Below are 144,179 nucleotides of genomic sequence, written 5' to 3'. Positions count from 1 at the left end.
CCAAGGTTTGCCACGTTGCAGTTAGGCCACCTCAGACATTAATGTAGGTGAGTCTCTGTTTAATTACCTGCAAACGAGTGATAATAACGATGTCTATTTCTTAAAGATGCAAGGAGGTGACACATGCAAAACATTTAGATCAGAAGCTGACACTAGGAGAGAGCAATTAAGTTCTGCTGTCGCCTTCATCATCATCATCATCATAATCTCACAGACATAGTGTAGCACTCTGTATTAAAGAACTTAGGGGAAGCTTCCTTTATTGCTTACTATTTCTTTTGATAATATAATATTTAAAATGCCATTTTATTTACTTTCATGTTTTTTTGGAATTTTATTTTGGTTTTGGTTGATTGTTTCATTTTCCAAAGACATAAAATCTTTACAGCTATTTTACTAAAGCAATTTGCATTTTTGTAAATGTTTTTTACAATTTTTTTTTCCAAAAATAAAATTGCTAAGCCATTTTAGGTGGACAAAAAATAAAATATCAAATTATACTTAGCTGGAAAAATCCAAATAATGTCTAGAAAGAGTGAGTAATTTGTTAATTTTCAAGAGTGAATTTATATTTCCTTTCTTATGATAAAAGCAAACATTCCAAGACTATGCTAAGTGAGGTAAGTCAGACAAGAAAAAGACAAATACTATATGATCTCACTTTATATGTGGAATCTAAGAAAACAAACTCATAGAAACAGAGAGTAGAATGGTGGTTGGGGATGGGGAAAATGGGGAGATGTTGGTCAAAAGCTACAAACTTCTGGTTCTAAAATGAATAAATTACAGGGATTTAAGGTACAGTGTGGCAACTATAGTTAACAATACTGTATTATATACTTAAAAGTTGCTAAGAATATAGATCTTAACTGTTCTCACCATACATATACAAAAATGATAATTATGTGAGATGACGGAATGTGTTAACTAATTTTGTGGTAATCATTTCACAATATATACTTGTATCAAATCACAGTGTACAGCTTAAACTTAATGTTGTATGTCAATTATATCTCACTAAAGCTGGGGGAAAAAAAGCAAACATCCCAAGTGTTCTGAGAGTGGTGGAGGCTCTTCTACAGTGAGGACTCACATAGATAGCTCTTTACTCACTCATGATGCCACACATGAAAGGCAACTGATAATATGGAGAAATGCCCCGATCACTTGGCAAAACTGCATCTGTCCAGCAGTTTGGTCTACCAATAAGATTAAAGGTCCCGGGGAAGATTTCTGCCTTCAAGTCAGCAAATGGATGAAGCTGTGTTTAAGATTAATGCTTCAACAAGGGGATATTGATTGAGAAACACTGAAGTAAGTGCTATATTGTTTTGGGGGGCTTATTGCATTAAATGTTCTAGTCTTTTTATCCATATTTTCCACTCTGAGAACATTCACTTGCACAACGTGCTCTCATAAGTAACACTCTAAAGGCAGAGGTAGGACACAGACTAACACCCCCTCCCCCGCCATGTGATTTGTGAGAAAGGATGCTTTTTGAACCATGTTTAACCTTGGATATTCTGATATTTTCTAAATTGGGTCTTTCCCCACTTCTGTCCCTCCCCCATTCTCTCAAGAATTCTATTCTGTGAAAGTGATCTGAAACTTCCTAAGGTGATGAAAGTGTTCCCTATTTCAATTGAGGCATTTCCTTATGTGGGTGTATGCATTGGACAAAATTTACTTAATTATAGACTTAAAATCTATGCATAAGTTAACACAGAAACGTAAATTATATGCCTACTTCTAGCTCAATCAAAAGGAACTAAGCCTTAAAGTCTAGAATGTGTGGCAACATTGTCACCTAGTAGCAGCATATTACCATTGCAAGAATGAGATTTACAAGGAAAACTGTAACACATGGTTGAAAACAGTGGAAAATCATGGCTTCTCAATGATAGCCCTCTTTTTAGTTACAATAGCTCCAAATTTGTTGAGTCTTGAGACAAATGTAGTATTTTAATCTATGAAGAGTATCTAGGATTTGAAGTATCTCTCACCACTCTCAAGATCCCTAAAAAATTGAGAAAAAGACAAGAAAGGCCAAAATGTCAGCCTTCCAAGACTACCTTGGTGGATAGAGCTTAAATAATAGTCAAATGGACTGACCCCCAATCTGAGCCTGGGAAAGTCCAACCAGCAAACATCCATTTCTTCTCAGTCTTAACACTGGTTTGAAATGGAGATGAAAGAAGAAACAATATATCCATTGTTGTTTATATCTTTTGGTAGATTACCTAAGTCAAACAGAAAAATGCATAACAATGGCTTTTACCCAGCAACCAGGTAACTGGCTACACCTGTGAGAGTAAAAGTAAAGGGTGAAGGAAGAGGAAAGGATTGTTTAGGGAATATTAAAATCAGAAGTGTGAAGGAGGGTCATTCCCTGTTTAACAGAGTCTAAAGACATACGGAAAATATGAGAAATCAGAATATGAATTGTAGGCATTACTGGCCTCAGTCCTGGAACCTGATGTAATGCAGATCACTCTCATTAGATTGTGGTGATTCACAAATTTGTCAAAAGAATTCTTTGTAGACGTAGACAGATTTTTTAATGTTATTACAATACCAAAGCATCAACATGAAAAATAAATAAAATTATAAAGCACATCCATCAGGTAGTGCTTGGTTAAAAGGGTATTTGTCAATCCCTGTATATTATTTCCCAAACCATGTTAAAAGAATACAAGTGACTACCTACTGCTGGAATTAGGGGCAAATGCAAGGTCAGGAGACTTCTATAAGTCCGATAGGATTGTTATTACTTGGAAGTAGAAGAGTAGAGATAAACATCAGCCACAGGGGAGGACACAGAAGCCTGCTTGTAGGTGCAATATCAAACTAATGAAACCCCTGGGCTTCCTGGTGCCTGTCTAAACTCGCCAATGGCTTCCCTATTCACTCAGGGTAAAACCCAGACCCTGTTAAAGGCTTACAAGGTTCTATGTGATAAGAACTCCCATAACCTTTCTATCCTCATCTACAACTACTTACTCCTTTGTTCAGTCCACTCCAGATGCACTTTCCTCTTTGCTATTCCTCAGGCACAACACACAGGACCCTATTTCAGACTCTATCTGTTTATACCTTTACTTCCTTCAAGAGTTTTTAAAATGTCACCTTGTCTCAGTAAAGACTATCCAATAATTAACTCTTCTGGACCCCTTGCCCTGTTTCTTGTTTTCCATGGGGCTTATCACCTATCACTGTATAATATGCATGTTTATTATGTTAGAGTTTGATTCCCCTGACTGGAATATAAAGTCTATGAGAGAGTATATTTTTGTCTGTTTTATTCCCCGCTGTACCTGATGAATGAATGAGTAGCCTCACAGAGGATGACTAAAGCAAAGGGTGTTCAGGATTTCCTGATGCTGCAAGATACACACCTTCTGTCTGCCACAGTCTGATATCCTCCTGACAAAGGCATCCAACTAATTGAGTAGCAAGGAATCATCCTCAAGTACAGCCTAGTTGTTAGGTGTTTTCCCAGGACAACACTCTGAAGGCCTTCCTGTTTAGCTGTCTCTCTGATCCTGTCTCTACGGTCCCTGGCTTTATACCTCAAGCCTATACCTCAGTTTCTGGTCCCTTCATGTTGATGAGAGCTTTGGGCTTCGGCTGGACTTCTTACCCTTCCCTCCAAGTCTCTATATTACATCCTTGCTCACCATCCATCTAGGATCACCCCCGTCAACCTGCCCAAAGGAGAGGAAATAGCTGCCTGCTTCACTTTTACATTATTAAAATATGCAGCCTTCAGGGTAGTCATTTGCCACCTACAATTTGTACATATAGCTATGCCTGCAATTTAAAGTATTCCAGATATAACATGCACAATATAAGGGGGAGAGTATTTTTTTTTTCATTTTTCCTCATTTTAATCACATTATTTTCTCTGTTCTTCAGTTAATTTTCCTCTAGTCTCTATTGAGTTATTTTATTTTCTGCTTGCTTTGGGGTGTCTCTTTCTAGACTGCATCCTAGGGACCTATTTCTCATGCCTGGCCTCTTTGCATGTTAAATTTCAGAAGTGAGTGTGGGGTGCAGGCATCTGAAACACATCATCTGCCAACAAGGTACCATGGTGAATACTGAGTGGAGGCTAGGGATAAAGCTGGTATGGGGACAGGAGCCAGGGTTGAAGTGGCTGGTAATGCCGAGAAGTGGAATAAAAGTCACAGAGCCAAAAAAAAAAAAAAACCGCCAGATATAAACATTTCATAATATTGAGGTTTTAATTCTGGGAAAAAGAAAGATTTATTTTTAAGTCTTAGTGTCATAATTTGCTAGTGGTGACTTGAGAGAAAGTTTTACTTCTGCTGTTTTCATCTGTGGCTGATAAAACCTGTCTATATTGAATAGAGCTGACAGACTCTAAGGTCCCTCTGCTCTTGTGTCATGATCCCAGCAAATTGAGGTTCATGTTTTTGCGTAGGACTTTCCTGAGTGTGTGGACGGGACCTGTGACTTGCTTCTAATCAATAGAATTTGGCAAAAGTAGGTGATGGATGTCACTCCTGTGGTTATGCTACATTAAATAAATCTCCATCTTGCTGGAAGACTTGCTCTAGAGACCCTTTGCAGGCTTTGTCACTATGAAGTACAGTGACATGTTGGGAAAGCTAACACGACTAGGAACTTTAACAGTCTCTAGGAACAGCGGCAGCCTCTAGCAGCTGAGAATGACCCCCACCTTCCAGCCAGAATCTGGGGCACTCAATCTTCCAGCTGCAAAGAAATGAATTCTGCCAAAAGCCTGAGTGAACTTGAAAACAGATTATTTCCCAGTCAAGCCTCCAGATAAGAACACAGCCCCAGGTGATCTTTACTGTAGCTTTGTGGGACTGCTATATATATAAATATATTATATATATATATATAATTTTTTAATTTCTATTGGAGTGTAGTTGATTTCCAATGTTGTGTTACTTTCTGCTGTACAGCAAAGTGGATCAGTTATACATATACATATATCCACTATTTTTTAGATTCTTTTCCCATACAGGTCATTACAGAGTATTGAGTAGAGTTCCCTGTGCTATACAGTAGGTCCTTAATTGTCACCTACTTTATATATAGTAGTGTGTATATGTCAATCTCTATCTCCCAGTTTATCCCTCCCCCGCTTTCCCCACTGGTAACCATAAGATTGTTTTCTACATCTGTAACTCTATTTCTGTTTTGTAGATAAGTTCATTTGTACCATGTTTTTAGACTCCACATATAAGCGATATCATACAATATTTGTCCTTCTCTGTGTGACTTATTTCACTCAGTATGACAATCTCTAGATCCATCCAAGTTGCTACAAATGGCATTATTTTGTTCTTTTTTAATATTCCATTGTATATATGTACCACATCTTCTTTATCCAATCCTCTGTCAATGGACATTTAGGTTGCTTCCATGTCCTGGCTATTTAAATAGTGCTGTAGGGCTTCTCTGGTGGCGCAGTGGTTGAGAGTCCATCTGCCTATGCAGGGGACACGGGTTCGTGCCCCAGTCTGGGAAGATCCCACATGCCGTGGGGCAGCTGGGCCCGTGAGCCATGGTCGCTGAGCCTGCGCGTCCGGAGCCTGTGCTCTGCAATGGGAGAGGCCACAACAGTGAGAGGTCCGCGTACCGCCAAAAAAATAAAAAATAAAAAAATAGTGCTGCAGTGAACCTTGGGGTGCATGTATCTTTTCAAATTATGGTTTTCTCCAGATATATGCCCAGGAGTGGGATTGTTGGATCATATGGTAGCTTTATTTTTAGAGTCTGCAATATTTAATTATTATACTATTATAAGCAAATATGGCAGCTAAACTGGGTCCAGACTCCTGACCTACAGAAACTTTGAGATAACTTTGTGTTATTTTAAGCCTCTAAGTTTGTGGTATTTTCCTATACAACAATAGATAACTAATAAATACACCGAATTTGCAACCCTTGGTAGTTTCCCCATGCAGAAACACAAAGGATGCTGTCATGCCTACAGCCCCACCCATGATTTTTATCAAATGGAGGTATTTCCCCTACTTTCCCAGCCACATTTTCCTATGCCAGGATTGGGCAACTGCCAATTCCTAAACTAAGAGATGTTGTGACCTTGGTGATCCTGCTTGAAAATTGAATTGAGCCAATTAGATTTTGTTCATACAGTTAACACTAAGTAGTGCCCTAAATGCCTCACAAATTTGGGGAAAAGGATCAAGTTCGAGAGCATAAATGGATGTGTTTACTATAATATTCAACTCTATCAACATATACAGTATTAATATTTTATTAACATTATAATTTCAAAATAAATGGTACCTAAATGTCAAATGTAGCAGTTTACAATCAATATGAACTTACTACATTTACTCCTACCAAGTTGTGTTGATATTTCTATTTTACGTATATTTTTTTAAAAAATCTTTGGTGATGTATCCATTTATGTTATATAACACTCTCTAATGAAAGATATTTAAATCAGAACTCTTTCTAATGGGAAGAAATAAAGACAGCATAAAGTCTCTGAATTTGGTGGAATATAAAAATGTGTTAGTAACAAATGGGTGTTTAAAAATGGTGTTAAGGGCATAGAAAAATAAATTTGCAATTTTATTATAATTATCCTTGGTAGAAATCCAAAATCAAGTTTCCTTAATACAAGTCACATAGTGTATATGATTTATTTAGTGTTTTTAAAATAACAAGTATTGGGTAATACGTGTGATAAGATATGACATGTACCCCTGATAAAGAGGTGAATAAGACACATTACCTTTCATCAAATATTTCATAACTAGAGGAATAAATATTATGTAGCCCAAATAAATTTTATTCATTCCTGATAAAAATTAACGTTGAAATCAGTAGCCACATGCTTCAACTATTAGTTAATGAGAAAACCTTAAAAGAAATTTTTATATTAAATTTTAAAATGTAACATTGGGTAGACATTACTTTTTTATTGAAGAAAGAAAAGAAACATTAACAAATATAATTGTCATAGTGAAATCTATACTTATTCTTATCAGAAAATTGAATTATATCTACTTCAGTTAATAAAATTTTCAAGGATCATCCTAAAATGTTGAAAGGTTTTCTTTCATATTTCCAGTTAGAATTCCACTTAGAATATTTGTTGTAGAAAATAAATACTGATTCACTTAAACTTGCAAACTATGTCACAGGAGATTGGCAAGATTGAAATACAAGTTGCTCTGGGAATGGGGGAAGGAGCCACCAGAAAATAAGAAGAGCAGGAGATGGTTAATTTTGTTTTAGAGAATAAGCATTAGTTGAAAAGCAGAAAAGAGATGGCAGAAATAAAGACTCCTGAATACAAAAGAATAGCATATTAAGGGCTGACATGTACCTTTAATTAAAATATTTTATTGTCAAGTCTATTCAAGAAGTGTCCTTTCAACCCTTGTGATTTGTTGTGCAAATGTTTTAGTAATACTCTTACTCTAATAAGCTAAGTTTTTTTCTTTCAAAATAGATCTAGAGTTAAGATCACATATAAGTTTTATAAGCAGTGTAAAATTTCTAGACAAATGTATTATTTAGTATTTACATAACATTTTTTAACTGGCTGTTTAGCTTAAATAGGCATCTTAGTTCAGTTGATAGTGACATCATATACTTATTATATATTTTAGAAACATACTTTGTAATGCAATTTCATACCAAATCCCTTAAAGAGAGGGTGATGTGTAATGAATACTTGTGAGAGGAAATACGTAAAAACCCAAACAGTTCTCCAAACATTGTTAATAGAACACTGAAGGTGCAGCATCTACAATAGTGTGATGGTTAGTTGTTATGTGTCAACTTGGTTTGGCCATGGTGCCCAGATATTTGGCCAAATATTATTCTAGAGGTTTCTGTGAAAACATTTTTTGGATTAGATTAACATATAAATCATTGGAATTGAGAAAAGCAGATTATCCTTATAATGTGAGTAAGCCTCATTCAATCAGCCGAAGACCTTAGAGGAACAAAGACTGACCTCTAAGCAAGAAGGAATTCTGTCAGCAGACAGCTTTTGAAGTCCGGTTTCAATTCTTCCCTGGGTCTCCAGCTTGCCCGCCTCTCCTGTGGATTTTAGATTTGCATTTCCACAATCATACGAACCCAGACTTTAAAATAAATTCTCTCTCTCTCTCTCTCCATATATGTGTATATCTCCTAATGGTTCTGCTTCTCTGGAAAACCTTGATAATAACAACACTCTGTCACAACGAATACTTAAACCACGCTGAATAGCAACTTTCCCAACCACAAAATGAAGGAACTGGATCACATGACTTCAAAATCCTTTGTAGCCAGGATTTCTATGAGCTACAATTTAAGGTCATTTTCTCAGAGGTATAAGAGCTTGAATGAGCTGCATTCTACTTCCATTGCTGATCACTTACAATATAATCTTTAGTAAGAGGAAATAGTTGTAATTATATACAAATTAATAACCATATATACACACTCTAAAGAAATAAGTTTTAAGTCCATATGATACCAGCACAAATGGTGGAGAGAAAAAAAATCTAAAAACACAGATTTTTTTCCCCCCAAATTACCACTTTGTCATTTTTTTCATGAACTGACCAGAACAACTAATACTTTATTATTATAGCTAAGAGGTATTGTTTGATTGAAATTATATTTATTTTCAATGGTTAGTCCATCTTTGCAATGTTATTTTGCCTTTAAAAGCTAATGATCTATGTAGAATTCACATGAATATATCATCAAAAGCATTTACATGAAGACACAAAATAATTTATTTTCTTGATCATCCATCCACATTGGCAACTATGTTTTTTAAACAGATGGCACTATGATAAATTATCTAATATGTAGGAATCATGGCATGAATCTGGAAACTTTGCACAGATGCTTATTATAAGATGTTCATGATCACATATTACTCGCACATTCAGAGAATGAGAGAGCCTTCTGTTGTAAAGACGTTTTCATGGTGAGGTTGCTTGTAGTAAAATTTAGTGATGCTGCTTTGCTTTAAGGGTGATGTATTTCCTATGAAATCAATTTATTTATTTATATTTACTAAAGGTAAAATATTTCTAAGAAAACTTTGGATGGGAAAGATTGATTTAGAGTTTATTCATTTTAATAAAAGGAGTTGAAAATACTCTGGGCTTAAATGTATTTACAGAACTAGATTTCCAGATCTAAATATCATTTTAATTTTCAACCACAGAGCTCTCCAGGCTGTCAGTAGAAAAACTTCATTTTGTTATACAGAGAAAATATTGTTTCAAGTGAAAAATTAAATGCTGATATAAAGATATATGAATTATGATGCTATATCAATTCTCCCTGAAATGCAGGTTACAGAATAGCAGGTAAAATGGACCATTCAGGAAAAAATCTTTTATTCCAAAGGCACAAAGCTAATTAACTTGAGTTGTAAAGGACTTTAAGATGATATTAATAGGGAGCGAGTGACTTGAAATGTTGAGCGATGATTCCCAAGGAAGGTAGGTAAATCACTTGACATAATATTAATACAAATAACTGGCAGAAACATGGGTCATAACAATCTCTTTCTTGGTTCTTTAATACTGAAATATGTAAGTCTCTAAGAGTCGGATGTCTGAGTCTCAGCTCCAAACACAAATTCTGAGTTTCACTGATTTATACATGGAGAAAAACACAAGGTCCTAGCATATTCGAGGCCCTAATTCATCTATTTTTACTTTCTGTCCCATGTCTTTCTGGTTTTGTGTGTGCCTCTCTTACACACACCACCATGAACATATAAACACACTTTCTAAAAATTCAAGGAATATGCACATATAGTGCTAATTATTTTAACTTCATTTTGGATTGCTTTTTCTAAATTATCCAAAAGAAATTCTCATCTATCCACATATTTATTAGATTGGCAGTCATTATTGAACTTTAAATCTATAAACCAATGATGACAAGTTACAAGCCCGATTATGTGACACTTGTCTTTCACTTTTTGCCTAGGCACATTTGAGAGTTGCTTAAACAAGGTCTAAATTTGGTTGATGTACAATAAATTTTATGTTTCTATGATAAAAAATTTAAATATCATCAGGGACTTTCATTGAAACAAACTGATAGTATTAAAACTGGAACTTAGAAATTCCACAATATTTTGATTTTTCTTATGTGAACTATAGAAATTGTTATTTTCTGATTAAGAGCAATATAATAATCCCTTACTGAGTCAATAGAAAATGTGGAAGCTATTTTATTTTCTTCCTTGAGTTTATACATCAAGTTAAATACACTTTGGTTAAGAAATAAATTTTAAATATAAATAAAAATTTATGAGGGGATGAATTAAGTAGACATAAAGAGACAGATCAGTTTTTCCCTGTATTTTAAAACATTTTTCTCTCTTTACTCTTTAATTTTCTTATTTTTCTTATGTTGAGGTGTTGTGTTTAATGGCTACAACGAAACAAGGAAACTATCAAGAAATACTCAAGCCAACAGTTTTCAAACTATGGATTAGGGATCCCTTCATTTCTATGAGTCCCTTTAGGGAGATCTGTAAAGTTAAAACTATTTTCATAACACTGAGACCTCATTTGTATTTTTCACACTCGTTATTTCACAAGCGTACAGTGGAGTTTTCCAGAGCCTACATGATATATGATATCACAACAGATTGAATGTGGAAGCAGATATGAGAATCCAATTGTCTGCTATTAAGAGAGACATTTAAAAGTTTTTTTGTTGTTGTTAATGCTACTCTTCTGACTAAATTGTTTTGTGATTTCAAAAATCAAGTTATTTTGCTTAAAAATATATTTAAGTTAACATGTAGTGGGTTTATTACTATTTAAAATAAATAAATAAATATTTTTAAAATTCTCTGTTTTAACTTCTAACACTGTAAATACTAATACATATAACTCATTAAAAAGCTATTTGGGGGGCTTCCCAGGTGGCGCAGTAGTTAAGAATCTGCCTGCCAATGCAGGAGACATGGGTTTGAGCCCTGGTCCAGGAAGAGCCCACAGGCCGTGGAGCAACTAAGCCTGTGTGCCACAACTACTGAGCCTGCACTCTAGAGCCCGGGAGCCACAACCACTGAAGACTGCATGCCTAGAGCCTGTGCTCTGCAACAAGAGAAGCCACCGCAATGAGAAGCCCTCGTGCCACAACGAAGAGTAGCCTGCACTCGCCACAAACTGAGAAAGCCTGCGCACAGCAACGAGGATCCAACACAGCCAATAAATAAATAAATACAATCTATTTAAAAGAAAGCTGTTTGGAATCTTCAGCAATTTTTAAGTGTGTAAAGAAACCAAAGTTTCAAAACTTTAAGATGATCTGACATAAATTAACCCACAACACCTGAGATTATGGCCAGTTTCCATATAAATGTAAAAACCTAAAGTGACCAGAATGCCCTAGTATATACATCTCCCTCTTCTGTTAACCTATTCAGCTAAAATAAACTAAGATATTTCATTTTCAAATCACTGTGCTAAGCATTGTGACTAGAATGATCAATGAGCCCCTGCATCTATCACAGAAGGAGGCAGTGTCCTGGACTATCAAGTTCTTACAACTGTGAGGGTGGTATCTGCTTGGGAGATTGTACCCTGTATCTGATATGGAGCACTGTTTACCAAATACTGCTTTTTGCATTTTTATACTAATTATTATGCCTTAGCTATTCTTTATCTGCAATTATAGCAATGAATCAAGCTGCCTGTATCCTATGCCTAAGGTCATGGTGCCTTTCTTACACAAGGTCCAAAGTACACCTGGGTTATGCACACTGCCACAAAACTTTTTAAGTTTATATGATGGGAAGATAAAAAGAAAAAAAGAAAAATATCCTTACAATATAGGTTTTGAGAGTCTATTTTAAAGTCAAGTTTTTTGTTTTATTAAAGTTGAGCTTTGTTAAGAGAATAAAATATCCTTGAAGAGCAAAAGCTGAAGGCTCTTATAGCAGAATATAAGCTTATGTCACAACAAGAATTAGATAAATGATAGAGGAAAACATATGACTTGGCCCAAGGAAGATGCAGTTCATCTGGCATGGAATGAGGTTTAGAAGAAGATACTGAAAACTATAATCAGAGGTGAAATTTATGGAGGTGGTATATGGAGAAGCAAACACAGCATCACAAGCCTGGCTAGCATAGGTCATATCATCACAGAGCTAAGTGGGATCCAGGCCAATGTTTGAGTCACATCAGTCCCCACATGAGCATGTGCCTCACATTGCTGGTCTGAGTAGTCATGTAGGTTATGCTTCTCATCATTTCTGGTAAAGGCCTTCCTCAACAATTTCCTATGGGTTGCTCATGAATCATCATAAAGAATGGATTCTCACCAATGTTGCAAGATTTTGCAGAGCTCCAGTCAAAATGACTAATGTGGGTGTTCCACATTGTAAGCCTTTTGAATAACACCAGAGAATTTACAAAATTAGAATGATACATAAGACATAGACCTTAGCTACTAGACTATAAAGGTATAAACCAGACCTGTTACTCATGGGGATTTATATCCATACCACAGAGTCATTACTAATCTTTAGAAAAATAAAATAAAATAAAATAAAGAGAAGTCTAGTCATTTGAACCAAAGGTCATGACCAAAACTTTAGGGAAAAAATATCATACCAAGGAAGAAATACGTTTTTCAAAAAAAATAAAGAAATAAAGAAAGAAGGAAGGACATAGAAAATAACCTTTAAACTTCTTTATTGGGTTTTAAACTTTCAAAATATGGAATCTATTTTCAGGTACAGAATACAAATTTCCATAACAAAATCCCTAAATGTTGTGGCTGAGAGAATATTTGAAGAGTTTGGACTTTGTAGAAAAAGACTGGTATCTATATCCAGGCCAGAAGAAAAATGTGCAGCTGGTAATGTGAACACTAAATCACTTAGGAGATGTCTTGAGCAGCCAGAAAAGGGGCTTACCATTATTGAGGGGGTGAGGACACCTGCATCTCTTTTGAATTAGATGCAATTGTGACTTAGCTGGAGAGTGGTGCATGACTGCTCAAAGAATGATTTGCCCATGCTGGTGGCAAAGCTATTAGTGGAGGACATGAACATTCTTGGAACCACCACAGACCTTCTGAAATGAAAACTCTGGGTGTAGTTCTTCAGCAAGTCCTTGTGGTGATTCTGATGCACAGTTATTTTGAGAACCACTGTTCTAGGGTAAGACATAGTGTCCTCTAGTACTCAGATGTTGGAGAGGTGGCAAGTGACAGAAAAATCAAGTTTGAGACTATTTGGCTTTCAAATTCTAGGAAGAAATTGCATCCTTGCCTAAGAATAAGTGTCTTTTTCAGGAATCAATGTTTTACTTAAGTAGGATGAAATTGAGATAATATTTTTGCAGATGAAAACAATGGACTTCTAGTTCTGATAATCTCGGCTATATGCTGGCTTCCATACCCATTGAAATAATGGTATACATTGTAACAGAGGAAGTCAAATACAGCTTAAATAAAGTATTTATTGATAATTGTGGGTTTCAGATCAGACAATCTTTTAGTCTAATGGAAGGTAATAGACTTTTTAACATTTTTTTCTACATTTTAGAATTTTTTTTTTAAATATCAAGAAAAAATTTAGCAGTCTGAGCAGTTTTTTGCCAAAGCCAAGTCTAGACCAGGCATAGTATATAAATGATATGAGGACAGTTTATTGTGACTCAGAAAGGAAACAAACGTGTGAGCAGTGACATGAACATAAATATAGAGAATAAAAGACTTGTTAAGATATTGAGAGAGGGCAGACAACAGAAGCAAGAAGAACTAAAATCTTGCAGCCTGTGGAACGAAAACTGCATTCACAGAAAGATAGACAAAACGAAAAGGCAGAGGACTTTGTACCAGATGAAGGAACAAGATAACTCCCCAGAAAAATGGTTAAATGAAGCAGAGATAAGCAAACTGTCAGAAAAAGAATTCAGAATAATGATAGTGAAGATGATACAGGACCACGGAAAAAGAACGGAGGCAAAGCTTGAGAAGATGCAAGAAATGTTTAACAAAGACCTGAAAACTCAAAGAACAAACACCTAGAAGAATTAAAGAACACATAAAAAGAGATGAACAATAAAATAACTGGAATGAAAAATACACTAGAAGGAAGCAATAGCAGAATAACTGAGGCAGAGAACGGATAAGTGCCCTGGACACAGAATGGTGGAATTCACTGCTGTAGAACAGAATAAAGAAAAATGAATGAAAAGAAATGAAGACAGCCTAAGAGACCTCTAGGACACTAAACACAACAACATTCACAATATATGGGTCCCGGAAGGAGAAGAGAGAGGGAAAGGACCTGAAAAAATATTTGAAGAGATTATAGTCGAAAACTTCCCTAACGTGGGTAAGGAAATAGCCATCCAAGTCCAGGAAGCACAGAGAGTCTCAGGGAGGATAAACCCAAGGGGAAACAGGCCGAGACACAGAGTAATCAAACTGACAAAAATTAAAGACAAAGAAAAATTATTAAAAGCAACAAAGGAAAAATTACAAAGAACATACAAAGGAACTCCCATAAGGTTAACAGCTGATTGCTCAGCAGAAATTTTACAAGCCAGAAGGGAGTGGTAGGATATATTTAAAGTGATGAAAGGGAAGAACCTACAACCAAGATGACTCTACCCAGCAAGGATCTCATGCAGATTCGACAGAGAAAGCAAAAGCTTTACAGACAAGCAAAAGCTAAGAGAATTCAGCACCACCAAACCAGCTCTACAGTAAATGCTAAAGGAACTTATCTAGGTGGGAAACACAGGAGAAGAAAAGGACTTACAAAACAAACCCAAAACAATTAAGAAAATGATAATAGGAACATATATATTGAAAATTACCTTAAACGTGAATGGAATAAATGCTCCAACCAAAAGATACAGGCTCACAGAATTGATACAAAAACAAGACATATATATATATGCTGTCTACAAGATACCCACTTCAGACCTAAGGACACATACAAACTGAAAGTGAGAGGATGGAAAAAGATATTCCATGCAAATAGAAATCAAAAGAAAGCTGGAGTGGCAATACTCATATCAGATAAAATGGACTTTAAAATAAAAAAATGTTACGAGAGACAAGGAAGGACACTACATAATGATCAAGGGATCAATCCAAGAAGAAGATATAACAATTATAAATATATACGCATCCAACATAGGAGCACCTCAATACATAAGGCAACTGCTAACAGCTCTAAAAGAGGAAATTGACAGTAGCACAATAACAGTGGGGGACTTTAACACCTCACTTACACCAATGGACAGATCATCCAAACAGAAAATTAATAAGGAAACACAAGCTTTAAATGACACAATAGACCATATAGATTTAATTGATATTTATATCAAATTCCATCCAAAAACAGCAGATTACACTTTCTTCTCAAATGCACATGGAACATTCTCCAGGATAGATCACATCTTGGATCACAGATCAAGCGTTAGTAAATTTAAGAAAACTGAAATCATATCAATCATCTTTTCTGACCACAAAGCTATGAGATTAGAAATAAATTACATGGAAAGAAATGTAAAAAACACAAATGCATGGAGGCCAAACAATACATACTAAATAACCAAGAGATCACTGAAGAAATCAAAGAGGAAATAAAAAAATACCTAGAGGCAAATGACAATGAAAACACAACCATCCAAAACTTATGGGATGCAGCAAAAGCAGTTCTAAGAGGGAAGTTTATAGCAATACAATCCTACCTCAAGAAACAAGAAAAATGTCAAAGAAACAATCTAACCCTATACCTAAAGGAACTAGAGAAAGAAGAACAAACAAAACCCAAAGTTAGTAGAAGGAAAGAAATCATAAAGATCAGAGCAGAAATAAATGAAATAGAAACAAAGAAAACAATAGCAAAGATTAATAAAACTAAAAGCTGGTTCTGTGAGATGATAAACAAAATTGATAAACCTTTAGCCAGACTCATCAAGAAAAAGTGGGAGAGGACTCAAATCAATAAAATTAGAAATGAAACAGGAGACGTTACAATGGACATCGCAGAAATACAAAGCATCATAAGAGACTACTACAAGCAGATCTATGCCAATAAAATGGACAACCTGGAAGAAATGGACAAATTCTTAGAAAGGTATAACCTTCCAAGACTGAACCAGGAAGAAAAATAAAATATGAACAGACCAATCACAAGTACTGAAATTGAAACTGTGATTAAAAATGTTCCAACAAACAAAAGCCCAGGACCAGATGGCTTCACAGGTGAATTCTATCAAACATTTAGAGAAGAGCTAACATCCATCCTTCTCAAACTCTTCCAAAAAATTGCAGAGGAAGGAACACTCCCAAGCTCATTCTATGAGGCCACCATCACCCTGATAGCAAAAACAGACACAGATACTACAAAAAAAGAAAACTAAAGATATTGAGTAGCGATCTGATAAGGGACACCTTGGGGTGGGGAAAAATAAAATAATTGCAAGACAGGGGACAGAGCAAATTGAAAGAAAAGACCTGGTCTCTGAGGCACTTTATAACTACAGAAGAAGAGAAGTAGCAACTGGACATTCACAGGCAGAAGGAGAGCTGAAGATGGTGCACACGGTCCTACCTGAGAGCTTGCCTGAAGCAGACATGAGCTACAGAAGCTCTTCATCACTCTTAGAGCATGTGGCCATGCTGAGGACCTGTGACCTGCAAAGGACCGAAAGTTAGAATAAGGGAGCAACAGAATCTGGGAACCTGAGGCAGTGGGAGCAGCCAGTCATCATGAGTGAGTACCATCCTGATGGTCTAAAACCAGGTCGAACCAGGTGCTCCTGAGCCTACAACAGTTCAGGAATGACTGTCAGGGAAAAGTTCACTGAGGACAATGAACAGTGAGACGTCTATGGACAATGGCTTCCACTGAGATTAGAAAACTTCACTTTGAACCAAGGCATCAAACTGGAAAGTTATGGTAAGAACTTTTGAAGCAGATGTAGCCCTGATAATATGCTCAAACTTTATACTGACAGAGTAATTAAGTGAAAGGAGCTATTTTCAACCAGAAGATATCAAATTTAATAAACAAATGTAGAGTCCACTGCCATGTTACTACCATCAGCAGGAATATATGCTCCAAGAGACAATGAGATCAGCTATAGATAATCAAGTTATATTGTCAGAGTCAAAATATGAAACTAAACACAGAAGGAGTCAGAATCCATGGGATTCTCTTTTCCAAAATTCTTAGATCATCCAAGTAAAGCCCTCACTACAGCAAGTGAGGCACTTTGGTAACATCTTAAATAAGTAGATCAATTTTGTGTCCAAAGAAATATTATATTGGCACTTAAGTAAATGCAAACTTTATCTGAAACAACAGTTACAGGCAATCCATGCATGTATAAAAGCAGCAATAAACTGCATTTGTTGAAGTACGATTTTCACTATCATACAAGTATCACTTCAGATAAATTTGAGAGGAAGCTACTGCAGTCAAGAAATTTCCAGGAATATTTTTGAAAAATCAGTATGGCTTATTTACCAAAAATAAGCTGAGTAAACTGGCATGTGTGTGTTTCAAATATTGGCATCCACTTCTAAGGCCAAAACAGCTTGTAGCCAAGGACTGAGTGCAAACAGTTCAAGATATGCTACATAAAATGATGCCAAATTAGATAATAAATGCCTTCTATAAAAACAAAATTACTAGGCATGAGTGGCAGCAGGTGTGAGGGCTGTACCGCTGAGATGCTGGAGCTCCTGGAAGAACCCCCGTCCTGAGGAAATGGAAGTTGGAGGCTGAGTTAGTCCCCACATTGTGACACTACTTGTGGGGGAGCAGGGCAGAGACGAGTGGCTGACAGGGTATTGGTGCTCCACCCAGGTGTTGAACCTGAGCCTCTGAGGTGGGAGAGCTGAGTCCAGGACATTGGACTGCCAGAGACCTCCCAACGCCATGTAATATCAAACAGTGAGAGCTCTCCCAGAGATCTCCACCTCAACCAAAAGGCCCACCTCCACTCAATGGCCAGCAAGCTCCAGTGCTGGATGGCCATGGCAAACAGCTAGCAAGACAGGAACACAAACCAGCTCATTAGCAGAGAGGCTGCCTAAAGTCATACCAAGTTCACAGACACTCCAAAATTCACCACCGGATGTGGCCCTGCCCACCAGAAAGACAAGATTCAGCCTCATCCACCAGAAAACAGGCACCAGTCCCCTCCACCAGGAAGCCTACACAAGCCACTGACCCAACCTCACCCACTGGGGGCAGACACCAAAAACAATGGAAACTATGAACCTGCAGCCTTCAAAAAGAAGACCCCAAACACAATAACTTAAACAAAATGAGAAGATAGAGAAAAATGCATCAGATGAAGGAGCAATGTAAAAACCCACCAGACCAAACAAATGAAGAGGAAATAGGCAGTCTAAGTGAAAACGAATTCAGGGTAATGATAATAAAGATGATCCAAAATCTGGGAAATAGAATGGAGAAAATAGAAGAAAGGTTTAACAAGGACCTAAAAGAACTAAAGAGCAAAAAACAATGATGAACAACACAATAAATGAAATTAAAAATTCTTTTAAAGGAATCAATAGCAGAATAACTGAGGCAGAAGAATGGATAAGTGACCTGAAAGATAAAATAGTGGAAATAACTGCCGCAGAGCAGAATAAAGATAAAAGAATGAAAAGAATTGAGGACAGTCTCAGAGACCTCTGGGACAACATTAGAAACACCAACATTTGAATTATAGGGGTCCCAGAATAAAAAGAGAAAAAGAAAGGGTCTGAGAAAATATTTGCAGACATTGTAATTGAAAACTTCCTTAACATGGGAAAAGATATACTCAGTCAAGCCCAGGAAATGCAGAGAATCCCATACAGGATAAATCCAAGGAGAAACACACAAAGACACATATTAATCAAATTATCAAAAATTAAATACAAAGAAAAATATTAAAAGCAGCAAGGGAAAAACAACAAATTATATACAAGGGAATCCCCATAAGGTTAACAGCTCATCTTTCCGCAGATGATCTGCAAGCCAGAAGGGAGTGGTAGGACATATTTAAAGTGATGAAAGGGAGAAATCTACAACCAAGATTATTCTACCCAGCAAGTATGTCATTCAGATTACATGGAGAAATTAAAACCTTTACAGAAAAGCAAAAGTTAAGAGAATTCAGCACCACCAAACTACCTCTCTAACAAATGCTAAAGGAACTTCTCTAGGCAAGAAACACAAGAGAAGGAAAAAACCTACAAAAACAAGCCCAGAACTATTAAGAAAATGGTAATAAAAACATACATAATGATAATTACCTTAAATGTAAATGGATTAAATGCTTCAGCCAAAAGACATAGACTGGCTGAATGGATACAAAAACAAGACCCATATATCTGCTGTCTACAAGAGACACACTTCAGACCTAGGGACACATACAGTCTAATAGTGATGGGATGGAAAAAGATATTCCATGCAAACGGAAATCAAAAGATCTGGAGTAGCAATTCTCATATCAGACAAAATAGACGTTAAAATAAAGACTGGTAAAGAGACAAAGAAGGACACTACATAATGATCAAGGGGTCAATCCAAGAAGATGTAACATTGTAAATATTTATGCACACAACATAGGAGCACCTCAATACAAAAGCAAATGCCAGTAGCCATACAAGGGGAAATCAACCATAACACAATAATAGTAGGGGACTTTTAACACCCCACTTTCACCAATAGACACATCATCCAAAATGAAAATAAATAAGGAAACACAAGCTTTAAATGACACATTAGACAAGACGGACATAATTGATATTTATACGACATTCCATCCAAAAACAACACAATACACATTCTTCTCAAGTTCTCATGGAACATTCTCCAGGATAGATCATATCTTGAGTCACAAATCAAGCCTTGTAAATTTGAGAAAATTGAAATTACATCAAGTATTTTTTCTGACCACCACGCTATGAGACTAATCATCAGTTACATGAAAAGAATGTAAAAATACAATGTAAAAATACATGGAGGCTAAGCAATACACTACTAAATAACTAAGAGATCACTGAAGAAATCAAAGAGGAAATCAAAAAATACCTAGAAACAAATGACAATGAAAACATGATGACCCAAAACCTATGAAATGCAGCAAAAGCAGTCTAAACAGGGACGCCTATAGCAATACAATCTTACCTCAAGAAACAAGAAAAGTCTCAAATAACAACCTAACCTTACACTTAAAGCAATTAGAGAAAGAACAACAACAACAAAAAAAAAAACCCAATGTTAGCAGAAGGAAAGAAATCATAAAGAACAGATCAGGAATAAATGAAAAAGAAATGAAGGAAATGATAGCAATGATCAATAAAACTAAAAGCTGGTTCTTTGAGAAAAAAAACAAAATTGATAAACCATTAGCCAGACTCATCAAGAAAATACTGAGAAGACTCAGATCAATAGAATTAGAAATGAAAAAGGAGAAGTAACAACTGACACTGCAGAAATACAAAGGATCATGAGAGATTACTACAAGCAGCTCTATGCCAATAAAATGGACAACTGGGAGAAATGGACAAATTCTTAGAAAAGCACAACCTTCCAAGACTGAACCAGGAAGAAAAATAAAATATGAACAGACAAATCACAAGCACTGGAATTGAAACTGTGATTAAAAATCTTCCAAAAAACAAAAGCCCAGGACCAGATGGCTTCATAGGTGAATTCTGTGAAACAGTTAGAGAAGAGCTAACACCTGTCCTTCTCAAACTTTTCCAAAATATAGCAGAGGGAGGAACACCCTTAAACTCATTCTACGAGGTCACCATCACTCTGATACTAAAACCAAACAAAGATGTCACAAAAAAGGAAAACTACAGACCAATATCACTGATGAACATAGATGCAAAAATCCTCAACAAAATAATAGCACACAGAACCAAAGAGCACATTAAAAGGATCATACACCATGATCAAGTAGGGTTTATCCCAGGAATGCAAGGATTCTTCAATATATGAAAATCAATCAATGTGATAGACCATATTGACAAACTGAAGGATGAAACCCATATGATAATCTCAATAGATGCAGAAAAATCTTTTGACAAAATTCAACTCCCATTTATGAAAAAAACTCTCCAGAAAGTAGGCACAGAGGGAAACTACCTCAACATAATAAAGGCCATATATGACAAACCCACAGCCAACATCATTCTCAATGGTGAAAAACTGAAACCATTTCCTCTAAGATCAGGAATAAGACAAGGTTGCCCACCCTCACCACTATTATTCAGCATAATTTTGGAAGTTTTAGCCATGGCAATCAGAGAAGAAAAAGAAATAAAAGGAATCCAAATTGGAAAAGAAGTAAAACTGTCACTGTTTGCCAATGACGTGATACAATACATAGAGAATCCTAAAGATGCTACGAGAAAACTACTAGAGCTAATCAATGAATTTGGTAAAGTAGCAGGATACAAAATTAATGCACAGAAATCTCTTGCATTTCTATACACTAATGACAAAAATTATTAAAGAGAAATTAAGGAAACACTCTCACTTACCATTGCAGCAAGAAGAATAAAATACTTAGGAATAAATCTGCCTAAGGAGACAAAAGACCTGTATGCAGAAAACTATAAGACACTGATGAAGAAATTAAAGATGATACAAACAGATGGAGAGATTTACCATGTTCTGGACTGGAAGAATACACATTATGAAAATGATTATACTACCCAAAGCAATCTACAGATTCAATACAATCCCTATCAAACTACCATTGACATTTTTCACAGAGCTAGAACAAAAATTTCACAATTTGTATGGAAACACAAAAGACCCCGAATAGTCAAATCAATCTTGAGAAAGAAAAACAGAGCTGGAGGAATGAGGCTCCCTGACCTCAGACTATACTACAAAGCTATAGTAATCAAGACACAATGGTACTGGCACAAAAACAGAAATATAGATCAATGGAACAGGATAGAAAGCCCAAGGATAAACCCACACACATATGGTAACACCTTAACTTTGATAAAGGAAGCAAGAATATACAATGGAGAAAAGACAGCCTCTTCATTAAGTGATGCTGGGAGAACTGGACAGCTACATGTAAACAAATGAAATTAGAACAATTCCTAACACCATACACAAAAATCAACTCCAAATTGATTGAAGACCTAAATGTAAGGCCAGACACTTTAAAACTCTTAGAGGAAAATATAGGCAGAACACTCTATGACATAAATCACAGCAAGATCCTTTTTCGACCCACCTCCTAGAGAAATGGAAATAAAAACAAAAATTAACATGTGGGACCTAACGAAACTTAAAAGCTTTTGCACAGCAAAGGAAACCATAAACAAGTAGAAAAGACAATCCTCAGAATGGGAGAAAATATTTGCAAACAAAGCAGCTGACAACGGATTAATCTCGAAAATATACAAGCAGCTCATGCAGCTCAATATCAAATAAACAAACAACCTAATCCAAAAATGGGCAGAAGACCTAAATAGACATTTCTCCAAAGATTTACAGATTGTCAACAAACACATGAAAGGATGCTCAACATCACTAATCATTAGAGAAATGCAACTCAAAACCACAATGATGTATCACTTCCCACCAGTCAGAATGGCCATCATCAAAAAATCTACAAACAATAAATGCTGGAGAGGGTTTGGAGAAAAGGGAATCCTCTTGCACTGTTGGTAGGAATGTAAATTAATACAGCCACTATAGAGAACAGTATGGACGTTCCTTAAAAAATTAAAAATAGAAATATCATATTACCCAGCAATCCCACTACTGGGCATATACCCTGAGAAAACCATAATTCAAAAAGAGTCATGTACCACAATGTTTATTGCAGCACTATTTCAATAGCCAGGACATGGAAGCAACCTAGATGTCCATCGACAGGTGAATGGGTAAAGAAGATGTGGCACATATGTACAATGGAATATTACTCAGCCATAAAGTGAAACGAAATTGAGTTATTTGTAGTGAGGTGGATGTACCTAGAGTCTCATACAAAGTGAAGCAAGTCAGAAAGAGAAAAATAAATACCATATGCTAACAAATATATGTGGAATCTAAAAATAAAAATTGTTCTGATGAACCTAGGGCAGGACACAAATAAAGACGCAGACGTAGAGAATGGACTTGAGAACATGGGGAGGGGGAAGGGTAAGCTGGGACGAAGTGAGAGAGTGGCATGGACTTATATACACTACCAAATGTAAAATAGATAGTTAGTGGGAAGCAGTTGCATAGCACAGAGAGATCAGCTTGGTGCTCTGTGACCACCTAGAGGGGTGGGATAGGGATGGTGCAAAGGAGGCACAAGAGGGAGGGGATATGTGGTTATATGTATACATATAGCTGATTCACTTTGTTATACAGCAGAAACTAACATTGTAAAGCAATTATATTCCAATAAAGATGTTAAAAAATAAAATTAAAAAAATAAAAATAATTTATTTAAAAAAACAAACAAAAAAAGTGCTCATAAAAGACATTCTTTGTGGCCAGAGAACTCATGGTGACAGATTGTGAATTCCAGAATTCCTCAGGCAATTCTTCTTTGGCCATTCTCTCTGGCCTGAGTTTAAAATGTTAACTGATTATCACAAAAAGGGGACTAAGGATGCATTAAAAAAAGAGAGTTTGGTTTATTTGGATTTTCAATGGCAGACAACAAAGAGCTTTTATATGTTATATTATCTTTCTAGACAAGTTAAAAGGATGAAGAACTAAAGAACAGACTCCAGCAAAACGTGCATAATTATATAATTAAGATTGTAGCCTTATCCTACAAACAAAAGCTTCCAAACAGCACACATTTTTAAAATGCAGCCATAAATCTATTCAAAGGGCTTCTTCATTTAGGCCTGCAAACACAGCATTGTCTTTGTCAATTTGTCTGTAGTCTGTTCTGGTAGGTGACATTGTTCTTGAGCACTAATCAATTGAAGTCTGTGTGCCATCTGGCATTCTGTTGCTAAGCACAGCAGCAACACCGTAAGGTAAAGTGTGAGTGGCAAGAAGCAGGGTTTGTGTTCATCAAGATGTCACAGTCTAGACTATACAGTCAATAAATCCTACGTATGCCAGGCTTATCCTAATGGTGAAGAAATGCCTTGGCAATGCATCGAAGGAAACAAGATGAATAGTAATTATTCCAATAAAACTTCGAAGATCTTGCTTTGTTTATAGAGGGACCTCATAAGAAAGGATACCATTCTTTAGTTGGATGGAATATATATATCATTACCAGCTATGCCATTACATAAAACTATGTACCGAAAACTCTGAATTAATATTTGTCCTTTATTACTTAGGTATATGTACAACGTTTCTCATGGACCCATTTTCGTCTGTCAGTAGGGGCCTCTATAATTTGCCTTTAAATTTCTGAGCATAATGGCAGCACTATTAATAATCATGCAGAGAAAACAAGCATATGCCAGGAGTGTCCCAGACAAAGGAATTACAGGTCTGCAATTTGAGAAAGCTGAGTCCCATTAAATATTGTAAAATTCAAGTAAAAACTTAAGTTCCTATCAAAATGTTCTCAAAATACTGCTAATGGTTTGCTTTCAAAATATCCTAAATAATTGGCTGTTGTTAACCATGGGTGTGGTGAAATTTTACACAAATCTTCCTTGATGCAAGAAGAGTAAGGTGTTAATTTCAATTATAATCACTAATGCATATGAACTATAACCATGATGTACCTATACATCCCAGGAAGTGTCTTTGTCACTGTATTTCATGACTACCACTAACAGCATAACCCACCTTAGGAATGTATGTGACTAGTTCAAGAACATCTTCCTGAATTTGATATTTCAGACCTTCTATTGTATTCCTTAGACAAAAGAGACATATCTAACTTTCATATAAATTGCTTCATTGGGTGTATTCAGCTGGAATAGAACTGGTTCAGAAAATACCATGGGGAAAGATACTGGCAAATCCCTGTAGTAGGTAACCATAGATGAATGGCTTCAAAAAATATCCCCAATGATAAGAAACATTTTTTCTTTTTTTAAAAAAAGTGTAGGGACTTCCCTGGTGATGCAGTGGTTAAGAATCTGCCTACCAGTGCAGGGGGCACAGGTTCGATCCCTGGTCCGGGAAGATCCCACATGCTGCGGAGCAACTAAGCCCATGCGCCGCAGCTACTGAGCCTGCGCTCTAGAGCCCGCGAACCACAACTACTGAGCCCATGTGCCGCAACTACTGAAGTCTGCACGCCTAGAGCCTGTGCTCCGCAAGGAGAGAAGCCACTGAAATGAGAAGCCCATGCACCACAATGAAGAGTAGCCCCCGCTCGCCGCAACTAGAGAAAGCCCGCACGCAGCAACAAAGACCCAACGCAGCCAAATATAAATACATTAAAAAAAAAGTGTACTTCCTGTGTCTAACAATGAAACTCTTAGAGGAATAGGCACACTGTATTAATAAAATAGTACTTGAGAAAAACAATCTACATGTTTTATACATTTATTTATATATTCAAACAACTACTAAACTTTTATAATCTACTATGTGCCAGGCAATTTGCAAGGTGCTGTCAACACAAAGATATACAAATGATTGTCCATGTTATAAACAAATATAGGAGGGTGACACGAGAAAATTAGCACTTAAAGAACTACAGTAAGGTATTTACTTGAAAAACACCCCCTCTCTTTTTTCTCGGTCCATTTACCCTGGCCTATTCAGTTGAATTTAACTGAAGTAATCAGAGTATAACATTCACTTAAAAATGACTATTTACTTGAGTGATGAGATCAAAAGTAGGAGAAATAGAAATAGGACTAAACATCCATCCTTTTATTTTCACATTTTTGCTTCAAAAGTAATGTATTCTTGGGATATGGCCATCCTTCTTTAAGATTGTTGTGACTGCCCTTAAATGTACTTATGTTTCCTTTTATACTTTGACGTTGATGCTTTTGAAAATCCTCCACTGATAGGCTATGATAACAGACCTAGGGGCATTTCTCACTTCTCTAAGACCAAGTAAGAAAAGCTGGAGCCTGATCACTGTTGGTGATACAATTTTATTGTGCTTTGGGAAACAGAGAATGATTAGCAATAGAAATCAAAATATTTTCTGCTTATTTATATTTATAAACTATACAATAGAGCTATACAATAATATTATAATTTATTACATGCTTTTCCAGACATTATTTCATGTGATTTTTCCCCCAAATTTAATGAAATATGCAAGACAAAAATACATATTCTCTCTTGAAGGCTCCTAATGTCTTTTCTGTGTCCACCTATATGGCTTACATAAGCTTATGTATCCATAATTTTAAGAATTACTGGATAAAAATAATTTAGTTATGTATATCTATTTGTAGAAGAATACTTTGCAAGGTCTACAAATAGGTTGTGCTCTCAAGTCATGTTTCTTGGGATTTGTAGCACTTATCTACTTATGTCATGTTGATCTTTTAAACAGAGCCAGAAATCTGACATCAGAATGATTATACAGAGAACTAAAGTGCCATCGGATGGGTTTAAGGAGGAAATCAAAGGTAGACTCATTACTTGGAGGCAGTAAATTATTTTGATATAAGTTTTCTCCTGGCCAGCAAAACAAACCTCTCCATACTTAGGAATATACTCCGAATAAAATTCCTTTGTATGATAAAATCATTCTGTGAATATGATCACCAAATATGAACAGACTCAAAAACAATATTAAGATACAGATTATACTGACATAGCAAGATTAATTATTAGTTGCCTGATTATATTTAGTAACTGCAGTAATGCACTGGCAATCCAGTGCTTAACTAATTAGTCAGAATATTTGGCATTACATTCGTAATCCAGTTGCAAAACAGAGGTGAATGTCAGCAGTTCAGAGTTTCTGCCTTGTGGCTTTTGACAATATTTCTCCCTACTCTCCCTAAAAACAAGATTTGAATTTTGTCATTTGCAACATCATCCTAGAGAAATAAAGTTTCAAAGGAAAGCAGAAAGAGAGGTATCTGGAAATATTGCAAAGGGGATAAAGGAAAAGAAGACATAGAACAGAAGAATGTCAGGAAAAAAAAACTGAGATGAGATTACCTTGGGAATGAAGGCAAGACCACTCTGGGGAAGGTGCCACCTGTTGCTCTTTTTCAACTCTTGTCTCAGAGGTCGTGGATGACTCCAAAATGTGCTCTTAGAATGATCAAAATTGTTTAATAAAAAGCTTATTTTTTAACTTAAATATGTTACATGCAAATTAGGAAGGTTTTCAAATTATAGAAATAGAGGAAGAAAGCAAAATGTTACAATTTCCCACCTAACAAATATCGTAGCATAACTATTTTTTTCATATTCTGTATATATCTGTCTTCCTACTAAGTCCCAGCTAGCAAAATCTCTAGTTCTACACACACACACACACACACACACACACACACACACACGCACACACACACACATTTGCTCCAGAATCATTAAAAAACAATGTTAGTCTCTACTAACAAATTTGAGGATTCTCAGGAGGGATTTACACCTCACCACAAATATCTACCTCCCTAAAATTCTTTCCTATGCATGTAACTCCTCCACATTTCTACTCTTTAGGGTGGCTCCCCAACTCACTCCCTTTCCTTTATCTTGTGTCTGCCTCTCATCTTATTTACCTCATCTCAACCTAAAATCTCTTTGCTCCAGCTTCTTCAAACTGCAACTTGTCTTTTTTAATTGTCCTTAAGTTGTTTTGCCATGAAGTGTATATCATTTCAATATTATCAAATGGAGGGCTTTGACACTTCCCAATACTCTGAAACAATTAACAAAAGATAAAAATCTCATTAGATCACCTGGAAATGAAGTGCAGAGTGAAAATTTTGACTGTTATTTATATAAATTTGACTTTCTATTTTGATATGTATAAATTACGATGATAGGAACAGTACATTTGCATTACAGAAAATTGGAAAATAGAGATGAAACATTTAGAAATATTCTATACACTCACTATGCAGTAATAACCACCATTAATATTCTAATGCATACCCTTCCAAATCTTTCTCTGTGTGTGCGTGCACACACACACCACAATGGAATCGCGTTTTTCATAGTGTCCTGCTACGTACTTCTTTTAATCATGAGTTTTCACCACAGTTATTCTCATCTAATCTAATAGCCAGAAATTATTCAGATTTCCAAACTGACCCCCCAAATATCCTTTCTGATATACAAACCCATTCCTAATCTGCACCATGCACTGAATCTGATAATGTCCCTTACCTCTTGTCCAGTCTTGTATAGAAAATTTCTTCACTGTTTTGTTGAAATGACCAGGCCAGAATGTCCCACTTTCAGGAGTTGTCTGATTACTTTTTTGTGATACAATTTATTTTGTTCATTTATTTTCTCTAGTTCACATAAAGTGTAAGTCAAATCTTAAAATTTGCTGATAAAAAATGTAATTCAATTTTAAAAATTTCAGATGGTATAGGTCTTGTTGTATGCCTAATATTCCATAGACCCCACCATACATGATACAAATTTGACCCTCCGCTTAAGTTATGAAGTTCTGAATGTAATATGTGTGATTTCTGAGGAATATCAAATATCTAGTTCTCCATCGATCATACACTTAATGATTTTAATACCAGTTGTTCATTCTTGCCCAACCCAATTTTCATCACGGTTTGTTAAATTTTCATTTCTAACATATTATTCCTTCTACATATATTTGTTGTCCTTCTTCTCTAAATTAGACTTATCCCTCAGTAGCAGGGCTGTTAAGTTTTGTAGTCTATTTATCAGACTGCTGATTAAATTCACTTATATCTACAGCAGGTGGATTTCCATAGATCTTAAAGGAGTGGTTAGGGATACAGGAGCATGATGCCTGCAAATAACAGTGAAATAACTCAGAAAAAATAATGGTCACATATATGTACATACATATATTATCATACACATTTTCATGAAGAAAGAGAACATGATATTAAAAACGGCTCAAAATATTAACATGTGGTGAATCTGGGTAAATGAGAGTTCTTTACAGTGTTTTGAAAGTTTTCCATAATTTGAAATTATATCTCAATTAAAATGTTATATTTCAGGAAAATAAACACATGAAACACATTGATCACAATAATAGCAAATGAATGAAACATAAAGTCATATTTTATCAAGCAAAATGGAAAAATAGGAAAATATATGATAGTCAACTCTTTTTTGAGCATAAAGGAGACACATTAGTCAGTGAGAATACAAATTGATAATATTTTGTGGAAGTAGTTGGTGGTATGTGTCTTAGCTATAAAAGTGTACATAACTTTTGAACAATTCTGATTTAATTATTCCATAAAAAAATCAGAAATGTGTAAAAATATCTACAATTGTTACACCCATTTTTGTATTACTATTTCCATGATCAGTTTAAAGCAATCTACCTTTACAACAAAAAGAGTTAGATAAATTATAGTACATCCATAAAAACGATTAATACACAGGCAATGAAATTAAGTTGAAGAAAAGTATTTGATAGCATTAGTTATATGAAAGTAGACTACAAAATATTATATTTGATGCATTTCCAAATTAGCTAAAGTAGAGGGCATAATTGCACATGAGTAAATAGGAGAAAAAAGATAAACCATAAACATGATACGATAACAGTTTACTGATGAGCCAGTCCCCTGGACTCTGCCTTTCAGTGTGGCCTGTTATCTTCCCAAATCAGTCTCACATAGGAGGCTAGTTTAAATATCCCACTCCAGGATTTTCTAAGAGCACCAAGATTGATTTGGTGGCATGCTAATGTAGAATTTTTTTCTGAGAGTAGAACTCCAAGATTAATCAAGTGCTTAAGAGTAAATTTAAGCTTATTCAATAAATTAGATTTTAAACAAAGAAGGGCTCTTCTTCTCTGTCTCTTTTTTCATGTTTAAAAAATGAGTTTCTCCTTCTTTCTTTTCTCAAGCCCTGAGTAATTTAGTTTCAGAGTTTATTTCCTTACTTTGATTCTTTTGTCTTTGAAAATTGGGCTTGGTACCATATTTCCTCAGAAGCTGTAGCTTGTTATTGATTTTAATTATCTTCTTAGAGTCTAGTGATCTAGACTGTAACCAAATTGTTTGGGCTTATAAACCTCTTTCTAGAACTTTTTACACAAAATACCTATATCCTGGTCTAAATTACACAGGGCTACTTCAGTCTCCCTGTCATTCACTCTCCCCTAACTCCAAGAGATCTTTGTTTTATCATTTACTGATGCTACTGCCTGCAGGCACCTCCAATATTAGGTGTTGCCATACTCTTAAAGAATTCTTTTTGTTAGCAGGGCTGGGCACTTTTAAAATTTGTCAAGAAATCTACCTTTAAATACCTCACCTGCCACATCCAGGTATGAATGTCTAGTCTCTTGGCTCCAGAGACTTGTTCAGATTTATTGCTATTAAGAACATTTTCCCTTTTGCCAGAACTGTTGGAAAGCTCTTCTTATTCCACAGTCTATTGAGAACCTCATAAAATTGCAAAAACAAACAAACAAACAAATCCACATTCTACTAGTTAAGTTCAGTTATTCCACTTCTGGGAAAATAAATTAAGAAAACAAGCAAAAGTTGCAAAAATGCCAATTGCAAGTGTTTACATTTAAAAAAATAGAAAATACTTTTATTACCTGTATGATTTTTGGTAAGTTACTAAAACACTTTGTGGATACATTTCCTCAACCATAAAATAGGGATAATAATAGTACTTACTTATAAGATGGGTTTTGAGTTTTAAAAGAGCTAATGTATTCAAAGGCTTAGAACAATGTTTACAAATAGTAGTGTATGCAAATTATTATTATCATCATATAAGTAACAAACAATGCAACAAATTATTGTATAATTGCAGGATTTGAGAATAAGACCAACCATATGCTAGCACAGAGAACAGTGCAGTGGAGCTGTGTTGGAGAGAAGAATTTTGACATTTGGATTAAAAAAAATCACATATTAAACCAATGAACTCTCTTCCACATGGGCCACCAGAATGACTACATTTCAAACAGAAACACCATCACGTTACTATCCATTGCATGATTGTCAGTGTACCACCTTCAAAAAATCTTTTTCTCCTTTGAGATAGACCATATACTCTGTAACTTTTGTGTTGCTAGGTTGTCATTACATAAACAATATTCTAAATACAATATAAATCATTGTGATTGTGAAATTCATTGTCTAATAAATACCTCCTAAGCAGAAATTTTCCCAGAAAAGATAATTTTAAAAGACCAAAGTGGTTATTATCTTGGAAACAGTTGACATGGAACTACATCAGATAAATCTAGGTTAAAATTCTGATTCCAACCCTACTAGTGGTAGGATATATATAGCTAAGTTTCTGATCTTCAAAAGCCTTAGTGTCCTCATCTGAAAATGTGATTAATAATATTTATTCATACACTGGAATTCATATTAATTCATATATTTTGTTGGAATAAAATAAAATAATTTATGTAAACTGTCAATTATAATGACTGGCACAGAGTAGTGTTAATAACAAATGACAGTTCTTACATTTGCATGTTTGAAATTTTAAACACCATGTTTTAAAAATAAAAATTGGGCTTATCAACAATTACATGCCCACTGGTTAGTCCATAGTAAGCCCCAAAATGAGAGATTTAAAAGTGAAAATGATCATTTGAGGGAGATAAAGAATATAACTGCATTAAGAAGTCAGGCATTAAGCAGTTTATAAGTTTTTTTTGTATTTTGTCTTTTCATTTTCCCAAATATCTAAGTCAAAGAAGATAAGGTTGAAAGACATAAGTACATCCTTTCCACTGACAAATGTGTTTTTCTATAAAGTTTAGTGCTGATTGTTTATTGCATTTTATTTTCCTTGTCTCAACCAGAAAATCTGGGGCTTCTCGTTACACTTGACTGCTTGCAGGGTCCCCGATTAGGAAATTACGAACGCTGAGATCTGCATGACTTAAATGAGTGTTGGGGTGTGGGAGCTGGAAGGATGTACATATCAGAGACATTAATTCATTTATATAACTAGTCTTTTGATTTTCATAGCTTTATCTACAGAGTAATTAGTTTCCTATTTAATCTTTTACAGTCCTTTATAGCTTCATGATTGCCACGGATTGAAGGTACAAAGATTTCAATAACAGCATTTCTTTAAAGCAACATGTATATCTTTAAATCAAAACAAGCATAAGAAAAATGTATATTCCTTAAAGGAGAAAAAAAATCTTAAAAGTTCTGGTAGTGTTTAAGAAAACAAACAAAAATAACCTGTGTAGTTGCTGTTCAATTTCAGCGTCTGTTAATGAAGCTCTGTGTCTTTTTTTTCTTCACTGTTAGATGAGTGCCTGCAATCGTAAAGCATGACTCCGGTAATACCTCTGTAAATGAATCACTATTGCATTCATACAATTAGCCTCTGAACAGATGTCAGAAAGTAAAGATTGGCTGCCTCTAGATCAAGTTGCCGCTGCCAACTCTCGCGAGCTTTGTCAGTAACAGTTGATTGTAATGTCAGTGCAGTCCAATTTACAGGCTGGAGCAGAAGCTGCTTACTGCATTTCCCTGAAGTATTATATGATTTCCAATTCCTTGCAAACTTTATCATCTTCGTTGCAGTGAGTCGGGTAAGTTGCTCTGAATTTACATCTTCCTGTTAGAGATGCAAGTTACTGTGAAGCTTGTTCTGTGGGAGGAACGTGATCCCTTCACGTGTTTGCTGTGCCCCTTTGGTGCTCTGTGGGAGACAGTCATTGCAAATGGGACAGATAAAGTAAGGGAGCAGCCACATGCATCAAATCTTCCGATTGATTATTCAGGGAACGCAGACTGTGGCCATTTAACTGCTAAGGAAATAATGAATTTATTCAACTTTGTATAAAGGACCGTAGCACTTGTGGAATCACTGTAATATATGTTCCTAATGCACCCTCAAAGGGAAAACACTTTATGCTGTGTTTTACCCTTAAATGCACTGTTTAGTGAATTTTTCCTTAAAAGAGTAACAGAAGTGTTTTTTGACCAGTATTACTCTCTAGTTTTTTCTTTTTCTAAAGTGGTTTGAATTGTCTGGCTCTACAGGGTACTTAACATTTTGCCATCTGAAACTTTAACAATATCAATTGGCAAAGGAAAAGTCTAAGTTTCTTTTCTCTAAAAGGAAAAAGCTATTTCCCAGTTTGATTTACAAACTTTTGTCCCATTTGCCCTGTTTGTTCTCTTTCTTTTAATATGTGTGTTTATAGCAAAATATTTTACAATTGCTATTATTTTATTATTATGGAAATAATAAGCAAATATAGACTTTCTGCTCATCCTGTGATTTTGTAACTCTACCTTTATTTTGATATCAGTTCTTGTTTAACCAGAGGATTAAGCATTGAGTATAAAATATATGAATGATTAAAAGTAAACTGAAATGTGAGCAAAATTATTTCATTATTTATGATTTCTATTTGTAATTAAAAAAATTAAAGTTATCTCTTCCAAATTTTTATGAAGATATTGCATGATAATAAACTCAATTAAGAGTTACTGTCACTAGGCTGTGTAATGCTTCCATAATATAAGCTATCTCATATCTATGATAAATATTACATTTCACTTATATAAATAGTTACTTTGTTTAAGGATAAGCATGAGCTTTTAAAGAGTGACTTTTACTTTAAATGACATGTTTAGAATTCTCTGTGTATTTGAAATAACGTGACCTTTTGGAAGCAAATTAAATTTCTAATTGGATTTGCAAAGTTCTGTTTTATTCTCCTAGACCTGTTGTTGTTGTTCGTTTTTAATGTCCTGCTTCTTTAATTGTAAGAAAATATTTGGGATCTACTCCACATTTCAGTTTTTAGAATATAAGCTAATAATATAATATAATAATAATATATAAGCTAATAATAATAAGCTAATAATGTCTCAGCAAATGATATCTTAGTTACAAATTTAGTTTGTGCTTTGATTTATTTCTTGGTAACAATTAATAATATATACTTAAATTGTATGCTGTCTTCATTTTAATGCTTTCATGCCAAAATCTGCTCATTCTTATCAAAACTAAACTGTTTCAAACATTGGAAAATTATAATTGGATAGATGTTAACCTAAGAACAGATTGAACTTTCAAAGAAGACCCAAGATATCTCTCTAATTTTAAATGTTCAAATTGTTCACACAATGAAAAGTTTGTGGATGTTCTTCCTGATTGAGGACAGTTACAGATCTGTTTCTCATACCTAATATAGTGTCTTCTATGTATACACATCCTTTTAGTGCCTACTGGGTATCTGAAGGATCCCTGAAAGACAGTGGTATAGTCTATTTATAAACAGACTTCCTCAGTTCCCCACTTCACTTAGCCTACAACAAAACAAGCTCTTTAGGTTTGGTATAAAGGCTCAGTTGTTTTAATTGAACTAAATACATTTTAGTGGCACTTGTTCTAGATCATATTTTCTAGATGGCTCTTTCCACACCATTTTAACAGTCTATTTTTATATAGAAATATATATTCTAATGAAACTTTTTAAAAGACAGGAAAATTACATTCAATGAAACTATTATCAATTTTTGCATGACCATCATTTAAGAAGTCCTTGACTGGCCAATTATTTTGAAAATTTGGTTGACATCCAATTATGGCAAATATATGGCAAATAAATAGCTCTTTATATCAATAATTTGATTGCACCCATATTATATAGCATAACCTTACATATTTTAGAAATCAGTCAAGGAATTTTGATACTTTCAAAATTGAATTAAGAATGCAAAAAGAAGGAAATTATTTTTTACCTTTTTTTAATTAAAAATTTTTTTTTTAAGTTTAGAATATTTTCCCAAAATTGCAGTTGATTTTGATATCCTGGAGCATTTGATAAACTTGGAACACTATAGTATCAATTGTCTTTCAGGTTTTTCTCTCTTCCCACTCCCATCCATTCTCTTTTGCAATTCCAAACAAAACCTCCTTCCTTTAATCAAATATTAAAGATTATTACAATAAGTTAATTGATCTAAATTCAGATATTTAGTTGTCCTTGGTATAAAACTTTACCCCGTTCTTTATGATAAACATGTTATGTGTTCTCAGAGTTTAAATTATTTAATGTGCCAGTAGTCAATTTGCACCAGAAAGTATAGGAGGAAATAAATGAAATTTTATTGAATATTTTAATTATTAGTAAAGACTTAGAGATATAGAGTAATAACATTTCTTAGTCTCCTTTATTTGTCTCTCTTTTGATTGTTTAATCATGTGATAGCATATATTAAAAACATAAACATCTCTTAATGGTAAAACCACAGTGCAACATGTGAGACTAGAGAATAACAGGTTATGAAAAGAACAAAATAATGCTTACTTAAATAAAGTACTGCAGCTAAATATAAAAAAAAAAACTAGCCTATGCTAACAATGAGTATGTGAACATAAGCATATTTTCCTATTAAAACCTATATTTAATAATATGGTGTATAATACACTACAACAGGTACCATGAAAGTGAATTGGAATTATATTGCCATTCTTGCAATAAACAAAGGCTTACAATGATTTTGTGAATGTTACTAATTACATGATTTACAATTACAAGGTGTAAGTACTTGTATTACTAATATCAAGATGATGACTCACAGATATCATTGTTGAAAAAGCAAGATTATTATTCATATAAATCATATTATATAACATTAAGTTCTACTCAGCACAAAATATAAATAAAAACATACAAGAAGTAGTAGTATAGGGCTTCCCTGGTGGCGCAGTGGTTGAGAGTCCGCCTGCCGATGCAGGGGACACAGGTTCGTGTCCCGGTCCGGGAGGATCACACATGCCAAGGAGCGGCTGGGCCTGTGAGCCATGGCTGCTGAGCCTGCGCATCTGGAGCCTGTTGCTCCGCAACGGGAGAGACCACAACAGTGAGAGGCCCGTGTACCGCACACACACACACACACAAAAGTAGTAGTATAAATCAAACTAAATGACATGGGGATGATAGTACAACCTTTTAGATGTTATAGCAGCCTTTCATAACACATGCAATGAAAATTATTATATTTATTAATTACATACAAAACCAAAATTTTGGTAGTAATTTTATATTTGCTATGCAATAAAATTAATAAACAATAGAATGAAAGTTTGAAAATTGTCAGAAAGCAAAAATTATTAGGATTTGTTTTATGGTTTAAAAGACAAAAAAAGATTTATATAAAACCAAAAAAAAAAATGATTGTCTTTATTAGACTCAGAAGACATTGACTGAGCTAGGCCAAAGGCAGGAATGAGTCCAACCAAAGATGCTGCAATTTATCTGTTGAAATGCAGCTTAGAATAAACCAGCTTTGTATCTTAATTCCTTTTCCTTTCTAAAGCAAGATTTTAAAAATGAAAAAAAAAAAATCTATCACAGCACTTTGCTTTCTTCCAAATGCTCTCCTCCATTTATTTAAAAGAAATGTCTTAGGAATTATCAGAAGGAAGAAAAAAAAACACACAACTGTGGTATGTGGTAGCAGTGTCTCTAAAACTCCTAACTCTCAGAAATATAAAATTTTATTAGTAAGTGTCAACTTTACATTATTATGACATTTTATTTACTTATTATTTTTAGAAGATAAATTGCATTTTGTTATGATTATAGTAAAGCTAAATTTTATAATAGTATATACATAGTGTTAAAATATTGTATACTTCAATAATATATATTTATTGGTATTAGCACAAATTCAGTTGTATCAACATTGAGAGCATAAAAATTGATCTCATGGCTTGATTTTTTTAAACCTTATAACAATCATTATGTATAAATATATATGTATATATGCATAAACATATGGACATCAGTAGAATTAGATATAAATATATAGATATAGACACAGCCATAAACAGAAAAAGATAGAGGCAGAAATAGAGGCAGAGATAGAGGTATAGATGGAGATATATCTATAAATACTAGACACTGAACAAAATAGTATACACAATGGACTACTTTATTCAGATATTTTGGGGGAATCAAAAAATACTTGTTGATCACTAGCTGTCCTATGAGCAGTGGTGAATGAGGCTGATTACAGTGAGGATCGTAGATCTGAGACACTTATTACCATAGATAGTGCCTTAATCTCTGCCTTCCAAGACAATGTAATTTAAAAAGTAGAATAAAAAGACTATTACAAATTCTCAGTGCTCACAGGATTAGCTTCTTGGACATATAGGTTGGACTTATTATTACACTATCAAAACATAATAAAAATATTTTGTACATGTATGGACCTTTGCTATTGTTATGTGGATGAGAATCAGTGTTTGTATTTGACAGTTTTAATCAGATTTTCTTTTTTCTTTCAGTTATATAAAGATGTTAGTTCTTTCAAATGATATCTGCATTACATTTTTATGTCCCTCTTTGCCACTTGGAGTTTCAGAATCTGATTTAAATTTTTTTTTTATTTAAAAGAAACTCAAGTATGCATTATGAATTTTTAATGAAAATTTGATTTCCCCAAATGTTCTCTTCATATCATTAATAAGTATTATTTAATAAAATGCCAAATAGTTATGATTTTATAGGTCTCAAAGATTACTTTTGCTTCTCCCACTTTTCCCAGTAATTTCTCAGTTTAATCCTCTTATTTCACTCATCGTGTCCACTATCAAAATACAAGTAAATCTGACCGTGCTAACACATTTAACCTCCCTAGTTGCACATGCTTTAATCAATTAACAAATTAACAGGCATGTGTTGAGTAATCCCTGAGTGTAAAATTTCTTCTAAGTCAGTTTCTTCTCCCACATCTAATGTTATCTCCATTGACAATATAATTCAGATAGAAAAGCCCTTCGTGGTTATTCAGTTTCAGAGGAATTGGTATATATCCAGTCTTTCCTTTCCAGTTTTTCCCGTAGGCCTTTATAGTGGTAGCAGATTTGTTAGTTTTCACAATTTGTAGGAAAAATGGCAACTACTGTATTTTTTTGTTACTTCACATTCTGTGAATTGCTTGTCCAAGTTCTCTTCTGACCACAGGGTACAATTATATAGAGGAAGAAAACACTAGGCAGAAAGGACCACAGACGGGACCATGCAAACAGAAAAAGGCAGTAATAGAAGTCTGAGGATCCTTAAAGTTTCTTAACCTACTGTCAAGAGCCAGCCAGCCATGATTAGAACTATATATATTTCAGAGAATATATAAGCTTGTATTTCCTCTTCTAACTATGGTAGAAATTTAATCTATTATATCTATCATTAAGTAGACTACCATTTAATGCCACCTTTGGTGGTGCTGTGTATGGTAAAGAAGTATATATATATATATATATATATATATATACACTAATGCGTTGGACAAATTTCCTCCTTAAAAAAAGACATCTTTCTTACAGAGGTTTGAAAATGAATCTTTCCAAATTGAACTAATTTCTCCTTTACCATTTCACTCATTTATTTCTAAATTGAAAACTGAAATATCGCCAACCATTTTCTATGTTTTTTTATGTGTCTTTATAGCAATAGATTTATTAGTTTTCATAATTTATAGGATTGATAAGAACTACTAAATTTTAGTTAATTATCGTCAATAAAATATAATACTAGATGCATGAGGCTGTTAAAACTTCCCACTTATCTCTCTTGCAGAAACCAATATGCAGAGCAAGGGTACAATCATATACATCAGGTTTCTCTTGCGGTTTCTTCTGCTCTGGGTGCTCTTTGGGAAGTCACACACTGAAGAAGACGTCATAATTACCACCAAGAATGGAAAAGTCAGAGGAATGAACTTGCCAGTTCTTGGTGGCACAGTAACAGCCTTTCTTGGAATCCCCTATGCACAGCCACCTCTTGGTAGACTTCGATTCAAAAAGCCACAGTCCTTGACCAAGTGGCCCAATATTTGGAATGCCACAAAATATGCAAATTCTTGCTATCAGAACACAGATCAAAGTTTCCCAGGCTTCCTTGGATCAGAGATGTGGAACCCAAACACTGACCTCAGTGAAGACTGTTTATATCTGAATGTGTGGATTCCAGCACCTAAACCAAAAAATGCTACTGTAATGATATGGATCTATGGTGGTGGTTTTCAGACTGGGACATCATCTTTGCATGTTTATGATGGCAAGTTTCTGGCACGGGCTGAAAGAGTTATTGTGGTTTCAATGAACTATAGGGTGGGTGCCCTAGGATTCTTAGCTTTACCGGGAAATCCTGAGGCGCCAGGAAACACGGGCTTATTTGATCAACAGATGGCCCTTCAGTGGGTCCAAAAAAATATAGCAGCCTTTGGTGGAAATCCTAAGAGTGTAACTCTCTTTGGAGAAAGTGCAGGAGCAGCTTCAGTTAGCCTTCATTTACTTTCTCCTAGAAGCCACCCATTGTTTACCAGAGCCATTCTGCAAAGTGGATCCTCTAATTCCCCTTGGGTAGTGACATCTCTTTATGAAGCTAGGAACAGAACATTAACTTTAGCTAAATTTATTGGTTGCTCTAGAGAAAATGAGACTGAGATAATCAAATGTCTTCGAAATAAAGATCCCCAGGAAATTCTTCTGAATGAAGTATTTGTTGTCCCTTATGGTACGCTCTTGTCAGTAAACTTTGGTCCAACTGTGGATGGTGATTTTCTCACTGACATGCCAGACACACTACTCCAACTTGGACAGTTCAAAAAAACCCAGATCTTGGTGGGTGTTAACAAAGATGAAGGGACAGCATTTTTAGTATACGGTGCTCCTGGTTTCAGCAAAGATAACAATAGTATTATAACTAGAAAAGAATTTCAAGAAGGTTTAAAAATATTTTTTCCGGGATTGAGTGAATTTGGAAAGGAATCGATCCTTTTCCACTACATGGACTGGTTAGATGATCAGAGAGCTGAAAACTACCGTGAGGCCTTGGATGATGTTGTTGGGGATTATAATATCATATGCCCTGCCTTGGAGTTCACCAAAAAGTTCTCAGATATGGGAAACAATGCCTTTTTCTACTATTTTGAACACCGATCCTCCAAACTCCCTTGGCCAGAATGGATGGGAGTGATGCATGGTTATGAGATTGAATTTGTCTTCGGTTTACCTCTGGAAAGAAGAGTTAATTACACAAAAGCTGAGGAAATTTTGAGTAGATCCATTATGAAACGCTGGGCAAATTTTGCAAAATATGGGTAAGTGCCAATTTTTGTAGTTGTTCTTGTTTGGTTTTGTTTTCTTGGTCTCCAGTGTAAACTTCATTAAAGGTACAGAAACATTTTGATTATTTATTCTCTTCATGCCTTAAGCTGGTTTTGTTTTTTATTATGTACTGCATTTCAGTTCCTTGCATCAGAGTGCTTAAGAGAAATAATCAAAGAACTTTTATGAAAAATATTTTCTGATTTCATTTCCAAAGTACTTCAAAGTACTTTAACAATGTTCACCAAAGTTTGTATGGAAATAGATGTTTACCTTGAGAACTAAAATTACTGTGACATGTTATTAAGCCTGAAAGTTTATAGTGTTCACAGGTTTAAGAAAGATTAGGAATATCTCTCTTTTTCTCATGCTCTTAAGCACTAGTACATTGTTACCTGATACACAAAGAAATACATCCCTGCTCAGGAAAATCAAAGGGCAAGCTGGTGATAGGGTTGGCCCTCAGATTATTCAAAATACAGAATTTGCCATTTTATCAACGTTTTTTATTCCCTAATATGTTTGTTCAGAGCTTTTAGGTAACCTGTGTTGAGCGAGAGCTACAACAAGCTACATCTTGTTCAGCTAAGCTGTTTTACACTTGAGTAGTCATATGGATGACATTACATAATCAGAGATGTTACAAAAGAACATATTTTCCCTCATATTTTATAAATATTGTGATAGTATGTCTTCAATAATCAGAGGAAAATAATCTCTTTTAATATATATTCTATTTTTTTAATATTTTGTGCGTGTAAAAAGTAAGTTTTTTTTTTTTTTACTGTTTGTAACCCCAAATTGAATTTTATACATTGGAATAATTTGTATCAATGAGAATAGTAAAAGAATAGAAATTTGGGCATCTCTTTTTTTGAAAAGTGCTTACAGAAACTCATAATCTGATTGATGCATTAATCCAATTTGTCATCCTGTGTTTTACAATTGAAAAGAATGTTGAGAATGATTTTGCTTTCTGGTTTTCTTCTCCATCCTCCATTTGGAATTCATTGTACTCCATGTTACTGTATGTATCTCTCTACAAAGTACTTGTATGATATAATTCATCTCAAAATTTTTGATACTTATTTACTGTGTATAAAACTAAAACTCTTCCATGTGGCATTAAGAGGCTTCTATAATCTTGTTGCAACCTGTACTCCCCAACACCTTGTTGCTTGGTAGATGAGTTATCTCATGAATACCAAAAATTTCAAGCTTAACTACACCTTAGAGCCTTGTTCTTGCTATGTGCCCTGCTTAGAACATTTACCTCTCTCCTTTTTAATGACACAAGTCCTACTATTTTGTTAAAGTTTTGACTGACTACATGTTTCATACAATGTATATTTAATTCCTAGAGTTGTAGTTCCTTCAGACTTCTTTTTCACTCTTACAGAAGCCACTGACTGTCACGTGTCTAAATCCTATCTTTCATTGTATTCTGAACCTCCTAAACTAGACTAAGAACTAACTTCTTGAAAGAGAACCTGTGGTTTTATTGGATACTCATTAAAGTACTGACATTAGTATATGTCACACTTTACAAATATTTGGTTAATGATTCAATGAAAGCAGGTAAAAGCTAGTATGGGTAAAAAATTTCTTTTTCAAGGTATGTAGGCTATTATATTATCTGTTATTATATTATCTGTAGCTGTGCAATATCTTACACCTTCTCAACATCAGTCTAAATTTCTGCTTAAGAAGGATCATCTTATTTCTAGAGCTGCATTAAAATTATGTATATTTCATTCTGTTCTCTCCCTCAAGATTCTATCCATATTAAATCATCTGAATATACTTTTAATTCTTTCTGGCAATTCTAGAGATTATAAATAACTTAAGGGGAATATTAAGGGAATTTAAGGGAAATATCAATATTTCTTCAAATTATTGATGCCTGTAAATTTTTAAAGGACTTCATACTTTGCATGTTTAAATCATCAAGAAATTTATATTTTCTTATTTCACAATTGGGAACACTGAGAACCAGATGTGGTAAAGGTCATATTTATGGTACACAGATAGCAACAGGTCAAAGAAGAGAATATTTGACAATTAATAGAATAATAGATTGTTTAATCCTAATCTCCTTCTATGATTAGCATATTTTAATGGGAAATAAATAAAGGTTGACACATTTTAATTATAATGATAAATTCATATAAACAAGATTATAAACCATAAAAATTAAACTTTTTTAAGGAGTTCAGCCATAACAAGATGTCATTTCAGTCGGTGAGTTTCTTTAGAGCCCATGTTTGCACAGTTGAACAGATAATAGCATGTCATTTGTGTTGAGATTTGACTTGATGGCAAACATAATTTTAATCTCCTGCTGTGCACTATCTGTTTTCAAAGTATACCTATGAATAAATACAGAAATTTAGAATGATTAAATAAACTCCATGGAAACAAAGTTGGTTTAAGCGTTAGGTTTGGAAATCCACCCATATTTATTTGACCACAAACATGATGTTTGATGTTCTCTTCCCAGAGAGATTCTCCCCCTTGGTTCCCCTCTACTCCCCATACCGGGGACATTTAACAATGTCTGGAGTTGGGATGCTACTAGCAAGGTAGAGGCCAGGGGTGCTGCTAAACATCTTAAAATGCACACGACAGCCCCCCACAACAGCGAATTATTCATTCCAAAGGTCAGTAATGCCAAGACTGGGAAACTGCAGGATTTTACTTCCATATAACCCCAAAATGACACATCAAGAAAGTACAAAAGTAGAACTGAACATTGTAATAATCATCCAGGAAAATGAGTTTTCCAGTTCGTGGTTCATAAAATGTTTTAATGAATTTTTCTCCTTAAATAGTAAGTTTAGTATATATTGTGTTTCTCATTAGGATTAAGTTCAAAATAATTTTGAATTTTTCTTTGTGATATTTTATTTTGCCAATGGGTTGTTTAGTAGTCTATTGTTTAACTTCCAGCTATTTGGGTAATTTCTAGATATCTTGTTGTGGATTTTTAATTGAATTCAGTTCTAGTAAGAGACTATACTCTGTAAGATTTTTCCCTTTGAAATATATTGAGAATTATTTTATGACCCAGCATATGATCCTTATGGGTGATTATTTTATGTGCTTTTGAAAAGAATGTGTGTTCTTCAATTATTTGGTATGGTGTGTTCTGTAAATTAATTAGTTCATGGTTGCTCAGGTCTTCTAATAGTCTTACTAATATTTTTTGCCTAGTTATTTTAAATACTGAGAGAAGGGTATTAACATCTTGGACTATAACTATGGTATTATTTATTTCTCCATTTAGTTCTGCTAATTTTCCTTATAATATTTTAAATCTATACTATTAATTCCATGTACTTTTAGGATTATGTAGTCCTGATTAATTGGCTGTTTTATCATTATGAAATGTCTGTCCTGAAGTTGACTTTGCCTAATATTAAGATAGATACATCAAGTTTCCCATGCTTACATTTGCATAATATATTTTGTTCCATCCTTTTACTCGAACCCACCTATTTAAAAACAAAAAACAAAAAAAAACCCTTTCTTACAGTTGGTGTGATTAACCTATTTGATATTTAATGTAATTGTCAGTATGTTTTTGTTTAAATCTACCACCTTGCTATTATTTTTTTCTCTTTTTTTTTGAATTTTATTTTATTTTTTTTTTATACAGCAGGTTCTTATTAGTCATCAATTTTATACTCATCAGTCTATACATGTCAATCCCAATCGCCTAATTCATCACACCACCATTCCAAACCCCCTTCCACTTTCCCCCCTTGGTGTCCATACATTTGTTCTCAACATCTGTGTCTCAATTTCTGCCCTGCAAACTGGTTCATCTGTACCATTTTTCTAGGTTCCACATATATGCGTTAACATATGATATTGGTTTTTCTCTTTCTGACTTACTTCACTCTATATGACAGTCTCTAGATCCATCCACATCTCAACAAATGACCCAATTTTGTTCCTTTTTATGGCCAAGTAATATTCCATTGTATATATGCACCACATCTTCTTTATCCATTCATCTGTGGATGGGCATTTAGGTTGCTTCCATGACCTGGCTATTGTAAATAGTGCTGCAATGAACATTGGCATGCATGTGTCTTTTTGAATTATGGTTTTCTCTGGGTATATGCCCAGTAGTGGGATTGCTGGATCATATGGTAATTCTATTAGATTTTTAAGGAACCTTCATACTGTTCTTCATAATGGCCGTATCAATTTACATTCCCACCAGCAGTGCAAGAGTGTTCCCTTTTCTCCACACCCTCTCCAGCATCTGTTGTTTGTAGATTTTCTGTTGATGCCCATTCTATCTGGTGTGAGGTGATACCTCATTGTAGTTTTGATTTGCATTTCTCTAATAATTAGTGATGCTGAGAAGCTTTTCATGTGCTTCTTGGCAATCTGTATGTCTTCTTTGGAGAAATGTCTGTTTAGGTCTTCTGCCCATTTTTGGATTAGGTTGTTTGTTTTTTTTAAATATTGAGCTGCATGAGCTGTTTCTGTATTTTGGAGATTAATCCTTTGTCCATTGCTTCATTTGCAAATATTTTCTCCCATTCGGAGGGTTGTCTTTTCATCTTGTTTATGGTTTCCTTTGCTGTGCAGAAGCTTTGAAGTTTCATTAGGTCCCATTTGTTTATTTTGGTTTTTATTTCCATTATACTAGGAGGTGGATCAAAAAAGACCTTGCTGTGATTTATGTCAAAGAGCGTTCTTCCTATGTTTTCCTCTAAGAGTTTGATAATGTCTGGCCTTACATTTAGGTCTCGAATCCATTTTGAGTTTATTTTTGAGTATGGTGTTAGGGAGTGTTCTAATTTCATTCTTTTATATGTAGCTGTCCAGTTTTCCCAGCACCACTTATTGAAGAGACTGTCTTTTTTCCATTGTATATCCTTGCCTCCTTTGTCATAGATTAGTTGACCATAGGTGCGTGGGTTTATCTCTGTGTTTTCTATCTTGTTGTATTGATCTATGTTTCTGTTTTTGTGCCAGTACCATATTGTCTTGATTACTATAACTTCGTAGTATAGTCTGAAGTCAGGGAGTCTGATTCCTCCAGCTCCATTTTTCTTTCTCAAAACCGCTTTGGCTATTCCAGGTCTTTTGTGTCTCCATACAAATTTTAAGATATTTTGTTCTAGTTCCATAAAAATTGCCATTGGTAATTTGATAGGGATTGCATTGAATCTGTAGATTGCTTTGGGTAGTATAGTCATTTTCACAATATTGATTCTTCCAATCCAAGAACATGGTGTATCTCTCCATCTGTTGGTATCATCTTTAATTTCTTTCATCAGTGTCTTATAATTTTCTGCATACAGGTCTTTTATCTCCCTAGGTAAGCTTATTCCTAGCTATTTTATTCTTTTTGTTGCAATGGTAAATGGGAATGTTTCCTTAATTTCTCTTTCAGTTTCTTCATCATTAGTGTATAGGAATGCAAGAGATTTCTCTGCCTTAATTTTGTATCCTGCAACTTTACCAAATTCATTGATTAGCTCTAGTAGTTTTCTGGTACCACCTTACTATTTTTAATCCATCCTTCTTATTGCTCCTTTTCAGTTTTTTTCTGCATTATTTTAATGTTTTATTTGATTTTATTTTTAAACAGATGTTTTAGTTTGCCTTTAATTTTTTCCCCAGTATTTGTCTTAATGCTAACAATTGTTTCTGTAACTTATAACTATCTACTTAGAGTTAATACTGAACCACTTAACACTTTGCCATCAACATTTCCCACTTTCTAAACAATTCATGCTTCCTATTTTCCTTTTCACTCTTACTACTTCACAAATGTAAGAAACTAACAGTATAGTTTCATTTATTGTCCTCCATGTTTTTTTATATTGTTGTCATATGTTTATACAATGTATAATATAAAATCCCTCATAAAATTTTATTTGCCTTAAATGATCAGTTATATTAATATAAATTCATAAAAGAAAAGAAAAAAATATTCTTTTATGTTTACTCATGTATATACCTTTCCAGTGTTCTTTACTCTTTCTTGTGGATTCTAGCTCTCATCTGACATCATTTCCCTTTGTGCTGAAGAACATCCTTTAGGATTTCTCATTGGCAGGTTGGCTACTTACAAATTTCCTCAGCTTTTTTTAATCTGAAAATACCTTTATTTTGCTTCAATTGAATGATATATTTTTTAAGAAGATAGAATTCTGATTTGATCATTTATTCTTTTATCAGTTTAAAGCTGTGTTTCATTTTCTTCTTATCTCTTCAGTTCTGATGTAAAGTGAGCCTTTATTCATATGATTGTCCCCTGTATACAATTAAAAAAAATGTTTCCTTTGGTTGATTTCAAAATTTTCTTTTTATCTTTGGTTTCAATAGTTTGTTCGTGATGTTTCCAAGTGTGATTTCTTTGGTTAGGAGTTTTGTTTTGTTTTGGCCTGGTGTTTACTAAGATTCTTCCTAGTGATTTTCAATGTCACATTTGAGAAATTTTGTGTCAGTATTCCATCAAATATTCTTTCTGCCCCATTCTCACTCTTATCTCCTTCAAGAACTCCAAATATACATGCACTAGACTATTGAATTTTGTTCCACAGGTCTCTAAGGTTCTGTTCCCTTTTCTTCAGTTTTGCTTCTGTTTTTCAAATTAGATACATTTTTTTTCTATTTTATTTATTTATTTTTAATATATTTTTATTGGAGTATAATTGTTTCACAATACTGTGTTAGTTTCTGTTGTACAACAAAGTGAATCAGCCATATACATACATATATCCCCATATCCCCTCCCTCTTGAGCCTTCCTCCCATCCTCCCTATCCCATCTCTTTAGGTCATCACAAAACAGCCAGCTGATCTCCCTGTGCTATGCAGTAGCTTCCCACTAGCCATCCATTTTGCATTTGGTAGTGTATATATGTCAATGCTACTCTCTCACTTCGTCCCAGCTTCCCCTTCCCCCTACATGTCCTCAAGTCCATTCTCTATGTCTGTGTCTTTATTCCCGCGCTGCCACTAGGTTCATCAGTACCGTCTTTTTATATTCTGTATATATGCGTTAGCATACGGTATTTGCTTTTCTCTTTCTGACTTACTTCATTCTGCATGACAGACTCTAGGTCCATCCACCTCACTACAGATAACTCAGTTTCATTTCTTTTCTTGCCTTTTCTTCAGTTTTGCTTCTGTTTTTCAATTAGGTACATTTTTAAGTTGGTTTCTCTGCAAGCTCAATGACTCTTCTATCTTCAATCTGTGGTTGAACTTACCCAATGATTTTTTTATTTCACTCATTAGTTTTCAGATCTATTTTTTCCCAGTAGTTTCATTATTTTTCTGAGTTCCTCCCTGTTTTCTATTTAAAGATATTATCCTTTAAGTTCTTGAACATACTTACAATAGCTGCCTTAAGGTTTTGTTTGCTCATCCAATATCTGTTTCATGGGTTCATTTTCTGTTTTCCTATTTCTTTGCATGTCTAGAAATTTTCAAATTTGTACTAGACTTTGTGGATGATATGAGTAGAAATTCTATATTATTTTAGCCTCCTCTGAAGAATGTATGCTTCCATGGAATAATGTTTGTTTGTTTTTAATTTTACTAGTTCAATTAAGGGATGTGTATAGACATGAATTTTTCTCAAATGTATATAGGCTTGGTTTTATATTTTGTTAGAGTGAATTCATGAAAGGCCCAAGATATTTTATAGACCCTCTCACTTGGCAGGACTTAAACTCCAATGTCTGTTGTCACTGAGGGTATTACAGTTACTTGGTTTAAGTGTCTATTAGGATGGGGATAGACTGAGTCTCTTTACTCCCAAGTTATAACTTTCCACTCAGCTAGACTGAGTATTAATGAGGTATTAGTGAGATGAAAACAAAAGTGTTGACAACATTATAATAGTTATTCACTCTCCAGTTTTCCCATCTCTTTTCTGCTCTCAGCCCTGCAGCATCTTCTCTCTGTTTAGCCTCTCATACTCTCATCTTGTACATATTTAGCCCAAGACTCAGCCACAGATCTGCAGGGAGACCAGTCCCACAGATTCTAGTTTCTTCTGTATCCTAGAACTCTTATTTCTGTCTTTTAACCTCAGTGAACCTACTGTACTCTGCTTAGTCTCAAGCTCCCTGCATCTTGGACAATAATTTATCCTTATGTGAGTAACCACAGTAAATGTGGACTTACCTTGAACTTCCCCTTCTCTCAAACATCATAGACTTATGCTGCCTGTTATCCAGTTCCTGAAACTCATTGTCTTTTTGTTTTGGTTTGTTTGTTTTTGGTCTAGTATATAATTGTTTTTGGTAGCAGAGTTAATCCAGTTTCAATCACTCCATCATGGATGAAGATGAAAGCCCAACCTCTCTCCCATTTGTATTTTAAAAGAATCTTAACCTTACATTTCTCATTCAGTTCCATGAAATTCATTTTTTTCAGTAAATTTAAAAGATCTTGTCAATTTCCAAAATATATTAGAAAAAAAACTTTTTAATTTGACTTCTTGCAAAAATAAAGAAAGCATTATTCTGTGAAAGCACTAAATGGTATTCAAATTTAGTGTCTTTAGTTGCAGTCTTTGAGAGTCCTCATAAAGTAGAAGCCACAATGCATTTATGCCTTTGCTAGTTGGAATTTCCACCCATACGTACTTTGCTTGTTTCTGCTTTTCCCTCAATCCCATCTCTAAAAATGAATGAAACCCATATCCAAATAGCAGACAGGTCCATATGTGCATTATATCCAATATCCTATAATAAAAGTTGTTGAAATATCAATATAACATATATATCCATCAATTATTCATCCAGTCAATAGCTTGATGACAAATAGATTAAATTAACCAGCACTTAATGACGTATATTCAGCACTACCTCAGTGATACAGGAAATTGGTGAAATCAAACTTGATTTGTCAGATAGACAGAACAGCTAAAGAAGGAAAATAAGCCAAAATACAATTAGTAGCATAACGACAGATAGAGGATCATTATTCCAGGACAACTCCAGTTGCCTCCTGCTGTTGCAGAGCATCTTTTGTTTGCTATGTCCTCTCTGGGTGCTATTTTCAGAGCTCTTCCAGGGCACAACCTCAAGGAGAGCTATTCACAGTGCAGTTACACAGTCTTCCTGATCATAAGTGATAGCCCTAATGTGTCCAGTGTTAATCTTTCTACAGATCCTTTGTATATAATATAACCTTAGACAAGTTACTTAAAATTCCTTACTGTTTTTCCTTATCTGAAAAATGGTACTATAAATATACAACCCTATTGACATGTTGAAATAAACCTTATCATTGACAGGAAACTGCATTCCTCCTTTCCATTAAACAAATTCAGTTTTGCCCCTACCAGGCATAAACTACTTCAATTTATTCTCATCTAAGATTAAACTTGGCTTCCTCCCAAGAATGTACAATTGTGTAACTTCCTGACTCAACATTAATCAAGTTTTCAAACAAATAAAGGTAAACTGCAAAATTGAGGCAATTAACATGCTTCTGTCTTTTTGGTGAGAATTCATTTATTCAGAACCGCTCTGAATTTGTTACTGTTTCCTAATACTTTTTTGCCAGAAATAAATGATATATCACAAGGCACTTTTATTTTGTCCTATTTTGATGTCATGAAACCAAAAAGTTACTTAACAAAGTATTTTTAGTAACTTCACATCAGTATACCTGCTGCTATCCTTGTGTGTTTTATTTATTTATTATTTATTCCCTTACAGTGTGAGGAACAACTTATTAAATAGGAACAAAAATGTATTACTAAACTTTCAGTCCCCTTGTTCACTGATCTTTAAAAAATAAATATGAACATTTCTTGACATTTGTACTGGAAAGTAAGTGACATTAAATGAAATGCTAAGTCATTATTCCTTAGTGCACAAGATTACTTTGAATAATTGGGAGAATTTAAAATAGGCCTGCTTCTGTGTAATTAATTATAATTGCAATAATTAGAAATTACAGATTTGCCAGATTTCTAAAATAATGAACTTTATTGCTATATTCCAGATATATATAGGATGGGTGTTTCATATGTATTGCTATAACTTCATTTTACTAGTAGGAGTGAACTTAATAATAATGTATTTTCTAATATTTATAATGTGAAGTTTATTTAATATTTAGTGTTTAATAGCTATATTTCTATTGTGTTTACTTATATATGACAGAAGAAATAAAGTGATTGAAATAACATTTCAACCCCACTTAATTTTCAAACAAGTATATTTTCTTTGTGTGTTCTTTTCTTTTCATCTCCTGGAATCATTTTATGTTTTTAAAAGGTAATAGAAAAATGGAAGAAAAGTTAAAGAAAATATTAGTGGAGAACAGGTACCCCTTTATTCTAAATCTCTGTATAGGAGCTTAGCATGTGTCTGTTCTCTTTTTATAGAGTTTGTATCCCTTCACCAACAAATTAGTTTTCAAATTACACTTGAATTTATTTTTATTATATTTTTCAACTGAAAATAAATATTCTAGGACTTAATTACAACACACCTTTTAATAAGAGATGTCTCAAATATACCAAAAGGGTAGCAGTTAAAGATAGTTTTCAAGTGAACGGTACCATTATACTGACAAGGTATGAAGTATATGGATGCTATTATTAGAATGAAAATTTGCTGAAATGATGACACTATTTAACGTTTTCTGATGAGAAGAGTGTGGTCCATAGAAGAAAAGTGAATTGGAGCTAATAGGAGAAGAACAAAGATTAGCTATTACTCAAGGCGATTAACTTTCATTTCCTTCTATTATCCATTCTCCAGGCTGTCTTCACCATGAATTATTATGAAAGCAGTCATTAAATATGCTTAGGAAATGCATTTGGTTACAAACTTATAATTTTAACATGTTAGCATGCTGATACCTGCCTGGTTAATGTTATAGAGGTAAGGGCAGAGCATAGACTAAAATTAGACATCGTGACATACAGAGACAAATTTAAGTTTGTGAAAGACTGTCATCTGGCCATCTAGTCCAATTATTAGCAGGCTTATAATTAGATTTTTTGACAGATAATAGTTCAAGTGGTTTCCAGAGAGAGGGAAAAAGTCCTTACTCTCTGATTCTATAATTATTTGTGGTACATTATCATAATTAACCTAACTGGAACATTTTGATGACTTCACAAAAGGGTTAAGGTTCAAATCCCCTGGGATTTATTTTATTGTTATCATGACCGCACCAATGCATCAATGTTCTATCACTTCAAATTCTTTTTTCCCCCTTAGGAATTAGGTGAGGATTTAGTAAGGAATAAAATAAAAGTTGGCTGCAGTGTTCCTGTAAAATACCTTAGTTTAACAAATAGAATATAAATGTAAGTGAAAAACTATACATATGCATTAGTGTAACTTATATGAAAAAAAAGAATTATGTTACAGGACAATTTAAAATTTGCAAAACCATATTAGAGTGCAGCAATATTTTACCATCAGTGACAGTGGAATGAGGAGAAACCAGATTCCCCAAAAGGCTACTACCTCTATAAAGATAGCTATACTAAAATATATTTGACTAAGTGTTTTGAAATACTCTTCACAGTGAAGTAGGGGAAAACTAATGTTTTGGGGATATAAGAGAGCTCATTCAAACATAGAAAATCATATTTATAGGATCAGTTTACTTGGAAATAGCTTAATGTGATTTGTTCTCTATGTTTGCCCAAAGTTTTTTCTGTATTTGGAAAAATTATAACATCCAGTCTACCTGTAAATCTTAAGTTCAATCTGAAATTAGAATTAATTATCAATTATATTTTAAAAGTCAGCATCAAATTTTCAGGAATGTACACATAAATGCAATACTTCAAAAGACTTGTCAGATACAAAATAATAACCTCAAAATAACAAAATGCAGTAACCAAAATGTGACCTTAAATATTTTTCTGTTTAAAATACTATATTTTTCTGACTGTTCCATAATCAGATATGATTAAAATGTGGTTGGTTATATTAAGTTCCAAGAAATTGTTTTTGCCCCAATTTTCCTTCCCAGTCAATAACACTCAAGATCAGAGCTAAAAAGCATAATTCCACTCTTTTAACTTTTCTGTATGTTACTATCTCTCCTGGACATCTTCATATTAACATGATAGGTACTATTAACCTGATGGGATAATCTATTGATTTATTATACATGAAATGTTAATATTCACTTGTCCACAGACCTCTGTTATGTAAAAGCAAGTGAATCTTTATCTTACAAATTAAATTGAATTACTTTTGGTGTATCATTCTCTAAGGATTGATATATAAATAATATTTTTATGACTAGAATTATTAATTACAAAATATATTTTATCTGATAAACCATTATAAACCAAATAATAACTCAATGATATCCCAAGTGTTAGAATTTATGTTTTTCTTAAAAGTCACAATGCCAATCAGGCTCATGCTGGTTTGATAATGTTTCTGGAAATAGGAAAAATTACACATTTTATGAAGCTCATTGTAATTAAAATTCACATCTTTTATAAAGCACTTGCTAATCACAAATTAATAATGTTTCTTTAGATGGGTCATGGAATATGATGATTTGTTTATTCATTCTTCCATTTAGTCACTCAACAAATATATTTGAAAGCCTGTATGCACCAAGTATTACTTAGGTGATGTGAATACAGTAGTAATCAAAATATACCAAGGGAAAGAGAGAAAAAAAAATGAAAAGGAAAATGTTGGAGGGGAAAAAAAAAATCCCGGAGAAAATTTCTACCTTCAGGGGCCTTACAATTTATAGATGGAAAAAGACAATAAACAAATGTATAATATGTCTTATAGTGATCAGAGCTCTGAAAAAATATTAAGCATATTTAGGGACATAGAGCCTGAAATGAGTGGAATGTGACACTATTTGTAGGGTTGCCATGAAAAGCCTCTCACAGAGTTATATTAGAGCAAAATGACAGAGTTAATTATGTGGATATTCAGAGAAAAATGTGTCGATATCTTGGGAAAAAGTTTTCTCAGGAGAGAAAGCAGCAAGGACGTGCCCTAAGACTGAAATATTTAGGATTTTGCAGGAACAGCAAGACAGCGAGTGTATGTGAGGGGTAAGTGGTAAAAGGCAAAGTCAGAGAAGCACAGAGGGTCAAGCTATGTAAGATTTGGAGCTTAGATACGTTTTCTGGAATCTACTCTGAGTGAAACAGTAAGCCGTGGAACATTTGGGACAATTGAGTGGCATAATTTGACTCAAACTTTATAAGCATCTCATCTCTCTGACTGGTAGGTAAATAAGAGTGAATCTGAGAAAGGAGCTAGGAGGCTACTGTAGCAATCCAGGTGGTGTCTTGAATTAGGTATAACTGGAAAGCCATGGTCAGGATATACTTTGAAAGAAGATCTGACAGGATTTGCTGATAGATTGGATGTGGGATATGAGAGAGCAAGTGGAGAAGAGGATGCACCAAGCTTTTAGACCTGAGCCACCAGAAGAACAGAGGTGCCAATTTCTGAGATAGGGATGACTATGGTAGGATAATGGTTGAGACCGTGTAATCAAAAGTGCTGATTTAAACATTTTAAATTTAAACTGCCTATTCTGTCGACACTTGGAGCAATAAAATAGCTATCCTAATACTGAAGTTTGAAATTCAAGGGAGAGGTAGAAGCTGGAGATATAAATTTGGTATCTAACAACATGAAAATGGTATTTAAAGTCATGAGAAAGGACTATATCATTTACGGAGGCAGATGTCTGAGTTCTTCAAGGCTAGAGATTTGGAGAAGGAAGAGTAACCAGCAGAGAGAATAGAATGTTTAGCCAACGAGTTAGAAGGCCAACTAGGAGAACAAAATATCTCCCAAGACCAAATGAAGAAAGCATTTCAAGGAGGGAGTGAATATCTGTATCAAATATAGGATAAGTATAAGGAAAACTATATGAAACTGTATATAAAGTTTCGTGGGTTTGGAACTGTGCAGATTATTGGTGGCAAAGATACCTGATATTTTGATGGAGTGATAGGGACTAAAACCTTAATGGCAATTCAAAGGAGAATGAGAGGAAAATAATTAGAAATTGCAATTTGAATCGTCTTTTTCAAAGAGCTTTACTTTTAAGTGGAACAAGGGAATTGAAACAGGGGATATGGGAACAAGAGAGCAGGAGGTTTTTTGATTGTTTTTGCTTTTTCATGGGAGATGTTGCAACAGGTTTGTGTGCTGATGGGAATGGTATAGTGATTAATGTGACTAATAATGGTTTTGTGTCAGCATCATAATCATCTACCTAACTTTATTCATTTATTTATTTTCTTTTTAGAAAACAATGAATCTAAATACAATGCAAACCCTTTGGTTAGAAATCAGGCTGTCAGTAACTTGGATTTTGAAGAGCACAAACTAAGGGAATCAAGAGATGGGAAGCAAAGGGAAAATAAAACCACCACCCAAATATTCTGAACATCAAAAAAAGGCTGTCATGAAATATTTCTTTGATATTCATTCCACAGAAAAGGTTGTATTTCATCCTTTGGAACCTATGGACTTATAATGTGCCCTAAATTCTGAAAGAATTATTTCTCTATTTTTTAAAATGAGACACAATCAGAAGCAGCAGATTTCTGAGAGCTAGGGCAGGAAGCAAGCAACTTTACAACAAAACTGAGAGGTCACAAACTAACAGCCAGACAAGCAGCTGTGGGTGGGGGAGGGACAGTAACCTCTGATGCACAACCTCCCGTTAAGTAGTGACAAAATATTGACCCTGAGTCCACAAAACATGTTATGTAGAGCCTTCCATGTATCCTTTAAGATTCAAGGAAGTATTATGTAATATCTGTTAGGAAAATTAATTTGTTATAATAAAATAAATGTGGTTACAATAAAAATAACTGAGCCCTTAAGGAATATGCCTCACACATGACCTATATATAATAATTTAGGCTTTTGTTGTGGTCTGAATATTCTTAAGAAAGTACTGACCAAGTAGCATTCGGATTAACAATTTTAAGCCTATAGTATTGTTCATATTAATAATAACATCAGTTAGAATGTATTAACTGCTAACATGTGCTCGTTCTCTGCTCAGGACTTCACTTTCATTAGGACAGACAACTTTCTAAGGAAGTATAATCATCATCAACATGTGGTGACAAGGTTACTGAGGGTATTTAAAGAACTTAAGCTGCTCAAAATTCCACATGTATTAGTAAAAACCAGAGCTCCAGCTTGAGCCCTGTGTTCTGATGGAAGAACCCAGGTACTTCTTTTCCGTACTTTGTCCCCTCTATATTAGAATTTTTGTATACCAATTGGAAAGGGAAAGAGCAAATAATTGAATCTTTTCTGCCCTTAGTTTCCTTATCTTTAATATGGGAATGCTAATACCTATTTCCTGGCTGTCATGAAAATTTGAGAAACCACATGTAAAATATCTGACATATTTCCAGACACATACTGCAAGTAGAGTTGATGGATAAAGAACAGGATACCTAGTTGATTAGTTACATATTGTTTAGGTCAGCTAAACAGATTTATTTTAGTGTAAGTATGTCTCATAAGTCTGCATGGGGCATGCTTAAACAAATAAATCGATAAATTACTTGTTTAGCTAAAATTCACTATTAACGTGGGGTTCTGTTTTGTTTTGTTTTGTTTGTGCTAAATCTGGTAACCCTAACTGGAAGTCAGACGGCCTACAGCAAATGTGAAGTAGCCTCAAGAAACAAAGTTTGGCAAAAGCTGAAAAAGTGTCGGAGGGAAGTTCAGTGAAGGGCCTGAAGCCGAATCCAGCCTCTGTACCCCGACAACAAATTAAATCTTGGAGACAGAGTTTTGGATGAAGTAGAAAAGAATAGCTTTATTGCTTTGCCAGGGAAAGGGGGCCACAGTGGGCTAATGCCCTCAAAACCGTGTGTCCCAACTTGGAGAGGCAGTAAGAAGTTTTATAGCAATGGTTCAAAAAGGGCGTGATCAGCTCGTGGACATTCTTCTGAATGGTTGGTGGTAAAGTGGGAGTACGCATCATCAACCTCTTGGTTCCAACTGGTCTGGGGTCTACGTGCTTGTGGGCAACATACCGTTATCTTTTCCCACCTGGTGGGAGTTTCAGTATCTGCAAAACAGCTCGAAGTATATATATGTTATGTATATCCCTTGAAGGAGAACCAGGACTTTGCCCCAAGGCTGCACCATTGTTTCTTTTGACTGTTCCTCCATTGTCTCCACATCCCCTCCCTTCCTTAATTAGCAACTGTTTGAATCTGCTCATTGGAACTCAGGGAAGGTCATAGAGTCTGAATGAAGCCTATTTCCTGTAACCAAGAAATGGGGGACACAGAAAGGCTTTTGTGCCCAAGAGCCCCACAGGGTCCTGCTCGGTATCAGGCCCACAGGTTGGTAGGAAGAAGAACAGAATAAAACAATGGACACTGAAGTGAGAACTCATTCTCACAACTGGATCAGGCCAGCAGGGATTGGAGAATGAAGCTATCAAGGTGAAACCATGCAACTGAGATTAGGACTTGAATCCACGTGCCAGGACTCGAACCCAGCCAAAACCCAGACTGGGACTTGAACCCACAGTCTTTTAATTACATTCACTCACCCGGTGTCTGGACTTACTGAGGCTCAGGTTCTTTGTGTCTCAGCACAGAAGGTATTCAATGAGAGGCAAAGTGATAGGCAAGAAGTGGATTATATAGAGAGAAACACACTCCACAGATGGAGTATGGAACATCTCAAAAGGCAAGAGAGAACATCTCAAAAGGCAAGAGAGGAACCAGGGTATGGGTGTTGTCAGTTTTTATAGGGGTGGTTAATTTCATAGGCTAATGAGTAGGAGGAGTATTCCAGCTATTTTGGGGAAGGGGTGGGGATTTCCAGGAGTTAGGCCACTGCCCACTTTTTGACCTTTTGTGGTCAGCCTTGGAGCTGTCATGGTGCCTGTGGGTGTGTCATTTAGCATGCTCAAGGTCTAGTGGAAGTCAGTTGTCTGTCATCTTGGACCTAGCTGGTTCTAACCAGTTTATTCGTGCCCCTGGGGCTATGTCATTCTTTTAAATGTTGTGCCCTGCCCCATTCCCTCCAGTTTCAAAGGGACTCACTGCATTTCTACTGTCCTGGCTGCATTTCTCAAGGTTGGCTCTGGGTTTAGGCAGGACTCAGTCTGCATATTTAGGGTTTCCATTAAGTGTTAAATGAGCTGAGGAATGTAAAGTTCAACATCATAAGGGCAAAACTTGGTCTAAATATTAGCATTATAATAGAAATAAGGTTTCTTTCTCCCTCAGCCTAAATCTCTGAATATGCATTTGAGTTTATTTTATTGTTTATTTTTAGATTTTTGTTTTGTTTTCTTTTCTGCTTAAGAAAAGATAATCTCTGGGAAATGAATGTTTCATAAAATGTGTTCATAAAGACTTTTGAATCATATTAGTGAACACTAAAATAAAGAATGAGGGAAAAATAACATAAACCAGAAAATATGTTATTTGTAGATTCTTCAAACTAATTCTATTTATAACACTAGACTGCAATCTCAGATTTCATTTTCAAGTTATTACCCCCCCAAATTATTTATAATGTTCTATCTACTTATCAATTTGAGTTATTAGAAAATAAATTACTCAGACCTTGTAATATAAGGGGGTTTATTACAAAGTAACCATTGTGGAAATTAAAGAAACATAACAACTATAAAAATAATTAAAATTCAAGGATGTACAAGTCCTAATCTTGTCTCCTCCATCAACTTGGGATTCAGATATTCTATTAGTTACTCGGACTTCTAATGAACTAAGTGTAAATTAAGATAGGTTTTTTGATCTCTACCTAAATTATAATATAGAGCCACATTGGATGGTTTATATCTTTAATTAATTACATTCTTTTTCTACCATGAGTACAATGGAGATCATTTATATGTAATGAATAAGTAATTTTCAAAGTGAGAAAAATTATTAACTTCTAAATATGAAATTGAACCTCATCTTTACAATTGCCCTTTCTTATGTGGAAACTTTTACAGAAAATTTGCTTAAAACATAAATTTATATTCATTGCTGTCAAACGACAAAAATGAAACAACTTAGTATCGGGTTTGGTGTTCTATTCAAGGGAAAACAGTCTATGGACTGGGGGAATACAGTGTTTCACAAGTAGTGTAGTGCTCTTCCTGAGGGATGTTTGGACAGGAGCGAGTTTTATAGACTTTAGAAACAGTGAGAAGGAGACAGGACAGGACTGGCTGGTGTTGCATTTGTGACCTTATTAAAGATCAAGGATAAGGAAATAAGTATAGAGCCCAGAGTTGACTTGATGTTTGGGGGTTGGCTGACTGGATGTACAGTTGACCCTTGAACAATGCTGGGATTAGGGGCACCCACCCTCCTGTGAAGTTGAAAATCCAGTATTATTTATAGCTGGCCTCCGTATACATATTTCACAGCCTCAGATTCAAACAACGGAGGATCGCATAGTACTGTAGTATTTATTATTGAGAAAAATATGCATATAAGTGGACCTGAGCTGTTCAAACCCATGTTGTTCAAGGGTTAACTGTACTACTTTTCTGGTAAAACAGATCATTTACAGGAGTACAAATGTTTTCAAAGTTTGGGTTTGCTGATATAGCACCTCAGGCAGGAGCAGTTCCATCGTAGGCCTAGAAATTATTTCAACATTGTCTTTTAACATTTTTGTCTCCAGTTTTTGGACTAGGGAAAGATTTTGGTGTCAATAAGTGAATCTAAATGGTGGATCAATTAAGGTTTTAACAGAATATGCTCAACCAACTTTTCAACGTAGTTAAGGATCAATAACCTTTATCTTGTAAAGTAGTTTTGACTTTATAAAATATTGGTGCATCATATGTAAATTCTCCCATTGTAAACCTGCTCTAGATATAAACATAATCAGATATCCACAAGTGGAAGGTAATAAGGTGATGAAAAATCAAAATTGATCTTCAATCTTTAGTGATTTAAGAACTGAAAATTATTCAGTAAAGAAGAAAAACAAGAGAATAAAAGATGATTGTAAGAATATGAACAAAAATATTTGATAATTTAATATTGAAAATAATATAAAAATTAGTTCAACATCAAAAAGTTTCCAGCTACATATTGAAGTATTTTTATTTAATTTTTTGAAGTATTTAAAAAAATTATTGGTAAATAGTCAAAGTGAACTTATTTCTTGTTTAACAACATGACACAGAACATTGATTTATTATAATTCTGCAGTTTGTGTGGTTTAATCCACGGTAGCTTCTCTTTATACCATTTTTTCCCTGGTTAAAAAGTTTGGAACCATAATCCTGAACAACAACAACAAAAAATGTATGCAGAAGACCGTCATGGAACGAAGGTAAAGACGGTTGAGCAATTAGAGAATTGTGGAAACCCTATGACATTATGAAGGGCATACTAAACATTTTTACTAGCTTGAAATGATAAACAACAGAGAAAGGGGTTAGAAAAAAATCAGGAAGAACTAATGCCAATGTACAATGCTTTGGAGCATATCCCTTAATAACTAGAATATACATACTTCCATATTAAAGAAGGTATATTTAGTAAGTTTCCCCCTTCACACCCATACACTATCAGGGTGTATGCCTAGCCACAGTATTACATCTCTTTCTATAGAATATTATTTGAACATTTTTCACCATGGGAAGATACCACATTAAAGATGGCTCAAATAAATATTAATGACATCATTAGTAACTAGCAAAAAATATGAAAAATGTATGTAAAATATTTCATTTTCATTTAACTTCCCTGGCACTCTACAACAGTTAAGTTATAACTAGAATGCAAGAATTGAATTTAAAAATTCACAAAATTAGAAATGCCAATTTTAAGCACAGTTTAAAAATTGAACTTTCCATTTATTTGAAACCATAATACTGTAGTTTTATAGTTTTCTTATGTCTAGCATGTGAAACAAATGGTTAGGTTATCATGCCACCAAGAGCATATTTAATGCCTTAAACCTAAACATAGAGTATAAACAGTGATAAATATAATACTTTTGTCTTTTAAGTCTTGTGGTAGATCCACAAAAATATAAAAGACTTATGAGGTACAATTTTTATCCAGTTATGGATTTATATCTAAGAAAACTTTGGGATACTACAGTATATTTTTATCTCATCAAACTGTTTAACTATTGATAAAATTATGTATTTCAGAGTTAGTACCAAAGTGTTAAGAATGGATAAAGACTAAAAATATTTACTTATATAATTTTCTGTTTGTTCCTGATAGAATGAGGTGGTCCCTTATCTGTTCTTGAAAGTCTGTACTCACAGAATCTTCAGGATCCAGCCTGCAGATATTTTGAACTCTTGAACTGATCTACAGTAAAAAGAATCTCTAGAGAATGATGGATGAGAAGGAAAGAAAAGAAAGGAAAAAAATAGAAAAGAAATTTATCAAGTTTCTAGCTTTGGACTAAGTGTGTTTACATATATTAATGCATTTAATTTAATTTTGACAACAAATTTGCTTAGAAGGTATTATCTCTCCTAGTTAGATGAAGAGATAGGGTGAATAAAATTGGGGAAAATCAAAGGTTAGACATGGTTTGTAATGGGCTTCTGACCCAAGTCTTTCTGATGCCAAAGCCCATTTTTTTTCCACTAGATCACGTAGCCACCTTGCCACTCTAGATTTTACTGTTTTCTATTATTTTTTAATCCCTACTATATCCAATACTTATTCACAGAAAATTCTCTGCTTAAGCTGAAACTCTATGCACTAGGAAGGTAACAATGGTTATCCACATGCCCTACTGTCTTGTTGAGGAAACAAGAGGTCTAAATTATCAGATTAAATTGTCTTTATTTCAAATTTAGAAATTAAAATTTTAATGCTGAAAATAGAAATCCAAAAATAGAATTTTTGAAGAGCAAATTAAATTAATTTCTACTGTCAGTTGAGTTTTGTGTTTTTTGGTAGATGCAGATAATTCATTTATTCCCAGAACATTACCATTGTCTATTCATACAAAACTCCTCTCATGTTTAAAATAATTTTATTACTTTTCAATTTATCCTTCATTCTTGAATTTCTCTCCACATTTACATCCCTCTGTCAAGCACATTTGCACATAGGTGGGGCTCCTCTTCATGAATATATAGGTAGGTGTGTCTTCACTTTTATTTGACTCTTGTCCTTTAGCATTAAATGGAAATTTAGTTAGAAGAAGAACTAGACCTCCACCTGCATGTGCAGAATCATTCCTAATTTCACCTATTCTGTGAGGTTTGTAACTGCCTCTTAAATGGAGATCTAAATCCCTCCACTTTAGATTCTTTTGCAGTTTGAGGCTTCCACTTTTGAGCCAGGTTGTTTCATTTCTCAGGTTGTCATATTCTACTGGTTAAAATTTAGCATTGCTGCTGTTTTCATGGCTGATTTAAAAAATTAAAGATTTATTGTGTCTACTTCAGCTATCTATTGTGTACTGCAGCTTCATTTTTATCATCACTGTGAAATAAACTTGGGTCAATTTAATTTATAGCTCAAGTAAAATGTAAAAAAAAAAAAGGATAATTCATTCAACTGCATGTTTTAATTGGAGTTTTAATGTATTAATCCTGAATCAGATGTTTCTGTTTGTGCAGAAGTTTCCCCTCAGTCTTATGTTCTGATCTTGCTACAGTTTGTTCTTTGAGTTGAAAGCACCACACCAATTCTTCATTTAATGTTATACTGAAGAACAAAAATATTTAAAAGAGATAACAGCTTACCTCAAGGACTACTAAGGAAACCAATGTCAAATAACTTGCTATTAATTTCAAATGGAGGAACTTGATTCTCCAGATGGTCATCAAAGCAGAGCTGATGCACATCCTTATTCCTTAATAAGCATCCTTATTCCCAGTGGCATTGTGACTAGTGGTGTTTGTCCCAATATCACAGCCTAGCCTCTGAGTGGAAAGCTGGTAACAAAATAATACACCCAAGGACAAAATAAGAACAAATGTTATAAAGTGATAAAGCTATGTAAAGTATTCAGTGAATCCCTTAAAATACATTAGTACACAAATGAAGGGAGTGTATGTCCCGGAATCTGCACTCTTCCAGGACACTATGTATAGTGTATATCAAGATATTTTGTGTGGACATAATCTTCCTAGTAGAGACAATATGGAAAACTGTCATAAACATCTTGCCTATGAATTTTAACCTGCTGCTAGAAAATCACAAATTAAACAGAAAAATATTATCCCTAGCTCATACTGAGTATAACTATAGATAACAAACCTAATTACTTTTCCCAGTTTTATTGAGAAATAATTGACATACATCACTGTGTAAGTTTAAGGTATACAGCATTATGGTTTGATTTATATATATTGTGAAATTATTACCACAATAGGTTTAGTTAACATCCATTATCTCATATAGATATAATAAAAAGAAAAGGAAAATTTCTCCTTGTAATGAGAACTCTTAGTACCTATTCTCTTAACAACTTTCCTACATATCATACAGCAGCCATCATGTTGTACATTACATCCCTTGTACTAATCTAGTTTGCTCCTTTTGACCACCTTCCTCCAATTCCCCCTCCCCACCCTCCACCTCTGGTAACCACAAATCTGTTCTCTTTTTCTATGAGTTTGGTATGTTTTTGTTTTTGGATTCCATGTATAAGTGAGATTATATACAGTATTTTTCTTTCTCTAACTTATTTCACTGAGCATAATGCCTTAAGGGTCTGTCCATATTATTGCAAATGGTAGTATTTTCTCTTATTTTATGGTTGAATAATATCCCATTGTATATATATACCACAACTTCTTTATCCATCCATCCATTAATGAATATATATTTTTAAAAATTCAGTTAGTGGGCTTCCCTGGTGGCGCAGTGGTTGAGATTCCGCCTGCCAATGCAGGGGACACGGGTTCGTGCCCCGGTCCGGGAAGATTCCACATGCCGTGGAGCGGCTGGGCCCGTGAGCCATGGCCGCTGCACCTGCGTGTCCGGAGCCTGTGCTCCACAGTGGGAGAGGCCACAACAGTGAGAGGCCCACGTACCAAAAAAAAAAAAAAAATTCAGTTAGCAAGAATATAGCCTACCTAAAACTTGTTACTTTTGTCGCCAAAATAAATCTCAAATTCTGTAATTAGTGTGAAAATAGAGAATGAATTTAAATTACCTAATACAATGTTTATCACATAGTAGGCATGATTAAGAATGGCAATTTTTAATATTACTACTAATAATAAACATTAAAAATCCTCCTAAGAATGAGTAAAACTCTACTGACCTCTATAAAATACTGAAGAAATAGGGGCATTTTCCAATAAATTATGATAATAACATAATTCTTATCCAGACAACACCGTGTTTTTGAAATTTTAGCAGTGAAGGAAATTTAATTAAGGGCCATGCTTTACTAAACATGCTAAAGTCAACTTTTACTAAATATTACAAGTTAATCATAAAAACCATGTCACTTCTCTTAGGTAACTTGTGTACATTATTATATTATGTACTCTACTTTGGAAGGTACTGTAAATATGAAAATATGCTATCCTCAGATTATAAAAATGCATAGCAATATGAGTGAGATTAGTTAGAGGGGAATATACCCAACGCAAACTTGTTTTAAGGTATCACTAATAAACTTATGCTAAATATGAGCAATGGATCTAAACAGTTACGCATGTACAATTATATAGACACATATATAACAGCAAGTAACATATTTTAATGCATCTTGAATGTCAAAAATTCTTTAAATCTACTCATTCATTCTAAATTGTTATTATATAACAATAAAATAAAAGTATCCTGTATTTAAGCTGTTATGTCACACAGGAGACCTACAAACATTCAAATCTGGCAAAAGTTTGATGTCTTATCATAAAAGTTGAAAAACTCTCATAAAATTTTTAAATAGAAACCACATGGAAATTGGGTTTAGCTTTTTTTTGTACCTGAACTTCAATATTTTAATTTATATTCGCTTAACGTTATCCATCCAACCTTCAAAATAGTCCACAGAAAATAAAGGATAAATATTTTTACTGAAAATATAGAAAAATGAAAGTTCATAACAGTTTTGTCTTCCATAAGCTAAGTACTATGTAATATTATGGACACCCATTTATCATAAAAGGAAATAATTTCACAATATCTTGAGAAATACTTATGGATTGTCTATTCTTTAAATATAAAAGGTAAAAATAGTCTTTGACTTTCTTAGTGATGAAATAATATATATAAAGTCAAAAGGAATAAATAACTGTAATATACCACTCCTTAATTGATGATTTTTTTTCCCTACATTTCACTTTCTTAACTTACCCACAGATAAGAATATATTCAGCATTTTTCTGTAGTATATACCTCTGTTTTGTAGATATAAATAGCATTTTGGGAGAATATTCATAACAGGCTAAATGCTTTCAAAATCGGCCTTCTTAAGTTGTAGCAGAAATAAAGTAACCACAATATAGTCATAGCCTTTAAAATTAAATATTTATTTATTATGTTTATAGAAGACAAAATTGGTATTTAATTCAAAGATATTTCCTAAAGACAATCTTATCACAGTGGATTGATTATGCAGCATTTTTTCATAAGGTATCACTGGAGTATTAGAAATTAAACATACCAAAAATTACTTTAAAAAATAGCAAACTTTTTTCATTGTTTCCTTATAATGTATGTAACTAGTATATACAAAGATTAGATATACATTTGACAAGTTCAAAAAAATTCCTAAAAATCTATTTTTCCTCAGTGTTTATGAATTCATAAATGGTATCTGACATATCTATCATTCCTTTCCCAATAGCTGGTGTCAGAATACTTAATATTTAAAATAAGCAAGACTATACTACTCGGTGGTCAGTTTTTCTTAAAGAAATCCAACTCAACAAAACCTTAATCATAAAAATTTCAATGTGAGGAAAACACTTTTTATTTTTAAGATTCTAATCAAATTTCTCTATTTTGATCTCAATCATTTTTAAAATGAATATCTCAGTGTCCACTACAGTGTTAACTGGTTATTAAAAACAACTGTAACTATTTTAAGTGTATTAAAATAATATTGTGCTCCATGTAGGGAGAATTTCAACTCTATTTGCTTTCCAATAAAGAAAGTTATTGGACAAATAAGCTTCTAAAAAATGTTACTTTACTTTGGGGCTTCCCTGGTGGCGCAGTGGTTGAGAGTCCGCCTGCCTATACAGGGGAAACGGGTTCGTGCCCCGGTCCGGGAAGATCCCACATGCCGCGGAGCGGCTAGGCCTGTGAGCCATGGCTGCTGAGCCTGCGTGTCTGGAGCCTGTGCTCCGCAGTGGGAGAGGCCACAACAGTGAGAGGCCCGCGTTCCACAAAAAAAAAAAAAAAAAAGAAAAAGAAAAAAAAAATGTTACTTTACTTTAAAAATGGCTTTTATCATGAGAAATTGGAACAAAATTCTTTAAAAAAAAGAGTCTTGTATGATGTCAGAAAGGTAGACAAACATTGTAATTCAACTATAATTTACCTTAATCTGCAGGATTTTTGTTCTAAACTTATTTTTTCAAAGAAACAGACGCTGGAAAATTTTAATTAATGTGAGGAACCTAATATAACTTTTTTTGTTTTTCAGTAATATTTACCTCAAAAAAATATGAAGAAATGAAAATTATGTACTAGTTCACTTACTATCTCCACTCCACCAACCAAAAAAAAAAAAAGTAATAACTTCTTTAGAAAAATATGATAGATCATAGTTTGTCTAAAGTTTTGATAATATCTATACTGAAAAAAGATACTAATCACATTACTACCTTTTTCAAACCTCCAAACCCCATCAACTGTTCCTTCTGAGATTCAAATCTGACCACAACAGTTTCAACTTCTGAATATTTCCTTAACTCTGACTTTAAGTGATGTATGGCTGATCCTAAAGATTCTATTTCACCTTCAGTCCATTAAACTGATGGCTGTTTTTATTTCACTATTCTTGTACCATAGATTTATGTGTGTATATATATATATATATATAAATATATAATTTATTTATTTGAGTGGTGGTTATCATTTTGAAAACATTGTTCCTCCCTTCTCCCTCAGAATATTTCAGTTCACGTGAAGCAGATTGTGTCAGACTACATCAGACTATGCTATCCACTCTCCATTTTTGCTATAGTCATCTGCTTAAATCCTGGTGAATCCTATTCACTCAATGAAATGAATTTTATTGAAATTTTATAGAAATTTTTAGCATCTAGCTTACTTTTCTTCTCTCTACCATAAATCATATAAGCATTTTTAATTATTTTAGTGTTCATACTAATAATCTATCCAACGTTTTGACTTCTTTCTCTCAATCTTTCTCTCTCTCTCTCTCTCTCTCTCTCTCACACACACACACACACACACACACACACACACCCCTTACTAATGAATTCAAGACCTTATCCTCAAGGTCTTTAATGTTGCCCAGTGTTGTGTCCCTCACCAATTCATTTCCCCAACTTTTCTAAATAACATTTATATCTTCTCTCTCTTAAAAGCTTAAAAATTCCTCCTCCAGACACACTTTCTGTTATAAACTTTCATTTTACATTGAAAAAAAAAATCCCAGACTCAATCAGCTCACCAATCAACCTATCAAAATCCACACCTAACTACTTTACCTCCCTCCTTCTACAGTGCATATTTTGTCTCTCATCTCTAACCATGGGCGGGATTATGCAGAGCCCATGCATGACTATGCAGGAACTCAGCTTTTAAATTTTTTTTCTCTTTCATCATCATTTTTTCCTCTCTACTGAATCATTCCCATTAGTTTACTAATATATAGTAGTACCTCTAATCTTTAAAAAAGACCATGCATTGTTCAATAGCTACTTCCTCGCGTTCCTATTCTCTTGACAACAAAACCGTCTAAATGAGTTATGCTACCAATTATTTACTTCTATCCTCTCATTCTATATTTACACTATTTCACTATCCCAGTCACCTCATGCTGATCACTCTCATAACGGTTGGCAGTTACTTCCACATTGCTAAGTCATATAATCATTTCTCAATCTTCTTATTTAACCTGTCATCAATGTTCAACATATTTTGCATCCTCTCTTCCTTGAAACATCTTCAGTTAGGTCTTGGGAACCCAGAAATCACCAGGTTTTGTCTAACTTTTCCAAAACTGCTATTTTAGCCTCCTTTGGTATTTCCTCTTCTCATCTCTAAATGATTCAGTGTTCCAAAACTTAGTTCTTGGACATGTTCTATTTTCTCTACATATTTATTCCATAGGGGATCCAACCTAGTTTCACAATTTTAACTACCATCAACATGCTGATGACTTCCAAAGTTATATCTGCAGCCCAGATCTCTCCCTGAAACCCTGGACTTAATGTACACATCCACTTAGATATCTACTATCACAAACATTTATAGCCATAATTGGTTTTTAATAATTTCCTCACAGGCTTTCGTTCCCATTTCAGTTAAAAACAACTCCATTCTTCCACTTGCTTATGCTCCAAACTTCAACATCAGTGTTGCTGTCTCCCTTTTTATCATTCCTAACATCCAGTTCATCAGTAAATTCTGTCAACTTGACCTTCAAAAAAGTAACAAATCAGAATTCTCTTCAAGGAGTTTGGTTCAAGATGGCAGAGTAGAAGGACATGCTCTCACTCCCTTTTGCAAGAACACCAGAATCAAAACTAACTGCTGAAAAATCATTGACAGGGAGACACTGGAACACACCAAAAAAGATACCCCACATCCAAAGACAAAGGACAAGCCATAATGAGATGGTAGGAGGGGTGCAATCACAATACAATCAAATCACATAACTGCTGGGTGGGTGACTCACAACTGGAGAACACTTATACCACAGAAGTCCACCCACTGGGGTGAAGGTTCTGAGCACCATGTCAGGCTTCCCAACCTGGGGTTCTGGCAACAGGAGGAGGAATTCCTAGAGAATCAGACTTTGAAGGCTAGTGGGATGTGATTGCAGGACTTCGACAGGACTGAGGGAAACAAAGACTCCACTCTTGGAGGGCACACACAAAGTAGTGTGCACATCAGGACCCAGGGGAAGGAGCAGTGACCCCATAGGAGACTGAACCAGACCTACCTGCTAGTGTTGGAGGGTCTCCTGCAGAGATGGGAGGTGGCTGCATCTCACCGTGAGGACAAGGACACTGGCAGCAGAAACTTTGGGAAGTACTCTCTGGCATGAGCCCTCCCAGAGTCTGATATTAGCCCCACTAAAGAACCTGGGTAGGCTCCAGTGTTGGGTCACCTCAGGCCAAAAAACTAACAGGGAGGGAAACCAGCCGCACCCATCAGCAGACAAGTGCAAAAAAGTTTTACTGAGCTCTGCCCACCAGAGCAACAGCTGGCTCTACCCACCACCACTCCCTCCCATCAGGAAACTTGCTCAAGCCTCTTAGATAGCCTCATCCACCAGAGACCAGAGGACGGACAGCAAAAGCAAGAATAACTACAATCCTGCAGCCTACGAAATGAAAACCACATTCACAGAAAGACAGACAAGACGAAAAGGCAGAAGGCTATATACAAGATGAAGGAACAAGATAAAACCCCAGAAAAACAACCAGAAAAAGTGGAGATAGGCAAAGAATTCAGAATAATGATAGTGAAGATGATCCAGGACCTTGGAAAAAGAATGGAGGCATGATCGAGAAGAGGCAAGAAATGTTCAACAAAGACCAAGAAGAATTAAAGAAGAAATAAACAAAGATGAACAGTACAATAACAGAAATGAAAAATACATTAGAAGGAATCAATAGCAGAATAACTGAGGCAGAAGAATGGATAGGTGACCTGGAAGACAGAATGGTGGAATTCACTGCTGTGGAACAAAATAAAGAAAAAATAATGAAAAGAAATGAAGACAGCCTAAGAGACCTCTGGGACAACATTAAACGTAACAATATTCGCATTTTAGGGGTCTCAGAAGGAGAAGAGAGAGAGAAAGGACCCGAGAAAATATTTGAAGAGATTATAGTCGAAAACTTCCTTAACATGGGAAAGGAATAGCCACCCAAGTCCAGAAAGTGCAGAGAGTCCCAGGGAGGATAAACCCAAGGAGAAACACACTGAGACACATAGTAATCAGATTGGCAAAAATTAAAGACAAAGAAAAATTACTGAAAGCAGCCAGGGAAAAATGACAAATGACATACAAGGGAACTCCCATAAGGTTAACAGATGATTTCTCAGCAGAAACTCTACAAGCCAGAAGGGAGTGGCATGGCATATTTAAAGTGATGAAAGGGAAGAACCTACAACCAACATTACTCTACCCAGCAAGAATCTCATTCAGATTTGATGGAGAAATCAAAAGCTTTACAGACAAGCAAAAGCTAAGAGAATTCAGCACGGCCAAACCAGCTCTACAACAAATGCTAAAGGAACTTCTCTAAGTGGTAAACAAAAGAGAAGAAAAATACCTACAAAAACAAACCCAAAACAATTAAGAAAATGGTAATAGGAACATACATGGCGATAAGTACCTTAAACGTGAATGCATTAAATGCTCCAACCAAAAGAAACAGGCTCGTTGAATGGATGCAAAAACAAGACCCATATATATGCTGTCTACAAGAGACCCACTTCAGACCTAGGGACACATCTATACTGAAAGGGAGGGGATGGAAAAAGATATTCCAGGCAAATGGAAATCAAAAGAAAGCTGGAGTAGCAATACTCATGTCAGATTAAATAGACTTTAAGATGAAGGATGTTACAAGAGACAAGGAAGGACACTACATAATGATCAAGGGATCAATCCAAGAAGAAGATATAACAATTATAAATATATATGCTCCGAACATAAGGCAACTGCTAACAGCTATAAAAGAGGAAATCAACAGTAACACAATACTAGTGAGGGACTTTAACACCTCACTTACACGAATGGACAGATCATCCAAACAAAATTATTAAGGAAACACAAGCTTTAAATGACACAACAGACCAGTAGATTTAATTGATATTTATAGGACATTCCATCCAAAACCAGCAGATTAAACTTCTCAAGTGCACTCAGAACATTCTCCAGGATAGATCACATCTTGGGTCACAAATCAAGCCTCAGTAAATTTAAGAAAATTGAAATCATATCAAGCATCTTTTCTAACCACAATGCTATGAGATTAGAAATAAAGGGAAAAAATGTAAAAAACACAAACACATGGAGGCTAACCAATACATTACTAAATAACCAAGATATCACTGAAGAAATCAAAGAGGAAATCAAAAAATATCTAGAGAAAAATGACAATGAAAACACAATGATCCAAAACCTATGTGATGCAGCAAAAGCAGTTCTAAGAGGGAAGTTTATAATAATACAAGCCTACCTTAAGAAACATGAAAACCCTCAAATGAACAATTTAACCTTACACCTAAAGGAACCAGAGAAAGAAGAACAAACAAAACCCAAAGTTAGTAGAAGGAAAGAAATCATAAAGATCAGAGCAGAAATAAATGAAATAGAAACCAAGAAAACAATAGCAAAGATCAGTAAATCTAAAAGCTGGTTCTTTGAGATGATAAAATTGATAAACCATTAGCCAGACTCATCAAGAAAAAGAGGGAGAGGACTCAAATCAATAAAACTACAAATGAAAAAGGGGAAGTTACAACAGACACTGCAGAAATACCAAGCATCCTAAGAGACTACTACAAGCAACTCTATACCTATAAAATGGACAACCTGGAAGAAATGGACAAATTCTTAGAAAGGTATAAACTTCCAAGACTGAACCAGGAAGAAATAGAAAATATGAACAGACCAATCACAAGTAATGAAATTGAAACTGTGATTAACAATCTTCCAACAAATAAAAGTCCAGGACCAGATGGCTTCACATCTGGTGATTTCTATCAAACATTTAGAAAAGAGCTAGCACCCATCCTGCTCAAACTCTTCCAATAAATTGCAGAGGAAGGAACACTCCCCAACTCATTCTATGAGGCCACCAGCACCCTGATACCAAATCCAGACAAAGATACTACAAAAAAAGAAAATTACAGACCAATATCACTGATGAATATAGATGCAAAAGTCCTCAACCAAATACTAGCAAACCGAATCCAACAACATATTAAAAGGATCATACACCATGATCAAGTGGGATTTATCACAGGGATGCAAGGATTCTTCAATATATGCAGATCAATCAATGTGATAGAGCATATTAACAAATTGAAGGCTTAAAACCATATGATCATCTCAATAGATGTAGAAAAATCTTTCGAAAAAATCCAACACCCTTTTATGATAAAAACTCTCCAGAAAGTGAGCATAGAGGGAACCTACCTCAACATAATAAAGGCCATATATGACAAACCCACAGCAAAAATCATTCTTAATTGTTGAAAAACTGAAAGCATTTCCTCTAAGATCAGGAATAAGACAAGGTTGCCCACTCTCACCACTATTATGCAACATAGTTTTGGAAGTCCTAGACATGGCAATCAGAGAAGTAAAAGTGATAAAAGGAATACAAATTGGAAAACAATAAACCAAACTGTCACTGTTTGCAGATGACATGATGCCTATACATAGAGAATCCTAAAGATGTCACCAGAAAACTACTAGAGCTGATCAATGAATTTGGTAAAGTTGCAGGATACAAAATTAATGCACAGAAATCTCTTGCATTTCTATACACTAATGATGAAAAATCTGAAAGAGAAATTAAGGAAACACTCCCATTTATCACTGCAACAAAAAGAATAAAATACTTAAGAATAAATCTACCTAGGGAGACAAAAGACCTGTATGCAAAAACTATAAGACACTGACAAAAGAAATTAAAGATGATACAAACCGATGGAGAGATATGCCATGTTCTTTGATTGGAAGAATCAATATTGTGAAAATGACTATACTACCCAAAGCAATCTACATATTCAATGCAATCCCTCTGAAATTACCAATGGCACTTTTTACAGAACTACAACAAAAAAATCTTAAAATTTGTATGGAGACACAAAAGACCCCGAATAGCAAAAGCAGTCTTGAGGGAAAAAAACGGAGTTGGAGGAATCAGACTCCCTGACTTCATACTATATTACAAAGCTACAGTAATCAAGGCAATATGGTACTGGCACAAAAACAGAGATATAGATCAATAGAACAGCATAGAAAGCCCAGAGGTAAACCCACGCACCTTTGGTCAACGAATCTATGACAAAGAAAGCAAGGATATACAATGGAGAAAAGACAGCCTCTTCAATAAGTTGTGCTGAGAAAACTGGACAGCTACATGTAAAAGAATGAAATTAGAACACTCCCTAGCACCATACACAAAAATAAGCTCAAAATGAATTAGAGATCTAAATGTAAGACCGGACACCATAAAACTCTTAGAGGAAAACATAGGAAGAATACTCTTTGACATAAATCACAGCAAGATCTTTTTTGATCCACCTCCTAGAGTAATGGAAATAAAAACTAAAATAAACAAATGGGACCTAATGAAACTTAAAAGCTTTTGCAAAGGAAAGGAATCTACAAACAAGACCAAAAGACAACCCTCAGAATGGGAGAAAATATTTGCAAATGAATCAATGGACAAAGGATTAATCTCTAAAATATACAAGCAGCTCATGCAGCTCAATATCAAAAAACAAACAACCCAATCTAAAATGGGTAGAAGACCTGAATAACCATTTCTCCAAAGACATACAAATGACCAAAAAGCACATGCAAAGCTGCTCAACATCACTAATTATTAGAGAAATGCAAATCAAAACTACCATGAGGTATCACCTCACACCAGTTAGAATGGGCATCATAAGAAAATCTACAAACAATAAATGCTGGAGAGGGTGTGGAGAAAATGGAACCCTCTTGCACTGTTCATGGGAATGTAAATTGATATAGCCACTATGGAGAACAATATGGAGGTTCCTTAAAAAACTAAAAATAGAATTGCCATATGACCCAGCAGTGCCACTACTTGGCATATACCCAGAGAAAACCATAATTCAAAAAGACATATGCACCCCAATGTTCATTGCGGCACTATTTACAATATCCAGGTCATGGAAGCAACCTAAATGCCCATCGACTGATGAATAGATAAAGAAGATATGGTACATATATACAAGAGAATATTACTCAGTCATAAGAAGGAAGGAAATTGGGTTATTTGCAGAGACGTGGATGGATCTAGAGACTGTCATACAGAGTGAAGTAAGTCAGAAAGAGAAAAACCAATATCATATATTAACGCATATATGTGGAACCTAGAAAAATGGTACAGATGAACTGGTTTGTAGGAGAGAAATTGAGACACAGATGTAGAGAACAAATGTATGGACACTGAGGAAGAAAACGGCATGGGGGGTGGTGGTGTGATGAATTGGGAGATTGGGATTGACATGTATACACTGATATGTATAAAATGGATAACTAATAAGAACCTGCTGTATAAAAAAATTAAATTAAAAAGAAAGAAATCTCTTCAAGAGTACACTTTGCTTACAATTGTTAATATTCATTATGTATCTTTTAATCTAAAATAATCATAAATATAGTCTGAGCATTAGGTGATATTAAGAAATCATTGTTTAATTTGTTAAGGATGATGTTATTTTGGATAATTAGGAATATGACTTATTTGAGGGGAGGAAGATGCATACTGAATTCCTTAGGTGAAGAATGTGATGCCTACACTATAGCATAAAACAAACAAATAAATAGAATAAGTTGGAAAATACCCAGAATTTAACCAGTTTTGGCCACTTCCACTGCGACTTCTTAGGTTCCAACCAACATCATCTCCCACATGTATTTTTGCACTAGCCTCCTGTCTGGTGTCTATTTTCTGTGTTTGCTCAACTTCTATCTGTTTTCAACACAGCAGCCAAAAGGAGCTGTTAAGTTTGTCAGGTCATGTCATTTCTTTGTTAAGAAGCCTTCATTTGCTTTCATCTCACTCGGAGTAAAATGAAATCTTTTACAATGATTTATAGGCCCCTTAAACAATCTCTTCTCTGACTTCATCTCCTCTGCCTTAACCGCCTCCATTCCACACCAGCCACACTGGTTTCCCTGCTGTTTCTTGAACTTACTGGCACACTCCTATACTAAGTATAGTCAGAACTTTTGCACTGAGTCTCTTTCACTGGTTTCTTTGCCTCCTTCTCTAGATTAGTACATGAATATATCTTTCATTTTCTTCAGGTCGATCCAAAATCACCTTCTTGGTAAAGACTTTCCTGGTCACCTTATTACATTTTCAGCTTTCTACATGCTAAACATTTTCCTTCTCTGCTTCTTTTGTCCCTTAAGCATGTAGTATTTAACTGGTTGATATTATACATCGTCTCTCTCTCTCTCTCACCAAAATATAAGCTCCAGAAGAAAAAGGGGTTTTGTTTATTTTGTTCAGAGCTTTATTATCCAGTACCTACAACATTGTTAGGCACATAATAGATAGTCAATGAATAATTACTCAGTAAAGTGAATAGATAAATAATTAAGTGAATTATTCTTATCTTCCCTACATCTAAAGCTTTCCAGAGCTTAGGGTTTAGATCTCTTCCCTTCTGTTTTCCTATATGCTTCCCTAAGTAATCTCAACTTATTTCTATAATGCTAAACACCATATATATACTCATGAATTTTTTTATATCTCTGTAAATGTTCCCTATATGTACAAGCTTCTCAAAACCCAAATCTTTGCTATCTTTGAATCCTTACTCCCTCCATATCATATCAGCAAATTCTAGTAGCTCAAACTTCAAAATATTTCAAAAAATAACAGATCTTACTATCCTCAGTTACAAACCTAATCTATGCCAGGAAGGTATCTTCTAGTTTACTACAATAGCCAGTCTCCCTGGTTCCACGATTGTCTCTCTGTAGTTTATTCTCCGCACTATGGTTGCAATTAATTTTTCAAGATGTAAGCCAGATCTTATCACTGCCGAGATAATAACTCTCCAGTGATTTCTTAGTTTATCTAGAATAAAATCCAAATTTTATCATTATCTAAAAGAACTTATATGGCATGTTCTTTGCCTACTTCTGTTAAAATTATCTCCCTGCTCACTATACTCCAGTCACCTTGGTCTCCTTGATACAATCGAGTAAAAATGTATGGATAAATAGTCCCTGAGAAGTTGAATAACTTCATGCAAGTTTACCCTATTTTTAGTATTAGAGTCTGAGCACAAGCCCTGTGATTATAAATCAAATATCATGCATCCCTTCAGGATGTAATGTGATACTGGGAGCAGGTTGAGGGTATCCATTGAATGGGAGAACACAGAAGTGTGCACTTTTGTGGAGGTTAAATATAGTGTGGTCTCACTGAGTTGAACAGGGAAGCAGAATGCTAAACATAGGTATATATACAAGTGACTGGGTTTTTATCTCTAGGGTCCAGCAAGGTGCTGTGGATAAGAATGTGGAGAGAGGCAGGCAAGTTCACCATAGACAAGAATAATTAAAACGAGAGTGGATAAGTTCATTAAAGGAGTGGAGAGAGTCAGAAAGAAAATTTGAGCCTGGGGAATGAACCTTACAAAAAGTTACACCCGGGGAACCCAGAATCTGAATGGCAATTTGTTTTCTGTTTTTACTAATTACAAACCTTTGAATAACAAGGTCTTACTTGCCTTTGGAATATTGAGTCACAATGACAGTGATTTTAAAGGTAGAGAATAAGACATACATCTTCATCAAAATTTCCAGGTAGGTATGTGCAATTTTAAAAAGTCCTGCAAATAAGTCTGGTAGACCCCTAAATGGATGTGTCTCCTAATCATCACCATTTTCTTTTACTCTTATTTCCCTTCCTATTGAGAATCACTGATTTACAGCATAGGAAGCAGAAACACCTAAAATACTTCTTTTCAAACTATACCAACAAAAAACGTTAAAAATGTAAGAGGAAATGATGGTAGTAGCAAAAGAGACACAGCATAAAATAAATATACATTTAAATTAAAAGCTATCTCATGGGCTTCCCTGGTGGCTCAGTGGTTGAGAGTCCGCCTGCCGATGCAGGGGACACGGGTTCGTGCCCCGGTCCGGGAGGATCCCACATGCCGCGGAGCGGCTAGGCCCGTGAGCCATGGCCGCTGAGCCTGCAGGTCCAGAGCCTGTGCTCCGCAACGGGAGAGGCCACAACAGTGAGAGCCCTGCGTACCGCAAAAAAAGAAAGAAAAGCTATCTCATGTATAACACTGTCACCATTGTATGGATAATATAAATTACTGGTACATGAATGTCCAAAAGAATGTACTTTCCAAAAAAGAGTTGGGATGATAATGTTTAGAAGTATGAACACATTTAAAAGACGCAATACTTCTATTTTAATTACTTTTTAATCCTGAAAATATTGAAATAAATGATGTTAAAAATCTAAACACACACTTTAGTATGGATTTCTTGGTTTTTCTTTCACCTCCACACATAGACACACAAAGCCTTGCTTTTTTATTAAACTTCTAACAAACAATGATGCATCAGAAATAGCATGGCCTTTAGACAAACACATACTTGATTTTTGAAGCCCATGTTTACCACAGAGTTACCAAGATAATTAATTCTTCTGTGTCTCTATTTCCCAAATAAAATCTATCTCACATCTTTATTGGCAAACTTTGTCCAGTGAGTAATGTGGATCCTACTGTGGGAAGTCAGCAAACAGCTGCTAGAATAGCTCCAGTGATTACAGGACAGTGTTGTCACCACTATCGCTATCCTCCTCTTCATCATCATAGCTTCCATTTGTTAAATATTTTATTCATATCCAGGTATGGCTCTAAATATTCTGTATAGATATTTCATATTTAGTTTACAACCACTCTATGTAAAATGCATTACTATCCCTATGTTACAAATCAACTAATGATTGGAGAATTTAGGCACATTGCCCAAGATCACACAACCAATAACATTTATAACAAACTTCTTCTGCTTCATTTTATGAAATTAAAACTATTTTTAAATTATGACACCTGCAATAACACTTTAGAACCCCTCGTATCAAAAAAAACAAAAATAAAACACACCTTGAAACATAAGAGGAATATGTTGTTGGCAGAAATACTCCTTATCTTCTTTAAAAATCTACCATTCTCTATGTAGAAAATAAACGTTTATCCTACCTCTCAGATTAAGGACATTTTAATATTTCTAATTCCAAAAATCATATTTATATTATATTTCATAATTTATATTTCATTTCATAATTCTATAGTCATAAAATGTTGAAAATGTATCTGATCATAACAAGATAAATATATCTATAGCCCTAATCATAAGACAGAATACAATTTAATAGAAAAGATATTAATTTTTCATTACCTCAATATTTTTGCATAAAATTCAATAGTGTCCAAGGAACACTTCTTTTAAATTCACAAGTTATTAAATCACACTTCTCAGTGTAAAATAACTATCTTTTTAGTTTTTATTATGGTTCATCTGTCTTGGACATAAGAAGTAGAGTCCTGTGACTGACTTAGCTGCAATTCGCAAGTCATTTAGAAGCCACATTCATCTTTGTCACTAAAGAAGAGCCCAGAAGAAATTGTCTGGGCTGTATTTAGCATCTATGAGAACTGCAAAGTCCACTCCTTCTCGCATTTCTCTTTCTAGATAAAAGCCAGAAGGCTGTAACCAAGAACCAGTGCAGGAAGTAAGGTTCACTTTCATTATCCTTCCTTAGTTCCTCTCACAATTCCTTTCTATGACTCAATAGCCAGCTCTGAATTATCACATGTTCTTGAAAGATATTTGGTTATACTGCTTGTCTTGTCTTCATAGATAAAATAACTACCTGAATTTTTAACGATATTACTTTATTTGTTGTGTATCTCCACTCATTAAATTGATGGAAATCTGTGATCAGGGCCCTTATCAGCTCTGTCACTGCTATGTCCATTGCCCATGGAGTTCCTGGCACACACTAGGCAATAGAATTCAATAAGTGAGTAACAAACAACTTCCTGAAAAAAAACATAAGTTTGATATTTTATTGTGGATTAAAAAAAATTCAACAGAATCCTGGCTATCATATGATACATCTCCAAATAAAAATAACCTCATTTTCTCATGAACCAAGAGGTTATCTTTAGTCTGGTAAACAAAAAGAGGTGTTTGAGTGAGGGGGTGAGGTATTTGGCTTCAAGTAGAACAAAAATTTTGTCATAAAGAGAGTTTTAATATATTTTATGTGGGCACAAAGCAGAGAACATTTAGGTAAAATTCATAGATCATTTTAGCTTAGTATAAAAAAACTTCAAAACTATTTCTCTTTGAGAAAAAATAAACAATAACTCTAGTGCCTGGAATTCTAGAAGAGTCTTAATACAGATCTGTTTGATCAACTAGAGTGAATGATGAATAAGGTTGTCAGGAATTAGAATGACTTTGTCCAGAATGTGGCACACATCCCATTATAGAAAGTGAACAAACAAGCTAGAAGAGCTTGAAGCAGATATTCTAGAGACAATGAGAGACTGAATAGGACATTAAGCAACATTATCTCAACTTCAACTTTATTTAAAGGTCATAATATTTATCTCTGAATAAAAAAAACAAAAATTATTTAATAGAAAATCTAGGAAAAGTATCCAGAAAAAAGTTAACTGAAACAATTTAAGAATAGAAAATCTTTGACTATAAAATATATCCAACTACCTATTAATAAAATACAATGTTTTCATGAGAAATAATTGAAGGCTTATATGGCACATCATAAAAGTTTTAAATAATGTAAAATATTATTTTTAATTTACTAGGTTTTGGTCAAATAATTAATATGATAGAAGAATTATTGAAAAAGGCATGGTATCTTATATGGCAGATAAAAAACACGTATTTGTTGTTATCTCTCCAATGTTAATATAGATTTAATATCACTGGGGCCAAAGAATTTCACTGATTAGTTAAATTACACAAAATTTATCTTAAATGAAATAAGATTATTTTATGTGTATAACTATTTTCATGATAGAAATTCAATATGCTTGGGTGTTCACTTTGGAAAATTCATTAAGCATGATTTGGTGCTCTATTCTGTACATATGTGTATTGCAATAAAATTTACTTAAAATATTTGTTTCTCCAAAAATAATGTCACTGCTGTCTCTGCACCTTAATATGATGTATTTGTTTCCTTCACCTTACTTTCCCTAGAATCAGTGTCCTGTAAAATAAAATCAAATATACGTGAATATTTTTATAATTTTAGTTTGCAATATATTCATCATATTACCTAAATCTTTTCTTTGCACATTGGAGATATATATATACTTTCTTCATAAAATTACAATCAGTTTCAGTACAATCAGTCTAATCATTTACTTACTTAAGCAAGCCCTCTGACAAGAAAAACCTTTAGCAAGCAGATTTTATTGAGCATGGACTGTGCTAGGCTACAGGAATGAACCAAACAGGCATGTTATCTACTCTCATGGAGCTTTCCAGCCTAATGGAGTTGATTATTCAAATAAAGCAACCCCCAGTGAACAGTGATACAAAGAACAATAAGTTTGAATTCAGGAAGAAATATTTGATATACTCAAACTCTCCAGTAAAGAAAAAAACTGCAACAATTAAGGTTTTTTGTAATTTTCTCACAGCATTTGCTGTCCCAGGTCCCTTCTAATGTTCAAGTGTTCTCTTAAAATCAAGCTATTTTAAGACTTGCATATGCTACTACAAAACTAAGTTTCCAGGACTTTTTCTTGGCATTTCCTAGGCTTATTCTTGAAACTGTGGGCTTGCCATCATCAACTTTATGGCACAGACTAGAGCAAACCAACATGAAGAAGAAAAAACTGGTAGAATTTGGAAGACTCAAAAGACGAGCCAATTTGTTTCAAGTTTGGGATTATTTTCTTATCCGTAATTAATACTAAGTCTGCACCCTTATTAAAATAAGTGCTCTGGTGTCATTATGTAAAAGTGCATTTGAACTTTCTACAGACTGTTGGGCTGTAGCCCCTCTGGGATTGTTATGTTTGCATCCAAATGATAGCAACTGCTCTAGTGTCACTAGAAGACAGAAACAGGTACAAATATAATGCATTTTCACATTTAGAAATTAGGCAGGATATCTGGATGCACTTTCCAAGCTAATAAGGTAAAGTAAGAAGGAGGAAGGAAGGAAGGAAGAAAGGAAACATTTCTGCTTCTCTTTAAATCAATCAAGTATTCAGCCCAGTTCATTTTTCTAGAGAGCTGGAGGAGGCTAAACATTGCCTGGTATTCCTCTTGAATGCTCCAGCTAATTAAGTCAAACCTTCTGTCCAAACAATGCACAGGAAAGAAGAAAGAATAATCTTCCAAACTATGAAAGCTTTGTTCATCCATCATACCAACCACCTAGTGCAGATCTTAGAGATCTTTTGTCTGGCAACCTCTTGCCCTTTCAGCTGATGAACAACTGAAGATGTGCAGTGCAACCTAATTGCTAAATGCAAACTGTGCCCTGGGAATCAATTTATTTGCATGATTCTATCCAACCACTTTAGTGAAGTATTTAGGAGACTGGGTTAAGTACAAAATCCTCTTTTAAATACTAATTACAATTTAAATGTTCCTACAAAATAATAGAAAATGTGCTTTAAAGTGGGTACCTGATTTTTAGTTATATATTTAGAGAAAAAAAGAAAGTACATCTCAGCAAAGGTGGTAATGTGTTGGAACATTTAGATTTTGATTAAAAGGAGAAGCATCTTTGTGTGTGTTTAAGACATTTTTAACTCCTTTTTCTTTTCCCTTAAATATTATCAAGTTCAACAACACTGAAAATCTGTGCCACTTTCTTCGCTAAGTGTTAGTAAAAAATAAAAAAGATTAGATAAGGTACTGACACCAGGGAACAGTCAGGAAGTCTCACCTTATATGAAATGTTCAGCTTTACTTTTATTAATCATCCTTTAGGCCGGATGTTTTTTTCTTATTTCCCAGGCATCCATTTTCACAGCACATATCTATCTGTACTATATCATAATTGGCCTTTGCTTATTGCTAGCACTGAAACCTCATCCCATATTCTGCATGCCTCCAGTTACTACAGTTGCTAATTATTTTTAAAGTTAGAGGATGATGTGCAGCTAAATATATCTCATCTTTCTAATGGTATTTATATAACCGAAATGTAGTTTGTTCCTTTTTATTTGTGCTGAGTGAAAATAAATCTTCCTCCCTTTTTTTCCTTCCCCCCAGAAAGTTTGATCCTTGATGTGTTTTGCCTTTTGATCAAATTTGGTAACAGGATTATACAATTTGTGTATTTCTTTGGGAGTCTTTAATTCTCTTCCTTCCCTTGCCTTCTCTTTTCTCTTCTTTCTCTCATAAAAGTCTGTATTCCTATTTCTCTGTGAAGTTGAGAATGTATCCCAGTCCACTAGTTAGGAATGATGAGATAATAAAAATTTAATAAACAACTTGACCATGGATCCTACTTATACAGTATATTTAGATGGAAGAAATCATTGCTAGAGAATTTCTGAATTATTGCAAACTTCTACAGTGTACTAGTACAATCCTGCCCCCCTGGGAACCTAGATTCCTGCCTAGAAAACCAAACCTGTTCCACATTTTCTTTATCCATTCATCCGATGATGGAGACTTAGGTTGTTTCCATCTCTGGGCTATTGGGGCACATATATACAATGGAATATTACTCAGCCATAAAAAGAAACGAAATTGAGCTATTTGTAATGAGGTGGATACACCTAGAGTCTGTCATACAGAGTGAAGTAAGTCAGAAAGAGAAAGACAAATACCGTATGCTAACACATATATATGGAATTTAAGAGAAAAAAAAAAACATGTCATGAAGAACCTAGGGGTAAGACAGGAATAAAGACACAGACCTACTAGAGAATGGACTTGAGGATATGGGCAGGGGGAAGGGTAGGCTGTGACAAAGCAAGAGAGAGGCATGGACATATATACACTACCAAACCTAAGGTAGATAGCTAGTGGGAAGCAGCCGCATGGCACAGGGATATCGTCTCGGTGCTTTGTGACCGCCTGGAGGGGTGGTATTGGGAGGGTGGGAGGGAGGGAGAGGCAAGAGGGAAGAGGTATGGGAACATATGTATATGTATAACTGATTCACTTTGTTATAAAGCAGAAACTAACACACCATTGTAAAGCAATTATACTCCAATAAAGATGTAAAAAAACCAAAACAAAACCTGTTGAAGTAAGGAGGAAACTTAAGCTCACGAAGCTAGGGAATTGTTCTTCAATAATTACTTCTCTCATTTCCACAGTTTGCAATGGAAATGTCAGGAGATGGGAGGAAACAAATAACAAAAGTGACCTAGGGCTTCCCTAGTGGCGCAGTGGTTTAGAGTCCGCCTGCCAATGCAGGGGACACGGGTTCGTGCCCCGGTCTGGGAAGATCCCACATGCTGCGGAGCGGCTGGGCCCGTGAGCCATGGCCGCTGAGCCTGCGCGTCCGGAGCCTGTGCTCTGCAATGGGAGAGGCCACAATGGTGAGAGGCCCGCGTACCGCAAAAAAAAAAAAGTGACCTAGATTTAGACATTTGCATTACATATAAGCTAAATTGCAAATAATCCACCTATAAAAATTTTTCTATGCACAACTACATTATTATTGCTTTAGTAACTGATTTTTTTGCCCTTATTACATCCAGGGGGAAAATAGTACAGTCATAAAAAACTTCCTAAAGATATACAGTGCATCTAGATGGAGGACACAAGCCTTGGAAAAGAGTTGAGATTCAATCTGTGAACACGTTTAAGAGAAACTAATGCACATTGTGACCGTCCATCAGCTCATGTAGGACTTTGAAGTCAAATATATTATTGCTTTAGGCACTTTAAGAATCAATGTGCGTTTTCAAGATTTTAATCTTAGAAGAGTAATATTTACCAGACTTTTTTTTTTTAACATCTTTATTGGGGTATAATTGCTTTACAATGGTGTGTTAGTTTCTGCTTTATAACAAAGTGAATCAGTTATACATATACATATGTTCCCATATCTCTTCCCTCTTGCCTCTCCCTCCTTCCCACCCTCCCTATCCCACCCCTCCAGGCGGTCACAAAGCACCGAGACGATATCCCTGTGCCATGCGTCTGCTTCCCACTAGCTATCTACCTTACGTTTGGTAGTGTGTATATGTCCATGACTCTCTCTCGCCCAGTCACAGCTCACCCCTCCCCCTCCCCATAACCTCAAGTCCGTTCTCCAGTAGGTCTGTGTCTTTATTCCTGTCTTACCCCTAAGTTCTTCATGACATTTTTTTCCCTTAAATTCCATATATATGTGTTAGCATACGGTATTTGTCTTTTTCTTTCTGACTTACTTCACTCTGTATGACAGACTCTAGGTGTATCCACCTCATTACAAATAGCTCAATTTCGTTTCTTTTTATGGCTGAGTAATATTCCATTGTATATATGTGCCACATCTTCTTTAGACATTCATCCGATGATGGGCACTTAGGTTGTTTCCATCTCTGGGCTATTGTAAATAGAGCTTCAATGAACATTTTGGTACATGACTCTTTTTGAATTTTGGTTTTCTCAGGGTATATGCCCAGTAGTGGGATTGCTGGGTCATATGGTAGTTCTATTTGTAGTTTTTAAAGGAAGCTCCATACTGTTCTCCATAGTGGCTGAACCAATTCACACCAGCAGTGCAAGAGTGTTCCCTTTTCTCCACACCCTCTCCAGCATTTATTGTTTCTAGATTTTTCGATGATGACCATTCTGACTGGTGTGAGATGATATCTCATTGTAGTTTTGATTTGCATTTCTCTAATTATTAATTATGTTGAGCATTCTTTCATGTGTTTGTTGGCACTCTGTATATCTTCTTTGGAGAAATGTCTCTTTAGGTCTTCTGCCCATTTTTGGATTGGGTTGTTTGTTTTTTTCTTATTGAGCTGCATGAGCTGCTTGTAAATTTTGGAGATTAATCCTTTGTCAGTTGCTTCATTTGCAAATATTTTCTCCCATTCTGAGGGTTGTCTTTTGGTCTTGTTTATGGTTTCCTTTGCTGTGCAAAAGCTTTGAAGTTTCATTAGGTCCCATTTGTTTATTTTTGTTTGATTTCCATTACTCTAGGAGGTGGGTCAGAAAGGATCTTGCTGTGATTTATGTCATAGAGTGTTCTGACTATGTTTTCCTCTAAGAGTTTGATAGTTTCTGGCCTTACATTTAGGTCTTTAATCCATTTTCAGCTTATTTTTGTGTATGGTGTTAGGGAGTGAACTAATCTCATACTTTTACAAGTATCTGTCCAGTTTTCCCAGCACCACTTATTGAAGAGGCTGTCCTTTCTCCACTGTACATTCCTGCCACCTTTATCAAAGATAAGGTGTCCATATGTGCGTGGGTTTATCTCTGGGCTTTCTATCCTGTTCCATTGATCTATCTTTCTGTTTTTGTGCCAGTACCATACTGTCTTGATTACTGTAGCTTTGTAGTATAGTCTGAAGTCAGGGAACCTGATTCCTCCAGCTCCTTTCTTTGTTCTCAAGATTGCTTTGGCTATTCGGGGTCTTTTGTGTTTCCATACAAATTGCGAAATTTTTTGTTCTAGTTCTGTGAAAAATGCCAGTGGTAGTTTGATAGGGATTGCATTGAATCTATAGATTGCTTTGGGTAGTAGAGTCATTTTCACAATGTTGATTCTTCCAATCCAAGAACATGGTATATCTCTCCATCTATTTGTATCATCTTTAATTTCTTTCATCAGTGTCTTATAATTTTCTGCATACAGGTCTTTTGTCTCCTTAGGTAGGTTTATTCCTAGATATTTTATTCTTTTTGTTGCAATGGTAAATGGGAGTGTTTCCTTCATTTCTCTTTCAGATTTTTCATCATTAGTATATAGGAATGCCAGAGATTTCTGTGCATTAATTTTGTATCCTGCTACTTTACCTAATTCATTGATTAGCTCGAGTAGTTTTCTGGTAGCATATTTAGGATTCTCTATGTATAGTATCATGTCATCTGCAAACAGTGACAGCTTTACTTCTTCTTTTCCGATTTGTATTCCTTTTATTTCCTTTTCTTCTCTGATTGCTGTGGCTAAAACTTCCAAAACTATGTTGAATAAGAGTGGTGAGAGTGGGCAACCTTGTCTTGTTCCTGATCTTAGTGGAAATGCTTTCAGTTTTTCACCATTGAGGATGATGTTGGCTGTGGGCTTGTCATATATGGCCTTTATTATGTTGAGGGAAGTTCCCTCTATGCCTACTTTCTGCAGGGTTTTTATCATAAATCGGTGTTGAATTTTGTCAAAAGCTTTCTCTGCATCTATTGAGATGATTATATGGTTTTTCTCCTTCAATTTGTTAATATGGTTTATCACATTATAGATTTGTGTATATTGAAGAATCCTTGCATTCCTGGAATAAACCCCACTTGATCATGGTGTGTGATCCTTTTAATGTGCTGTTGGATTCTGTTTGCTAGTATTTTGTTGAGGATTTTTGCATCTATGTTAATCGGTGATATTGGCCTGTAGTTTTCTTTCTTTGTGATATCCTTTTCTGGTTTTGGTATCAAGGTGATGGTGGCCTCGTAGAAGGAATTTGGGAGTGTTCCTCCCTCTGCTATATTTTGGAAGCGTTTGAGAAGGATAGGTGTTAGCTCTTCTCTAAATGTTTTATAGAATTCACCTGTGAAGCCATATGGTCTTGGGCTTTTTTTTGTTGGAAGATTTTTAATCACAGTTTCAATTTCAGTGCTTGTGATTGGTCTGTTCATATTTTCTATTTCTTCCTGATTCAGTCTTGGCAGGTTGTACATTTCTAAGAATTTGTCCATTTCTTCCAGATTGTCCATTTTATTGGCATAGAGTTGCTTGTAGTAATCTCTCATGATCTTTTTTATTTCTGCAGTGTCAGTTGTTACTTCTCCTTTTTCATTTCTAATTCTATTGATTTGAGTCTTCTCCCTTTTTTGCTTGATGAGTCTGGCTAATGGTTTATTTTGTTTATCTTCTCAAAGAATCAGCTTTTAGTTTTATTGATCTTTGCTATCATTTCCTTCATTTCTTTTTTATTTATTTCTGATCTGATTTTTATGATTTCTCTCCTTTTGCTAGCTTTGGGGAATTTTTGTTCTTCTTTCTCTAATTGCTTGAGGTGCAAGGTTAGGTTGTTTATTCGAAATGTTTCCTGCTTCTTAAGGTGGGCTTGTATTGCTATAAACTTCCCCCTTAGAACTGCTTTTGCTGCATCCCATAGGTTTTGGGTCGTTGTGTCTCCATTGTCATTTGTTTTTAGGTATTTTTTTATTTCCTCTTTGATTTCTTCAGTGATCACTTCATTATTAAGTAGTGTATTGTTTAGCCTCCATGTGTTTGTATTTTTTACAGATCTTTTCCTGTAATTGATATCTAGTCTCATAGCGTTGTGGTCGGAAAAGATACTTGACACAATTTCAATTTTCTTAAATTTACCAAGGCTTGATTTGTGACCCAAGACATGATCTATCCTGGAGAATGTTCCATGGGCACTTGAGAAAAATGTGTATTCTGTTGTTTTTGGATGGAATGTCCTATAAATATCAATTAAGTCCATCTTGTTTAATGTATCATTTAAAGCTTGTGTTTCCTTATTTACTTTCATTTTGGGTGATCTGTCCATGGGTGAAAGTGGGGTGTTAAAGTCCCCTAATATGAATGTGTTACTGTCGATTTCCCCTTTTATGGCTGTTAGTATTTGCCTTATGTGTTGAGGTGCTCCTATGTTGGGTGCATAAACATTTACAATTGTTATATCTTCTTCTTGGATCGATCCCTTGATCATTATGTAGTGTCCTTCTTTGTCTCTTCTAATAGTCCTTATTTTAAAGTCTATTTTGTCTGATATGAGAATTGCTACTCCAGATTTCTGTTGGTTTCCATTTGCATGGAATATCTTTTTCCACCCCCTTACTTTCAGTCTGTATGTGTTTCTAGGTCTGAAGTGGGTCTCTTGTAGACAGCATATATAAGGGTCTTGTTTTTGTATCCATTCAGCCAATCTGTGTCTTTTGGTGGGAGCATTTAGTCCATTTACATTTAAGGTAATTATCGATATGTATGTTCCTATTCCCATTTTCTAAATTGTTTTGGGTTCATTATTATAGGTCTTTTCCTTCTCTTGTGTTTCTTGTCTAGAGAAGTTCCTTTAGAAGTTGTTGTAGAGATGGTTTGGTGGTGCTGAACTCTCTCAGCTTTTGCTTGTCTGTAAAGGTTTTAATTTCTCCATCAAATCTGAATGAGATCCTTGCTGGGTAGAGTAGTCTTGGTTGCAGGTTTTTCTCCTTCATCACTTTAAATATGTCCTGCCACTCCCTTCTGGCTTGTAGGGTTTCTGCTGAGAGATCAGCTGTTAACCTTATGGGGATTCCCTTGTGTGTTATTTGTTGTTTTTCCCTTGCTGCTTTTAATATGCTTTCTTTGTATATAATTTTGACAGTTTGATTAATATGTGTCTTGGCGTATTTCTCCTTGGATTTATCCTGTATGGGACTCTCTGTGCTTCCTGGACTTGATTAGCTATTTCCTTTCCCATATTAGGGAAGTTTTCAACTCTAATCTCTTCAAGTATTTTCTCAGTCCCTTTCTTTTTCTCTTCTTCTTCTGGAGCCCCTATAATTCGAATGTTGGTGGTTTAATGTTGTCCCAGAGGTCTCTAAGAGTGTCCTCAGTTCTTTTCATTCTTTTTTGTTTATTCTGCTCTGCAGTAGTTATTTCCACTATTTTATCTTCCAGGTCACTTATCCGTTCTTCTGCCTCAGTTATTCTGCTATTGATCCCATCTAGAGTACTTTTAATTTCATTTATTGTGTTGTTCATCATTGCTTTTTTCATCTTTATTTCTTCTAGGTCCTTGTTAACTGTTTCTTGCATTTTGTCCATTCTATTTCCAAGATATTGGATCATCCTTACTATCATTATTCTGAATTCTTTTTCAGGTAGACTGCCTATTTCCTCTTCATTTGTTAGGTCTGGTGCATTTTTATCTTGCTCCTTTATCTGCTGTTTGTTTTTCTGTCTTCTCATTTTGCTTATCTTACTGTGTTTGGGGTCTCCTTTTTGCAGGCTGCAGGTTCGTAGTTCCTGCTGTTTTTGATGTCTGTCTCCAGTGGCTAAGGTTGGTTCAGTGGGTTGTGTAGGCTTCCTGGTGGAGGGGACTAGTGCCTGTGTTGTGGTAGATGAGGCTGGATCTTGGCTCTCTAGCGGGCAGGTTCACGTCTGGTGGTGTGTTTTGTGGTGTCTGTGGCCTTATTATGATTTTCGGCAGCCTCTCTGTTAATGGGTGGGGTTGTGTTCCTGTCTTGCTAGTTGTTTGGCATAGGTTGTCCAGCACTGTAGGTTGCTGGTCGTTGAGTGAAGCTGGGTGCTGGTGTTAAGATGGAGGTCTCTGGGAGATTTTCATCGTTTGATATTAAGTGGAGCTGGGAGGTCTCTTGTTGACCAGTGTCCTGAAGTTGGCTCTCCCACCTCAGAGGCAGAGCCCTGACTCCTGGCTGGCCACCAAGAGCCTTTCATCCACACGGCTCAGTATAAAAGGGAGAAAAAGTAGAGAGAATTAGTAGAAGTATGAAGAAAGAAAGAAAGAAAGAAAGGAGGGAAGGAAGGAAGGAAGGAAGGAAGGAAGAAAGAAGCAAAGAAGGCAAGAAGGCAAGAAGGAAAGAAAGGAGGGAGGGAGGGAGGGAGGGAGGGAGGAAGGAAGGAAGGAGGGAAGGAAGGAAAAAAGACAGAAAGAAAGAAGATACAGTAAAATAAAATAAAGTATAATAAAGTTATTGAATTAAAAAATAATTATTTAGAAGAAAAAAAAAGAGACGGATATAACCTTAGGACAAGTGTTGGAAGCAAAGCTATACAGACAAAATCTTACACAGAAGCATACACATACAGTCACAAAAACAGGTAAAGGGGAAAAAATCATAAATCTTGCTCTCAGAGACCACCTCCTCAATTTGGGATGATTCGTTGTCTAAAGGAGGGAAGGAAGGAAGGAAGGAAGGAAAGAAAGAAAGAAAGAAAGAAAAGAAAGAAAGAAAGAAAAGTATAATAAAGTTATTAAAATTAATTATTAAGAAAAAAAATTTTAAAAAAAGCCATGGACGGATAGAACCCTAGGACAAATGGTGGAAGCAAAACTATACAGACAAGATCTCACACAGAAGCATACACATACACATTCACAAAAAGAGGAAAAGGGGAAAAAATCATAGATCTTGCTCTCGAAGCCCACCTCCTCAATTTGGGATGAATCGTTGTCTATTCATGTATTCCACAGATGCAGGGTACATCAAGTTGATTGTGGAGCTTTAATCCGCTGTTTCTGAGGCTGCTGGGAGAGATTTCCCTTTCTCTTCTTTGTTCTCACAGCTCACAGGGGCTCAGCTTTGGATTTGGCCCTGCCTCTGCATGTAGGTCGCTGGAGGGCGTCTGTTTTATGCTCAGACAGGACGGGGTTAAAGGAGCCGCTGATTCGGGGGCTCTGGCGCACTCAGGCCGGGGGGGAGGGAAGGGCATTGCGTGCGGGGCGGGCCTGCGGTGGCAGAGGCCGGCGTGACGTTGCACCAGCCTGAGGCCCGCCGTGCGTTCTCCCGGGGGAGTTGTCCTTGGATCCTGGGAACCTGGCGGTGGCGGGCTGCACAGGCTCCGCGGAAGAGGGTTGTGGATAGTGACCTGTGCTCGCACACAGGTCCCTTGGTGGCGGCAGCAGCAGCCTTAGCGTCTCCCGCCCGTCCCTGGGGTCAGTGCTTGGCTCGCGCCCGTCTCTGGGGTCCGCGCTTTTAGCCACGGCTCGCGCCCGTCTCTGGGGTCCACGCTTTTAGTCGCGGCTCGCGCCCGTCTCTGGAGTTCCTTTAAGCAGCGCTCTTAAACCCCTCTCCTCGCGCACCAGGAAATAAAGAGGGAAGAAAAAGTCTCTTGCCTCTTCGGCAGGTGCAGACTTTTCCCCGGACTCCCTCCCGGCTAGCCGTGGTGCACTAACCCCTTCAGGCTATGTTCAAGCCGCCCCAGTCCTCTCCCTGCGCTCCGACCGAAACCCGAGCCTCAGCTCCCAGCCCCCTTCCGCCCCGGCGGGTGAGCAGTCAGGCCTCTCGGGCTGGTGAGTGCCGGTCAGCACCGATCCTCTATGCGGGAATCTCCCCGCTTTGCCCTCCGCACCCCTGTTGCTATGCACTCCTCCGCGGCTTCGAAGCTCCCCCCTCCTACCAGACATTTTAATTCACCTTAACACATGAGAATAAAGGGAATTACTCTTTTCTTATACTACTGTGAAAAATATTTTATAACTGATACTGAATTAATTCATAATATATCCAAAGTTCTGAAGGCTATTCACTTAGTTCTCATTTCAACAAGCATTTACTGAGCATATACTTTCTGCTCAGGCTTATGACAGGTACTGAACATGCAAAAATAAATAAGGTGATGTGTTCCAACTCTCAAAACATCATTGTTATTTATATAATTTGGCACTGTTACAGTGTATTGCAATAGTATGATGTTATGATATAGATTAAATTTTTATGTAAATGATATTTGCTTAATTGTTTTTGGTATCCCTAATATTTAAGTTGTGTAATACACACACACACACACACACACACACACATATGTATATAGATAATATACAGGAGTCAGGAGCCAGATAAACAGGAATGTATGCATTTGTGTGTATATATTTGTGAAGAAAAATTATTTAATCATTCCATTCATTGTTGAAGATTCATCTTGGAAGCTTGTAGAAAACCATGAGATTCAGTATAAGAAGTTTTATAAAACTAATCAGCCTAGGATATAGCCTTATAGATGAAAATGGAACCAGTATCATTGAATTACTGGTATGAATTTATGAATTAATACTCAGTTATTTTAATAGAGTTCAGTGGGTATTAAACTCATTTTATTTTGGTATATAATTAAGAATAAATTTTATAATTTACTTATTTAATTTAAAAAAGCTATCTTTGAGTTGGTTTCAAAGACTGTTCAGATTTTAGAACACAAACATAATTAGTAATGGAACTTGATCAATTTTATAAATATATTAACTAACACAACATTGTAAATCAACTATACTCCAATAAATTTTTTTAATTAAAAAATATACAAATATGATACAGTCTTCTAGAAGGAATCCAAAACTACTTCAAAATATATTTAATGCCCATATTTATCCTAAGAAGTTTCCTGTATGCAAGACAAAGCAGAGAGTATGATCTTGGGAGAAACAAGATTGTATTTATCCTTTGCTGTTTATTGTCCTTTGCTGTTTCACCTGTGTCTCCATATTTTTCTAAAACAGATTCTGCTAGGAATTCATGTTCATCTTTATATGCTTAAATGTGAAGAGTAAATTTGTTCACTCTATGAAAATTGCTTTGTCTGTTCTTCATGTAAATATGTCAAAGTAATAGAAGCAACGTGTGAAATGTTTCATTTGATGCTCCCACTAGTAATTGTGATATTAACTAAATGTCTCCTTTGTGTTTTCTTTTTCTCAATTTTGCTCAGTTGGTTTCTGACTTTTTCTAAGGGTACTAAACCTGCACATCTCATTTCTAAAATGTGGATGCTTTAGGAACAGGCTATATGCTATGTTATCAATTATTTTTATTTAAATGTTGAACTATCATGGTAAAAAATAGTTTACATGTAAGGCACATATTAAAACTGCCCCATGGTGTCTTATAGTCATAGTAAAAATTTATTTGATGCAGAGTTTCACATTATTTAGCTCAGAGCATTAATTTTTCTGAAATTAGAGTAATTACCATCTGTGAAATATAATTTTCTATGTAGGGGTAATTTTTAAATGTGAAAATTTTCTATAGTTGAAGGAAGGCCTATCTGAGGAAATGGTAGAACAAACATGGGACAAGGATCTGGGAGAGGGCAGGTGCTGTATCTCCTATGAATTAATTTATTGTAATATATATACTTTAAAATATCATTTATGTATTGAAATTTGTAAATTTAGTCACATTTTTAGTGCTCCTGGGGGAACACTACATTAAAGAGTTTGTGAATCCATTTGAAATGCAGAGTTACCCTCAGTAAAATAAAGACTAACCACTAAATTGCAACTGCTTACTTACCATTTCCCTTTGGATCTCAAATTTAACTTGTGAAATGATAAGAAATATATATATATATGTTGGTCGCTGTGCCTGTTTCCTGGCACAGACATCCTAACACCTTATAAATTCCTAGGTGGTAAGAACATTAGGAGAATCTCTGGTTCTATTATTTTGTCTTTAGCCCTGCCCCTAACACAAGGCTCCTAAAACCCTTGTAAATTCTTAAGTGGTAAGAGCACCAGGAGCATCTTTTTTTCTGATGAGGTGACTCTGGATGGGCTTCTGGATGCGGACTGGTCACCAGAAAGAACAAGCCATGAGTAGAAGTTTAGAATTTTCAGCTCTACCCCTCATCCTCCAGAGAGGGGAGAGGGGCTAGAAAGAAAGTTAATAATTGATCATGAATACCTGAGGAAGCCTTCATAAAATCCCAGAAGTGTGGGGTTGGAGAGCTTCTCAGCTGGAGAACACATCCACACTGGAAGGGTGACACACCCCAACTCCATGCGGACAGAAGCTCCTGTGTTCTGGACCCTCCCAGAGCTCACTCCATGTATGTCTTCATCAGGCTGTTCATCTGTATCCTTTATCATATCCTTTAATAAACTGGTAATTATAAATAAGTGTTTCTCTGAGTTCTGTGAACTGTTCTTGCAAATTAATCAAACCTGAGAAAGGGGTCCTTGGAACCTCCAGTCTATAGTTGGTTGGTCAGAAGCACAGGTGATAACCTGAACTTTCTACTGGCATCTAAAGTGTGTCAAAAGGGTGGGGCAGTCTTGTGGGACTGAGTCCTTTCCTGTGAGATCTGATGCTTTGTCGAGGTAGATAGTGTCAGAATTTAGTTAAATTGTAGGACACCAAGCTGATGTCAAAGACTTGCTTATTGTTGTGAGAAAAGCCTTCACCAGAAGTGTCAGAAGTGAAGTGTTCTATGTGATAGGAAAGGAGACACACAGGGAAGAAATACATAGTAGGGAAGAAATGAGGATTTCCCTGAATAGGAAGAAAAAAGCTGATGTTTTTCCTAAAGACATTGGAAGAGCTGACTCGTGATATTTTCCTCCAAATATGCTCTTCTTGCAGCCTTTCATATCTGAATAATAGCAACTCCGTTAATCCTCCCAATTCCTCAGGCCAGAATCCTTGGAGTCATCTTTGACTGCTCTCCTTCTCTCCACATCTAATCCATTGGCCAATTGCAAGAGCTCTACCTTCTAAATATTGCAAGCTCTGAGCACTTCTCTCATTTTCTGCTACTACTTCCCTGGATCAAGCAATCATCATCTCTCACCTAAATTATTCCTGTGGTCTCCTTACTAATCGCCCTGCTTCTGCTCTTGGATTCTCTGCAGTCAATTCTCAGAGATAATATTTTTAAAAATACAATTGAGATCATATCCTTTCTTTGTGCAAACCCTCCAATTGCTTATTTTCTCAATCAGAGTAGATGTAAAAAATCATAAAGGACACAGGTCACTAAATAATGTCAACTCTCAATCCTCCCTCCCTGGCTGGTTTCACCCGAGCCACACTCTCCTACTTGTTATTCTTGGAAAACTCCAGGCACACACCTGTCTCACCAGCCTTTGTTTCCTCCTTTTTCTTTTTGTTCTTTTAACATCTTTATTGGAGTATAATTGCTTTACAATGTTGTGTTAGTTTCTGCTGTATAATAAAGTGAACAAGCTATATGTATACATATACCCCATATCCCCTCCTTCTTGCATATCCTCCCACCCTCCCTATCCCACACCTCTAGGTGGTTACAAAGCAAAGAGCTGATTTCCCTGTGCTATGTAGCTGCTTCCAACTATCTATTTTACATTTGATAGTGCATATATGTCAATGTTACTGTCTCATTTCATCTCATCTTATCCTTCCCCATCCATGTGTCCTCAAGTCCATTCTCCATGTCTGTGTCTTTATTTCTGTCCTGACCCTAGATTCAACAGAATCACTTTTTTTAGATTCCATATATATGTATTAGCATACAGTATTTGTTTTTGTCTTTCTGACTTACCTCACTCTGTATGACAGACTCAAGGTCCAGCCACCTGCCTACAAATAACTCAGTTTCATTTCTTTTTATGGCCAAATAATATTCCATTGTATATATGTGCCACATCTTCTTTATCCATTCATCTGTTGATGGACACTTAGGTTGCTTCCATGTCGTGGATATTGTAAATAGTGATGCAATGAATATTGTGGTACATGTCTCTCTCTCTTTTTTTAAATAAATTTATTTATTTATTTTGGCTGTGTTAGTTTTTCATTGCTGTGCTCATGCTTTTTCTAGTTGCGGCGAGCAGGGCTACTATTTGTTGTGGTATGTGGGCTTCTCATTGTGGTGGCTTCTCTTTGTTGCAGAGCACAGGCTCTAGGCATGCAGGCTGCAGCAGTTGTGGCATGCGGGTTCAGTAGTTGTGGTATGCGGTCTCAGTAGTTGTGGCACACGGGCTTAGTTGCTCCATGGCATGTGGGATCTTCCTGGACCAGGGCTGGAACCTGTGTGCCCTGCATTGGCTGGCGGATTCTTAACCACTGGCCACCAGGGAAGTCCCACATATCTATTTTTGAATTATGGTTTTCTCAGGGTATATGCCCATTAGTGAGATTGCTGGGTCATATGGTAGTTTTATTTTTAGTATTATAAGGAACCTCCATACTGTTCTCCATAGTGGCTGTATCAATTTACATTCCCACCAATAGTGTAAAAGGGTTCCCTTTTCTCCACACCCTCTCCAGCATTTATTGTTTCTAGAGTTTTTGATGATGGTCATTCTAACCAGTGTGATGTGATAGCTCATTGTCGTTTTGATTTGCATTTCTCTAATGATTAGTGATGTTGAGCATCCTTTCATGTGTTTTTTGGCAATCTGTATATCTTCTTTGGAGAAGTGTCTATTTAGGTCTTCTGTGCATTTATGGATTGGGTTGTTTGTTTTCTTTATATTGAGCTGCATGAGCTGCTTGTATATTTTGGATATTAATCCTTTGTCTGTTGCTTCATTTGCAAATATTTTCTCCCATTCTGAGGATTGTCTTTTCATCTTGTTTATGGTTTCCTTTACTGTACAGTAGCTTTTAAAAAGCTTTTAAGATTCATTAGGTCTCATTTATGTTTATTTTTATTAACATTACTCTAGGAGGTGGGTCAAAAATGATCTTGCTGTGATTTATGGCAAAGAGTGTTCTGGCTAATATTTCCTCTAAGAGTCTTCTAGTATCTAGTCTTACATTTAGGTCTTTAATCCATTTTGAGTTTATTTTTGTGAATGGTGTTAGGAAGTGTTCTAATTTCAAAGATAAGGTGACCAGAGGTGAGTGGGCTTATCTCTGGGCTTTCTATCCTGTTCCATTGATATATAGTTCTGTTTTTGTGCCAGTACCATAGTGTCTTGATTACTGTATCTTTGCAGTATAGACTGAAGTCAGGGAGCCTAATTCCTCCAGCTCCATTTTTCTTCCTCAAGACTGCTTTGGCTATACAGGGTGTTTTGTGTTTCCATACAAATTGTGAAATTTTTTGTTCTAGTTCTGTGAAAAATGCCATTGGTAGCTTGATAGGCATTGCACTGAATCTTTAGATTGCTTTGGATAGTATATTCATTTTCACAATGTTCATTCTTCCAATTAAAGAAAATAGTATATCTCTCCATCTGTTTGTATCTTCTTTAATTTCTTTCATCAGTGTCTTATAGTTTTCTGAATACAGGACTTTTGTCTCCTTAAGAAGGTTGATTCCTAGGTAATTTATTCTTTTTGTTGCAGTGGTAAGTGGGAGTGTTTCCTTAATTTCTCTTTCAGATTTTTTGTTGTTAGTGTATAGGAATGCAAAAGATTTTTGTGCATTAATTTTGTATCCTACTACTTTACCAAATTCAATGATTAGCTCTAGTATTTTTCTGGTGTCATCTTTAGGATTCTCTATGTATAATATCATGTCATCTGCAAACAGTGACAGTTTTACTTCTTTTCCAATGTGGATTCCTTTTATATCTTTTTCTTCTCTGATTGCCTTGGCTAAAACTTCCAAAACTATGTTGAATAATAGTGGTTGGTAAGAGTGGGCAACCTTGTCTTGTTCCTGATCTTAGTGGAAATGCTTTCAGTCTTTCACCATTGAGAATGATGTTGACTGTGGGTTTGTCATATACAGCTTTTATTATGTTGAGGTAGGTTCCCTCTGTGCCCACTTTCTGGAGAGTTTTTGTCATAAATCGGTGTTGAATTTTGTCAAAAGCTTTTTCTGCATCTATTGAGATTATCGTATGGTTTTTATTCTTCAATTTGTTAATATGGTGTATCACATTGATTGATTTGCATATATTGAAGAATCCTTGCATTCCTAGGATAAACCTCACTTGATCATGGTGTATAATCCTTTAAATGTGCTATTGGTTCTGTTTGCTAGTATTTTGATGAGGATTTTTGCATCTGTGTTCATCGGTGATATTGGCCTGTAGTTTTCGTTTTTTGTGACATCTTTGTCTGGTTTTGGTATCAGGGTGATGGTGGCCTCGTAGAATGAGTATAGGAGTTTTCTTCCCTCTGCTATATTTGGAAGAGTTTGAGAAGGATAGGTGTTAGCACTTCTCTAAATGTTTGATAGAATTCACCTGTGAAGCCATCTGGTCCTGGACTTTTGTTTGTTGGAAAATTTTTATCAGTTTCAACTTCAGTGCTTGTGATTTGTCTGTTCATATTTTCTGTTTCTTCCTGGTTCTGTCTTGGAAGGTTGTACTTTTCTAAGAATTTGTCCATTTCTTCCAGATTGTCCATTTTATTGGCATATTGTTTCTTGTAGTAGTCTCTCATGATCCTTTGTATTTCTGCAGTGTCAGTTGTTACTTCTCCTTTTTCATTTCTAATTCTACTGATATGAGTCTTCTCCTTTTTTTTCTTGATGAGTCTGCCTAATGGTTTATCGATTTTGTTTATCTTCTCAAAGAACCATCTTTTAGTTTTATTGATCATTGTTCTTTTTTCCTTCATTTCTTTTTCATTTTTTTCTGATCTGATCTTTATGATTTCTTTCCTTCTGCTAACTTTGGGGATTTTTTTGTTTTTCTTTCTCTAATTGCTTTAGATGTAACATTAGGTTGTTTATTTGAGACTTTTCTTGTTTCTTGAGGTAAGATTGTATTGCTATAAACTTTTCTCTTAAGGCTGCTTTTGCTGCATTTCATAGGTTTTGGGTCATCATGTTTTCATTGTCATTTGTTTCTAGGTATTTTTTGATTTCCTTTTTGATTTTTTCAGTGATCTCTTGGTTATTTAGTAGCGTACTGTTTAGCCTCCATGTGTTTGTATTTTTCAGTTTTTTTCCTGTAATTGATATCTTGTCTCATAGCATTGTGGTTGGAAAGGATACTTGATATGATGTCAATTTTCTTAAATGTATCAAGGCTTAATTTGTGATCCAAGATATGGTCTATGCTTGAGAATGTTCCATGAGTACTTGAGAAGAAAGTGTATGCTGTTGTTTTTGGATGGAATGTCCTATAACTATCAATTAAGTCTATCTGTTCTAATGTGTCATTTAAAGCTTGTGTTTCCTTATTTATTTTCATTTTGGATGATCTGTCTGTTGGTGAAAGTGGAGTGTTAACGTTCCCTACTATTATTGTGTTACTGTCGATTTCCCCTGTTATAGCTGTTAGCATTTTCCTTATGTTTTGATGTGCTCCTATGTTGGGTGCCTAAATATTTGCAATTGTTATATCTTCTTCTTGGAATGATCATTTGATCATTATGTAGTGTCCTTCTTTATCTCTTGTAATAGTTTTTATTTTAAAGTCCATTTTATCTTATATGAGAATTGCTACTCCAGTTTTCTTTTGATTTCCATTTGCATGGAATACCTTTTCTTATCCCCTCACTTTCAGTCTGTATGTGTTCCTAGGTCTGAAGTGGGTCTCTTGAAGACACCATACATATGGGTCTTGTCTTTGTATCCATTCAGCCAGTCTATGTCTTTTGGTTGAAGCATTTAATCCATTTATATTTAAGGTAATTATCGATATGTATTTTCCTATTACCATTTTCGTAATTGTTTTGGGTTTGTTATTGTACATCTTTTCCTTCTCTTGTGTTTCCTGCCTAGAGAAGTTCCTTTAGCATTTGTTGTAAAGCTGGTTTAGTGGTGCTGAAATCTCTTAACTTTTACTCATCTGTAAAGCCCTTAATTTCTCTGTTGAATCTGAACGAGATCCTTGCTGGGTAGAGTAATCTTGGTTGTAGTTTCTTCCCTTTCATCACTTTAAATATGTCTTGCCACTGCTTTCTGCAGAGTTCAGCTTTTAACCTTATGGGATTTCCCATTAATGTTATTTGTTGATTTTCCCTTGCTGCTTTTAATATTTTTACTTTGAATTTAATTTTTGATAGTTTGATTAATATGTGTCTGGGTATTGGATTTCTCCTGTATGGGACTCCCTGCACTTCCTAGACTTGATTGACTATTTCCTTTCCCATTTTAGGGAAGTTTTCAACTATAATCTCTTCATATATTTTCTCAGACCCTTTCTTTTTCTCTTCTTCTTCTGGGATCCCGATAATTCGAATATTGGTACATTTAATGTTGTCCCAGAGGTCTCTGAGACTGTCCTCAATTCTTTTCATTCATTTTTCTTTATTCTGCTCTGTGGCAGTTATTTCCACTATTTTATCTTCCAGGTCACTTACCCATACTTCTGCATCAGTTTTTCTGCTCTTGATTCCTTCTAGAGTATTTTAAATTTCATTTATTGTGTAGTCCATCATTGTTTGTTTGCTCTTTAGTTCTTCTAGCTCCCTGTTAAAAGTTTCTTGTATTTTCTCCATTCTATTTCTGAGATTTTGTATACCTTTACTATCATTATTATGAATTATTTTTCAAGTAGACTGCTATTTCCTCTTCCTTTTTTTGGGCTGGTCAGTTTTTACCTTCCTCCTTCATCTGCTGCATATTTCTCTGTCTTCTCATTTTGTTTAACTTACTGTGTTTGCGATCTCCTTTTCACAGTTTGCATGTTCATAGTTTCTTTTATTTTTGGTGTCTGCTCCCAGTGGGTGAGGTTGGTTCAGTGGCTTGTGTAGACTTCCTGGTGGAAGGGTTGGTGCCTTTGTTCTGGTGGGTGGGGCTGTATCTTGTCCTACTAGTGGGCACAGTCGTGTCTGGTGGTGTGTTTTGGAGTGTCTGTGAACATAGTATGACTTTAGGCAGCCTGTCTGCTAATGAGTGGGTTTGTGCCCCTGTCTTGCTAATTGTTTGGCATGGAGCATCCAGCACTGGAGCTTGCTGGCCATTGGCTGGAGCTGGGTCTTAGTGTTGAAACAAAGATCTCTAGCAGAGCTCTCGCCAACTGATATTACGTGGGGCAGGGAGGTTTCTGGTGGTCCAATGTCCTGGACTCAGCCCTCCCTCCTCAGAGGCTCAGGCCCTACACCTGTTCAGAGCACCAAGACCCTGCCACCCATGTGGTTCAGAAGTAAAGGAAGAAAGAAAGAAAGAAAAAAGCAAACAGACCAAACACTAGGACAAATGGTAAAAACAAACCTAAACAGACAAAATCACACAAAGAAGCATATGTATACACACTAAAACAAAATGAGAAAAAGAAAAAAAAAAAGGAAGAGAGCAACCAAACCAATAAACAAATCTACCAATGATAATAAGCACTAAAAACTAAACTAGATAAACATAAAACCAGAAAGAAATTAGACTCAGAAAGCAAACCCCAAGTCTACAGTTGCTCCCAAATTCCACTGTCTCAATTTTGTTAACATTCATTGTCAATTGAGGTATTCTTCAGATGCAGAGTTTATCAAGTTGATTGTGCAGATTTTTTCTGCTGCTCCTGAGGCTGCAAGGACAAATTTCCCTTTCTCTTCTTTGTTTGCACAGCTCACAAAGGGCTTCAGCTTTGGTTTTGGTCCTACCTCTGTGTGCTGGCCTCCCTCAGGAGTCTGTTCTCCACCCAGACAGGAGCAGATCAGCAGCTGATTAGGGCTCTCTTGCTCATTCAGGCTGGGGAGAAGTAGAGGTATGGTAGTCATAATTAGAATGTGGGGTGATCCTGCAGCGACAGAAGCTGGCATGTCATTGCAACAGCCTGAGGCACACCATGTGTTCTCCTGGGGAAATTGTCCCTATATAATGGGACCCTGGCAGTGTGTGCTGCACAGGCTTCCAGTATGTGTGGGGGTGTTGGGGTAGTTACCTGCACTTTCACATAGGATTCTGCTGTTATAGTGGCAGCAGCATTAGCAGTTCATGCCCATCTCTGTGGTCTGAGCTGATAGCCACGGCTTGCGCCTGTATCTAGAGCTCACTTAGGTTGTGCTCTGCTTCTGTGGGCACACAGGGAAGGAATCCCTTCTCCTCATGCACCCTGGAATAATGGTCTCTTGTCTCTTTGGCAGGTCCAGACTTTTTCCTGGACTCCCTCCCAGCTAGCTGTGGTGCACTAACCCCCTTCAGACAGTCTTCATATCACCAGCCCCAGTCCTCTCCCTGGGGTCTTACCTCTAAAGCCATAACCTCAGCTTCCAGCCCCCACCCACCCCAGCGGGTGAGCAGACAAGCCTCTCAGGTTGGTGAGTGCTTGGCGGCATAGATCCTTTGTGCAGGAATCTCTCCACTTTGCCATCTGCACCCCTGTTGCTGTGATCTCCTTCATGGCTCCAAAGATTGCCCTCATGCCCCCCCAATCCCCACCAGTAAAGGGTCCCTCTAGTGTGTGGAAACTTTTCCTCCTTCACAGCTCCCTCCCAGAGGTACAGGTATCATCCCTATTCTTTTTTTTTCTTTTGATCTACCCATTTACGTGGGGATTTTCTTGCCTTTTGGGAAGTCTGAGGTCCACCAGCATTCAGTAGGTGTTACATAGGAGTTGTTCCACAAGAATGTGTTCTTGATGTATTTATGGGGAGGAAGCTGATCTCCACATCTTATTCCTCTGTCATCTTGAAGGTCTCCTCTTGCTCTTGTTAAAATATTCTTCCCTCAAAAAAATTGGATGGCATACTCTTGTCCTCTGTCAACTCTTCACTTAAAAGTTTACTTCCTATCAAATATTGCAGAGTTTCACTACCCAGAGGTAGCCAAAGTCAAGGTGAAGACACAGCCTTCAGACTGTCAAGTTGGCCCAAGATTTCTGACAACCCTTGCAAGTTCAGAGTCCCCACTGATGCCCTCAGATTTGATAATTCACTAGAATGATTCACTGAACTGAGAACAATGCTATAATTACAATGAACAGTTTTAATATAGCAAAAAAATATAGTTCAGAATGAACGTAAGAGATACATAGAGCAAAATCTATGACTGACAATGTTCCAAACAGAAAATTTCAATGTCCTCAGAGACATATTACCTTCATGGTATCAATTGTGGCAGTGTGCAACAAGCCTCTTAGATAGCCACATCCACCAGAGGGCAGACAGCAGAAGCAAGAAGAATTACAATTCTGCAGCCTGTGGAAGGAAAACCACATTCACAGACAGCTAGACAAAGTAAAAAGGCAGAGTACTTTGTTCTAGATGAAGGAATAAGATAAAACCCCAGAAAAACAACTAAATGAAGTGGAAATAGGCAACATTCCAGAAAAAGAATTCAGAAAAATGATGGTGAAGATGATCCAGGACCTCGGAAAAAGAATGGAGGCAAAGATTGAGAAGATGCAAGAAATGATTAACAAAGACCTAGAACAATTAAAGAACAAACAAAAAGAGATGAACAATACAATAACTGAAATAAAAAATACACTAGAAGGAATCAATAGCAGAATAACTGAGGCAGAAGAACGGATAAATGACCTGGAAGACAGAATGGTGGAATTCACTGCTGTGGAACAGAATAAAGAAAAAAGAATGAAAAGAAATGAAGACAGCCTAAGAGATCTCTGGGAAAACATTAAACACAACAACACTAGCACTATAGTGGTCCCTGAAGGAGAAGAGAAAGAGAAAGGACCCGAGAAAATGTTTGAAGAAATTATAGTTGAAAACTTCCCTAACATGGGAAAGGAAATAGCCACCCAAGTCAGGGAATTGCAGAGTTCCAAGCAGGAGAAACACGCTGAGACACATAGCAATCAAATTGACAAAAGTTAAAGACAAAGAAAAATTATTGAAAGCAACAAGGGAAAAATGACAAATAACATACAAGAGAACTCCCATAAGTTTAACACCTGATTTCTCAGCAGAAACTCTACAAACCAGAAAAGAGTGGAACAATATATTTAAAGTAATGATAGGGAAGAAACTACAACCAAGATTACTCTACCCAGCAAGAATCTCATTTATATTCGATGGAGAAATCAAAAGCTTTACAGACAAGCAAAAGCTAAGAGAATTCAGCACCACAAAACCTGCTCTACAAAAAATGCTAAAGGAAGTTCTCTAAGTGGGAAATGCAAGGGAAGAAAAGGACCTACAAAAACAAACCCATAACAATTAAGAAAATGGTAATAGGAACATACATATCAATAATTACCTTAAACATGAATGGATTAAATGCTCCAACCAAAAGACACAGGCTCAGTGAATGGATACAAAAACAAGACCAATATATATGCTATCTACAAGAGACCCACTTCAGACTTAAGGACACATACAGACTGAAAGTGAGGGAATGGAAAAAGGTATTCCATGAAAATGGAAATCAAAAGAAAGCTGGAGTAGCAATACTCATATCAGATGAAATAGACTTTAAAATGAATAATGTTACAAGAGACAAGGAAGGACCCTACATAACGATCAAGGGATCAATCCAAGAAGAAGATATAACAATTATAAATATATATACACCCAACATAGGAGCACCTCAATACATAGGCAACTGCTAACAACTATAAAATAGGAATTTGACAGTAACACAATAACAGTGGGGGACTTTAACACCTCACTTACACCAATGGACAGATCATCCAGACAGAAAATTAATAAGGAAACACAAGCTTTAAATGACACAATAGACCAGATAGATTTAATTGATATTTATAGGACATTCCATCCAAAAACAGCAGATTGCACTTTATTCTCAAGTGCACACAGAACATTCTCCAGGATACATCACATCTTGGGTCACAAATCAAGCCTTGGTAAATTTAGGAATATTGAAATCATATCAAGCATCATTTCTGAACACAATGCTATGAGATGAGAAATCAGTTACAGGGAAAAAAACTGAAAAAACACAAACACATGGAGGCTAAACAATACGTTAATACATAACCAAGAGATCACTGAAGAAATCAAAGAGGAAATCAAAAACTACCTAGAGACAATTACAACAAAACATGATAGCCCAAAACTTATGGGATGCAGCAAAATCAGTTCTAAGAGGGAAGTATATAGGAATACAATCCTACCTCAAGAGACAACAAAAATCTCAAATAAACTATCTAACCTTACACCTAAGGGAACTAGAAAAAGAAGAACAGACAAAACCCAAAGTTAGTAGAAGAAAAGAAATCATAAAGATCATGGCAGAAATAAACGAAATAGAAACAAAGAAAGCAATAGCAAAGATCAATAAAACTAAAAGCTGTTTTTTTGAGAAGATAAACAAAATTGATAAAATGGAAAAGGACCTACAAAAACAAAGCCATAACAATTAAGAAAATGGTAATAGGAGCATACATATGGATAATTACCTTAAACATGAATGGATTAAACTTACCAGCCAGACTCATCAAGAAAAAAAGGGAAAAGACACAAATCAATCGAATTAGAAATGGAAAAAGGAGAAGTTACAACAGACACTGAAGAAATACAAAGCATCATAAGAGACTACTATAGTAACTCTATGCCAATAAAATGGACAACCTGGAAGAAATGGAGAAATTGTTAGAATGGTTTAACTTTCCAAGACTGAACCAGGAAGAAATATAAAATATGAAGAGATGATCACAAGCACTGAAATTGAACCTGTGATTAAAAATCTTCCAACAAACAAAAGTCCAAAAGATGGCTTCACAGGTGAATTCTATCAAATATTTAAAGAAGAGCTAACACCCATCCTTTTCAAACTCTTCCAAACTTTGCAGAGGAAAGAACACTGCCAAACTCATTCTATGAGGCCACCAGCACCCTGATACCAAAACCAGACAAAGCTACTACAAAAAAGGGAAATTGCAGACCAATATCACTGATGAATATAGATGCAAAAATCCTCAACCAAATACTAGCAAACAGAATTCAATAACACATTAGAAGGATCATACACCAAGATCAAGTGGGAATTTTCACATGGATGCAAGGATTCTTTAATATATGCAAATCAATCAATATGATACACCATATTAACAAACTGAAGAATAAAAACCATATGATCATCTCAATAAATGCAGAAAAAACTTTGGACAAAATTCAACACCCATTTATGATAAAAACTCTCCAGAAAGTGGGCATAGAGGGAACCTACCTCAACATAATAAAGGCCATGTACGAAAAACCCACAGCAAACATCATTCTCAATGGTGAAAAACTGAAAGCATTTCCTCTAAGATCAGGAACAAGACAAGAATGTCCACTCTTACCACTATTATTTAACATAGTTTTGGAAGTCCTTGCCATTGCAGAGAAGAAAATGATATAAAAGGAATACAAATTGGAAAAGAAGAAGTGAAGCTGTCACTGTTTGCAGATGACATGATAGTATACATAGAGAATCCTAAAGATGCCACCAGAAAACTACTAGAGCTAATCAATGAATTTGGTACAGTTACAGGGTACATAATTAACGCACAGAAATCTCTTTCATTCCTATACACTAAAAACGAAATATCAGAAAGAGAAATTATGGAAAAAATCCCATTCACCACTGCAACAAAAATGATAAAAACCTAGGAATAAACCTACATAATGAGGTAAAGAACTGTACTCAGAAAACTATAAGACACTGATGAAAGAAATCAAAGGTGACACAGATGGAAAGATATACCATGTTCTTGGATTGGAAGAATCAATATTGTGAAAATGACTATGCTACCCAAAGCAATCTACAGATTTAATGCAATCTCTATCAAATTACCTGTGTCATTTTTTACAGAACTAGAACAAAAAACTCTTAAAATTTATAAGGAGACAGAAAAGACCCTGAATAGCCAAAGTAGTCTTGAGGTAAAAAAAAACAGAGCTTGGAACCAGATTCCCTGACTTCAGACTATATTACAAAGCTATAGTAATGTAGACAATATGGTACTGGTACAAAAACAGAAATATAGATCAATGGAATAGGATAGAAAGCTGAGAGATAAACCCACGCACGTTTGGTCAACTAATCTATGACAAAGGAGGCAAGGATATACAGTGGAGAAAAGACAGCCTCTTCAATAAGTGGTGCTGGGAGAAATGGACAGCTACATGTAAAGGAATGAAATTAGAATACTCCGTAACACCATACACAAAAATAAACTCAAAATGGATTAAAGACCTAAATGTAAGACCGGACACTATAAAACTCCTAGAGGAAAACATAGGAAAAACACTCTTTAACATAAATCACAGCAAGATCTTTTTTGATCACCTCCTAGAATAATAGAAATTAAAACAAAAATAAACGAATAGGACCTAGTGAAACTGAAAAGCTTTTGCAAAGTAAAGGAAACTACAAACAAGATGAAAAGGCAACCCTCAGAATGTGAGAAAATATTTGCAAACGAATCAATGGACCAAGGATTAATCTGCAAAATATATAAACAGCACATGCAGCTCAATATTAAAAAAAAAACAAAGAGCCCAATCAAAAAATGGACAGAAGACCTAAATAAACATTTCTCCAAAGAAGACATACAGATGGCCAAGAAGCACATGAAAAGTTGCTCAACATCACTAATTATTACAGAAATGCAAATCAAAACTACAATGAGGTATCACCTCACAGCAATTAAAATGGGCATCATCAGAAAATCTACAAACAAATGCTGGAGAGGGTGTGGAGAAAAGGGAACACTTTTGCACTGTTGGTGGGAATGTAAATTGATACAGCCACTATGGAGAACAGTATGGAGGTTCCTTAAAAAACTAAAAATAGAATTGCCATATGACCCAGCAGTCCCACTACTTGGCATATACCCAGAGAAAACCATAATTCAACAAGACATATGCACCCCAATGTTCATTGCATCACTATTTACAATAGCCAGGTCATGGAGGCAACTTACATGCCCATCGACAGACGAATGGATAAAGAAGAGGTGGTACATATATACAATTGAATATTACTCAGCCATAAAAAGGAAGGAAATTGGGTCATTTGTAGAGACATGTATGGATCTAGAGAGTGTCATACAGAGTGAAGTAAGTCAGAAAGAGAAAAACAAATATCGTATATTAACACATATATGTGGAACATAGAAAAATGGTACAGATGAACTGGTTTGCAGGGCAGAAATTGAGACACAGATGTAGAGAACAAACATATGGACACCAAGGGGGGAAAGCGGTGGGGATTGTGTGTGTGTGATGAATTGGGTGATTGGGATTGACATGTATACATTGATGCGTATAAAATTGATGACTAATAAGAATCTGCTGTATAAAAAATAAAATAAAATTCAAAAATTCACACAATAAAACATAGATCTTATCCTTTCACTTAACGCTCTTAAACATTTTGAAATATTCTGATGGCATGTAAAATAAAATCCAGTTTCTTTATCATAAAAAAAAAATTGTGGCAATATGCACATGGAGAATTGCCAACCCAGGAAGCTCACCTGAACTTGAGGTTCACAGTTTTACTGGTGTTTCATCATAAAGGCATGTTTGATTGTATTATTGGCCAAGTGGTGAAACTCAATCTTCAGGCTCCTCTCCTTCCTGGAGATCAGGATGATATCACTTGGTTCAAAGTCCCAACCCTTTAATCACATGGTTAGCCTTTCTGGTGAGGATACTTCTTTCCCTAAAATTATCAGTGTGAGCAGCCTCACCCTGAGTCATGGCATTAGCAAAAGCCATCGTGTGCACAACATGAGTCACCTTGTTAGCATAAAGTATCAGGTACACTGAAAAATTCCAAAGACTTAGGGGTTATCTCACAAGGAAATGTGGACAAAGGCCAATCAAATTCATTATTATACAGTCCCTCACCACTGCTCCTTCACACACACACACACACACACACACACACACACACACACACACACACACAAAATAATATATACTCATTTCCTATCATCCCCACTCTCCACTTTATTATTATTTCTAGCAGCTATTACTGTTTAACATACTATACATTTTCCTTTATTTTCATCTTTATCATCTATCTTTCTCATAGAATGAAAACTGTAAGAGGCAGGAATTTCTGTCTTTTTTGTTTTTGTTGAATCTTCAGTGATTCAAACAAGCCTGACATAATGAAACAGGCGGGAAGGGGGCAGGGCACAACTTTAAAAGAATGACATAGCCTGAGGATACAACATAAACTGATTAGAACCAAATAGGTCCTAGATGGCAGACTTCCACTAGACCTTGAGCCTCAGTATACTCATTGTAACACATCAGCATGCTAAATGACACACCCACAGGTGCCATGACAGTTCCAAGGGTGACCATAAAGGTCAAAAAGTGGGTGGTGGGCCAATTTCTGGAAATTCCTACACCTTCCCCAAAATAGCTGGAATACTCCTCCCACTCATTAGCCTATGAAATTAGCCAGCCCTATAAAAACTGACAACCCCATACCCTGGTGCCTCTCGCCTTCTGAGATTGCCCACACTCCATCTGTGGAGTGTATTTCTCTCTAAATAAATCCACGTCTTACCTATCACTTTGTCTCTCACTGAATACTTTCTGTGATGAGACATCAAGAACCTGAGCTTCACTAAGTCCTGCGACCAGGTGTGTGATCTCAGTTAAAAGAATGTGGGTTCAATTCCCAATCTGAGTTGCACAGTTTCAATGCTATACTCTCAGTTAATATTTGTTTAATGAAAGAATGGATTTAATCTCTAAATTCAGATTCTCTTATAACCCCTCTATTCTTTAAGTTAAAGTACTGTTTGTGGACACATAGTTTTTGAAGGCAAAATCCCATTGTGTCCCCCTTTGCCCGGCAAAGTAATAAAACTATCCTTTTCTACCTCACACCCCCCCAAAAAAATACAGTTTTATTTAAGCATGACATGACATGGAATATAAATCCACAAATATGTGCATATTTAAGAAATTATCCATTATATACTGTATCTCTTTAGCACTCTTATGATTGTGGAATATTTCAGGTGGCCTTTCAATTTACAACTACTAATCATGGCTTCATTTTACTAGACTGTAAAGCACTCTAAAATATATTCACTTTAAAATCACTCTATATCTTAGTTAGAAATAACTGTCTCTGGCTCCCTGCTGGTTGTTTGGCCTGGGGCAACCCGGCACTGGAGCCTACGCAGGCTCTTTGGTGGGGCTGATGGCAGACTCTGGCGGGCTTACACCAGGGAGTGCTTCCCAAAGCTTCTGCTGCCAGTGTCCTTGTCCTCACAGTGGGACATAGCCACCCCTCGCCTCTGCAGAAGACCCTCCAACACTAGCAGGAATCTGCTAAGGCAGATACGTGGACACTGAGGTGTCTGGCAGAGGCCCCCAGGCTGTGTGGAAGGGGGCATGGGCCTGATGCTCCCCTCTGAAACCTGTTCCAGTGGCCAGGATCACAGAACAGAAGCTCTGAAGGGGACCCCTAACAGCTACTGCAATCACAAGGCACCTCCCTGTCACCCCTGAGCCCCCCCAGGACACAGGGTCGTCCTGTGTGTGCGTTCCCACTTAAGGTCTACGTTTCTGACAGATGATGACACTGAAGAAGAAGAGATTTGCTTTGGTTAAATGTGACTCGAGTTGCAAGGAAAAACCCACGATCCATAAACTCAGTGAATCACTGGCCACCCTGCCCTGAAGCTGGGGATCAAGAATCTTACTAAAGTTAGATGTAGTCACACATCCTAAAAACTAGTTGCAGGGCTTCCCTGGTGGTGCAGTGGTTGAGAGTCCGCCTGCCAATGCAGGGGACACGGGTTCGTGCCCCGGTCCGGGAAGATCCCACATACCGCGGAACGGCTGGGCCCGTGAGCCATGGCCTCTGAGCCTGCGTGTCCGGAGCCTGTGCTCCGCAACGGGAGAGGCCACAACAGTGAGAGGCTCGCGTACCGCAAAAAAAAGAAAAAAAAAAACTAGTTGCAGAGATTGATAACTGAACCAATACAGAAAGGAATACAGTAAGGACACCCAGAATTCCTGAAGCCACTCAAGGACCCTGGACACACTGAGAGTGACCAAGTGGGAAGAGGGGAAGGCCTGGATCCTGGGTAACAAATGCTTGTAAGTCACTGATCCGACCAAACTGGGAATTGTCCTCCTTTTGTCCTTTTAGTGTCAGGAAAAAAAAAAAACTTTATTTTTAAGCTACTCTTTGTTGAGGTTTTTGTTTGCAGAAGCCCAAGCAACCAAATGCTACAGTTCTCATGGCCCTGCTCCTTACCAGACAGCCCAGGATGCCTGTTTAAAGGAAATCAGGGAAGAAAAGAGGATTAAGTGGAACTTACTGACAGCTCTGGACTAAAGGAGCCTCCAAAATAACAGGACAAGTGAATACATAGTCAAAATAGCTGAAAATGCCCACCTAGAAGAGGTGGTTCACCTGCTCCCACGGAACACACACAGCGCCAGGCCCCATCTCAGGGTCCAGACGAGGAAACCGAGGCACATGAAATGAAGTTCCTTATCTGACGTCACAGCAGAGCTTGCCTGCACTGCCTAAGTGTCAGGGTACGTTACCAGGATACACCAACGTAAGGACACAGTGTTTGCTTCCCCAGGACTTCCTAGAAATTATAGCAGGACAGGAGATGTCACCTCATGGGATGGGAAACAAGAGCCGGACAGGCTTCCCAGAGGCGGCATGTGATTTGGAGCTGGGAAACAGACACAGGTGTCTAACAGAGGAGATCAAAACCACTTTAATCATTCATAAAGCCGACTGGACACCTGGGCCTTAGACCTGCGGTGCGGCAATCGGCCCCAGGGAAACCCTTAGCTCTGGAGGACACATCTCAAAGTAGAAGAAGGTAGACCCAAAGGCAACTGTTTGGAAACACAAAATATAGTTAGAAGTTTCACCTTCTAAAAATGTCAGTGCTGGGCTTCCCTAGGGGCCCAGTGGTTAAGAATCCGCCTGCCAATGAAGGGGACACGGGTTCAAGCCCTGGTCCAGGAAGATCCCACATGCCACAGAGCAACTAAGCCCGTGCACCAAAACTACTGAGCCTGTGCTCTAGAGCCCATGAGCCACAACTACTGAGCCCACGTGCCACAATTACTGAAGCCTGCCAGCCTAGAGCCCATGCTCTGCAACAAGAGAAGCTGCCGCAATGAGAAGCCCACGCACCGCAACAAAGAGTAACCCCCAGTCGCCGTAACTAAAGAAAGCCCGTGCGCAGCAACGAAGACCCAATGCAGCCATAAATAAATAAATAAATAAAATTGTCAATGCCTACGCTTGACCACCTTAGAGGGACTGAATAGATGACAGGTGAAGTGAGCTGCCTGTCAGAAAGAAAGAACAAATGATGTCTGTGGTCCTGGGAAATTTTTAAAAAGCTAAAGAAACAAATGGAACACACCTTTAATAATTCTGATATTTGCTTAAATCTCATAAAAATAAAGACAAGTTCTTCAAATGAGAAAAAAAAAAAGAGAAATAACTGTCCCTGAATTCTTAAAGGGAATCTTAAGTCCTGTGTTAGGATTGGGTAGGCAATATTGGAATTTGTAATTCAAAGAAAACTTGATTCATGAAGTTGAGTGCATCCTACTTCTTCATACCTGGCATCCTGAGTAAATTAATGTCTTTTTAAAGAATTTCTTCATAAAATGAATTATCAAATCTGTGCTCAAATACCAATGACAAGCAGGTAATTTCCTATAATACAGTTTGAAAGATACTCTGCTTTTTTAGTTAAATAAGCCATGTCTTAAAATTTTTCTATCCTACATCAGAGGAAAAGTGAGATGGATGACTGTTAGACCACTTTTGTATACCACAAATTGGGAAAAGAACCTGGTAACAAAAAGAGAAGAGATTTCTTTATCTCATGGAAAGTGTTAAGTATTGTCACTTTGAAGTCTTTATTTTATAACCAGAATAGAAAATATTTTTGAAAAATAATAAACTCAAGATGTTTAAATTTATCTTATAATTTTGGAATTAAAATTATATAGTGTTTCAGAATTCTGTATCTGGGAATTATACTGTATTTCACAAAGTGTTTAATTGATACAAATAGGAAGAGAATTATGTCTCTGGTTAAGTTTTAGAGTCTTTGGAGGTTTCTGCAATTATAGAGTAAAACGCTTCATCACTTCAAGAGCTATTTCAATCACTTTTTGAAAACTATATCTGCATCCATAGGCAAAGGAATTTTATTATCTCTGAATTACAATTTGGAATCTCATGAGTTATTTCATAGGACAAAGTTTGTTAAATGAACACTGGCAGTGCCATTAGTGTTTCGCTCTTGAACTCAAGTACAAGTCAGCTCTATTTAAGTCACCATTTGCAGAAGCCAGAAATAAATGTGCAGTTAAAATGGTGCCATAAGTTAATTAGAATGGAATTAGAAGGAAAGTGGGCAATTTAGGAACATAAGGATTGCTGTACCGAATCAGACCAATGGTTCTCCTGGTTTAATATCCAGCCTCCAGCAGCTGTACTTGTTCATTTCTAAAGCTTTAACAGAAAAGAAAAAGACTACATAATTCACCTAGACAAGTGTGCCATCTGTGATCTAGAGAAATTTTCTTCCTGACCTCTTTCAAATAATACCCTAAAGCAAGCGGTTTCAATCCTGTTATGATATTGGCTTAGCTTGAATAGCTCTGGTTATTAATAATTCTTATTAAATCATCCAACTCCTACATAAAATCAACTAGTTCATCAAGAAGCTGTTTATCTCTACAGCCCCTGAATCATGGTTGAATATTTGTGCATCTGTGATAAATTAGGAATTTATGGTACTTATTCAACACAAGTTCTTGTTGGCAAAATCTGCCTCTAGTTAACCAAGCTGGATGAATGCCTGCTTCGCTTTCCAAATTCTAGGGGTTCACAGGCTTTCGGCCAAAAAAAAAAAAAAAGTGTAACTGCTATCACTACTCCCAACTTCCTATCCATTAATAATATACAGAAGGTATTTGAATGATGAAGAATTCTGTGTGCTAAACTTTTAGAAAAGTTCAACTGGAGTTTTTCTTATATGACTTTGCTTAAGTTAGACAAATCTAAGAGAAAGGAATGAATTACTTATCCCTATCACTTTAGTCTTCCTTTTATGATACAAGTATCTGTGACTAGTTTCTAGGTTTCTTGATTATTCTAGATACCACCTCCGGGTCAACATTTCTAAAATGTTATGTACACAATAAACCATCTAGCAAAGAATCCCTCAAGAATTGTAAATGCCTACAAGCTAAAGTCTAAACCATTTTCCTAGGCTGTCAGATCTTACTGCTATAACACTTATATCCTAAAGCTATAATTCTAAAAGGATCTCCTCTATCTTAGAATCCAAGAAAACTAGTTTTTTCATTGCTATTTGAACTAAGAGAACACTTATTATTTATACTATGTTAATTCTGTTCCCTTTCTCTAGCACTCCAAACTTCTCTTTCTGGTTCAATTCCTTATTTTTTCTCCTTACTTCAGCTAAAATCGCATTCCTTTAGGTAATTCCCTCTTCTGACAATTTTTGTCCCTTTGTTTATGCTTGATTTAGTCTACCATATATTGTTGGTTCTTTGTTTTCATGGATGTCCTTGATTGTAAATTCCCTGAGGGAAACTATGTTTTCCATATTTATTTGTGTTTCTAGAGCCCAGGCAGGGTCTGACTCATAATAATAGCATACAAATATATTAAAGAAAAATCTTTAGAATCACCAGTGACTATCTAGACAAAGTCACTTCCAGAATGTTTACTCTTTGAGTTTCTGTTTGTGTGACCTAGGCAATAATATATTATTGAGTCCTACAAGGTACAAAAGAACCAAAAATCATAAATTTCTGAAAAATAGAGCCAAGTGTTACTGATTTAAAAATCACAAAGATATGGGAAACATCAGCACAAAAAAGAGAATCTGAAGGTTCTAGACTCCTGATGTTAGAAAATGAAGGAATTCCAAGCACAAGTAATAGCTAGGCAAAGACAGGAGGTAAAATAGAGGGAATCACTAAGGAACTGTCCCTAATTCCTGTTGGTTGGCCCATGAAGAGAATACCTGAAAGTAATTTTGGAAATGTGGGTGGCAGCATGTTCACTAACCTTTATTGAACTAACTCACTGGGGAATTATTGAAAGATTTTTAATCAGTGAACACTTACATCTGTAAGAATGTAAGATCAACTTAAAAATGAGACTGAGGGCAGTTCCCTAGGGTAACGTGGTTATTACATACTAAGGAAATGTGTAATCAGTCCCAAATTTAAACACATGTTTAAGTGTGAAGAAAATATAAGCATTCTAGAATAGAATATATTTTTCTCCCTGTATGTTAAGCAGAAATGTGTGTAATAAGTTCTTCTTTAAATTTTAATTCCTACAATTTTAACTAACATAGTGCTTCAAGGTGCTGAAAATATTCAACCCAGTTCATTTATGCTTGACATCATCAAACAAATCCACAATTTTTCTTTTTCCACAATTTTCCTGACTTTTTAAAAGCTCTTATTGTTTTTTGAGAACAATATATATATATATATTTTTAATCTATCATTGATTTCAATAGAACTATAATGTCTCTCTTTAATTTTTTAGAAATCCAAATGGGACCCAAAACAATAGTACAAGATGGCCTGTCTTCAAAAGCAATGAACAAAAATATTTAACCTTGAATACAGAGTCACCAAGAGTATACACTAAACTACGTGCTCAACAGTGCCGATTCTGGACACTATTTTTTCCCAAAGTCTTGGAAATGACAGGTGTGTGTTGTTTTTTGTTTTGTTTTGTTTTGTTTTAGTATTTGGTTAAATAATTGGTTATGGATTATATAAAAGGGGGAAAAGGTAGACTATTCATGGCACAGTGATAATGTTCATCTGTGACTTTACAATTAATTGATTCCAATGTGTACATTATTTTAACAACCTTCTTCCATCAAGTTTAGATATGTTTTGAGGGCTTACTATATAAGCAGCACCTTAGCAGTTAAATAAAGAAAGCAAAACTAGGAATTTTTCCCTAGAGGAACAGGAAACCTAGCAGTGGAACTAAAATAGGGCACTCTTGCTATTCAGCCAATTTTTGTGGAATTAACTAATGGATAAATGAAAAAATAAATATATAAAATAAATAATGTATAATTGTTTATTTTATATATTTATACTGAAAAAGAGGCAAAACAAATTTAGTGATACAGATGTAGAGAACAAACGTATGGGGGAAAGTGACGGGGGTGGTGGTGGTGGTGGGATGAATTGGGAGGCTGGGATTGACATATATACACTAATATGTATGGAATAGATAACTCATAAGAAAAAAAATAGTGATAAATAGTAAAACCCTTGATTTCTAAGGGGGAAAAAATATCTAAAATTTACATATCTAAAAACACAATCCAAATATTTCTAAATATTCTAAGCTTGGAGATATTTAAGACCACCTACATATATTACATAATACAATAAAAAAGTAGTAATTTAGTTAACTACTCTTCAGGAAGTGATTACTTAGATTTGTATAAGGAAATACTAGGAAAATTGTTCAGATTATCCTACTATTTCAGAATTCATTGGTAAGAAGATATTTGGCTAAACTTGAATGACCAACATGAATGATCACATTTTCTGTGAGAAAAATGACATACATATACAATTCACTGCCTGTTTTTTTTTTTTTTAAATGTCAGCTATTTATAACTGATGTGGCTCCTCAGGTCTATTTTCCATATTTTTCAAATAAAAGTAATTGACTTTCAATCACCAGACACATCGCTAACTAGTTCCTTTATACTTTACCATTCTGTTCATCAGAACATTCCGCAATTTTCAGGCTACATACTAGATATCACAATACAGTAGATGTTTTTAATTTCTTCTTTAGAGCCATTAGGAGTTACTTTCAGGCAAATATGGACATCTCAGAGTTGTATTTGATTGTTTAATATGCCTTTTGATTCTCAGATCTTACTCACCAAAATTATAATTATGGACTCATCTGTTTGGGAAACATTATTGATAGACCAGTTCTCTGTGCATCACTAAATGCTGGGTGGCACAATATATATCAGAGATGGGCTCCTGCATCCCTTGGCAGAACTACAGTGCTGCCCTTGTGTCCTCTGGGTGTGAATAGCAATGAGGTAACACATTTAATCTGCCAAGAGACCAGAAGAGGTACCATTTAACAAATCACAGACTACATATTCTCAATTGTTACTTAAAATATTTTTAAATGAGAGGGTCATAATTTGAAGGGAAATAAGGTGGGGTAGGGGCAAATTTTAAATGACTAATTTATTATAAACCAAACTGAGTCATTCTGGTTCAAGCTAATGTGGTCTACTGTGATGTATTTGTTGGTAAAATAAAATTTCAATCTCAGTAATTTTTGAAAATGTACTTCAAAATCTCTATCTCTAAATACTCAACTACTATAAAGCAGGTTGAATAAACAAACTCCTAAATTTTTAGCTAGATGCTGCTCCATCCTACACAAGGCTGAACAACTTTCTAGTGTAAGCAACACTGAGCTGTATGGAAATACCATACCTTGCTCTGGGATATTTCCAGTGTGTCTTGAAAACATAACTTTATATTTTAGCAGTATTTTTTTCAGATAATTCCCCCAAAGGAGTTATATGAAATATATTTAATAAAATTTAAAGTAAATGCATGATATAATTGTTATAACATCAACAATGTATTCATTAATAATAAAAATGTTTACATTTAAACAAACAGAACCACTTTGAAATGCCATGTTTTTAGGTTTTATAAACATAAAGGGACTAAAAGATTAAGAAAATATGTTCTTACCATACCTTATAGTTTTCAAGTCACAAAACTTCAAACATTTAAATTTTCAATGTTCTGAAAATTGGAGTTATTCAGATGACCTGGGCTGAAGTTTTTATGGAAATATTACTTTTTAAAAAAAAGATAACTTTACAAGTAAAGGAAAATTTCAAAAAATAACTAGTGACTGGATTTCTTAAAAGGAGAAATGTGGTAAACATTAGAAATGTTTACCACACGATGGAAGCCCAATAGACTTTATAAGTACCATTTGAGCAGTTGTTTACAACTGAGCAATAAATATTCTCAAATAAAATGATCCTTAAGACTTGTTTAAACACACAAATTCTAGCACTTAACTTTCAGACTATACTTCAGCACACAGCTAGGCTGTTATTGCATACACCTGCAAGAAATAATATACAATATTTGTTTCAACTGTTATCAAATTCAGATTTTTCACTAAGAATATAACTCCACAATATCTCATAATCATTTGAAAAAAGAAAAGGAAGTAGAGAAATGAGGCATTCAATGTCAATAAAATATCAATATTTTTCATTAAAATTGAGAAAGTAAATTTATTTAAAGGGAAAAATATTTAACCTTCACATCTTCCCAGTAAAAAAAAGTATCAGATCCAGTGGTTCCTCCTTTGACCTTTGAATACATCATGAATCAAAGCATTGAATAAATCATGAACCAAAGTGTTCTTTAGTTGTTGCTTGCTACAACTAAAGAAGACCACATATAAATTTAAGAGCTGAGATACCACTTGGATTGGTCACTTTGGAACCTCATTTTGCTAATCATTTAGCAAGAATGGCAAACAAAAAAGAGATAGTGCAAAGGTGGTTCGAAGAAAAAAAATCAAGCTAGTTTTGCTGATTTCATATTTGAGTTTTCCATTCTTTGTTAAAAGCAAAACAAAATGAACAAATAAACAAAGGCTTTGGGTAACTTGATAATCAAATTAAATGATCTATTTGTTTCACTGTAAAAGTACATGAAGTCTTCAGAAAGCCCAGCCTGAGTTTATCGTAGTTCATTCTACTGTCTCACCATACACCAAAAATTATAAAAGGACAACTAGTAAGTTTGTGATCTACTCCATAAAGAATTATGAAATCCTTTGCAATTTTAATAACTAGTTGACAAACAGGAAAATAAGCAAGTAAAGAAGACAGAAGATATTTTTAGTGAACTCTCAAAGTACAGGAAATATGTTATTTTTTAATCAAAATGTTCAGCACCATTAAATATCAATGTAATGTCATCTAACTTCATCTCCAATAACTATTTGGGGTTGACTCACCTCTCTTATGTTCTGTCCTAACTCCTCAGACTTGGCTAAATAGACTCAGCTCTGGTGAAATATTGCTCACCCTTTTTTAATTGACAAGACAAAAAAACAGTTTCATTACTATCCCTCTTTCTGTAGGGAAGAGAGCCTGATTTTCCCCCAAATGAGACACAATGTGGGCAAAATGAAGGTCACCAAAGTCCTGAAAAAGTTGTGTCAATATGTTCATGAACTACTGGTATTGATCTAGCTATACACTGATTCAATAAAGAGCAAAGTTAGGAATAAATTTTTATAACAAGGGCAGTAAATTCATTTCCAGAGCTCCCCGTAGATGCATATAACTTGATTTCACAATGTAAGCACCATCTCATTTATCCCTCACGGCAACATTGCAAAATAGGGACTACTAACTCCATTTACATTTGGAAAACTAATTTGAAAAGTTAAGAATTTTTTTTATGTCACTAATACCATAATCGATCAAGCTGGAATTTCAACCTATGTCACTCCAAAGCCTATACTGATATTCTTTTCTTTATTTCACACTGCAGCACCCTGTTAACTACAAAACAAATAGATCTACATCTCACCGATGATGATAAATCTATAGCCACTTAAGTAGTGTTCCAATTTTGGAGGAAGAAAAGAAGGAGGGGGAGGAGAAAAACTTCTAATTTTGGTTTTGACTTATGACAAAGACTCAGGTTTCTTATTGTCTTTTTATTATGGTATATTCAGTTCCTTTGGATACTGTTAGAAAATAATTAAATGTTTTGAACTTTATTGTCTCAATAATGTCCAGTACTTCTAAAGTAAAAATGTACTCAGGTTTACAGAGCATTTGTGCACTAAAAAGTAAACTATTTTAATAACTAAATTGTATAGATATTTGATTATGACACATAAGGAAATAAATTTATATTTATATGAATCAATGGATTTGGTATCATTCCATGAAGAGGAAATGAAAATCAGATATAAGACCTTTTCTCTAAATATTAAAATTCATGATCTAAATGCTAAATTACCAGTCATTTATTTGTTATATTAAAAATTTTGTTTTTTCAGAATTTTAGAGTCCTTATTTTGTGTAAATAACATTTAAAACAGCATTTAATTATCATAAAAAAGAACATAAAAGTGGATAATTTGGTATGATATTTAACATCTTTCTTCCACATTTAATGGTTTTGACTCTTCAGAAAAATTCTTTTATTCACAAAAAATTATAGCCATTGACTTTTAAAAGGCATTTTACATAAAAATAGGACATTTTTGTATAAATTCTTAAATATTTATCCAATGTCCAAGCATTGTGAACATTTGAGACCTAAATATATCTTAAATTACAGGGGATCTCTTAATGGCTGTACAAATGTTTTAAATATTTTGATTTTCATATAAACTAAAAACAAATCACTGAATGTGCTCCATTGTGATAACATGAGTGAAGGCACTTTTTCATATACATTATAATGTAGTATGAGATCACATGAACTTTCTTCTCCAAATTAACATCCTACAAATTTATAATTTTAGAAAATTCCTAACTGAAAAGTATACATTAAAAAATTGTCAGTTCCCGGGCTTCCCCGGTGGCGCAGTGGTTGAGAATTTGCCTGCTAATGCAGGGGACACAGGTTCGAGCCCTGGTCTGGGAGGTTCCCACATGCCACGGAGCAACAAGGCCCGTGAGCCACAACTACTGAGCCTGCGCGTCTGGAGCCTGTGCTCCGCAACAAGAGAGGCCGCAATAGTGAGAGACCTGCACACCACGATGAAGAGTGGCCCCTGCTTGCCACAACTAGACAAAGCCCTCGCACAGAAACGAAGACACAACACAGCAAAAATAAATAAATTAATTAATAAACTACTACCCCCAACATCTTCTTAAAAAAAAAAAAATTGTCAGTTCTTATTTTCACAATAGTTGAAATCACTTAAAATTTTATTTTTAATTCAATGACTATAGCTCAGCATCCTAAAAGTTTAAAAAGTAAAAGAACTACAAATGTATAAAATACCTATAGATTTAAATAAACTATCTTCTAGCTTTATTATATCTATTTATATTAGGAACATAAATATACGGTTTTAAAAGTTTGTAATTTAAGATTTTCTGTTGTTCACAGACTTTATTCTTTAATATAATACACTTTCAAATAAATCAAGATTTCAAGGTTTTTGTAGTACATAAACCCTTTTCGATTCATTGTCTCACATTATTTCTGGTATAAACACTCCTCTCCCCTGACACATACATATACTTTGCAAATTGCTGGAGATTTTCTTAATCATCCTTCTAATTTGCAAAGCAATTAATAAACTTCTATCATATAGTACAATAGTTTCAATAAGTTGCTTTCAATGACCAGGCATTGTTTGGAGTTAAAATATATTGATATATGATGAGCGTAGAATCTATACAGAATGCCGATTACAAAGTTCTCCTTATGCATTAATAAATATTCATATATAAACATTTAAATCAGAAATAATACTCCACTATATAATTATATATGTAAATGAGATGCATTAAATGAGATTTTTGCTATGCCTAGGAGAGTGAAGAGAAGAATAATATTTATGCATCTTCTCAGAAACTAAAGCAAATATATGTAATGTAACATAATTTGACATAATACATGAACGGATTTTTTTGCATTTATGTTATATATATTTTGTACCTATATATTATTTGCATTTTCATATAATATATAAAAATTCAATTAAAATCTTTTCAGGTAGTGAGAGAAGTTGATAATAAATAATGAATAAAACATCGCTGTAGGGTTTCCCTGGTGGCGCAGTGGTTGAGAGTCCGCCTGCCGATGCAGGGGAGGCGGGTTCGTGCCCCGGTCCGGGAAGATCCCACATGCCGCGGAGCGGCTGGGCCCGTGAGCCATGGCCGCTGAGCCTGCGCGTCCGGAGCCTGTGCTCCGCAATGGGAGAGGCCGCAGCAGTGAGAGGCCCGCAGACCGCAAAAAAACAAAAACAAAAAATAAACATCGCTGTACAGTGTACTTGGAGAAAACGGCATCTGCAATCAAAATTATTTTTCAATGAACGTAAACAGAGATTAAAATTTAGATTAATACAACTCATTCCATGTTTTACAGGAAATATTGATGAAGCAGAACGAGAATGGAAAGCAGGATTCCATCGGTGGAACAATTACATGATGGACTGGAAAAATCAATTTAATGACTACACTAGCAAGAAAGAAAGCTGTGCAGGTCTCTAATTAATAGATTTACCCTTTATAGAACATTCTTCTTCCTGTAGATCAAGGCAAAAATATCTGTGGCTCTCTTACACACCTGGTAAGAAAGCTACTATATAGCTGAAACAAAAATGCCAGAAGGATAATATCGATTTCTCACATCTTTCACTTATTATTGTACCTAACATTTCAAAACCTAAATGGCTAGAACAAGTTTAATTAAATTTCACATTATAAAGTTTCACAATTAATTATATGCATATTAAAACAATTTGCAGCTTCAAACTCTCTTTCCTGAATAACTTTAAGATTTTTTTTTTCCCTAATAAGTATCTGTGTTCTTTTTCCAGTCTCAACTTTATTTTTATTACCACTCATAAAAGGTATCTTTTAAAAATGGATAAGGTCTTGAAACATTAGATACTATAATTTACAATATTTCTTCCTTTAATTAATTTATGCATTTAATGTTAATATGATATATTAAAACAAACTGAAAATAATTGGCTGCTTTGATTTTTTTTATATAAAGGCAAGAGAATTTATATATTTAAGAGAATCTTAAAATAACAGACTTGGCCACTTGGAAACACCTTATGATAGAAACAAAATGTTACTACCAAGAGACAAAATGTAAAAGAATATAATTATTTATATTTTGTATTTTTAAAAATATGTATGCTTGGAGTCCTCAAATTATATTCCTCATTCTTTCAACTCTTTTTTTCCTCACCTCCCCACTCCCCAACTCTCCTCAAACATGCCCACATGTAAATTACTCTTCCGGTAACTCAAAAATTAAAAAATGTGGATGAGCAGAAGTCTAAATGAACAATTTCAGAAGTCATGTACCATCTGGAATAAGGGAACCCTTGGCTGGACCCAGGAATGTCAGGATTTTAGTAGAGAAGTTGTTCAATTCCAAAAAAGAAATGATTACACTTTCTGCAGACCAACTATATTGTTTTAATAATTTAAAAAATTACAAAGTTACATTTACTAACTTGAATGGCAAGAGAACACATCCCATGAATAAATTCACTGTCTTTCACTAAAGGGGAGAAGTCAGGGGATTCTAAATCCCAGGAAAGGGCAATACTATTGATTATGCTAATTAAACATTGAAAACTAGCACTCAGGATAGGATAAAGTGAATCTATTGGTCTGTAGACTGTTGGTTAACGCAGTTTCATTAGTCATTGGTCATAAATATGTCTATAGTTAGATCCAACATAGGTCTGCCATCCTCATCAAATTGTCACTCAAAGATCATGGCATTTTATCAAATTCAGCTGATTAAAGAGAGTTGTTATACAAGCCAAGTTAGTTCATTTCAGTGCTGCTGTAAACGGACATTTCGCTTTATATTTCTTCCTTCATCCTGAGATGAAGAAAAAAACCACACAGGATAGACAAATTATCTGGCTTTCCATTCTACACCACCATCTTCATTTCAGGTACCATTCTCGTAGGATCTATTATGTTTTCTGAATCACTTGAGCCTCCTTTTTATGTAGAACCCTCTTACATATGAAATAACTGGATGATGCTTGTTCAACAGCATTAAAGACCCTTTAAAAGTTCTCTTAATGAGAGCAATAATGAGGAAAACATAACTAATGTTTGTAGAATACCTGTAACCTCCCTCATATGACAAATCCAGTCATATGAAAAGATCCCATGGACCACTTTGTCCTACCTTGGACAACCAATTGCTTCATTCTTGAATTTTAACTAGAACACCTCTTGACTTACTCTGAAGCTTTTATCCATGAGTTTATTTTGCTTTATTCCATCTTTATCCCTGGTCTGAAATCTCATCATTAGAGCTATCAATTGATGAGACGATAATAAAGCAGTAGGAGTGACAGTGATTTTAGAAGTGAATGCTAACACAAATAACCATGCACACACAACACAAAAACTCATTTATCTCACCAAAAAAAAAAAACAAAGGCTGTTTTCTTCTCCAGACATTGCCCATTTTCTTGGCCTGGTTTAATCCTTTATAGTTACTCTGAAAAGTGAAAAACCCCAATTTCCAAGGCAGTTAATTGTCAGTGCCTTGATATTGTGAGATTCATCTCTAGATTCGCAGCTGGGAACTACTTGCAAAGTGCCATCACACTGTGTAGGTGCTTGTTGAGTGAATGGATAGGAGGATGAGATACAGCCAAGTTCAGTTCCTTTGTGTAGCAGGAAAATTGCACTGTGAATCCTCAGAGAGCCAGGAAGAAGCATTTAAAAAGTAGAAGAAGGGCTTCCCTGGTGGTGCAGTGGTTGAGAGTCCACCTGCCGATGCAGGGGACACGGGTTCGTGCCCCAGTCTGGGAAGATCCCACATGCCGCGGAGCGGCTGGGCCCGTGAGCCATGGCCGCTGAGCCTGCACGTCCGGAACCCGTGCTCCGCAACAGGAGAGGCCATAACAGTGAGAGGCCCGCGTACCGCAAAAACAAACAAACAAAAACCTTGCAGTTTGGCAGGAGAAAGAAATGTACTTGATATTGATATCTGAGGACCTAATTGTTTTCCTCTGAACAAGGAACTGTAACAGATATTACTGAATGTGTAAAATAAATTTGGCATGCACACTTGTTTTCTATGACCTCCACACCAGAAAGTTATCTTTTCAGTATGTCATTTTTACCATAAATATAAGCTTTGAGAGGTATGTTTGAAAAATTAGAAAGAGTACATAAAATACATACAATATTTTACAGTGTTTTATGTAACTGCAGTTATTACAGAAGATCATCATTTGGTTTGAGCGAAACCAGAATTTTTTCACTTGACAATAATTAATAATAGTAATTCAGATTCAAGATAGGAATCAGAACTTTAATTCCCATTTTCCATTGCACTTTTCATGTAAAGAGTATCGACTGTCTTGTGCAATCTCAAAAATATGGATAAATAATCATTCTTGCCAGGCTCAAAAAGAGATGTTGTTAGGAATTAATTACTTAATGATTATTAAACTAGGTAGGTGAGTACTAAGAGTTTTTTTTTTCTCCTCAGAAGAATTTGCAGAAGTCTTTTGCTTGAGGTAATTACTGTATTACCTTGTTTTTCTGAAGTGAGACCTTTCATTCTGTTTTAATTGTTTTTGATTTCTTTCAATGGTTCAGGGAGAAAAGGGGAGGAAACTTATCAAAGAAGTCTCTGGATAATAAACTATAAAAATGTATGTAACAGTGTTAAGCATTCTATAATCCTTGAAGTGAATATATGAAGAGAATGATCTATCATCTATCTATCATCTATCGATCTATCTATCATCTATCATCTGTCTGTCTATCTATCATCTATCTAGGATAGCCACTCCCAATTTTAACCAAAGGGAGGGTTACTAGTATACTTAATACAACCCGGAATATAAATTCAAAGCCATTGCCTTGACCAAGATAGCCTTACTGTTCCCCTCAGCTTGACTAACTTTTAGACAGATTTCTTCCCAGCTGTGGGCCTCTGACTTCCAGTTAGAGAATTTGCTTCAGAAATATTGCAATTGTAAATTCTTTCTCTGTCCCTTTGAAATGTATATAAATCTCCCAGGCTCTTGACCTCTTGCCAGTTTTACTACCCAGGAAATGTCTTTCTCAAGGATCTGGGAACTATTACTTTGCAATTAAACATTACAAGAGATAGTGCCTCCATCTCTCAGTCTTGATGGGAAGGTAGGAGCCTAACTACTTTGGGAGCCAGTTACCAGCCACAGATGGCTTAATCCCAGAAGAAAACATTTCAAACTGTAGGATAACTCTACAAGCTTGACACATCCCACTGGTCAACCCTCCCCCAAAGTCCTCCAGTACTTTTTCACTAGCTCACCTCAAAACTTAGAAACATTCACATCTTTTATTTCAGGGGAGTTGAGTTCAGTCTCTCTCCCCTATTGCAGTAGTCTTATATAAAGTCTTTCTTGACTGTTGAACTTTGTTAGTGCAATATTTGCTTTCACAGCCTAAACCAAAATTCAACACTTCTTAAAGTGCCTAGGGCACATTCACATTTATATTAATATTCTACTATCAATATAATATCAGGAAAATACAAATGTTTTCTTGCAGCAGATATCCCTCTGAAAGAGTGATTCCCTAGTGAAGAGGGCAGTAAAACTTGAATTTATGAGGTGTTGACTATCTATTTTTTAGTATTTTTTTCTAATATCTTTTACACTTTAAGCAGATGGCAATTTTCATTCTCGTGTTAATCTCAAGTTTTTGGAATTTTTCATTTTTAGCATTTCTTAATGTTCCATAGTATTTTTTTTTCTTCCCTTCCACATCAAATTTAAATTTTCATGGGCATACTCTTTTCCTGATAGAATGGCTGTAAACAAATGGATTCCCCCATTTTATGTGTAGGATGTTTTTTCTTTTTTTCTCTTCTTTCCTCCCCTCTTTCCTTTTCTTTTTCATGAATGCAAAAAAAAAAAGAAAGAAAAAATAAATTAGATACAGATTCTTGTACAGTGGTCTAGGAGTCACTGGTGATATAAAAGATTGCATATGCATCTATAATGCAAATTTCATTATGCTGTTAGGCCTTTGGGAACAAAAAATAGCATTTTCTCAGAAAAAAATTTATCATGAAGAATAGCTTAAACTTCAGGAATCCTACTTGCAAGGACACCTTTGAAGGCACTCTAGGTAATTTTATATTATTTTTCTTAAAGACAGTTTCCACAGGAGGAACAAAACTTGGTTTAGTTGTTATTTTTCACCACATCAGTGGAAATGAGTCTTTAGTCTATAGCCCCAGGCACAAAACAACATTTTTAGTCTAAGAGGACTCTTCCTCCCCGCACTGCCTTTAAAGATATTCTACTGGTTTTCTTTAGTTGAAATGTGCTATCACTGTATTACAACATTGTAATATACTAATTTTGAAGTTACTATCTTTGTGCAAGGTAATAAGTGAGTGAAAAACTCAAATGCTAACATCTGCTGTGGCATTTCAATTTTAAACCAAATATGTGTATAATATTCTCTTTGGTAAGTGAATTACCATTTTCACATAACCATGAAAGATAAAATTTTAATAATCTCCTTTGGAGTTGTCTCTTTGAAGTCATGTGCAAAATATTAAGTGAGAATTCTAACAGAACACTAGTCTTCTTTTAAGATTTTTGAAGTTTTCAAAGACAGAGAGTGAATACCATGTCCTTCCTCTCAGGTCATCTGGTGTTACAGCCAGTTAGAGAGGCAGCAATTTTCTTATCTTAGAGTAGATTGAAGGCTACAAAGGAATGCCTCGAATTCCAGAGCACCTAAGGTTCTTGATCATTCCTTGGCACTGCTATATGGAATTCTACTTTTTCATGTATATTTTTCAATGCCTGAAAAACATTCTTTTTCTAGGGTGTCTTTCAATCATCTTTTCAACCTCTTTTTGACTCACTATCCCTTGGAAGAACAAAAATTCCAACTATCCTATGCTAATGTCTTAATGAAAAGTATTTGATTTATCACATTACATTATCCCTCCAAGGATGTCATTTTTAGTAAATTGAGTCTGGCTTGGATCCTACCTAAAGAAATTGAATAGTGGAATGTTTGGGGACACTGTCCCACTTAAGTTCAGGCAGAGGGAACAAATGAGAAGGCCCTGGGGAGATCGTCTCACTTACTGTGTTTAGGGAACAGGCAAGAGATCTAAACTACTGGAGGAAATAGAGGAAGGTGGTAGGAAATGGGGCGGGAAGTGAGGAGAAGGGCAGATAGGAAGCCATCACAGGGCTTTGAGCAGATGAGTAACATAATCATGATCATCCTTTATTTTAGCAGGAACACTCTATTTCCTTGGAGGCTAGACTATACAAAGGCAAGAATGGGCATAAAGAAAGCTGTTTAATTATTCCAGGCAGGAGAAAAGAATGGCTGGAGCCTAGTTAGTACCTGTCGAGAAGTAAGAGGTATTATATTTATTATATTTCTAAGCCATAGCCAACAAGATTTGCCAAAAGATAGAGAAGAGTAAACAATGATTTTTACAAGATTTTCTGCTTAAATAACTGGTTGAATGGATTTATCATGCTCTGAGACAGGGAAAGCTGTAGGTCTAAATAGAGAAACAGATCTAAACAGAGAAACAAGAGTTTGGTTCAGGGCATGCTAAGTTTCAGGTTCCTATGTGGTCTCTAAGAAAGAAACCAAGGAAACACTTTGTTAAATGAGAGTAGAGTAGTAGGGAGATGTCTAAATTAGAGATATGAATTAAGTTGTTTCCAGCATAAAAATGGTATATAAAGTCATAGGACTGAAAATTACCTAGAGATTGTGTGTAAATCTGGACTGAGCCAAGCCAGCACTCCAGCCCTGAGACTTCATTTGACGTTTAAGTCTGTCAATTTTATAAAGGTCTGTGCTTATTGCCAGACCTTTATAAAATGACTTCCCTATCCTTAAGTTTCTAACCTTGATTCATCTCCCATTCATCTGTAATTCAACACAATTTTTTCCTCAGGAGAAGTAAACCAAGCCTTTTTATAGTTGAGAAAATCTTTTGGTGTCCTCACAAGTAAATGATTATTTCATTGAATTTATAATATCACCATTTAAATATATTTTTCTCAACTCCATAGAATTCTCTACAGAATGAAAGTCTAAGAGCAACTAGAGTTTTGTTTTTATGCATATAATCTATATCTTTTGTTTGGGTGTTTGCTAGATTTACACGTACATGCAAACATACTTACAACTCACAGACTAAATAATGGAAGCCCAAAAGACAGCCATTTTCTAATCCTTGGAACTTGTAACAGTTGCCTTATATTGCATAAAATAATTTTGTATAAGTGAGTAAGTTGAAGATCTTGAGAGAAGTAGATAATATTGGATTATCTAGGTGAGCAGTAAATGCAATAACATGTATCCTTATAAGAGAGAGGCAGAGGGAGATTTGACACACAGAAGAGAAGGCGATGTAACCACAGAGGCAGAGTTTAAAGTGATGCAGCCACAAGCCAAGGAATGCCAGCGGCCACCAAAACTAGAAGAGACAAAGAACAAATTCTTCCCTGGAGCCTATGGAGGGAAGGTGGCCCTGCTGACACCTTGGTTTTGACACAATGAAATCGATTTCAAATTTCTAATCCCCAGAACTGTGAAAGAATAAATTTCCATTGTTTAAACCTTAAGTTTGTGTTACTGTATTACAGCAGCCATAAGAAACTAATACATAAAATAAAATTTCACCAAGATATATCTAAGTATTATTTATCTAACATAATTTTTCCTAGGATTTCAAAGCTACTTTCAATCTGCCAGCTAATATACACCTTAATTTGGTGAAAGTTTTCATGTGTATATCTTTCTGTTATTTCTGCTTTGTCTGCTCTGTTCTTGCCTCCCATAGTCCTATTATACATGAGTCAAATTACCTTAATCTGTCCCCCTTTACCCTCGCTTTAATTTTTCTTTATTCCTTTCCTTAGAAATACTCTGATTTGGGAAAATTTCCTTCTGGTGTTTGCTCTTGCTCCCAGATTTTTCTTCTGTAACTAATCCATTATTTTTATTACCACAATTATTTTTATTAAATTTTATAATTTTTTGCATCTCATATAGTTTTTCTTATTTCAACTTATTCTCTCTTTATAATTCATTGTTACAATTTCATAAGTATAAAAATTCCTTTGATCTTTCAAAAATAAATTTTTATATGTTTATAAATACTCTAAAATTTTCTTTTATTTCTGCACTAGCAGAATTTCAAAAGCAGGCTAGCTTTACATATGGAAAGATAATTCATCTGAAAGCCTGAATTAAAAAAATTTTTTTTTAATTCTAAAAAAGTAAAGGGGTATAGGTTGGAATTATGTGTGACATCTGTGCAGAAATTTCTATGCTGGAAAAAGAAAAAAAAAACTACATCCTCAAAACCTGTGAATCAGTGTGTCAGAAATCTTACATCAGAAACTCAAAGAGATATATCACTCAAGAAGAAATAACTCAGCTATGGTGATATCAACTGATGATCACACTATTGGTATTCATTGTCCTATAGAAAAGACTACTGAAAATGTTTCAAATAATAGTCACAAGAACTGTAAAATTATTTTTACTGGATCACAGCACTAGTTTTCATTTTGAGTAGGCACTTCCACCAGTAATTTTATTTTTGTTGTAATAGAAGCTCAATAACTGTCAGATATACCTTATATAGTATGCCTATATGTTCAGCAGCATTTAAAGACTCCATTTTTCACTGAGATGTTTTTTTCGATTAAGTCAAGAGGCATGGTGCCGGTAACTCTGAGATGGAATAAATCAACTCGTGGCTCGGGCATAGTAAATTCACCAAATGCTTCTTCCTTTTATTGTTTTAAAATAGCACTCAAGGGCTTCCCTGGCGGTGTAGTGGTTAAGAATCCACCTGCCAATTCAGGGGACACGGGTTCAAGCCCTGGTCCGGGAAGATCCCACATACCGTGGAGCAACTAAGTCCGTGCACCACAACTACTGAGCCTGCACTCTAGAGCCTGTGAGCCACAACTACTGAGCCCACGTGCCACAACTACTGAAGCCTGAATGCCTCTTGTGCTCCACAACAAGAGAAGCCACAGCAATGAGAGGCCCGTGCACCACAATGAAGAGTAGCCCCTGCTCGCCGCAACTAGAGAAAGCCCGCATGCAGCAACGAAGACCCAACGCAGCCAAAAAATAATTAATTAATTAAAAAAATAGCACTCAAGATGAACAAGTGGGAACCACTAAGCTAAGAGATTGTAGATGCCATAATTAAATATCAAAATGTATTTTAAATATGATAATATTTTTCGGTAATAAACTAAGGAAATAATGACCTAATTCAGTAAGTTCTAAGAAAAATTCTTGCCTCATGCAAAATTTCTGCAAATTCTTGGTCCCAAAACTGAACTCATTGAAATTACGAAACTGAGGCAGGAGATAGATGGGCCCTAGGCTGAGCAGCTGGAGTTTGTCCCCTGTGGACAGATACTCCAAAATAGCAGGAGGGAGGAGAAGCTGAGCCCTGCCCAGATCAGAGACCACATATATCTCATTCTTGAAGTCAAGGAGACCTTCTCGACTCTACATTCACAGAAAGGCTTGTTGGAGGTCAAAAGGGAGTGATGTCAACCTACCCATAGGCCTCTTCACTATAATCCGTCTTGGCTAAGAGATGCACATGCACAGGGAAGGACCCTGAGATATACCAAATACGGACTCAGAACCAGGCAAAGCAAGATGATTGGCCAAAGGAAACCCAGAAGAAATGCCCCATATAAGTGATTCAAACTACCATGAGGGCAAGACCTCTCTCTGAGCTCACCCCTGTGTGCTTATTGACATGTACTCTTTTTCCTCTTAATAAACACTTTACTTGTTTCACTACTTTCCGTCTTTGTGGGAATTCATTTCTACAGAGATGCAGGGCCAGGGCCTTGTCACTAGCCAGTAGTCTAGTGCCATGGCCTGACTTCAATCTCTGGCTGGGAACCAACATCCTGCTTCAAGCCAATGCAGGCCAAGGCCACCCAAGATCAAAACCAGCCCAGGATTTACAGGAAAATGCTAGAATCAAAAGAAAAAAAAATCAGGAAAATAAAGGATGGACAAAAAACACCCACTATGAAAAAAAAAATTCTTGGAGCAGATAAAAATTGTGACCAAATATATTGTCATTAAACTAAAAAATCTTAATAAGTAATTATATAACAAATAGTTCAAAGCAGAGATAAAAGAATTCAGGAAAGACATCGTAAGTAACAGAGATACAACACATGAGTCAGCAAAGCACAAGACAGAAGGAGGAAAAAATAAAATCTCAGGTAGGAAGCCCACATTAAGAACATCATAAAAGAGAACGATCCTGGCTGAAAACACACTGACAATATGACAGGATTGAAAAATAAACAAAATAAGATAAAAGGAAAGCAGGAGTAAAAAAAGACAAAGATGAATAGGAACGATTGAAGAAGGAGATACAACACAATCAGCTTGCTAACTGTGAAAACTGAAACAGGAGGACAAAAAAGAATTGATGATGTAATTCAGGGAAAAAAGTATGTTAAATACAAACTTTTTGCCTATAAATTGAGTAAGGGCACTATTTCTCAGGGAGAAAAAAATGTTAGAGTAGTACAGTATCCTAGGACTTCTCCAAGACTTTAAAAAACTTCTTCTTTGTGAGAAAGATTAGAAAACAACATAAATGTCCACTAACAGGAAGGTGTTAAAGCTAATTTGGTTTATTCAGAAAATGGAATACCATGCAGCAGTTGGAATAGGTAATTGACTCCTTATGTATTGATATGAAAAAATCTCGAAGATTCTTTTAATTGAAAGATATCAATGTGAATAATATTAAAGATGTGTTATTGAAACAGAGCAGGACCCTATGGCCCTTGCCCTCCCCCCCCATGTCCTCAGCCTGCCTTTTTTCTGTGGAAAAACTTTATCCAAAGAATAAGTTTAATCAGACAAGTGAGAAAATGCAGAAACAAAGGAAAACAGTCAGAGACCAAATAATAATAGTTTAGTCATTGAGCATAGTCAAGGACCTTTAGTTCCTCCTCAAGGGCTACAGATAATATTCCGAGCCATATCCTGTGAGCCATCTTATAGATACTAAAACCCCCAGCAGGTGGAAGAAGTCAACTATGTGATGACCAGGCTGTAGCCATGACATAAGCTGCCACAATTCTGAGAACTGGCCTCAAAGAAATTGGAACAAACCAACCCTGGAACTGAAGATTAACTGTACTTAAAACAATCAAATTGACACTGGTCAGACCACTGATGACCAATTTCAAGATGACTGTCAGAGCTGACTGTATTGTTTCTGCCTGTAGCCCCCTTCTTTTGTCTATAAAAGCTCTTGCCCACTGATTGTCGGGGGAGATGGCCTCTGGACAGGTGTCCACCCTCCCCCTGGTTGCTGGCATCCAAAATAAAGAAAACTTTCCTTTCCACCAACCTGGCCTCTTTATTAGGTTTTGAGCGGCGAGTAGCCAGACCCCACTTTCGGTTACATTATTATTTCTATTTAAAAGCAATATGTTTGGTATCTATGCTTAGATATACATAGATTCTCTCTGGGAACACGTTTTAAAAGTACTATAGCAGTGAATACCTCTGGGGAAGGAACTAGATGACTGTGATAAAAATGTCAGACTGAGAATTATTTGTCATGTTCTGTCTTTGAGTGCCTTTTATATTTTGTAGCATGGGCATATATTACCTATTCAAAACAAATAATAACACGTAATTGTAAAAAGGCAGACAAACCTGTTAAATTATTTGCAGGGAAAAAAATATATAACAACAACTGAATACCCATACTGTTGCTTTTGACAGGCATTTTTCTGCAATATCAAACATGTTAATACCTTTGTTACCAAAAGCTCGACCTCTCTGTACGCTGGTGCCAAATCAAATCTCGGAGACAGAGTTTTAGGTGAAGTAGGAAAGGATAGCTTTATTACTTTGCCAGGCAAAGGGAGACACACCAGGGGTTTCTGCCTCGAAAAACTATGTGTGCCAATCCCAAAGGATTTGATGAGGGGTTTTATAACAATAATTCAAAGGTGAAGTCTCTGACAAGATTAGGGTGTGTGTAGGGCCTGCACTCCTTTAATCTCGTCTCAGGTGGCCTTTGGTCTCCTAATCTTGATGAGCTTCTCTGGTCCCTTCATTCTTGCCTCAGGTGGTTTCTTGGCCGCTACCCACCTTGATTAGTAACTGCTTGAATCCACCTTTTGGAACTCAGGGAAGGTCATGAAGGCTGGAGTCTTGCCTATAAGAAAAGGGGGACAAAAGGGCCTCTGTGCCTGGAAGCTCCACAGGGCTTCACTCGGTTTCACCTTCAATTACTTAGAGTAGTATTTTGCTGCTAACTCATTCTGGAGGATCCATGAAGGCAGTGTCATTCAAAATTATACATTTGGCAAAGAAATTTACTAAAGTCCTTCAATGTCTATGGATAACTGGTAACACCTGCCCTTAACATTTCCAGGCCAAAATGGCTCTTCCACGCTCCGCAGTGCAGAACTCTGGGATCTCAACCAAGGCATTGATTCTTTTACAGGAAAAAAATATATATAGCCAATAGGACTCCTTAAATGAAAATACAATTTATAGTCTTTAATTTCCAAAATGAGCACTTACAGTTTGCTTCAATCAGTATCAGAATGTACCTATATCCTGGGTTTTTGGAACACATGAAATGGATGTGAAGACTTGCCCAAAACCCGGGCCATTTCACCCCCTTAAAAGATAAAGGAAAAGAAGCATCAAAATTTGAATAACAAACATACCCAGAGAGAATTTCTTTGACCTTCTGTTACCCCTATACATTCCCTTCCTCCCTTTTTCTGTTGATAAGATAGAAGAGGAGGTTAACAAAAAGCAAAAAAGTCATAATACCATGCCCAGGCAGATTCTTTGTCAGATAATCAGGTCTGTTTTCTGATCAAGATAAAGCCACTTTTTCTTAGACTGTTCACCATACTCGCTTCTGCAGTTTCTGAATAAAGCAAGTATGACTCTTATACATAAGATACTGTTTTCTGCTACACAGCAAAACTTTCTCCCTCAAGAAGCAGTGCATTGATTTCCATTCTGTTGCAAGTTCCTTATCTATGTTTCCAACTACTCAGAAGGTCTTATTTAGAGGAGCACTGTGACACCGTATGCCTGGAGGATGACTTAGGCTGAATGGTCACAAATGGCCCCCCAAGTCAGTGATCTAAATCTGAGATGAAAATAACAAGAATGAGATCATCACACAGATGTCTGAGGAAGAGCATTCTAGGTTAGTGCAAAGACCTCAAGGCCATAATAAGCTTATTGTGTTTGAGGAAAAGATTAGAATTTAGAAAGAATAGCATGAGCCACAGGAGATGAAGTTGAATCGTGTAAGGTCATATAAGAGAATTAGGACTTTGCATTTTATTATAAATTCAATGGAGAGCTATTAGAACAGTAATAAGTGGAGGAATGACATGATCTGATTTAGATTTTGAAAGATCATTGTGACTTCTGTGTGACAAAGATTCTTGGGAAAGGTGCCCCAAACAGAAGCAGGGAGACCAATAAGGAGGCTATTAAAATACTGCAGACAAGAAAAGATTATGGCTTGAAAGTTTGGATGAGAAGGTGGAATACGCTTTGAAGGTGAAAACATCAGAGGTTTTTAATGGATTGAATACGGGGTATGAAGAAAAAGGAAGACTTAAGAGTGACTCTAAGATTTTTGTTTTGATTAACTCAGTGTATTATGGTGAGGTGAGATGGGGCAGCTGAGATCAGGAAACTCAAGAAGTGGAGCCAGTTCATTAGTTGAGGGTGTAAATCAAGTGTTCTTTCTGACATACCATTCACACTGCCTATGTTTAAATAAACCTCATAATCCTTAGGAAAAATTATTATTTCTTCATTTCTGATCCAAGAGGATCTCTGGAACCACATCTGTAGTTAACCGTAATAAACATAGGTAAATCCCATTTTCCAAAACAAACCTACTCTTCCATTTCCCTTTGTCCAAACTATCTACATCTGCACACTTTCCTAAAGAAAGTCCCATCCTATAAGTCCCAAGTATATATCAGTTTCTTTCTGTTGCCTTCCTTGGCCCTTATCAGGCACAACTGCCACTCCCCCACAAGTATCACTTCATTTTATTCCTTCTTTTTAGGAGAAGGTATCACACTAACATTTTCATCAACTCTACCATGTGTTCCTCAAGGGTAAGTCTGTCTCTAATTTATACTAAGATTCCTGGAAACTTGCCCAGTGCATAAATTCTCACCACAGACAAATTTTCTTACATTCTCATGCTGAAAAACAGCTCACAAGTAGTATTTTAGACCCACCCACATATATAAATAGCAATCATTCTCTCTAGGTACATCTTCGAGTACATAGGACCAAGGAATGTTTGGAAAATCAAATGTTTAATTTAAAAACTAATAGCAAATATATGATTTTTTTATTAAAGAAAACCTCACTTTAAATGTATTTTTATTTCTGTTGTAGAAACATTCCATTTTTTATTAGGAAGAAAAAATACTATCTTCAAGTTTCTCAGTTCCCACTCACTCGTTTGTTGGAAGTAAGTATTGCATGAAGGAACACATTATTTCTATATTAAATTTGCACATTTGTAATTAAACAAAAATGGTTTCCTTGCAAGTCTCAGATTTAGGTCAAGAATCTGACAGTGATTCAGGGGCTAAGAGGCAATGAAAGCAGTGAGTCTGGCTCAACTGTGGGCCTCAGTGCAGAAAAGGATGAGTGCCAGCTGAATGAGTATGTGCTCTTCCTCTTCTTTTTACAACTGTGTGGGGACTGCCAAGATCTGTATATTGCTGGCAGGCAAGCAGAGCCAATCCAAGCACCTGTGTTGCAAAATTCAGCAACTGTGCAATTGCTATTACCCATCCATCTGTGAGGAGGGTATTTGCCACATGTCAGTTGACTCACATAAGGGGAATTGGAAGGGAAATTCCATCAGATAAGGAGGACAGCAAAATTAATCGATAATTTTTTCTTCTTTTTGACTGAAAAAATATAGCAAACATGGATGGAAAGTGAGAATTATACAAACGATTTGAACAGATTAGTAACAGCTGTTTCGTGACAAATGGAAAAACTTTAATTCAAAGAGAAAACATAAATAATATTGTATCATTTGAAGAACAAAGATTTTACTGTTTTTAGTGATGCATTACACACAAATGAAGTACCAGAGTCACTAGTCCAGTATAGAGATAAAAGAATGATGTCATCCCAAAGACTCTAAAACATTAAGTGAGGTTCATTATCTTAGATTCTTAAATAACAAAATCTCAATTACTGAAAATCAAAAAATTCAGACTTTGTTGTGTCATAACTTGTTTAAGCTGAAGTTGGGCTGCATTATCAATGAAAATGGGCTTAATAAAAATATCAATAATGTAAAAAATACTTATGGGAAAGTATTGAAACCTCTTTTAAGTACAGACATTTTTAGCATATTTTAGTCTGTGGATATGCTAATATATGCAAATTTAAATAATATGCAAATTATACGAATAGCAATCCCCACTTAGATTTACTGAGCATGTGACTGCAGTGGAGGAAGTGCTACAAGTGTCTTATTTTACTTCCTTTGAAGTTGTTAAGGTTCTAGAACTGGGGCTCAAGGTAATTACCTGTCTTAACCATTCAACAAAATGACCTGTTTAATATTTTTTTAAATAAGTTTTACTCCCTTTATATATAAATATATATATATATATATATTTTTTTTTTTTTTGCGGTACGCAGGCCTGTCACTGCTGTGGCCTCTCCCATTGCGGAGCACAGGCTCAGCGGCCATGGCTCACGGGCCTAGCCGCTCCGCGGCATGTGGGATCTTCCCAGACCGGGGCACGAACCCGTGTCCCCTACATCAGCAGGCGGACTCTCAACCACTGCGCCAACAGGGAAGCCCCCTTTTATATTATTTTGTGGCATAATTCTATTTTTTAAAATAAGTTTTACTCCCTTCTTATTATTTTTCTGGCATAATTCATAGTGGTGCCTATTAGGCAGTACTTGATAAACATCTCAGTACTTAAGCTATTGAGACAGTACAATCCAATAATATTGTATTATGAACTACATGTAGAATACTGTACTAGCTGAGAAAATCAATAGAACATAAAATACCCATGGACTAGGTCAATGAGAAAGGACTGAAGGATAAAAACAAATATTTGTCATGACAAGTTTCAGGTGGAAAATGATAAATTCGGATTTTATAAGGCCGGGTTTCTGGCCAGATCTATTAAATGGCAAACTTCCCATATATTTGCTTTAGTCTCTCCAACTTTTAAAAGGACATTTATTAAAACAAATTCTAGAAGAACATACACCAAATATCTCTGAATAGTGAGTATACAGATAATTTATATTTTCAGATTTTGCTCTTTTGTATTTAAAAATACATAACTCATCATTGTGGAATTAAAAACTTGAAAGGAATGTTTAAGATGACCCACTGTAATCAATGAGAAAGGTACATGTTGAACTTAGAAACTCCAAAGGCAAATGAGTTTAAACCAATGTAAAATACTATCTAAAGTAGTAGGCATAGAGATTGTTCTAGATTCTCAAGTGTATAGAAATACTAATTGAGAATGCATTATGTGAGGAAGTGCTGATTCATTTAGGTTTTTTTTCCCAATATTTCATTGGGATAATTTTCAAACATACAAAAAAGTTGAAAGAACTTTTCTGTAAAAATTCATATATATATTATGTCAGTGCTGCAATTAACATTTCACTATATTTGCTTTATCACAGACCTATTTGTCTATATTCATCTACACATCCCTCTAGCCATTGATTCATGTATATTATTTTTTGATGCATTTCAAACAAAGTTACAGACATCAGTAAGGTCCCACAAATATCTCAACAGGCATATTATTAACCAGAGTTCAATATTTATTTCTAGTGCTTTTTTGTTATTGCTGTTGAGGTAAAATTTATATACCTTAAATGCATAAACCCTTAGTATCCTTTCAATGAATTCTGACAAATGCATCTAGATACTAATTTTAAAAGAGCATAGACTCATATTAAGCTCATCTTCTTATCGTTATTTTCTCAATAGCTTCCCAGGTTGGTGGGTTGAGGGCAATAAATGAAAATCAAACATTGTTTTTATGGATGAGGGAATTTTTTAGACAAGTGATATCTTGTCAATCTGGCCCTATTACTATATTTTCTGGCTTGACTAGTGATAACTTGTCAGATTGGAATAGTGAGACCTCTTTCTCTGGACACAGTAGCAGGACCCATTGTGGTTAGACTAGGAGAGGTACTGACACCAACTAGGCCAAATAGTTCCTTAGTAAGGCATCCAGACATTTAACCTTTATCATGGCATCCCTCCACAATAGGGATTCTAAACTTGAAAGCTAACAGTAGCCATTTTCAGGTATGAGAGGAGGTTGTTCAGCAGCAAGACTGAAAAAGGAAACAGCCCAAAGTGACCATTAATGAGAAAGCTCTAATGGCAATCATATTGGTGGTTCCAGTTCTTTTCCTGAGGTCTGGCCACATGAGGCCCTTGTGACCTGTGAATTACCCTTATATTCTATTCTGCTAATAAATTTTCCTTTTTGATGAAGCAAGTCCCAATAGGTTTGTTATTTGCCAGTAAGAGTAATAATTATTCTATTAACTATAGGTAGATGATCCTGATCAGAAACCTCTTTATACCCACATTACAGAGTTATATGACAATTTATTAAATGTGGACCTCAACTATTTTCTAACTATAATCTTTCATGTAATTAATACTGAATTTATTCCCTCCTTAATACATAACGCTATAGAATGATGTGCTGCTGCTTTTTTTTTTTTTTTTTTTTTGCGGTCCGCGGGCCTCTCACTGTTGTGGCCTCTCCCGTTGCGGAGCACAGGCTCCGGACGCGCAGGCTCAGCGGCCATGGCTCACAAGCCCAGCCGCTCCGCGGCACGTGGGATCTTCCCTGACCGGGGCACGAACCCGTGTCCCCTGCATCGGCAGGCAGGCTCTCAACTGCTGCGCCACCAGGGAAGCCTGATGTGCTTCTTTTTAAAACAAAGAATGCCTTCTTGTACTCTTAGAAGTAGCTGAGAGACCAAAAGGATTAAGAAGTACTGAAGAACCATCTCATCTTCATTTAAATTACTATCCATTTTATCTTCTCCACCCTGTTTCCGTAAAACATCAATAAAGCTGTAAGTCTTATGTCAATGTAAATGTGTGTAGCTTTTGGACTCTCCAAGAGATTGACTCCAAATATGGTATTTTCTTGCTACAAGTAATGTGTGTATGAGAGGCAATAGCTCGTCTCTGCAAGCTCTAATTCCATAATAATTTATTCCAAGGCCTTGGCAGCTAATGCTTCACTCACTATTAATAGAAAACTGTGCAAGTGGCGTAGGTGGTCCTTTCAGTTTAGTGATGCTGCAGTTAATTTCTTTAATTTATAAAGTATTTATAAATCTCATCTTTGCAAAGCTGCTGAAACTGTGTAGGCAGAAACCAGTTATCTCCTTATCTCACAGCCTTCCAAATTGTATCCTCTCCTATAGCCTACATAATCACTTGCACTCCTCTCACTAAATCTGTGTGACCCCATCTGTTACTTTATATCTTGTGAAATAGCTGATTATTTATATGGCTCATGACTAAGGATTATTTTGTTATTCTAGTTACTCTAGAGCAGGTTTTGTTACAGAGGGCTTGGTACAATTCAGATTCCTGGGCTCTATGTCAGCCCAGTAAAAATCTCTATTTCACCTTTTACCTTTGTGAATTCTCCTCAGTTATATTTGGTAATACCCTGTGCCCCCAAAGCCTCCTTTATCTGATACTAGTAAAACCATATCAGCTTTTCGTCACACTCAGTGTTTGCTTGGTATGTCTTTTCTCATCTTTTTACTTTCCTATGTTACAATAAAACTCCATTTATGTTTTGTGAAGTTTGAATTTCATATCATTTTTCATTTATCACATAATATTTTCTTCTTCTGATTTTTTTTTAAATTTTATTTATTTATTTATTTTTGGCTGTGCTGGGTCTTCGTTTCTATGCGTGGGCTTTCTCTAGTTGCGGTGAGCGGGGGCCACTCTTCATCGCGATGCACAGGCCTCTCACTGTTGCGGCCTCTCTTATTGTGGAGCACAGGCTCCAGACACGCAGGGTCAGTAGTTGTGGCTCACGGGCCTAGTTGCTCCGTGGCATGTGGGATCCTCCCAGACCAGGGCTTGAACCCCTGTCCCCTGAATTGGCAGGCAGATTCTCAACCACTGCGCCACCAGGGAAGCCCTGATTTTTTTTTTTTTTTCATTTACAATGTAAACACCATTCCTAGGTTGAGGGCCATGCATAAACAAGCAATGCACCAAATTTAGCCTATGGGGCAGCATTCGCTAATCCCTGCTCTACAATATAAAATAAACTTAATCCAATTTAAAATGCTGGATTCAATATTTATAGTTCAATTTTATTTGCTCAATTGGTATTTATTGATTATCCAAATTGGGAGAAATGCTGCAAAATTGCAAAGGTAAATAAACAACTCAGGCAGGACTCTGTAATTCCAATAGGGGAAATAACACATTTAAATGTGTAGAAAATCCAATATTAAATGTGGTAAGTGACAAAAGGGCATTATGGAAAATAATGGGCATTGATTTGAGGTTTTGTTGAGAAAGAATTTACATACAGTAAAAAGCACAGGTGTATGGCCTGAGGAGTTTGACAGATGTGTACTGCTGTGAAACCACCATCTCGATCAAGAAAGAAAGTATCTTCAACACCCTGAGAAAATATAATTTGTCTTTTACAATCAAACCCTCACCAAGATCAACCATTAATGAGATTTGCCTCAGATTAGATTAGTATTTTGTGTTCTAGAAATGTATGTTAATAAAATCCTACAGTATGCTCAACAATAATGATGGATTTCTCTAGTTCTCTCTTTAGTTCTGAGAGTTATTATTTATGTTTTGTTGAGCTCTGTTATTAGGTACATACAATTTAATATTTTTAGATCCTCTTGTTAAATTGACTCTCTTACCATTATGAATATTCATTATACCTGGAAACACCCCATGTCCTGAAGTCTACTTTATCTAAGTATAGTCATGTCACTTTTAGTTTGCTGTGTTTACATAGTATAACTTTTCCAATGTTTTTACTTTCAACTTCCCTGTGTTTAAAATTCATCTCTTGTATACTGCATATAGACAGAGTTTTGCTTATTTACCCAGTTTAACAATCTCTGACTCTTAATAGGAGCATTATGTCCACTTATATTTAGTATAATTATTGATATTTGGGGGTTTAATTGTACCTTCTTGCTATTTGTCCTTTTTTTTTTTTTTTTTTTTGCTGTACGTGGGCCTCTCACTGTTGTGGCCTCTCCCATTGCGGAGCACAGGCTTCAGACGTGCAGGCCCAGCAGCCATGGCAACTGGCCTAGCCGCTCCGCGGCATGTGGGATCTTCCCGGACCGGGGCACAAACCCGTGTCTCCTGTATCGGCAGGGGGACTCTCAACCACTGCGCCACCAGGGAAGCCCTGTCCTATTTTTTATCATCTGTTCTTTGTCCTTTGTTTAGCCTTCACTGCCTTTTTATTTTTTTTTTGCCTTGTTTTTTAGGAAACAACAAAATCACTTTAATTTGCTACTTTTCACTTTGAAAGGTCATTGCAGTATCATTTGCAAAATTCTACAAGGAAAGATACCACTGGACGGTCATGCCTGGGAATCACTGAGAAATGACAGTCCCGTGTGTAGTAAACAGAGTGGTTGAGCCGGGCAGACTTCATAGGCCAGCATTTCTTCTTTTGTTCTCCCAACCCAATCCTGAGCTAAGAGAAGACTGAGCAGCCAGCAGGTTTGGAGGGAACCAGGTTTATCTGATGCAAGCAACTGTTTGGGGGCTGGGAGGCAGGGGATGCAGAGCACAGGGCTCCCCCTGGCCCAGGATTCAGGTAGGTGACCCCCAGCAGAGGCCACGCTGTAGACTGAAGCTGGTCCCAGCACCTATCTGTGCAGGGTTTGGGGGTCTCAACATTGCCAAACACTGAAAAGTGACTTGTGAACAATTATCTTGGGAGCTCTCTTCAGCTGTGTTCTGAACTAGGGCCTTGAGCTGCCTCCAGTTTCACAAAGAACTTGCAGAATGTGGAAGGGAGGAGAGAGGGTCCCAACCACAGCTGCTCTCACCCCTTAAGTCAAAGTCTAGGTGAGGGCCTGAGTGGACAACTTTTATTAAAAAGTCTGCAGAGATGGGCTTCCCTGGTGGCGCAGTGGTTGAGAGTCCGCCTGCCAATGCAGGGGACACGGGTTCATGCCCCGGTCTGGGAGGATCCCACATGCCGCGGAGCGGCTGGGCCCGTGAGCCATGGCCGCTGAGCCTGCGCGTCCGGAGCCTGTGCTCCGCAACGGGAGAGGCCACAACAGTGAGAAGCCCGCGTACCGAAAAAAAATAAAAATAATTAAAAAAAAAAAAAAAGTCTGCAGAGAGATAAAGTGCAGCTCCTATTCCTATGAATAATCTAAGCTCTTACCTGAGAAACTAGAGGCAAATAATGCCTTTGGGAAGCCAGCCAGGTCCAATAAGAAGATACTTTTAGTAAAATTTAACATCCCAAGTTAGTTTCTCCAGACCTGGGATCAGAACCTACATCCAAGGGAAGGACAGTTCTGCTGGTGCCAGTTCTCTAACCAGGGGTTGTTGGTTTCTATTTCCTCCCATCTCCATGGTTGCCGAGAACCAGCCAGGGTATTCAAGGTGTAGTGGATACAGAGCTGATCTGCCTTCTGGGAGAGCTGAGTGCAAACTACTTGGGGTCAGTGGTCACTTGGCCAGTCATCTGTCGGCAGCCCGTACTGAGGTCTGCACCTCACAAATAGGAAGCAGGATTGGAAAAGAAAGATTGTACAGAGTCACTTAACTGAATACCACCACAGTGATCACATTCTTCTCAGTTTCAAAGCCCCATCAAACTGTCACTCAGGAGGGAGCTTCATTTCAGAAAGTGTTTTTTAGACTTTTGTCCCAGGGTTGAATCATTGTAATTGTCCTGTCCTTTCTTTCTCATCACAAATCCCCCTTTCTGTTATTGATGCAGGGGGTCCAAACATAAATATCTGTTACATTTATCACAGGACCCATGAAGAGGGAGGGTCCCGGCACATTTGTTCTTTCTAGAATGATAGGAAGTTTCCCCAAAGCCCAGGCATACTGTGATTGCAAATATGGAGTTGGGGGATAAAGTCTATTGGTGGGGTTATTCCTTTGCTCCATTCTTGACAAGTCTTTTCTTCACTCTTCTGGCATTGGAGGTGGAAGGCCTCACGTGTTTGGGGATAGAGGGAGGTTTCTCTGCTGCATGAGGATATCACTGTCAGGACCCTATGAGTTGACTGAACCCTGTGGAGAGCCTGGCCTGGGCTGGGTCATGTGGGCATATGAAGGGGAGACCTTGGGTTTGGCCCCCGAATGACCCTGTCAGGCTCATTAGCTCCCTCTTCTTCTCACAGGGAAAATGACCATTAGTACAAGAGCTCTTCACAGATCTTTGCTGTGTCCTCAGGCACAGACTCGTGTGGCCTGCAGTTCCCAGGTCTGTGAAGATCTCATGGTCGTTCCCACCTGCCACAGTTTTGTCTCCAAAGAAAGAAATGGTCTTATAACCATGATTTTCCACATGTCCCAGGCAATACCTCTTTCTCTATCCATCCCAAAAGACCTCAAAGCTGATTTGGCCTCCTACAGAAAAGGTGAGACCTTTATTTGCAAATGCTTTCCACAGATCTGCTACACATTTTTGTCTTATATTTTATTTCTTTATAATGCATATAGAACTCCATGTGTTCTTTGGGGCTGCAGCTTCTTTCAATAGAGGATGAATTCACATCCCATTTAGAATTTCAATGAAAACACCCCTTCTTCTTCAGGAGTTTGGTTTCTACAATGTAGCTCAGACAGTCATTGATTAAATCTTGGATTAGGGCCTTACCAAGGTGACCTTGAATATTCTGTTTATATAAGAGTTGCCCATCTTTGTATGCTACGAAGCCATTTCCTGCAAACACATAATCATATTTTTTTAACCATATCATTTCCCAGCTTCACCTGCACTTTATCAAAATTCAACCTGCCTACGACTCAGATTTTGATCTTCTGCCTCAATTTTTGTAGAATGCCATTTATTTCCTTAGTAATTTTCTGCTGAGGAGGCAGCAGGGTCCAGTCCACACCAAGCAGGCAGAACACTGGGCCAGGAGCCCTCAAGTCCCTAGTTTCCATCCCCTCCCTTACTTTCTGTTAAAATAATGAAAATAATTGACTGTTTTTAGTATTCTATTTGATCTCCTACATAGAATTTTATTATTCACTGGTTCAATTAGTTTTATAGTGGTTATTTTAGGGATTACAATATGCTTCCTTAACTTTTCACCTACCTTGAATTAATATCATACCACTTCATATAAGGCAAGAATTATTTCCAGTCTCATTTTCTTCAGCTGGATTCACTTCCTGTGGTGACCCTTGCAACTCTGCTCTGTTAGTCCTAGATTCTCTTTGGTTTTGTTTTTCTGAAAGTTTATTTTGGCTTCCTTTTTGAAGAATACCTTCACTGTATATAAAATTCTAGGTAAATATACAGTTTTTTTCCTTATTTCTAACTTTGTACTGTGTACAGAAAGCTTTCAAAGATAGTACAAAGAATTTTTATATATCCTTCACCCAGATTCCCCAAAGGTTAACATTTTGCCATATATGCTTTATATGCTATATGTACCTGTTTCTTTTTTTCGGAATCATTTGAGAGTCAGTTGCAGACATGATGACCCTCTATCCACTAATATTAGTTTAATTTGCATTTTCTAAAAATAAGGGTAAATGTACTTTGTTTTCTTTTTTTAA

At 35.8% G+C, this 144,179-nt stretch overlaps 1 protein-coding gene and 1 pseudogene across 1 annotated transcript; one reads left to right on the top strand and one right to left on the bottom strand.

The window, feature by feature from the left end:
- Nucleotides 1–32,509: 32,509 nt before the first annotated feature.
- BCHE (butyrylcholinesterase) lies at nucleotides 32,510–121,015 on the top strand. The gene is made up of 4 exons (XM_060149216.1): nucleotides 32,510–32,630; nucleotides 38,646–40,170; nucleotides 114,013–114,179; nucleotides 120,639–121,015. Exons 2-4 carry the CDS (start codon nucleotides 38,654–38,656, stop codon nucleotides 120,761–120,763), a joined length of 1,809 nt encoding a protein of 602 aa, XP_060005199.1. The 5' UTR covers nucleotides 32,510–32,630; nucleotides 38,646–38,653; the 3' UTR covers nucleotides 120,764–121,015.
- Nucleotides 121,016–142,801: 21,786 nt separating this feature from the next.
- Nucleotides 142,802–143,558, bottom strand: LOC132520212 (phosphomannomutase 2-like; annotated as a pseudogene).
- Nucleotides 143,559–144,179: the final 621 nt, after the last annotated feature.

Source organism: Lagenorhynchus albirostris, chromosome 5 (genome assembly GCF_949774975.1).
Source record: "Lagenorhynchus albirostris chromosome 5, mLagAlb1.1, whole genome shotgun sequence".
In the NCBI taxonomy this organism is placed as follows: Eukaryota; Metazoa; Chordata; class Mammalia; order Artiodactyla; family Delphinidae; genus Lagenorhynchus; species Lagenorhynchus albirostris.
The sequence above is the reverse complement of the archived record's forward strand: the minus strand, read 5'-3'. Positions and strand labels throughout refer to the sequence as shown.

What these genes read in the sequence shown, in the direction of transcription:
- BCHE (XM_060149216.1), top strand. Translation starts at nt 38,654, where the DNA reads ATGCAGAGCAAGGGTACAATCATATACATCAGGTTTCTCTTGCGGTTT. An exon ending in GCAAATTTTGCAAAATATGG is followed by an intron (nt 40,171 to 114,012) that starts GTAAGTGCCAAT and finishes TTAATTTTTTAG; the next exon opens with AAATCCAAATGGGACCCAAA. An exon ending in CAAAGTCTTGGAAATGACAG is followed by an intron (nt 114,180 to 120,638) that starts GTGTGTGTTGTT and finishes CATGTTTTACAG; the next exon opens with GAAATATTGATGAAGCAGAA.